General features: G+C 41.9%; 3 protein-coding genes across 5 annotated transcripts; 2 read left to right on the plus strand and 1 right to left on the minus strand.

The window, feature by feature from the left end:
* Positions 1-38,840: 38,840 nt before the first annotated feature.
* Bnip2 (BCL2 interacting protein 2) lies at positions 38,841-61,156 on the plus strand. Of its 2 annotated transcripts, XM_038324084.1 has the most exons (11): positions 38,841-39,057; positions 44,635-44,741; positions 45,305-45,372; positions 46,224-46,400; positions 48,226-48,402; positions 50,216-50,318; positions 51,118-51,249; positions 52,521-52,607; positions 52,708-52,806; positions 53,453-53,488; positions 56,250-61,156. In XM_038324084.1, exons 2-11 carry the CDS (start codon positions 44,692-44,694, stop codon positions 56,299-56,301), a joined length of 981 nt encoding a protein of 326 aa, XP_038180012.1. In that variant the 5' UTR covers positions 38,841-39,057; positions 44,635-44,691; the 3' UTR covers positions 56,302-61,156. The 2 variants fall into 2 exon arrangements, with proteins under 2 accessions (XP_038180012.1, XP_038180013.1); XM_038324085.1 differs by lacking the exon at positions 53,453-53,488.
* Positions 61,157-61,884: 728 nt separating this feature from the next.
* Positions 61,885-74,619, plus strand: Gtf2a2 (general transcription factor IIA subunit 2). 2 transcript variants are annotated; one of them, XM_038324087.1, is made up of 6 exons: positions 61,921-62,034; positions 62,350-62,500; positions 65,941-66,059; positions 66,885-66,989; positions 71,388-71,514; positions 74,325-74,619. In XM_038324087.1, exons 3-6 carry the CDS (start codon positions 65,988-65,990, stop codon positions 74,348-74,350), a joined length of 330 nt encoding a protein of 109 aa, XP_038180015.1. In that variant the 5' UTR covers positions 61,921-62,034; positions 62,350-62,500; positions 65,941-65,987; the 3' UTR covers positions 74,351-74,619. The 2 variants fall into 2 exon arrangements, with proteins under 2 accessions (XP_038180014.1, XP_038180015.1); XM_038324086.1 differs by lacking the exon at positions 62,350-62,500 and having other exon boundaries at positions 61,885-62,034.
* A 19,863-nt stretch (positions 74,620-94,482) lies between these two features.
* On the minus strand, positions 94,483-97,619 carry Gcnt3 (glucosaminyl (N-acetyl) transferase 3, mucin type). Its single transcript, XM_038324078.1, has 2 exons — positions 97,512-97,619; positions 94,483-96,307 (listed from the first exon to the last, which is right to left on the minus strand). The coding sequence occupies exon 2, from the start codon at positions 96,251-96,253 to the stop codon at positions 94,940-94,942; it is 1,314 nt and encodes a 437-aa protein (XP_038180006.1). The 5' UTR covers positions 96,254-96,307; positions 97,512-97,619; the 3' UTR covers positions 94,483-94,939.
* Between the last annotated feature and the right edge of the window lie 46,560 nt (positions 97,620-144,179).

A 144,179-nucleotide genomic window follows, 5' to 3' on the forward strand; every position in this document is an offset into this window, starting at 1 on the left:
CTAATAAAGAGATGAATGGCCAACATCGAGGCAAGAGAAAGGATAGGCAGAGCTGGCAGGCAGAGAGAATAAATAGGAGAAGGCTGGGAGGAAAATGAGAAGGAACAAGATAGAACAAGAAGAGGAAGACATCAAGGGCCAGCCGCCCAGCACAGCAAGCCACGGAGAAAGAAATAAAGGTATACAGAAATAGAGATAAAAACCCAGAGACAAAAAAAAAGATGGGAAGCCGGGTGGTGGTGGTACACGCCTTTAATCCCAGCACTTGGGAGGCAGAGGCAGGCGGATCTCTGAGTTCGAGGCCAGCCTGGTCTACAAGAGCTAGTTCCAGGACAGGCTCTAAAACTTCATGGAAACCCTGTCTCGAAAAACCAAAAAAAAAAAAAAAAAAAAAAGATGGGATAATTTAACATAAGAAAAGCTGGCTAGAGACAACTCAAGATAAGACAGGGCAATTTAAAAAATACTAAGTCTCCGTGTGATTTATTTGGGAGTAGGTTGGCAAGCTCCCCCCAACAAGAGCCAAGAGAATAAGAGTAAAATATAACCAGCAACAACAGCAAAACCCTGTCTTGAAACCACTCCCCCCCCCCAAGAAAAACTAGACATGTAACAGACACTATTGCAAGGAGGGGGCTGCTTGTTCTTCCTGGCCTCCTGGCTAGCTTACACCCGAAATAATCACACAGAAACTGTATTAATTAAATCACTGCTTGGCCCATTAGCTCTAACTTCTTATTGGCTAACTCTTACATCTTAATGTAACCCATTTCTATTAATCTGTGTATCACCATTTCTATTAATCTGTGGCCTACCAGCAAGGTTTTAGCACATCTATCTCTGGCAGCAGATCCATGGCGTCCCTCTGACTCCACCCCTCTTACTCCCAGCATTCAGTACCATCTACCCTCCTACCTAAGTTCTGCCCTATCAACAGGCCAAGGCAGTTTCTTTATTCATTAACCAAGAAAGCAACACATAGACAGAAGGACCTCCCACACCAAGACTCAAAGGGACTGAACTGCAAATAAACACAGATTAGATCTAGCCTAGTGGATGAGCTCCAGGCCAGCAAGAGAGCCTGTCTGAAAAGGGATGGATGGTGTTCTGAGGATGACTGATGAGCCTGACCTTTAGGTTCCACACACAAACAGACACAACTACACACACACACACACACACACACACACACACACACACACGTTTTAAAAAGGTATTCTCTGACTGAATGTAATGTAGACTGCACTCCCATGGTACTATGATATGAATGGCTGTCTTGAACTTATTGCAGCAGCATGGTTTGTAGAGATTATTCTTAGGAGGTACATGCTGAATCATTTAGGAATAAAGTGTCAAGAGACCAACATCTCTCAAACATACAGCTTCCAAGACATAAAGAATAAAACAAACAGCATACATACACAGAGAAGTTTGTACGATATGAGGCAGGCAACTGCTGAAGCTAGCTCTAGAGAACTGAAGTGTTCTTCCCAGAGAAGAGACACCCGGTGACTTACAGAATTAGTTAAGTGGGTGTTGTGAAGCCAGCCTTTCAAATGCAAGGACAAAATCATGACATGGTTGGCTAGGGAAGCACCTGTGATTGCTGCTACCCTGACCTCTGGAGGCTCAGTCTCTCCTCAGTGCCCAGCACCACTCTGCACCAAGAATTTACCCTTCAGACCCATAGAGTAAGTCCCTTATCACCTGACTCCCCTCACCCATACCAGTAAAAATTGAAGACTATGCCTAGTCATTTCTGAGAGTATGGTTGAGTTAAGTTCAAGTTTCCCTCTGGTATATCTTAAGAGTAAGGCTTAATTCTCAGGCCTGGATCCTTGCTGCAGCACAGGCTGGGAATTGGCATATTGTTCTTTTGAAAAAATTGTTTGTATGTGTGGCGCATGTGTGTATGAGTGTGTGTGTGTGTGTGTGTGTGTGTGTGTGTGTGTGTGTGTGTGCCCATGCATGCAGATACTCATGCAATCTCTGGAAGCCAGAGATTGACATCCGGTATCTCGATCACTCATTCTCCACTATAAATTAGTATATATTAATACATAAATGCATATATTGAGACAGGGCCACTCCCTGAGTCCTGTGCTTAGTGGTTGGCTAATCTTGCTGACCCCCAGGATCCAAGGATCTGCCTGTCTGTTCCCCTCCCCGACTCTTTCTTGAAGAGGTTAACAAAAGATGGCCAGGTAGTACTAGGTCTGACAGGTGCCAGCTCCCTGATAAAACAGCAGTCTAGAGCTTGAGTAACTACAGAATATTTCAAGATAAAAGGGAAGGTTGAGACTTTAAAAAAATATCTGCCAGTTTATCTGCAGCAATTCTTTGATGTTACTTTCTGAGGATAGAAGTCTATTTACAGAACAGCCCTAGCATCTATTTATTTGGGTATATTGGCTTGTTTGATTATACGTTACTCTCTTCCTTGTTGTCTGTGAAAATGCCCGGAGGCCTTCAGGCGTGTATATCCATAAATTGAAATATATTGTGATTATTATTGTTCATGATGCTTCACAAATACACTCTCTTTCGTGGGAATACATAATCAAGACATTGCAAGGGGAAATTTGTTAAAGTAATTCATGTTTTATCCATCGAAAATCTAAGAGGGTCACGATGCTCTCCTGGCGGTGGTGAGAAATGCAAACCCAACTGATCGAATATTAATATCCATTAGCACATTTTATATTGATAAATTCAGAAAGGAAATTCAGTATTCTCCCAGAGACTGCTGGAAAGTGGCTTTGACCCCTTCATTTGTCATCATTATGGGGAAGAGCCCAAGCCCCTGACTTATCATTTGTTTATGACAATAAACACGACAAAGAAGGTGCGTGTGGTGACACAGAATGGCTGCTGGCCCTCCGTCATGCTCCTTGTCCTGTCAGGGATTCATAACACCGAACATTCAGATGTGCAAACTACAGAGCCACGAGATTTCCCTGGTGTTTTTCTCCAGTGCGTCCCTCCCCAGCACCCAGTCCCCTTCCAGCACTGCTAATGTCTCTTAAAACCCATTTACTTCTCTTGGTTTCCATACTCCCGATCCTACGGAAACTAGAAGCATTTCCCTTGCTTGGCAACACCCTCCAAAGGGTCTGACTTGGCCCTGTTTCCGTCTGGTGTTAAAGAATCGGACCGTGTGATTCTCTGGGTTTATCTCCCTAGTCCCACTCCAAATTTTTGTAAGGATTTACAGTCGCATTCACAACACAGTCCCTTAGCATGGCCATATATCACCTCCCCTCCTCATCGGCTTCCCAGCCTCACCTTGCAGCTTCCTTCCCTTGCCCATGTCTCAAACTCAGTATTTCTTATGCTCCAAGTTCTGCCCTTAATCCTCATTGTAGAATGACACTTCTGCTTGCCCAGGGTGCTTTCCCCAGTCACTCTTGAAGTATGCCCTCCGCAAAGTATGAAGTAGATCTCTGTCTGTCTGTCTGTCTGTCTGTCCGTGTGTGTGTGTGTGTGTGTGTGTGTGTGTGGTGTGTGTGTGTTTCTCTGTGTGTCTCTGTGTGTCTCTGTGTGTGTGTGGTGTGTGTGTGTTTCTCTGTGTGTCTCTGTGTGTCTCTGTGTGTGTGTTCTGTCTGTGTTCCTGTGTGGAAAGGTGCATATTGTGTATGCATGTATGGGGATGAGGAGCAGAAGACAATCGTGATGCTATTTCTCAGGTACCACCTGCCATTTTTCATTTAGTTTTATTTTGTTTTGAAATAGGGTCTTTCATTGGTCTGGAGCTTGATAATGAGGCTTGTGAGCTCCAGCGATCTGCCTGTTTCTGTCTCCCCAGGCATAGGATTACAGGTACATGTCCAGCTTTTCTGTGGGATCTGGGAAACAAATTGGGGTTCTTGTAAAGCAAGCTCTTTACTGGCTGAGCCTGTCCCCAGACTTCTTGCTCTACCCTTTCATAGAGTCATTTATTTTTCTTTTTCATCCAGCACAGTTTGGAATCGCATATGTGTTCTGTGACTGCTCTGCTCAGGTCATCCTCACCTGACAGACAGCAACATGTGACAGAAGTGGGTTTTGGCAACCTGGGCATCCTCAGCTCATAACCCAGAGACTGCACATACCCTGAGGAAATACTCATTAAACCAAACATATGAGCCAATGAATGAGTGTAAAGGACCATACCATAGTCAGAGTGAGAACACCCAGAACTCACTGAGCTGGACCCATGAATGGTTTTTCCCCATTTTTTGAGATTATAATTCAAACACACCATTTCTCCCTTCGCTTTCATCCCTCCATGTCTGCCCATAAACATCTCCCCGCTCCCCTTCAAATTCATGGCCTCTTTTTTTTAACTAATTGTTATTGCCTGCATGTATGCATATACACTTAAAGCTCTAAATACAACCTATTTAACTCGTACCTGCATGTACGTTTCCGAGGGTGACCATTTGACACTGGACAACTAATTGTTATGCCTATGCATGTCTTTTAATTTATTTTAATTATGTGTCTGTGTGTGGGTGTCTCACACAGGTGCCCATAGAAGCAGAAGAGGATGTCAGATCCCCTGGAACTGGAGTCACGGGAAGTTGTGGCCTGCCTGACATGGGTTCTCTGTAAGAGCTGTTCACAGTCTTGACTGTTGAGCCATCTCTCCAGATCGGGCACCATGCATTTGACACTGTCTTTAGACTAGAATTTAGAAACCAAGTCTTGAATGTGGGTTGAGCTCTCTTTTCCTTGGATGTGAGGCTGGGCTGTTCAGTACACGTAGAGATGGCTCCAGAGAGATGAAAGGTGTGCCCCACAGAGCACCAGACCTAAACTGCAAATCTTACTAAGATCTCAATCTAAACTTCGATTCCCATAATTAAAAATTGCACCTCCACCTCCTCTGAATCACACTCAGCTTTCCTAAATGAGATTTTATGGGAACTGATTGTGATTAGATAAATGGGTGACTTCACTAATGTATAATCCAATTTTCAATTACATCGTAGGTACACTAATTTATGTTTCTTGTTTGAGGGGGTGATATTTATATGGCAGGCTCTGCATGAGGACCTGGTGCTGTTTACATAATGATTCTCCTTCTTCCTCCGCCAAGATCTGGTTTTCAATTTTCCTTTTTGTGCTGTGAGGCATCGTCCTTCCAAGGTAAACACTGTATATCACAGGATGTGCAGGTGAGGAACGTCAATAAAGTAATAATCTAGATGAGTTTTAATAATTCTTATTTATGCCACTGGATTAGCTAATAGAGTAGTTTGCCTTTCATAAAAAGTTGGAATAAAAAGTCCCTAAAATTATAGTAAATCTGTGATTCGTTGGCTCTATGACAGAAAACCATTGAATACCAAACAAGGAACTTTTATCAGATATATTCAAGCACCAATAATTTAATAATCATTATCTGGAGATGGTCCTAAAGCTGGAACAGTGTTAACAGTAAATGTCTCTTTTCTGACCTTTAACCCCAGTCTCCATGAGACAGTGGAAACAACATAGGGTTTGTATGCATTTAACCCCAAAAGTCATTCCTCCCTTCCTGATCAGTGAGCTGTCAGCCAATTCCTTCCAGATAGAAAACTCTTCTTTTTTATTAGTATTTTATTTATTTATTTACTCATTTATTTATTTATTATTTATTTTACATTTCAACCACAGTTCTCCCTCCCAACCCCAGCCCACTCCCCATCCACTCCTCCCAAAGGGTAAGATCTCCCATGGGGTTTTAACAAAGCCTGGCACATTAAGTTGAGACAGGATCAAGCCCCTTCCCCCTGCATCAAGGTTGAGCCAGACATCCTACCATAGAAATGGGCTCTAAAAAGCCAGCTCATACACCAGGGATATATCCTGGTCCCATTGCCAGGGGTTTGTCAAATAGACCAAGTTACACATCTGTCTCCCTCACACAAAGGGCCTAGTTCGGTCAGTGCAGGTTCCATGGCTGTTGGTCTAGAGTTCCCAAGTTCCCACAAGCTTGGTTCAGCTGTCTCTGTAGATTTTCCCGTCATGATCTTGACCCCCTTGTTCATATAATCCCTTCTCCCTCTCTTTGATTGGATTTCCAGAGCTCAGCATGGTGCTTGGCTGATCTTTCCCCCCCCCCTTCCATCAGTTACTGGATGAAGGCTCTATGATGACAGTTAGGGTATTTATCAATCTGGTTACAGGAGAAGGCCAGTTCAGGCACCCTCCCCACTAATACTAAGAGTCTTAGCTGGAATCATCCTTGTGGATTCCTGGGAATTTCCCTAATGCCAGGTTTCTGCCTAATCCCATAATGACTCCCTCTCGCAAGATAGCTCCTTCATAGCTCTCCTACTCTGTCCCTCTCCCAACTTGACCTTCCCATTCCCTCATATTCTTATCCCCCATTTCCCTCTCCTCTACTGCTCCCTACACTCAGTTTACCCAGGAGATATCATCTAATTCCCCTTCCCAAGGTGATCCATGCATACCTCTTATGGTCCTCCTTGTCACCTAACTTATCGGGAACTGTGGACTATAGTCTAATTGTCCTTTGCTTTACATCTTGTATCCACTTATGAGTGAGTAGATACCAAGTTTGTCTTTCTGGGTCTGGGTTACCTCACTCAGAATGATTTTTTTTTCTAGTTCCATCCATTTGCCTGCAAATTTCATGATGTCATTGTTTTTTACAGCGGAATAATACTACATTGTGTAAATGTACCACATATTCTTTATCTATTCTTTGATTAAGGAGCATATGGATGGTTTCCAAATTCTGGTTATTACAAATAACGTTGCTATGAACATTGTTGAGTAAGTATCCTTATAGTATGATTGAGCATCCTTTGGGTATATGCCTAAGAGTGGTACCACTGGGTCTTGAGGTAGATTGATTCCTAATTTTCTGAGAAGTCATTATACTGATTTCCAAAATGGCTGTACAAGTTTGCACTCCTACCAACAGTGGAGGAGTGTTCCCACATCCTCTCCAATATAAGCTCTCCTCTGTATTTTTGATCTTAGTCATTCTGACAGGTGTAAGATGGTATCTCAGAATCGTTTTGATTTGCATTTCCCTGATGATTAAGGATACTGAGCAATTCCTTAAATTACTTTCAGCCAGTTGAGATTCTTCTGTTGAGATTTCTCTGTTTAGATCTTTTTGAATTCTAGAGGCTGTCATTTTGTTTTATTGACTATGTCCTTTGTCTTATAGAAGCTTCTCAGTTTCAGGAGGTCCCATTTATCAATTATTGCTCTCAGTGTCTGTGCTACTGGTGTTATATTTAGGAAGTGGTCTCCTGTGTCAGTGTGTTCAAGGCTACTTCCCACTTTCTCTTTTATCAGGTTCAGTATAACTGGATCTATGTTGAGGTCTTTCATCCACTTGGACTTGAGTTTTATGCATGACAATAGATATGGATCTATTTGCAATATTCTTCATGTTGATAATCAGCTATGCCAGCACCATTTGCTGAAGATGCTTTCTTTTTTCCATTTACAGTTTTGGCTTCTTTGTCAAAAAATCAGGTGGTTTTTTTTTTTTGGTGTATGGATTAATTTCAGGATCTTCAGTTTGATTCCAATGGTTCACGTGTCTGTCCTTATGCCATATCAAGCTTTTTTTTATTACTAATGCTCTATAATAGAGTTTGAAGTCAGGAATGATGATGCCTCCAACTTTTTTATTGTACAGGATTGTTTTGGCTATCCTCGGGTTTTTTTTGTTTGTTTTTCCATATGAAGTTGATTATTGTTTTTTCAAGGTCTGTGAAGAATTGTGTTGGGATTTTGATGGGGATTGCATTGAATCTATAGATTGCTTTTGGTAGGATTGCCATTTTTATGTTGATCCTACCTATCCAAGAGCATGGGAGATCTTTCCATTTCTGATATATTCTTCAATTTCTTTCTTCAAAGACTTTAAGTTCTTGTCATACAGCTCTTTCACTTGTTCACTTAGATTTACCCCAAGATATTTTATATTTGTGGCTGTTGTAAAGGGTGATGTTTCTCTGATTTTTCTTGGCCTGTTTATCATTTATATATAGGAGAGCTATGAATTTTTTTGTTGATCTTGAATCCTGCCACATTACTGAAGGTGAGAATAGAGAGGGTGGGCCTGGGAGAAGTTGGAGAGGGGGATAAATACAATGAAAGTATTTTGTATGAGATCCTCAAAGAACTCATATTGTTATATTTCATTATTATTATAAAATGAATATTTAAACTTTGAATGATGTCCTTTCTGTCAGAACTTACTCCAACAGTGAACAATTCATTCAATTTCTCTTTTTTTATTTCAGCAAATAAACAAAATCCCAATGATTAAATGCATTACAATGAAGGGCTAGAGAGATGGCTCAGTAGTTTAAAAAGCACTGGCTGCCCATGGAGGCAGGAGAGATTGACCCTCTGGAGCTGGGGCTGCAGGCAGTTGTGAGCCACAGACGTGGCCCTGATAAGTAAACTCAGGTCCTCTGCAAGGGCCACCAACCCTCAGTGAACCATCTCTCCAGGCCCAGCAAATACTCTTTGTAAAGGGAGAAATCATCAATATTTTAGGTTTGTAGGTTATACTTATCTTTTGCAACCACTCAAACAGCTTATTATGTTTAGCTCCATGGGTTCTGATTCCCTCTTCATAGCTCTGCAGGCCCTTGAATTTACACGTGCACATATCCACACATGAATAAAAATAAAAATAAGAATAAATATTTTTCAAAAAAGAAAAACTTTCTGCCAAGGGAAATCCTGAAAATTTGAACAAATGTGAATATTGAAAGCCACACACCCACCATACACATGCAGCATAGGACAGCTGGACTGGAACGGCCCTGTGAGAGAAGCCCACCTTGTCTCGGAAGGCCTAAGCCATTAACCGTAACAAAGAACCCAGTGAAATAAACTTCCCCAGTCCTCACTTGCTTTGACGTTTCCTGTTCCCTAAGATAAAGAGAAAACTGCAGACCACAGTTAACAAAGATGTAAAGGGCTGTTCTCATGTTCTGCACTCAGATAAATTTATTAACTATAATATCCAAGCCCAAAATATAGTGATTTATGCATATTCTTTTTGAATCCAGGGGATTCAAAAAGTCTACGGCAGGTGGACAGCCTCTTCAGAGGGGAGGTGCTCGCAAGATATGGACAGGAGACTAGTACTTACATGGTCATGGTATCCAGTCCAGACCGACAGGACTGGAATTGAGCTGGAAGCTAGCCTCGAATCAAGCCTGCCCCATCCTCACCTATCAATTCTTTGGCTTGTCTCTGACCATGAGTGCTTGGGAAAATTCTAGATTTAATTAGAAAACCCAGAACTACCCAAGAGCATCAGTCTCAGGGTAGGAAGAAAGATGGAGGCTTGGATTACGCTGAGTGGCAATTCTGTGTACTAAGGGGTCATCACCCAACAGCCTTCGTTCCATGAATACTTACTCACCAGATGTTGCTGGAAGTAGACGAGCGCTAGACATTCATTGTCAAGCAATGACACACAACAGTTCCAAAGGGAGGATGGGTGTGCCAGTGATTAACACATTTTTATGCAGATGACACTTGGAATAGCTTCTTAGGGAGCATAGCATTTGAGCCAGGTCCTGGTGGAGCTCCAGTTACATAAAAGGGAAGGGCATCTCATAGAGATGGACCAAAAATAAAGTTTGAAGTCACAGAAGCTGCCAGATCTGGGCAACCACAGATAGCTTGGTATGTTGGAAATGTAGACACCATTGATGTTAAAGTTTGGCATCTGGGAACGTAAAAGGGAGAGGCTGCAATAGGTCTCTGCCTTTGTCCAAAGAGACTGTGTGAGACCAGCAGGCAGTGGGGCTGACAGGGGCTTGCTGGAAAGATAATTTGACTGTGTGGAGCCAGAAGGCTGGAGCCGACTTCAACAAGCCTACTTTATATTTTCATAAACATACCACACAGGGGCTGGGGCTGTAGTTCAGTTGGTAGAGCATTCTCCTAGAGTGTGCAAGGCCCTGGATTACATCCCCGGCACCAAATAAACTGGGTGTGGTGGCTCACAACTCTAATCCTAGCACGTGAGAGGTGGAGGCAGGGGGATCAGAAGTTCAAAGTCAGTCATCCTCAACGACATAGGAAGTTGGAGGTCAGCCAGAAATAAATGAGACCCTGCCTAAACAAATAAATAAATATTGCTCTAAATACTTCACACCACACAACTGACCTCACCACTAGGAGCTTATACCTTTTCAAATTATTAATATATACTCCCCCATTTTACAGATGAGGAAATTGAGGCACAGAGAGGTTAAGCGACTGTTTTGAAGTCACACTGCAAACAAATGATGGGACAGGATAGACTCCCAGAAGAACCAGGAGTCTCCTTTTTCATCGCCACCTCTGTGAGCACCCGCTTGTCATCACAGGCTGTGAAGCACTACCAACACAGCAGAGCCTCTGGCCTTAGGGGTGACATTTAAAGATGCTTGTTCTGCCTTTAGACATAGGTTGGTTTTTTTTTTTTTTTTTGTCAATAAATTTGTTTTAATTCTGTGAGCTACCCTGTGGAAGAAGTCCTTCAACCTATTATGGAACACTTTGACATGAGTCTGTAAAATTGATTGAGACAGTTTGCCAAAGCAGCCGGTCTTAATTAATGACTCACTATAACCTCCAGCTTTATTAGGCGTATATTTCTAGTATATTGGCACATATATTAATGACTGGCCTATGAATAAACTGACAGTTTTTAAAATGATATAAGATAACTTGTTTTCTTATAAGGAATTTGCTTTTGCCTTGGATGTAGAGTAAGATTACTATTAGCTCAGTAAATTACGACCCCAGTTTTGTTTGGGTTCCCCAGCAAGGGAAGACCGTATTTCCTTCCCTGATGAAACTGCACTTCACATGAGTCTCTTTGGCTAATCTCATGCTCCAACAAGCAAGACTGCTGGCTTCGTGGGCAAAAAGTTTCCAAGTAGGGGCTGGTAAGATTGCTCAGTGGTTGGAGGACCTGCGGTTAAGTCTGATGACCTGAGATTAGTCTCTGGTACCCATATGTTAGAAGGAAAGAACTGACTCCTGAGGGTTGTCCTCTGACTGTGTGTGCCATGCCACACATGTCCCCACACATATTCACACAAAATAAATAAAATGTAATGAAAATTTAATGTTTTCAAGTAGAACAGCATTCAATAAGGGATAAGGTTTCCAAGATCAGTAACAGCCGATGCTGGTTTGACAATCCACAGTATTTTCTAATATCTTAAATGATACACAGACATACGTACACATGTACCCACATACATACACACATACATTTGTACACACAGGTCAGAGAAAATTTATTTTTGAGTCTCTTTAATTTTTTAATAAAATACATATGGAACATTCTAGATTAAGACAGAATGGCAATACAATAAAAGGCATGAGCCTTAGGACAGAGAGCTTGTCTACTGTCCTGGTTTAGTTTGATTGATGTCGTGATGGAACACTGGCAGTAGCAGCTTAAGGAGGAAAAGGTGTGTTTGGCTTACAGGTCACAGCCCACTGTGAAGGGCAGCCAGGGCAGGAACGTGGAGGTAGAAGCTGAAGCTGAGACCACAGAGAAGTGCTACTTGCTGGTTTGTTACCTATGGCTTGCTCAGCCTACTTTCTTATGCACCATAGGGCCATATGCCCATGGGTAGCACTGCCCTTAGTGGGCTCCAGCCCTCATACATTAATTACCAATCAATGAAATGCCCCTCAGACATGCCTACAGGCCAGTCTGATGGTTGTCTCCTCTTCCTAGATGACCCTGGCTTGTGTCAAGTTAACAAATCACTAACCAGCGCACGCCCCCATGGAAAGGGTGTCACATGGTACCACCTGTGTGGTTGATGTGGAGACAGAAGTAAGTAGCAAGTACCAGCTTAGGGGTTGGAGATGTGGCTCAGTGGTCAAGATCTAGTACCACCCTCCCAGAGGACCAATCAGAGTTCAGCTCCTCAGTGGGTACATACTTTCATGTGCACACAGACACACACAGTTAAGGAAAAAAAAAATATTTTTCAAGTACTGACTCACTGTTGAATTCCCTCATTGTCCTGCCTCTTAGCTTACCTTTTCTAAAGTAGACTTCAGAATTGCTGTGATGACCCCATGTGACAGAGAGGGTGACTTAAGGAATGGAGGGGTTTGTCTGAACTGGACCCACACAGACTGGTCACTTACAGATCACCAGATCTAGGGCAGCAAGCGGTTTAAGAGCTTTTCCCAACAGTGGAGAATAATTTCAGGATGATTTTCCAGCAGAATGGACAGAGGGGGCTGGTGTTTGTTTCTGGCTGACGTGGCGCCATCAAGTGGTGAGTGAGTAACCATTTCCATCCCCTGAACAGGTGGCATAAGGCATCAGGATGGTGTTGCCTTTTGTGACTTCAAGTTACTATGTTTTAAACCTTCATAAAAGTTGATTTGTTGTGCGCCTTTTAAAAAGATTTTGTTTTAATTACTTTAAGCTATGTGCCTGTGTGCAGGTGTGTGCATGAGAGTTCAGATGCCCACAGAGCCCAGAGGTGTCATATCCCCTAGAGCTGGAGTTACAGACAGTTGTGAGCTGCCTGACATTGGTGCAGGGAATAGAATTCAAGGCCTCTGCAAGCACTCTCAAGCACTGAGCTGGGGGTCTGACGCCCTCTTCTGGATCGTATGGACACCTGCACACATGTACACACACATAATTTTTAAAATAACAATAAGCATTTTAATGCATTTCTCACTGTTCTGAAGGTGAAGTTCAAGATCAAGATTCTGGCACCCTCTGTTTCCTCAGGACAATGTTCCAAACGATTTGACAGCACTTTCGTTTTCTTTCTTCCTAACCACACTGTCTATACCTACACTCAGATGTACAACTCCTGAGATGGGGAGACAAGGAGGGAATTTTACTTTAAAGAAGAAAATCATCTCCTGAATGTGAATATCATACTTAAAAGTGGACCGTTTGACAACTGAAACACTCCCTTGCTATGACAGCAGTTTACGACAGAACTTGTCACGCCGGCAGCCCCTGGCTAGATTTGTTCATTTATGAAATAAATAAAAATAAATACCATGGGCAGAGGAAATGGTTCAGCAGGTAAAGGTGCATGCCATCAAGCCTGGTGACCTGAGTTTGATCCCAGGGACCCGCACAATGGAAGGAGAAAGCTGACTTCCAAAAGTGTCTCTCTGACCTCCATGCACATCATAGTGCTCCCCCCCACACCAATACATATATGTAATTAAAATGTTAAATAAATAAATACCAATATCCAAAATAGTACCTCAGTGTATTGATAATTCCTCTGCTGGTTCTAATTCCATAAATTCTGTTGGTGACAAATTACTCTAAAGAAAATATGAGGGGTTTTTTTAACATATTTAGTTGACAATGGGAAGGTTGCTGTGGTCTCTGCCTGTGTTTCCATTCGAAAGGTACTTGGGCCTCCAAACCTGAATTTCTCGACTTCCTTGACACTAGAAACATTTCCTAGGAACGCTTACAAGGAAACTGGGCCCAAATTGAAATCCTTCCGCTAGGGTACAACCCTGCCAACAGCCAGCAGAATTTATTTAACCTTCAGCCATCTGTTCAACCAAGTTGAAATTATTGATGACCCATCAGCGATGATCAAGATGGAGAGGTCAGATAAAGAGGTGCCTTTTTTTTTTTTTTTACAAGAGAACCATTGAACTGGTAACAAGACTTGAAATGCCATGTCAGCTCAGCCCGCATGGTCACCGAGCTCAGCTGCTAGAGGGAAATAAAACTGTTCAGTTAGGGCCACCCTCCAATCCGTCACAGGGGTAATGGTGTTTGGCTTCAGTCAGGTTGTATGTCAGCAAATATACATCTCCCCGACAGCCCCTAAGAGCGCCTTAAGATCACACTTATTGTTTTATATAGATAGGGGTAGGGTGCTGATGGATGGTAACCAGAGGCCACTGAAATAAATTTCGTCACCATCAGCTGGTAAAGTTCATCTCAAGCCAGGAGGAGAGAGCTGTTCCGATCGAATATTCATTCTGCTCACAGTCCAGGGACTTTTTCCCTCTGCTGATTTCTCTTCCGGACTACAGGAAAGGAGACAGCTTCAGCTCTCTACCTCCCCCCGCCCCCATATGAGGTCCAAAGAGAGAAAAGAAACAGCAGTGCAATCTTGGAGTGACTAAGGCTCAACAGTTCTTTCAAAGGAACAGAGAGTGCCCAGGCTGGTGACACAGAGCTGGGAGGTAGAAGCAAGGAAGGGATGGCTGGTTCAGGGAATTGTCTGCTGCGGAGTCCAGAAAGGGAAGGGCTGGAAGCAGCACTGGAGGCTGTGATTGGTAGTTTTAAATGTTCACCTCCCACAGCTTAGAATCACCTGGAAAGAGAGCCTCAGTTGAGAATTATGTAGATCAGGCTGATTGATTGTTAACTGATGTGGAAAGATCCAGTTCATTGTGGGTGGTACTATTCCCTAGGCAGGGGGTCATGAGCTGTGTAGGATCGGAGAAAGCCAAAAGCAGGCAAGCAGTAAGGAGACAGCAGCGTAGGTACTCCCCACTACCAATGGCTCACTCTCTCACTCTGTCTTGCTCTGGTCTGCTCTTGTCTGTGGATATGATGCTTTGAGTTGGTGCCTTGGCTTTCTTTTGGGCCGCCAGCCAGCTCACAAAGTCACAGAGACTTAATATTAGTTCTGGCCTCTCGGCCTTAGCTTATGCTTTTCCCGCTCTTCTTCCTTCCTTCTTTCTTTCTTTCTTTCTTTCTTTCTTTCTTTCTTTCTTTCTTTCTTTCTTTCTTTTTCTTTCTTCTTTTTCTTTTTTGAGACAGGGTTTTTCTGTATAGTTTTGGTGCCTGTCCTGGAACTAGCTCTTGTAGACCAGGCTAGCCTTGAATTCACAGAGATCCACCTACCTCTGCCTTCCAAGTGCTTTGACTAAAGGCACGTACCAACACTGCCTGGCTTTGGGGTTTGTTTGTTTTTGTTTTTGTTTTCATTTGTTCCACTCTTACAACTTAATTAAACCTGTTAGTGTCCCCGAGACAGTCTGGTTGTCCCTGGGAATGAGAAAGGAGGCTCAGCAGGAATTGGATGGTGCCCGAAAACTTTTCCAAAGGACTCTTCTTGTTGCTGGGCCAAGGATTAGCTCATCTCCTGAATTGAACTGTGTGCTGACCTCTCAGCCTCTCAGAGTCTGTTCTTTTTTTTCCCCTTTGGTTATTCAGGGTTTCCCTGTGAAACAGTCCTGGTTGGCTGTTCTGGAACTTGCTTCATAGACCAGGCTGGCCTTGAACACACTGACATCCACCTGCCTGTCTCCAGAGTGCTGGAATTAAAGGCATGAACCACCACCTCCCAGCTATACTTAAAGGACCAGAAAACTGAAGTAGCATCACAACCTCAGGTCCAAGGCCAGCCAAGACGTCATAGTGAATCCCAAGCCAGCCTGGGCTACAGAGTAAGGGCCAGTCTCAATACGACAGGAGAGGTGACTCAGGAGTTAAGAGTGGTTGCTCTCATAGAGGAGCCAAATTTGGTTCTCAGCACTCATGTCAGATGACTCAGAACTGCCTATAAGTACAGTTTCAGGGGATCTGATGCCTTCTACTGGCTTCTGTGGGCACCTACAGGTATGAGGTGTATCTATACACACACACACACACAGAGACAAATAAATCTTTAAGAAAATAAAAGTAGCCTTGGACTGAACTTATGCTTTGTTATTGTAGATACATAAACAGAAGCCAAGCCGTTTAGCAATGAATTCAGCTTCTTTATGAAAGTGCTTGGCAGTTTTTTATTTTTAACTTGTAAGGCTCTTGAGCTACTATTTTCAGATGTACATTTCCTGCTGCTCTGTATTTTTTATGATAAAATGTAAGCAAAATATAAAAAGTGGTAATGATACAGTGATATTTACACTAAAGTATATCTTTACACTTATATTTATAGCAAAGTATATACCTAGACCATCATTATGGAAACACACTGACAGTACTAACAATAAAATACAATTAAGGATTTTAGTTTGCCTTTGAGGGTGAACAGGGAACTTGAAAGGGTGACAGAATCCTTTGGTAGATATTAAAATGGCTACACAAGAAAAAGAGAAAGACAGTGCTTGGTAGCCAGCTGTGACAGCACACGAATTCCATCCCAGCACTTGAGAAAGAGAGGCTAAAGGATCTCTATGAATTTTAGGCCAACCTAGTCTACATCTTAGTTTCTGGGCCAGCCAAGACTACACAGGAAGACCTTATCTCCAAAAGCAAACAAACAAGAATGTGCTTGGAGGCGAGAGAAGGCTGGGGAGAAGACTCAGTCTGCTAAAGTGTTTGCTTCACTATAAACAGAGCCTGTGCAATGGCAATCAAACATAGTCATCAGCAACCTTCATGAAGGAGCCATGCAGCAGCTATCCAAGCATTAAGCATCCTAAGTGGGCCAATTTAGGCATCTAAGACAAAGCATGTATTTATAATTACTTCTGAGTTCTATTTGTACTTTATTTTTTGAGACAGGCTCTCATGTAGCCCAGGCTTGCTTCCAGCTCACTGTGTAGCTGACAATGACAGTGAACTTCTTTTTTTAAATATTCATCTATTTATTTATTTATTTATTTATTTATTTATGTATTTATGTATTATGTACACAGAGTTCTGTCTGAATGCCAGAAGAGGGCACCAGATCTCATGTGAGCCACCATGTGGGTGGGAATTGAACTCAGGACCTCTGGAAGAGCAGCCAGTGCCCTTAACCACTGAGCCATCTCTCCAGCCTGACAGTCTGACAGTGAACTTCTGACCCACCTGCCTCTACCTCCCAAAAGTTAGGATCACAGGTATGTGTTATCACCTCCAGCTTATGAAGACCTAAGAATGAGTACCAGGGCAACTGAGCTACATTCCCAGTTTGTTGGGTTTTTTTTAATGTGATAGTGTTTTTTTTTAAAAAAATTTATTTGTTTGTTTGTTTATTATGTATGCTGTGTTCTGGGCACCAGATCTCATTACAGAAGGGTGTGAGCCATCATGTGTTTGCTGAAAATTAAACTCGGGACCTACAGAAGAGTAGTCAGTGCTCTTAACCTCTTGAGTGATCTCTACGACCCCATTTCAAAGTTTTATATTCCTTTTTTTTTTTAAGAAAAAGTGACTATTATATTGTCCTAAAGTTTGGAAACCATTTCAAAATGCCTGATTCACAGTATTTCTGTAAGTGTAAATCTTTCTTTTTTATAGAAACACACTATGTGGTGTAGTTTTCTGGTAACAATGTACTGGGGTGTGCTGTCTAGGTTTTTGTCAACTTGATACAAGCCAGGTTCTTCCATGAAGAGGGAACCTCAATTGAGAAAATGATTCCATCAAATTGGTTTGTAGGCTAGTCTGTGAGGCATTTTATGATTGATGATGTGGAAGGGCCCAGACCACTGTGGGAAGTGCCACCTCCTAAGCATATTGTATAAGAAAGCTATCTGACCAAGCCATGGGGAGCAAGCCAGGAAGCAGCACTCCTCAAGGTATGGTCTTTGCTTCAGTTCCTGCCTTCAGGCTATAGATCCTGCAGCCGTTCAGTCCCAGAGAAACACATAGAGGCTTATATTAACTATAAACAGTTTGGCCTATTAGCTTAGGCTTATTATTAACTAGCCCTTTCAACTTAAATTAGCCCATAATTTTTGTCTATGTTTAGCCATGTGGCTTGGTACCATTTTTAGTAAGGCATTTTTATCTTGCTTTTGTGTGTGTGTGTTTAGCTACTGACTGAGTCTTTGCCTTTTCTCTTTTTAAAATTTTCTTAGTCTGGTCACCCCACCTTCTTGTCTGACTACTGGCCAATTAGCATTTTATTAAACTAATACGAGTAACAAATCTTTACAATGTATAAGAATATTACCCTACAGCACCAGGTTTCTGCCTTGAGTTTCTAAAATAAATTATTTCCTTCCCAAATTGCTTTTGGTCATAGTGTTCATCATAGTGATAGGCAGCTAATTCAGACAGAGGAACATAAAGGAGAGGATGCTGTGGATTAGTGAAAGCCTTGACTACAGACTGAAAAATTTGCTGTCTAAATCTTTGTAAAGACACAAACTAATCTCTAATGAAGTACTGCCAAACAAAGGCTTTAGACAGCCTTTTCTTTTTGATAATGAAAGAGTGACCGGAGTTGATTTTGATACCCTAATCAATCATTTCTTTGCAGGAACTGACACCTAAGGAAATCTCATGTTAGGTACCCAGGCTTTGTGATCCACAAGACAGCCAAAGCACAGTGAAACATCTAACCACCTGCCGTGTGGGTTAGTGTGCTGGCTGAAGGGTTGGATAGTCACTGGCTCTCTAGGGTGAAAAGAAGCCTGTGTGGAGGGCTGGACCACATCGGGCTCTCCCGAGTGAGAATCTCTTCAGTACTTTTCTCTTTACACATTTGTAGCCAGGACAAAGTTCAGTTTAGGCTGGGTGCTGAAGAGGGATGTACGAACTGCACGTACATGGGGTTCAGATTCCTATTTTGGTTGGGTTTAAAGTGTGGCGCTCTGAACTGGGAGCTTTAGAGATGCACATGCCTTTCACTGGACAGCCTCACTCACAGGAGTAACAATGGTGAAAGATTACACCAAGACTCAGTAGAAGGAGGTCCACCACGGGGAAGAGACTCATGGCCTTGAATACATTCAATGGAATAATATGTAACTTTAAAAATGGCTTTGCCAGCAATCATTTGATGGCTTAAGGTGATAACAATGCGTTAACAATATTTAGGTGGGCACAGGGTGTAGCTATGTAGCAATATTCTTCATTACATGTGTAAGACTCTTATCTCCAGAACTGACAGGGTGAAATCACTTTTGACTTGTTTTTTAAGTTCTCAGTTCTAATTTTTTTTTTTTTTTTTTTTTTGGAAACAGGACCTTATATATCTCAGTTGGCCTTGAACTCGATACATAACCTTGCACTCCTGATCCTCTTGCCTCCACCTCCCAAGTGCTGGGATTGCAGACAGGCACCGGCACATCCAGTTTTGTGTGGTGCTAGAGATGGAACTCGGGGCTTCATGCTGGACAAGCACTTTACCAACGGAGCTACATCTGAGCCCCACTGTTTTTAAAATCAGGTTTAAAGTGACCTACAGGACTAGGGGACTGGGCTGCATGGAGGCAGATTAAAACCATGGTGAAGGTCTTCGAATGACAGGTTTGGAGACTAAGGTGAACTGTACTTACAACATGTTTGAAATAATTTTGAAATTTTAAGACTGGATATTAAACAATATATGACTAAAATCTCACATTTTAGGCATTATATATCATAATATGCATGATATATTAAATGAAGGAAAATATATCAAACTATGACTCTTTCTGAGTAATAAATAATATTTCTGTGTTTATCTACATTGTTTTTACACAGCTTTCCCTTATATGTAGTTTGTAAATGTTAAAAATGGACCTGTACTACAGCTGCAGTGCATAAAATTAGTTTTGCTTTTTGGTATATATCCGTGTCCATTAGTAACTTCCAGCCTGGAAATTATGAGATTATATTATAAAACATAATTGTTTCATCTATAATTCAATTAACCTCCACAATATATAATGTACTTCCATGTCACTGTAAGATGTTCTCCTCATATAAAATATGGAAAATGGGTCATATTTGGGGATGCTATTTATCTTCTCTCTTACCTATGACTCATTGATCTTTTTCCTGTTTGAAAAAAAAAAGACTCTTCTTGAATTAAATCAATTCCTTTCCATTTCACAGCAGAGCCTCTACAATCAAACAACTCCTCTAATTACTATTTATCTGGATGTAGAAATGCTAAAACCAATGCCTTTGCCACCGTGGGTCTTTATGGCTTTTTATCGCCCTCCTTAAACTACTCAGAATCACACAAAACAATAGTTAGAAATGCTATTGATACTGAAAATTATTAGCAAATTGGCCAAGGTATGCAATATTTCTTGTATGGAAAAGTTTTGCTAAGAGATTCGAGGATGTAATGATTTGGCTACATGGGTAAAGGTGTTGGGTATAAAAGCCTGGTAACCTGAGTTCGGTTCCCTAGACCTACAGAGTGTGAGAGAACCAACTCCTGCAATATGTCCCCTGACCCCACATATGTGCTGTGCTATGCATGTACTCCCCTCCCCACTCCCCACACTGAACAAATACAAGTAATTTTAAATTCTTAAATAAAAGAATTTGAGAGGATCTGGGAGATGCTCACTTAGTAAAATTTTGCCATGTGAGCACAAGGACTAGAGTTTGAATCCCTTCCCCGGCACCCGTGTAAAAGTCCAAGCACTGTAGTATGCCTGTAGTCCCAGCGCTAGGGAGGCAGAGACAAGGGGATCCCTTGGTCTCATTGGCCAGCCAGTCTCACCAAATCAGAGAGCTCCGGGTTCAGCCCTAGACCCTGTATCAAAAACTAAGGTGCAGAATGAGTGAGGAAGACACCAGGATGTCAATTTCTGCCCTGTATACCAGTGTGCACATGAACATGTACACATAAAAGAAGAGAACTTTGAGACTTGTTAAATTGTGTTGTTTAAAATGAAAGTGTTGAAAGACCTTATTGCTTATAACCACAAAGCATTTTTTTGGCCTGTGTATAAGGCTCTCCAGAACGATGTTGATGAGTCATTCCTTAAAAATGAGAGTTTTGGAGGCAGGAGAGATAGCTTGGTAGGTTAAGAGCGCTTGTCAGCCTTGCACAGGACCTGGGTTTGCTTGCCAGCACCCATATGGCAGCTCAGTCATCACGTGATCTGACGCCCTCTTCTGACCTCCTCAGGCACTGCACACCTCTAGTTCACAGACGTACATGGAGCAAAGCACCCACACATACAGTCCTTATTTTAATTTTTATTTATTTTTTATTTTATTTTTTTTTTTTTGAGACAAAGTTTCTTTGCGTAGTCCTGGCTGTCCTAGAACTGTCTCTGTAGACCAGGTTGACCTCAAACTCGGAGATCTGCCTGTCACTGCCTCCTGAGTTCTAGGATTAAAGGCATGTGCCGCTATGCCCAGCTAAAATAAATATTTTTTAAAAGAGATTCTTTGTTGGATTTTATAAAGTAAATTTTCAATGATGTTGTACACCTAAAACTGCAATTGCAAATATAGATATAAAGTTAACCTTTTGAACATGAAACTTTAAAGACATTCTCTGAGCCAGTTTATCTGAAGAGGAAATAAGCATATGGCCTTTGTAATCGACTCCAAATTGATAAAATACACAACTTCCATTAACTAAAGCAGGACTTCCCAGCATGCTTTTAGCGAAGAAGGAATTATTCAGTCCTGTCTTTGCATTTGAGGAATGTAGCTCTAACTGCATGCCTCAGGTTGCCATGCCATAAGGTAGAACGTTTGAGTTGGGAACATAGAACTGCCTGTTCTAGTCATTCTCTGCTGATGCACCCCTCCTGTACTGCGCTCACAGCACACTAAACTTTTCCAGTCTGCAGAAATCAACACTCTCCCTTGCCGTGAGCAAACAAAATGAACCTGTTTTGTGAATCTGAAGTGATTGAGCCAGCCACGATGGCACAAGCTTGTCATCGCAGCACAGGGGACTTTTGAGGCAAGAGGATCAGGAGTTCAAGGCCAGTCTAGGCTACGTAGTAGGTCACATAGGCTATCAAAACAAAATCTTACAGTTATATGCCAGTCATGCCTGTAGTCCCAGCAGCACTGGGGAAACTGAGGTAGGAGGATTGTGGGTTTGAGGCCAGCCTTGACTACACATCAGTGCCCTTCTCAAAACACTAAACCAATGGGCTGAAGAGATGGCTCAGCAGTTGAGCACTTGCTGCTTTTGCAGGGGACTGGAGTTCGGTTCCCCGTACTCACCTAAGGCAGTTCATAACCACCAGCAACTCACGTTCCATGAGGTGTGGTGCCCTCTTATGGCCTGTAGAGACTCTCTGCACACATATGTTGCACATGCAGACAAGCATGCATACACACACAATTAGATTTTAGAATAAATAAAATTTCCAAGAAGAAATTACAGAAACGATAGGCTCATATATGAAAAATTATCTCTACTACACAAAGATATTGCTTAAGCCAGAATCTTGAAGGAAGGACACCAGGTGAGTGAAACCGGTCTCACAAATAGTCAGCAAATGCTAAATGAAGGTCTTTAGGCTTAAAGATGATATTTATATTTAAGGACTGGGTAGGCTGCGAATACAGAAGAACCTAGCTGAAAGTGACTTAGATGAAAGAACATTTAGTATGTCACAAAAGAGACCTGCGGATAGTGGCTGCAGAGAAGGTTGACTCGGTAGCTCTGCACTGGCCTCAGTATCCCAGGCTCTCTCTGTCTTCAGGCTTGTTAGTCTCTAGTGTGTCATCTGTCATCCTCTGGCAAGCAAGGTGGCTGCTGCTGGCCCCTCACGTCATGACACATGACTGTGCCCAAGGCAGAAGGAGCGATGTTAGTAGTTGTGCTTCTTTTTTTCCCAGGGAGGAAATGTTTCACAGTACACTGCAAAGAACTAGACTTTGAGATGGCTCAGTCAATAAAGTACTTCCTTTACAAGCATGAGTACCTGAGTTCAATCCCCAGATCCCATGTAAAGAGAGCATGTCTTGGTGGCCCACACTTGGAAACCTAGTGCTGGGAAGACAGAGACAGGAGCATCCCTGGGGCTCACTAAGATGCCAGTTTCACCTGATTGGGGAGATTACACAATGGAAGGCTGTCTCAAAAACAAACAAGCAAATAAATAAAGGAAGTGGGTGTGTGCCTGAGGACCAAATGACAGAAAAAATTGTCTTCTGGCTTCAGCATCTTCCCTGCATCTCCCAACACACACACACACACACACACACACACACACACACACACACACACACCTTTTATCCCTAGGAACAAGAAGCCAACTGCATCTACAATGAAGGGTCAAACCTAGCACTGTGGGATAAAAGAAGGAATGAAAATGAGTGAGACTATCATTAATTCAGTTTACTGAGAATAAGGGTAATCCCAAGAGTAGACCAACTGTAGATGCTCAGCCACTCATCCCCCTAGGAATTTTGATGCAGGAAACCTTGGGAAAATCTGGACAAGTACCCAGGTCATTCTGATGATGTGAGTCAGTGAAACCACCTTATCTTAGTGAGACTAACCCCTCAGTGACTTCCTCAGAGCACACCAAGAGTGAAGAATCCAGGGCAGACCCCATATCCAGGTATAGCTGGTCAACAAGAGACAAACTCTGTGGTTTGGGAGTTTTGTTTGTTTGGTTTTTGTTTTTGTTTGTTTGTTTGTTTTGGTCTGATTAGTTTTTTGTTTGTTTTGACTTTGTTGTTGTTGTTTGGGTCTAGCTTTTTGAAGAGAAATAAAAAGAACATGAAGGTGAGTGAGTAGGGAGATGGGATGGTTTGGGAGGTGTCGGGAGTGGGGGAAATTATGATCTAACTGTATTATATGTGAAAATTATTAAAAATTAGTTGGAAAAAAGGAAGGAAGTAGTTTACAAATAAATGTCCCAATACTGTCAGATGATCAGGGAAACTCAGTTGCTCTGGTTCCTCCTCAGCGCAAGTTCTACTGAAGACACAACTGTTTTAGTTGCTTCCACAGCTCATGGCAGTTGCACCATCGCTAGTCACAGACATTCGGGGTGCTGAAGGAACACTCTACCTCAAAATTCCATCTGTATCAGAATTTCTTCTGACTGCGGGTCCCAGGGTCATTGTTCCCCTCTCCCTTCTACAGTATGAGAGTGGAGGAGCACCCAGTCCCATCAGTACTACCTGCAAGGAGGGATGCTGAGTTAACTGGAATCCACACACATTTACACCTCTTAGGGAAAAAATACAGGTCCCAGGTATGATGACTAGAAAGGATCCTTTATGCCACTGTGAGGGTTAATTAAACTATAGATGTCATCTCTATTTGCCAAATGAGGGGGAAGCGAGGGAAAAATCACAATCCACTCTCCCACTACCCTAATTTTGTCTGTCTAGATAAATATAATTAGGTCCTGGATGATGGTTTCTTAGCATTGTATTTCTTGTGTTTGCAGGGCATTCGGAGTGATTGTAAGGCTCACAACAAATAGGATGGGTTTTTGGCTTTCATCAGAAAGTACGTGACTTTTGAGAGTCACATGGGCCAGGAGTGAGCATTTGTGCAAATTAACTCTTCCTGTATTCAGACAGGGATAGAAGAGACTTTGTCTTAGCTGATTTGCATGCACTAATTGCTGGCTCTGAGTTAATGCAGAGCAATCACCTACATGATCACATTCATAAATTAATATTTTTACTTTGCATTTACACACAGAAAGAAACAGTATAAATAATTTTAAAGCTGTGACTACACTTACATAATGAAGTGGTTAATTAAAGTAATGAGCTGGTTAATGACAAGCACCCTCCAAATTTTTCATAAAATATCCATATAAGGGAGAAAAAATATCTTTGCTTGGATAATTATCATAATTGCTTCAATATTTGATTTTACTTTTTACATGGATCTATGCCCTAAATGTCACTCTGGTTATAAATCTGAATTATTCTTGCTTTTTTGTGTACATATTGATGCCAAAGCTGGATGATTCCAACACTAAAGGCCAAGGTAACAGAGGTAGCACACAGGATGGAGATAGTCCCATCCCAGTAGGACTGGGCCCAGGCTGGTTCAGATAAGCAGGAGATACTGAACACAGAGAAACAGAGATTTAAGTTATAGTAAACTGCCCATTGTCATTACTGAGGGGCTTCCTAGCCGGGCGGTGGTGGCACACGTCTTTAATCCCAGCACTGGGGAGGCAGAGACAGGTGGATCTCTGTGAGTTTGAGGCCAGCTTGGTCTACAGAAAAAGTTCCAGGAGATGTTCCAAAGCTACAGAGAAATCCTGTCTCGAAAAACAAAACAAAACAAACAAACAAACAAAAACAAAAAACTTGGGGGCTTCCTTATCACCATCAGCACAGAGTGCACATACCAATTTTCAAGGAACCCATTCTTCTAGAGAGCTCCAATCCTCTGGTTTAATAGACCCCAGAATCTATGGAAATGCTTGGTGGCCATGGCAACCACCTGCAATTTCAGCCCCAGAAAGCAGACAGGGGATTCCCAGAGCAAGCTGGCTGGCAAGACTAGCCATAGCTGCAAGCTCTCGTTTGACTAAGAGACCCTGACTCAGTGAGTAAGGTGAAAGTGGGATCAAGGATGAGTCCAGATATCAGCCTTGGGTTTCCACATATGTACATCCTCTGCTCCTCCACTCTCCTTGACCTCCTTTGGCCCTTCATATTTAAATTGTGTGTGTGTGTGTGTGTGTGTGTGTGTGTGTGTGTGTGTTTTAATGTGCATGCGTATTTTGCCCGCATGTATGTATATGTACCATGTACATGCCTGGCACCCTTGGAGGCCAGACAGGATCTTGGATTCTTTAGAACTGGAGATACAGGAAGTTATCAGACACAAGGTGGGTGCTAAGGACTGACCCTGGTTCTTCTGAAAGAACAGCAAGTACTCTTAACCACTGAGCCAACTTTCCAGTCCTCACACTAAAATTATGAAAAAGTATGAGACCACTCAAACACAGGACTTTGGGCATTTTCACTCCTGTATTATGTACCCTGGAGTGGCCTCTGCCTACAGACTCACATAGATACCTATGACAGGTACCTTAGGGAGGTCTGTGGAGCATTCTCAGGTTTGTCCTTCCACTGAACAGAAATGCAGGAATGGCTGGCGATTTCCTGTCTAGGTTTGGCCTGATCTGAATGTAGCTTCTGTACAAACAGAAGTAGATGTCTATAAGATGCCGCACCCCCCCCCGACACACACACCTCTAATCTCATGGAGGATGAGTTATCCATTTCCTTCTTATAATTTCATACACAAGAACACAGAACTTCCCTGGGGTCTAAATGACACAGCTGAACCAAGTGTGACCAGAGAAAAGTTGGTGTCAGGGTGGAGCAGGAAGGAGCAGTAATTGTACTAGGGAACCGGTCAATGCATTAACATTCACAGGATATTAGAAATGAAAACTCAATTATTCAGTGTCAGCATGACAGTTGTTATGCTCAGAAAGGTGCGAGCATTCCCACTGACCTGTGTTGGTTATTTGCTTTTGGTTTCTATTCCAGCAGAGGTATAGCGTGGTTTTTGTTCAATGATTAAATATTACTCCCTCTGTGAAAAGAAGAATTTGAACTTCAGTGTATGTTAATCCCCATGTTCAATATTTTTTTATATAATGATTATATACAACAGGCTGTTATGGAGCATAATAAATGATGGATTCTAAGTTCTGAGAATGGCTGGCATTACTTACGACCCTTTCTGTAGCAATAGCCAATAAAGAGATCATATTTTCAGCACACACATCTCATTCTGAGCATCCCAAGGTGCAGTCTATTTCTTTAATTTATAGGGATGTGAAAGCCATTCTAAGGACTAACATTTTATGAGTCTATGCTCATCAATATCTGCTACTCTCAATTTCTTCTTGAGCTACTCTCCTTCCCATTGTCATGTCTGAATTGCCTCCTTTATTGTACTTTACCTATTTCAATGTCTACCCCTTTCCTCCAGAAAATGAATTCACTCAGTGCAAGAATGAGCCTAGAGACCCTCGGACTTAAAACAGACTTTAGGTCGTCATCTAACCTATCACAAAATCGGACGTGGCTCTCTCTGATAAGAATTATGCTGACACTTATCTCATCATTAAATCAGACTTACTAAAATGACCTCCTAACAGGAATAAAAAAAATAGAAATTCAAACATTATTGTACTGTTACCTTATTGTTTTTCAGGTTTAAACTCTTAATTAAAGGTGCTGTCGTAAGTACATTTCCTTAGCCCCACTTCTTGTTTCACTTAAGAAAAAGCCCAGTGAAAGATTTGAACCTATATATAAGTAAGTCTTTCTAGGAATGTATATGTGGACATATAAAAGGGCTATAAACAGCAGACAGTGCTGTAAATACTCATAACCACCTATAGGTAAAGATGCTTCAGACAGCAGAGCTCAGAGAGTTATCAGACTAGTCTAAAGGAAGACATAATTCATTTCAAGTCGTCCCTCATCTGGTCGACTATAATCATGAAAACATTGTTCCAGCTTCTCCTGCATTGCCTGGGTTTCCCTGGTAGACATTTTATAAGAGCTGTGAAGAATACTCCAGCTTGTAAGGATGTGGCCACTGTGTTGACAATCTTACATCATCCCACACTGCCAAACTAGCTGAGTAAAATGAAGAGGAAACACAGCTTTGTTTTACTAACACTGAAAGTCATCTAAGAAGTTAGCTTACTGTCCATGGCTAGATTTTGACTCATAGGAAAAAGTTGTATATATTACTGAATTGTGTTATGCTATCAATTGTATTGCTTTCTATAACATCCTTACTATTTTCAGTTCTCACCTATTCCTTCAATGAATTTTTTTTTTGAGACAAGGCTTCTGTGTAGCTTTGGAGCCTGTCCTGGAACTAGCTCTTGTAGACCAGGCTGGCCTTGAACTCACAGATATCTGCCTACCTCTGCCTCCTGAGTGCTGGGATTAAAGGCGTGCACCACCACCGCCCAGCTTCCTTCAATGAATTTTTCTTCTGGTTTGTTTTAATTTTCCTGCTCACTTTTCCAAATATAAACTTTATATTTTCTACTATAGAATAAATAAAATATTTTTTACACAGAGTTTCCGGTATCCCAGGCTAACTTCAAGCTCTCTACATAGCTGAGGATGACTTTGCATTTCTGACTTCTGGTCCCCTGTCTCCAATTCCCAAACACTGGATTACAAGCATGTACCACCATAACTGGTACAGAATGAATAAAATTACCTTGTTCTAACAACCCAAACATATCTAGTATAGATACTATTAAGTGTGTTGCAACATTTTTTAAAAAATAAGTAGATACCAGTTACAGACAATGATTTCAGATTTTAAAAGGTTTGCCAGATATGGTGACAAAGGGTCCTAGCTAACAGAAATTTAGAACAAAATGATCCAATATGTTAACTGACAATAACAACAAAGTGACCAAGCAGGACACAAAGACCTTTTCCCCCTCATGAGCAGTCTCACCTCCCTGGTTAGAGAGGATCAGCAAGCAGTTCAAGAGAGAGTTCACATAACATCCACAGCACTTCCCCGGGAGATAAATGTAGGAGATAAACATTTGAGTTGATTTTGTAAGATCCATGGGTCTTTGCAATTATGTCTATCTCCAAATGAAACATGACGTCATTTAAGATAGACATCTGTTGATGTATATGTTTTTATAAGTGCCACCCCAAAACAACAACTCAATGACTTTTTCTCCTGTGAATTTCTGAGCTTACCTCCAACCCGGTGTTTCATCTGTGGGGGAAATGCGAGCTGTTGGCCACTTCCTAGACTGAACTTCCATCTTCCCAACATTGCACTGATGACTATTATTTTATTTTATAAAACAGTTTTTCTTTCCAATTGAGTCTTTCATTTTCTGACATGGTTTAGACAATTTGGGCTTGTAGAAGAAACAAAATAGAAAAAATTTAAATGTGCAAATGAAATGAAGACCAACAACAGGAACTGTTCAGTGCGTTGGATAATAGAGTTTTAATGTATCTTTGCTGTCGGGTTAGTGTATTCGTGTGATAATTTTATGTGACAGTATAATTAAATTGTAAAACAATTCCCATTGCCTATGTATTTTATCTATTTATCATCATTTATTTCTTTACCTCTTTTGCTGCAATAAATATTATTGTAAGGAGAGTTAAATAAGTTAAACCAATGCAATTACTTTTACACATTGAAATTAACTTCATATATCAATTTGTACACATTTATACAAAGTACCTATAACTGGCCTGGTATAAATAAATGCATTTATTGCAGTATATTTATGATGTCACTGTGGTTTCCATGTTTGCCTTCCTTTTGAGTAATGATATATATGTTTAAACTTGACATTTTAACAGTTTTTTTCAAACAATTTCATTCATTATCAAATAACCATTTATTACACTGTGGCAATTTCATACCATTTACTGAACCCTTTAGGCACTCCTAAACAATGATTTATCAACCAATATACAGATTTTAATGCTTATCACAGCAAATATAGAAAGCAACATTAAATAGTGACCTGACAAGAGATAACTAAGTTATCTTTTTAAAAATCTTGAGTCATTTTTAGTGATCACCAGTGTGCATTTACACAGAGTCATAAAAAGAAGGGGAACTGTAGTTGACTGTTATGTTCTTCACATATCAAATTGGTTAATTATAAAACAAATATGGCTATTAGCCATATGACCCCAATTGTTGATTTTAAAGGGGAGGAAGAGGAGTGTTTGAAACATCTTGGATGCTGGCCTTCTTGGTAGTCTTTTGTACTGAGGCCTCTCCCTAAGAGGAAAAACTATTCCTGGGTAACGGATCAGGGATGGTCCAGATGGACCGTGTTGTGTGAGATAAATGACTACTTAAAATAATCCGATCTGCTCACTGCACACGAGGCCCAGCCCAACCGTTTCAATCCTCATGAGGTCTGACCATATCATCTTCACTGGAGCATCCCACCGAAGTTATGTGGGCTGGGAACTTTTATTAGAAGGAGGAAATTGAATTTCTCAATCCAGGGGAAGCAAGCCAGGAACCGAAGCATTATCTTTGTGGGATCCTACAATGAAGCCATTGAACAGTTAGCCCTGAGAGAATACCGAAAGTTTATTAAAAAACAATTAACAGGGACTGAAAAGGAGGGAAGAGACAGGACAAGCTCTCCAAGTGGGGTCGTTTACATAAAACATTAAACCCGATAAGGGTGTCTGTCAGCCCGTGGGAGGGTCTGTATGTCTTCAGTTATTCGAGTCCAGAGTGAATTAATTTGACACTAATTGCAGAAGGATTAAATTTATTCCATCTCTATAGGCTACTCCTTGACTATTAAAATTAAATGAAGATAAAAATGAATTATTCTTTCCTCGCTCAAAAATTAAACACCAAACCAATCTATGAGTGTGTGGGAGAAGACGGGCAATCAGGATCACAGACTGTGCTCTTTTGTTTTCTAAAATAAATTGAAATAGAAGCATAATTTTAGATTGATTTATTAATTTAATAAAAAATCCCTTATTTGGGAGACCCCTGGGATACCTTTGGAAATATAACTTGGTAGAAGAACCTAAAAAACATAGACATTTTAAGTGGTACTTTATAAACCCACAGCACAGCTCATAGAAGTCCACTTGCTACAGGATGGTTTTAATAATCAAACTAAGCAAAAATTATTAAAGTGCAAAAAGCGTATTGTAAGTTGTTTCAGCACTGAGGTGAAACCATAAGAAATGGTCTTCTCAACCAAACTTGGAAGGGTCTCCCCATTTTCCAAACGGTCCTTAAACATAAATGACTAGTTCAAGGACTAAGACCCCTTGGGACTCCTGAGAATATCGGGCTCTTCATTGGCTGCCACTTGCTCTCTGGTCTAAGGGGATGGATATAGAGCAAAGAGTGGGAGAAATCTGTAACTTCCATGATAAGATCGGAATTTCAAAGAGCGTTCGCTGACTCTGTCCATGGCTTGGCCGAGTACATTGTGCAAACCTTCAAACCTCAAATATGACTTATTAATATTCAGATTAAGGCAACTTTCTCTTTATGAGACATGGGATTATATATTAATTTGGACTGTTTGGTTGCATATGCCATGCTTTTTAAAGATTAAAAATAGACAAGATGTGATTTTTTTCAGACATTTATGCTTGAACATCTATATAGTATTTTGTGAATTCCTAAAAATCACATATTATTAGCCTACCTTCAATAAAATGCAACTACAAATCTTTAGGACCTATTAAACTATAAGGAAATGAAAGGTCAGAGGGAATTGCATAACTTGCCTAGTGTCACAGGCAGGATAATAAAATAAGGTCTAAAATGCCTCCTCTCCTGCCAATGCCTTCTCTTTTAGCATAAGCTTGTGTACAAAATTCTTCTATAAAATAGAATACATTTTAACATGGATTAGTGTCATAAACTAATTAAGGAAAGACTAACAGAGTAATTTCAGACATTAGTCATTCTACTCGTTTAACCCTCCCTTCCATACTCTCTCATGCCCCAAACTAAACACAAGCCGTATAAAACATAAAGCACATGTATAGTCCCACATATGGATGAATGAGCCCCTAAGGGACAAGGGCTATATTCAATATAAGTCTAGAATTTTAGAAATTGAAGATGTTTTAAGCATTCATATGAAGCTTGTCACTCTAGCTCTTCCCATTCTGTGTGTGTATGTACACTGTACATGTGTTTCTGTCTGTCTGTACTAGAAAATTCTTTCTTCTTTCTCCAAACACGTATGATGTGGTTCTTTAGAAACTGCCCTGGAAGAAAGTGTTTATCTTCATCATAAGAGAACTATGTAAATGAAGAATAGAGACACTTCAGCTTGTCAGGTGTTTGTGTTGGAAGCATGAGGACCTGAGGTCAAACCCCAGAATGCATGGGTATTTTTGTTTGTTTTGTTTTATTCTTAAAAAGCTGGGTGTGGTGACATTCTCAATCCCAGCACTGAGCAGGTAGAGACAAGGGGATCCGTAGGGCTTGCTGGGCCCTTCAACCTAGCCTGCTTGTACTTTAGGGTCAGTGAGAGACCCTGTCTCTCAAACACAACAACGGTGATGACAATGTACGCAGATCTGGAGAAAGACACACAAGGCTGTCCTCTGGCTTCCACATGCTTGTACGCACATGTGCACGCATGCACACACAGAAAATTGTTAGTAAGACCCCATTTTTTTGTTTTTTGTTTTGAATTTTTTTTTCTTTGAGAGTCTCACTATAGAACCAGGCTGTCCTGGAACTCATTATATAGTTCATATAATTTGCAGCCCTCCTGCCTCGGGTTTCCCAAGCACTGAAGTTACAGGCCTTCACCATCATGCCTGGCTCCCATTGTGCTTTACAACACAAATAATCCCTCAGATTCTCTCAGCTGAGTAAACCACTCTCAGGATGCGTGGTGGTTTGAATGAGAATGTCCCCGTTAGCTGATGTCCACCCTTTAATCTACAGTCCTGTTAACACTTTATTTGGCTAAATATGACAAAAGACAAAAAAAAAAAAGAAATTCCAATGATTGTGACAGTTGCAATGTGACAATGATTGTGACAGTATCTTGCAATGGACTTGCTTACCCCAAACAGAGGTAGACTACACTCTCAAGAAGATAAACAGCTGGCTAACCCTCTGCTGGATGACAGTATTGCAAGCTTGTGCTGATATGGATGAAGATTTCATAAGCAAGCCCTGCACAGTCAACTTCACTGAGAAAGCCCCACCCACAGCTAGCATCACCAATATCCTACCAGCAGTCAATCAAACTCCATGCTATCTCTAGTTTTTTATTTAACTTACTTTTTTTTTTAAATGGTCCTGATTTTAATCCTGAACTGGTGTCTTCATGCTTTTGCAAACGTGTTACTTATTAGGTGGAGTGATTTTCCCCCCTTTTTTCAGTGTTCCCCGTTAGGAGAGGGGGTTTTGGGTACTCTTTCAAAATGAAGGATCAGAGTAAATGAATTCCCTGTAAACAGATCTCTGCCCATGTGGCAGCTATGATAGCAGGTTGCTGTGATTTTACCAAACCTTGGCATTTGTTTGTTTGTTTACTTGGTTTGAGACAGGGTCTGTCTACTAGTCCTGGCTGTCCTGGAATTTAGGCCAGGCTGCCCTTGAACTCACCAGCCTCTGCTTCCTGAATGCTGGGATTAAAGAACTGCACCACCACACCCGTTTTAGGAATCTGTGTTATAAAATGAAAATAGTTTTAAACTTGCAAGTGCCACTTCTTCATTTATATCCCCCCATGTGTGTATGCATTTGTGTATGTGTGTCAGCGTGTGCACTGACATCCATGCCCTCACCCACGTGAGCACATGTGCAGGTCAGAGGAGACATTAGGATGTCTTCAGTTGCCCTCCATCTCATTTTCTGAGGCACAGTCCCTCCTACTTACCATCTGTGGAGTCAACGAGCCCCAGAACCTGCCTGTGTTTGTCCCGCAGCTCTGAGGTTACAGGTGTATCCACCACCCTGGCATCTACCTTGGGAGCTGGTGATCCAGACTGGGGTCTCCACCTTCACACAGCAAGTGCTTTACCCACGGCACCACCTTCCTGGTCCTATTCTTTTAGACTCAAAGAAACATCTTATCCAAAATGTAAATACAGATTCTAATTAGCCCCATTATTGGTTGTACCAGGTAATCTAACCTAGTGTTAACCTCTCCTCACTGAATGATGAAGATCATACCTTTCCCATAATCAACAAGCATGGTCATGTCCAAATCTGAACTCTCTCATACTTATATACATGGCCATGTCCAAATCTGAACTCTCTTACACTTATATAACCTCAGGTCACAACCTACCCATTCTGGAGTAAATTCAATTCTTAAAATCCAGTGTGCTAGAATACACTAACAAAAAAGCCTAGCTTCTCCTAGACACAGCTACAGTATAGCTCTAAATATGGGGATGTCTGATGATGGAAGTTACAAAATAATCCCACACTAGTTCAAAATTACATATAATAAAGGGTTATTTATTTAGGGGTAGACTCACAGATCTTGGTCCTCTGCATGAACGGGGAACAGCATCCGAATCTAGCAGCTAGAAGTGAGAGCAAGAAGCAAGAGAGCTAGTGCACATTTTGCAGCTGCATTTATAGTATAAGAGACCATGCTCAAATAGACTGGTATCTTAAAGGCTATTGGCTGAAGGAGCTCCCACAGCACCTCCCCCTTTGTTTAAATAAGAGAGTTCCAAACACAATACAAAACAAAGTACACTAGGAACAGATTTCAAGTATAAAGTTAGAATTACAACCAGGATAAACAATATTAAGCAAGGAACATATTCTAATGTTTTAATAAACATTCTATCCTAAGGAATTTAAGTCTTGTATTGGAAATGGCTTGGCTAGATTGTAAGAGGACAGTAACTACAACTATCTAAACTTCAACCCCATCAAAGGCCTGAGAAGGGGATAATATTACTTGAGTAGGAAGAAAGTGAAATCAAGCAGCTTCCAAAAGGTGCAGTAGATGACAGAAACAACTGGCTGCCTGAGCAATCACCCAAAGTCTCATTAGAAATGTTGAAGTAAACAATTTTGGCTAAGGCCTAGAGTAACTGACAGACCATTTTCAGAGGCAGAAAAAATTTCAGAACCGTCTTACCCTGTCTTGGCAAGGTTTGAAGTCTTTTTTCTTGTATCCTGCTTGTCCAGTCTGGACATTGTGCACTTTGTCAGTGGTCAAGGCATGAGCAGTTCCTTGTCAAATGGCCGATTGTGCCAAAAAGAAGACAAACTCCAAATGGAGTGTCTTTGGAGCTCAACACTTTCTTGGGAATAGATTGGTGCTGCCAGGAGCAATCGTGTCTCACATCAACAGAATCCTAAGTTATTTAAGTGCCATGTTCTACAGATCTTTGAAGTGGTTGAAGGTTACCTATCTATGCAGAGTACAATCTGTATGTATCTAAAGAACCTAATTGGTCTGACTAAAAGTATAACAAACATGAATGACTATTGACCTATAATATGTAATACCTATATAACTTTAAGACTTCATATCAGAATATTAAACAATCTTTAAACAACTATGCAGTAAAGGAGGACAATGACCTCAAAATGTAAACAATGTATAAATATCTTGATCAGAGGTAGATATAATGCAATATAATAAATATATCCTAAAATTGTATCGATATACAAAATATCTTAAACAGAGGTAGAAACATGCATGCATACAATCTGACAAAATAACTTTGCATAGGTATACAAATATTGTAAACAGATAGAAGCATATTCAATATAACAAATATAATTTGAATTTGTATCAACATACAAAAATCTATACCAATGTAAATTGTCCATAAATAATAACTCACAAGTATTCATTCTATTACTGGCTAAAATTATTATTAGTGTGAGTAAGTTCACATTAATTTACCTATTATCCCGTTCAATTTTCCTTCTTTTTTTTGAGATTTCTGGGCCTACATAATTTCCACCCCAAGCCCCAACCCCACACAAGTAATAACTAACCCCTAAATGGTGTACCTAACCGTGAGGACAATTTTTGTTGGGAGAGGGGATGTTGTCTTCTAGAATTACTTCCAGGTGTCATGGGGCGATGTTCTTTCTATTAGATCCTGAAAAGTAAAATGATAGTTAAATTTCAAGATTGCTGTTTTGTATAATTACAAATGGTCTTTGAGTAGTTGATAGGGTTGAGTTTTGAGAGCTGGGATCATGGCCCATGGTAGAGTGCTGAGAGCTGGGATCGTGGCCCAGTGGCAGAGTGCTGAGAGCTGGGATCGTGGCTCAGTGGCAGAGTGCTGAGAGCTGGGATCGTGGCTCAGTGGTAGAGTGCTTGCATGAGGCTCTGGGTTCATTTCCAAGCACTGTAATTTTTTTTAAGGAAATTAAAAATAAATTTAGAAATCTTTAAATAAAATACACTATAAACTTAACATTATCTGATTTTTGGAAGGACATGCAATTAATATATGTATATCCAAATCTTGAGGATATATAAATATAACTACTCATAATGATTATCTTTTCGGTTTCTCTATAGTTTCTAACGTTTCAACAATAAGTATAAATAGTTCCTGAAATGGAGATAAAATAAAAATGTAGCAGTGTAATCTACTTAGAACCAAACAGGGATCAAGTTTATTTCATGACAAACTTAACTAAAAGAAAGAAACTGAAGATCACAATAACCTCACTCCTTTGCATGATTGCAAACGATTTTCTGCCACCCTGTGGGGATTTCTGCACACTGCAGACCTGAAATAAAAACAGGAACTATGAAAAACCTGTAACTGTTCAGGCCCCCTCTCCTCTATTGCTTGGGTCTTACCCAGGGTCTTCCTTGTGGACTCTGGGAATCTTTCCAGTGCCAGGTCCCTTGCCAGCTCCATAATGGCTCCCTCAATCAAAATATTTCTTTCCTTGCTCCCATCTCTGTCTTCCCTCCATCCCGACCATCCTGTTCCCTCAAGTTCTCCTCCCATTCCCCATCTCCCCTCCTCTTTCTCCTCCACCCTCCCCCCCCCCCAGCCCCCAGTTTTGTCAGATGATTTTGTCTATTTCCCTTTTCCAGGTGGATCTATATATGTTTTTCTTAAGGTTCATCTTGTTACTTAGCTTCTCTAGGGTCATGAACTATAGGTTCAATATCCTTTGCTTTACAGCTAGTACCCACTTATGAGTGAATACATACCATGCTCTGGGTCTGGGATACCCCACTCAGGTGATTTTTCCTAATTACAACCATTTGCACGCAAATTTCAAAATGTCTTTTTTTTTTTCTGTGAGTAGTTCTCCAATGTGTAAATGTACCACATTTTTAAAAATCCATTCTTCGGTTGAGGGGCATCTAGGTTGTTTCCAGTTTCTATCTATTACTAATAATAATGCTGCTATGAACATAGTTGAACAAATCCCTTTGTGGTATGATGGAGCATCTGTTGGGTGTATGTCCACGAGTGGTATTGCTGGGTCCTGAGGTAGGTTGATTCCCAATGTTCTGAGAAACCTGCATACCTGATTGCCAGAGTGGTTGTACAAGTTTGCAGTCCCATCAGCAATGGAGGAGTGTTCCCCTTGCTCCATATCTTTTCCAGAATAAGCTATCATTGGTGTTTTTGATCTTGGACATTCTGGCTGGTGCAAGATGGTATCTCAGAGTTGTTTTGATTTGTATTTCCCTGATGGCTAAGAATGTTGAACATTTCCTTTAGTGTCTTTCGGACATTCGAGATTCATCTGTTGAAAATTCTCTGTTTAGTTCTGTACCCCATTTTTAATTGGATTATATGGAATTTTGATGTCTAATTTCTTGAGTTCTTTATATATTTTGGAGATCAGCCCACTGTCTGATGTGGGGTTGGTGAAGATCTTTTCCTATTCAGTAGGCTGCCTTTTTGTCTTACTGACTGTATCCTTTGCTTTATAAAAGCTTCTCAGTTTCAGGAGGTCCCGTTTATTTATTTTTGCCTTGCCCTGTAGTCAGATTGATGAATATCTTAAATGTTACCATTAGAACCTTCATCCAATGGCTGACAGAAGCAGAGGCAGAGACCCGCAGCGGAGCACTGGGCTGAGCTCCCAAAGTCCAGTTGAAGAGTGGGAGGAATGAGAATATAACCAAAGAGGTCAAGACCATGATGGGAACACCTGGGTTTACCTGAGCTAATGGGAGTTCTTCAGCTCCAGTTGAACATGGACAGAACCAGCATAGGTCCAAACTATTCCCTCTGAATGTGGGTGACAGTTGTATGGCTGGGGCAGACTGTGGGGCCATGGCAGTGGCACCAGGATTTGTTCCTACTGCTTGTAACAACTGTCTATTTGGGAAACTATTCTCTTTGGGTAGATGCCTTGCTCAGCCTGGATATAGTGGGGAGAGCCTTGGTTTTCCCTCAAAGCAATGTGCCTTGCCCTCTCTGAGGAGTGGATGGCAGGTGGGATGGGGGGATAAATGGAGGGACAAGGAGGAGTGGGAAACTGAGATTGGTATGTAAAATGAAAAAAAAAAAGACAGTTTGTTTTCTTAAAGAAAAGGAAAAAAAATAAAAAAACATCCTGTAACTGAAGAGGAAATGCCTTTTCTGGCCCAAGTGGTTTCCTAAAACTTTGTTGATTGGTTTGTTATGTTTTTCCTCCAGGATTAAAGAGATTGCTAGGGGACATAACGATGCCTAACATGTGATCACAATATTCCAAGGGCTCGATTCATAAACATGTACTGTTTGCTCTTTTAAAAAAGCCCTGTGAGGTAGGCATCATTTCCCCCATTTTATAGGTAAGCCACAGAACGCTTAACTCTGCCAACAGAGAGCAAATGTGGATTGTGACTGCAAAGCACTGTGGTTGGGGTCATTTAAAATTCTTTTGACTTACTTACTATCCCCCATAGAACTGCCCAGTTAACTGCTAGACCGGTTACAGGTTAAGCAAGTGCAACTTCTAAGAAGGATGGCTATGTCCTTCAAAATAATAGTCCCTTGATGCTTCTTTAAAGTACACTTCATAGACTGAAGCCCTTCAGAAAAGCGTTACTGGTCCGCACAGAAATTGAGATCCTTCGATGTGTTTTTACAACAGCTGATTTTAGTTAGGGCTGTTGACTCAGATGATAAAGTATTTAAGGTAAGACGTCATTTTTTTCATTTATTTATTTCATCAAGATATGACCCACAAATAATTGGGAAAAGCATGCTTTAAAGGGTGAGGGAATGAGATCTCAGCAGAGAGCTTACCTAGTAGGCAGCAAGCCTCTCTTTCCGTTTCTGCTACCACTTAAAAGGTGTGATAACAATCACGTTGGTACTCCCAGAACTCTATAGAGGTTGGGGCCAGAGAATTCAAGGCTATTTCAACTACCCAGAGAGGAGTTCAAGGCCAACTCGGGACGCGGGAGAGCCTGAATTACTCCCAGAAGCACTGCTGGAGAGAAAAGCTCTTCACGTGGGCGAATTCTATCAAAGTTGATTTTTCTAAGGACCTGGCGACTCCACATAAAGCCATCGGCTATTTTTCACCCTTTTTGCATTCATGTAGTAATATGATTAACGTAATGTTAAGTAAAGGCAAACAGAAAGAAAGTACTGGCCCTTTCAGGCAGCAAGGTGATGTCTCTACAGAAACAGAAAGGGAGAGCGACGGCCTTAGCGGACCTCCTCTGCAAGAAGCCACAAACTCAGCAGGCTGAAGACTGCCGACCAGGACAACCGCGCGTGCGCAGAGAGGAGGGACACTGGGGATTTGGGGATGACGCTCGGTCTCCGCTTCCTCCCTCAGCCTCGCCCAGCGCCGGTCCGGAGGTGGTCACTTCCGCCGGGGTGTGCGCACTGAATCCGGGTCAGCTGCTGCCGCGGGGACTGCAGCTGCGACCGGCCGGGAAGCCCTGGGCCCCGTCTCCACCGCCGACCGAGGGCAGCGGGCTCTGCCCGCCGCCGCTTTCTGCGACCTGGCCGTCAGCCCCACGTCGCCGGCCTGGAGGGGCAAAGAGGACGAGGGGGCCGCGGCTTCCTCCGGGGTGAGCGCGGCCGGGGTGGCGGGTCGGGCTGGGGAGCAGCCGGAGGGCTACGGGAGGACCGGAGGCCAGGCGGGAGCGGCGGCCGGGGACTGGCCTGTTCGCGTTCCGGGTCCTCGCGCTGCCGGGTCCCGCCCCGCCCCGGGTGCTGGTGCCAGCCTCGCGCCCCCTTCCTTTTCCGTCTGTGGCCGAGTGCCTGGGGCGGAACCTCCCGGTTCCTGGCTTCCCCTAGCCACGTTTGTTCCGTGTTCCTCTCCGGCGTCAGTCCGGAGCCGAACAAAGAAACTTGGGCGTGTTGTACACCCCATAGCCTCGGGGGATGGACGCAGACGGCGTACACAAACTGCATCCTATAAGTCATCAAGCTCTCTTGCTCCGTCCAGAGGCTGCTATCCCGGGATAGGGTGTGCATGTCAATGCTCGGTCCCTGCTTGTTTGCAGACACTTAACCTCTTCATTTAAATACCGGTCAGGATGCTTTGGAATGCTATAAGCACCCGATACCACTGAAGAATTCTCCGTAGGTCAGTTGACGTTGAAGCAGAAACTTATTTGGATCTTTATTATATTGCTTTGAAACTTCCTTTGTCCTGGGAAGTCTTTGAGGGCACAGCTCTTAGGGTGTTTATCAAGGCAGTTCTATTGCCGACCATCTGCGATTGTTTTTCTTAGTATTTCATTCTTTAGCCTCACTTTTATTTTAATGAGGATCTTTTTCCTTATTCTTGAATTCCCACCTTGAATGAAACGTACTTTGTCTTACGATTTATAGGAATCCAGCACTTGTAGAATTTTTCCCTCATTTTTTTTAATGTGTCTGTGTCACATGGTGTGGGCAACTGCAGAGGGCGTTGGAACCCCTTGGAACTGGTGTTGTAGGCTGTTGTGAACGGACATTGTGGGGGTGGGGACTGAAATCGTGTCCAGAAGAACAGCGGGAATGGTCAGCCACTGAGCCCGCCTTCTAGCCTTCACTCTAGAAATTCTGTGATTTATGAATGGATGTTTCTTCAAAGTTAGGATTGAAATTATCTAGTTAAGGTACTCAAACTTTGGGGTTTTTTTTTTTTTTTTCTAAATGCTGTTCTCAGTTTTCTAGCTATAACTAGATATTGTTAGACTAGGAAGTGGGATACCTGTGTGTACATGGAGTAGGAACTAAGTTACCATAAATCAACACAGTTTCATTTTTAGGTGCTACATTACCGTTCACACTAAGTATAACCAAATCTGGCCTTACAGACCTGTGGCAGTTGGTAGCGATCTGGAGTCGGTGCGCTCTACTGCAGACAGTTCTGGTGTAGGTCTGGGGATCAGGATGTGGTATCTATCTTTTGCCTCCCGTCTAAGATAAAGGGATAATAACATCACGTTCTGTCTCACACATTTGTTGATCGGTTGAAGCACGCACTAATCATTAGTCGCTAATGGGTGTAAAAATGGCTAGAAAAGTTGGAGTACCCTTTGGGGCAGTGGTTCTGTTTGTTCTGGCATGATGCTGCTATGAGTGACAGAAACAAGGTGCTCTCTCTAGACCCAAGAGTGGCCCTGGCTGACAGTAGTCAGGTCTTTGGTCAGGCTTACATGCTATGAAGCAAGACAGTGATATTACAGATAGTCCTGCCTTTCCACTACAGCCACTTTATAACACCACAAACTGTTGGAGATCAGGGGTTTCAACACATCTCCAGTCCATTCTGCATAGTGATAGTTTAGTAAACGTATTCTTTTTTTTTTCCTTTTTTTTTTTTGGTTTTTCGAGACAGGGTTTCCCTGTAGTTTCTAGAGCCTGTCCTGGAACTAGCTCTTGTAGACCAGGCTGGCCTCAAACTCACAGAGATCCACCTGCCTCTGCCTCCCGAGTGCTGGGATTAAAGGCGTGCACTATAGTAAACGTATTCTTAAGATGTGTGTTTATCCTATGCTGTTTTTACAATTTTGAGAGAAGTTAGTTTCTCTCAAACCATTCTAGTTTGTTGAGAGAGAGAGAGAGAGAGAGAGAGAGAGAGAGAGAGAGAGAGAGAGAGAGCTCAAGCGCAAACATCTTTGTGGAAGCATTTCGTTTCATTCTTGAAAAGCCTACATGATGGTACGTAGCGGAGATGGATCAGCCAGTAAAGGCACTTGCCTGGAAAGCCTGAGCCCCCCCCCCCCTGAGTTTGACTTCTAGAACCCACATAAAAAGTCAGCTATAATCCCAGCAGTCCTCTGGCAACATGGGAGGAGAAGGCAGGAGAATCTCCATGAAACTCATGGCTGGCTAGCTGGGAGCGTGTGTGATCCAAGAAGATAGATGAGAGACCCTGTCTCAAAACAGAGTGGACAGAGAGAACCACACCTGAAAACTGTCCTGCTCTCTTGCCAAAGACACACACTTCTAACCCACCCACCCTGTGTGCACTGGTGTGTGTGTGTTTCTGTGTTTTAAAAAGATGATTTCAGAAAGATGTGGTTGTATATTTGGGAGCAATGATAAGCAATCTGAAGGATGTTTCTGGGGATGTTTTGTTGAGCTTCAAGGGTAGATAGGCTGCTCATCACAAATAAAGCAGAACCTTCTGGGTCAGTACTGGCCTCCTGCCACCTGTGTTTGGTTTCAGTGTGCACCTATTTCTAGCAGCAGTGCTTAAACTACATGATAGTAAATTACCTCGAGAACTGTCAGTCACAGCCTAGGTAGATCAAGATAGGATCCTAATACTTAATCTTGCTCATCTTCCTAAACTGCATATGACTTTCTCCCTCTCCATCTTGTTTGGATTCACACCACCCATCCTAAGTTGTGTGTGCAGGAATCCATCATCTTTGATTTTTAACCTGACTGGGGCCAAAGGCTGTTGATTTCATTACGACGGCCACAGATAGCTGGCATAAAGACGTGCTGCCGGGCTGTCTGGACAGTCTGTTCCTGTGGAAGTGTGTTAGTTTGACACATAGTATAGCAAAACTATTTCCCTATTCTGACATGTTAAGGTTCTAAAAGCAAAGCTGGGAAATAACCAGCAAATCTGTGAGTCAGAGGCGTCCGGATCCCTCCAGAGCTGCTGTGCTTATTTCAACTCCTTTCATGTTGTTTCCTGTTCCTACAGCTGCTCGGTGATAAAGTGCTTCCAAGAACAGAGCTCAATTGTTGACTGTGTTTTTATCTACCTAGTGTGCTGCCCCCAGAGTTCTTGATGGAATGATGGAGTTAGTCTCTGTTTCTCTCTGTCCCCTCTTTGTTTAATTAGCCTAGATAATCATCCCCATAACTAAGAACCCACGGCAATGTATAGAGGTGTATGGACATCACATGAGTGAGAACATTGGAGGAAATCTTGAGGAAGTGGACTGCAAGGGGGCAAGGAGTTGGGCTTTCTGGGTTTGATTGCGATGCTGAGAATTGAATTCAGGGCCCTAGATGCTGAGCAAGCAGAGTCTGAGCTACAGCCCAGCCCTGACTTCCTGTTTTATCTTGAGATAGTCTAACTCAGAGGCTCAGGCTGGCCTTGAACATGCAGTCTTCCCGCCTCCATAGCTGAGATTACAAGCCTGTGTATAAAGAGCTCTTTTTGTTGTTTTGTTTTAGTAGTTGAAAAGACAGAGTCTTGCTATGTAGCCCAGGTTAGTCTTGAACTCAGCAGTATTCCTCTTGTAGGCCCCAGAGTACTGGGACTGCAACCTGAGCCTCCATGGAAAGTTTTGAGCGAGTTCTCTTTCAAGCAATGAAGCAGTTTAGAGCCGTTTCATAAGAGAAATGTTTCTTCTAGCAAATAACGAATAGTTTTACCAGCAGTAATTTATATTGTATAAATTGTGTATTTATGTTCTCACAAAGTATTCTCATAACATTTTAAGGGAAACTTATAACAGGAATCCTATTTATATAGTTCAGTAAGCAAAACAAGTTTAAGGGGTTGAGCAAAGGCTTGCCCAGTAATGGCATACCTTCACTGTTGGGCTTGCAATGTGCTGAGCGTTGTGCTAGGATGAAGAAGTTATCGATTGCAAGAGCCCCAACTCCTGTCAGACTCTGCTGTTGGTGCTGAGATTTTTTTTCCTCATTATTTGAAAAAGGCCATACAGAAAGGTAGGACAGGACCAGGGAACTATTCTGGTTATTTACCCAGCAAGTAGTTCAGTGACAAAGTTGGCAGCTTACCTGTTTTCCCTCTGCTAATAAATAGATTTACAAAATGTAAGCCCTTTGAGACCTCCCCAAGTATAAGTAAGTACGTAATCTGGGAGGTAGAGACCTCCAGTTATTAGAGGAATGGATTTAATTTGCTATATGAAACATAACACATTAGGGATTTAACTTCCTTTGTAGTTTGTTTTTTAGAATATCATTTGATAATGAGCTTGAATGGTTCTCATCATTTATTTAGAAAGGTAACTTTTTGTTTGATTTGGTTTGGTTTTGGTTTTTCAAGACAGGGTTTCTCTGTATAGCAGCCCCTTGCTGTCCTGGAACTCACTCTGTAGACCAGGCTGACCTTGAACTCAGAGATCCACCTTCCTTTGCCTCCCAAGTGCTGGAATCAAAGGCGCGTGCCATCCACTATGCTCTGCAGTTTTTAAAATCAAGTAGTACAGAAGGGTGTGGGTGTGATATATGGACTATTACCTCATTGTTTTATTTATTATTCTTCCAGCTACACTGTGTGACTTAAAAATGTGAAGCTAGGCATCATGGTCATGCCCTTAGTCTCAGAACTTTGGAGGTTGGAACAGGAACCTTCCTACAAGTTTGAAGACAGCCTAATGGGCATGAACATGTTTGAAAGAGAAAGACAGAAGCGTGGTTTAGTGTTGTCTGTAGAAACTCACCCTGTTGATTGCTCTAATGGAAATGAGCTGAATTTCAGTGTTTCCTCTTGATTCAGCGATTTGTCAGCTGTTTCTGTGCTTTTTACCACTGATTGTCATGACTTCTTTTAAGGTTTGTTTTTTATTTTATGTGTGAGTGTTTGCCTACATGTCTGTGTGCCATGTGCATGCAGTACCATCAGAGGTCAGAAGAGGGCATATGATACCCCCAAAACTGGAGTCTCAGGTAGTTGTGAGTCACTTAATAGTGTACTTCAAATGTTGTATTCTGTCAGACAGGTGAGTCAATGTTCCACCTTAAGTGAGAATTCTTACACTTTCTTGCAAAACTAAAACTTTGAAGCTTAAGTTAGAATGCATAGTTGTGTATGTGAAAGCATGCTCTATGAGAGCGTGGTACAGGTGGGAAGCACATCAGAAGTTAGTACAAGTCTTTGCTAGACAAGCTCCTGGATAGACTCTAAGTCACTCAGGAATGAAGAGGAGGCGCTGTGAACGCTGCATAGCACTGCACTCTGGTGAGTACGCATGTGCCTGTAAGTTACCAGTGCAGGTTCTAGAATCACTCCTGTCCAGAAGACTGAAGGCTTAGTTATGATTCTATGCTAGGGAAGGCGTTTGTTTATCTGAGCCAGCGTCAGGTCTCACTGAACTAAAGCTTCTGTGGCTGCTGGAGCGCTGACGTGAACTTGGGTGGGATTGTTGCACCTTTGCAGCAGATGAGGAATAAATAAAGTGGAAATTGAGCTCTTGTCCGTCTTTCTCTTCCAGGACCTCGGCTGCCTGGATTGCCAGGAGCTGGAAGTTGACATTGAATCCAGGCTGAGGATGGAAGGTGTGGAGCTGAAAGAAGAATGGCAGGATGAAGATTTTCCAATGTGAGCAATACTTTTTATTAAATGGATTTGGAACAAAGCATCAGAATTACTCTATTGAAATGACAGCTCACGTATGTTAGACTTTGAAAAGGTTACACATGATCGTTGGATTCTAGAAAGCGCAAGTTATTTTCCAACTAAATATGTGACTGGTGATCGTTCATACTCGTTTTAATCCTGTCAACTTTATATTTCTAGCTGTGTTTAGCTAAGGTCTCGGGCTAGTAGAGGAATGGGCTGTCAGCTGTCTGCAGAGTGAGTGGAGCGCCGGGCATAATGGTGTCCACTTGGAACCCCAGCACTGGGGAAATGGGGACCCGATCCCCAGGGCACACTGGCCTGTCGCAGGCCAGCGAGAGGTGCTGTCTCACACAGCGGACGTTCTGAGGAACATCTGAGATTATCTTCTGACCTCCTCATACACATGCATACAAACTGATTTGTAGAGCTTAAGAAACTCGGCGTTAATCTTTATAACTGTGAGCAGTATTTTTAATGAATCTTTGAACTTCAAAAGAATTGTTTTTAATTTCTGGGTTAAAGAGTATATCTTTGTCTTCTAGACCTTTACCAGAGGATGACAGTATTGAAGCAGATATACTAGATGTTACTGGTCCAGACAGCCAACCTGGTAAGAACTGGAGATTTTCAGTGAAGTTTGTGTTACTTTTGGACACATTTCTTTGTAGAGAGGAAAACAAGACACATTGAATTTTTATTCTGATGGGGGAACCAAAAGGCAAATTTTTGGCAAATCCTTGAGAATTTTAACTTCATAAAAAAATATGCCTTTGATTTTAGAAATTTTTATAAGGAATAAAAGAGATCATATTAATAAGAACTGTGAAGTCTGCCTCTGTTGTTTAAAAGAACCTTGATACATTCTTGACCTCTTGACAAAGAAGCAATAGTAAATAATTCTTTTAAAACGAGTGAGTGCTATTCTCAAAGTCCACCTCAGGCATCTCACAATGTTTATAACTAGTTCCCTGGGTCTGGTGTCCTCTCCTGAACTCTGCGGGCACTGCACAGTGTGCACATACTCACACAGAGATACACACTATTCACATATTTTAAAATAAAAATCAACTGGGTCTGGAGAGGTGGCCTAGCAGTTAACAAAAACGCTTGCTGCTCCGCATAGGACCTGGGTTCAATTCCCAGCAGAATGCAACTATATTGCAGCTCACAGGCACCCATAACTCCAGTTTCAGGGGATATGATGAGCTCTTCTGGCTTCCTTAGGCACTATGGACATGTGGTATACAGACATACATGCAGGCAAAACACCATGCACATAAAATAAAAATAAATAGAATAAAAATAATGTCTTTTTAAAAAAGCAGTAGCAGTGATCACAACCAAGTTTTATAAATTAATGCTTTGGAATTTTAAAAATTTTTCTCAAGAACGAAGTGACTAAAATGTTTCTCTTTCAACTGGGGCATCTGAGCAGTCTTCTTTCTTGTTTTCCAATTTCAGGCTCATTAGAAGTTAATGGAAATAAAGTTCGTAAGAAACTAATGGCCCCAGACATCAGCCTGACCCTGGATCCTAGTGAAGGCTCTGTGTGGTCGGATGATTTGGACGAAGGTGGGGAGGTTGACCTGGAAGGCTTAGATACCCCATCAGAGAACAGTGATGAGTTTGAGTGGGAAGGTAATTCACTGCTTTCCTATGAGCTTTGTGAATGAGTGCTTATATTATATAACGTTTATCTGGTCTTCTCTTTAGGAAAAATAGGATATGTCCAAATCTTAAACATGAAACCTGCTAAAAATCCATTGAAGAATTTTGTTTAAAATATGTATTTTTTCTGCAGTTCCTAAGTTTGTTACTAAAGTAGAAGATTCTGAAAATACTTGAAGTTTTCAAGACTGTAGATTATGCAGGTAGCTTTCATTTAGTTTAGTTTTGTTTTGTTTTTTTCTTACTTGCCCAATATTGTAAAGTTTGTTTTTTCATAGTTGCTTCAAAAGTATTGCCTAATATTCCAGTATCTTCTTGTCAGTCAATCTAGTAAGGAAAAAAGTCCTCTAAAGAGATGTAAGGAATATACTGAAAACACTTAAGGGCTGGGCATGGTGGCACATCCGTCTAATCTCAGCACTATAGAGGCAGAAGCGGAAGAATCTCTAGAGTTCCAGGCCACCCTGGTCTACACAGCGTGTTCAGTGTCAGCCAGACCTACACAGATCCTGTTTCAAATAATGATAACAACAACAACAACAATAATAATAATAATAATTGTCTGAGGATTGTCAGGAGAGGTGCTGAGGGCTGCTGCACCTGTAAAACTGTCACCTTGAAGCAGTGAGTGCTCAGCCCCAATCTGCCTTTGCTGTTCTAATTAATTAGATTGTGTTCAGAAGCATCGGTGTGTGTTTTGCTTTATGTGCGTTCTAGAACTAGGCAGTAGTTGACTATAATATTTAGACAAATGTTGGTAATCTTTTTGTTTCATCTTTAAAGTGAATTTTGCATCAAAATTGTACTTAAGCTGTAGACACTTTATAGGTAATGAAGACTGATACTCTGTAGCTTTTGTTCTTTTGTTTTTCTTCCCTGTTTTATGGTTCAGTAAGCAGCCCACTAAGAAGCAGTCTTTTCTACAGACACTGAAATAGTTCTCTGCCTGTGTGTTTTGTCTCTTCTCTCCTTAATGCTGCTGTAGTCATTGCCTGGAAGGAAATTTTCCGTTAACAGCTTTGTCTTGGAAACAACTAACATGCAGTAGGTTTCCCCTCCCCCCATCTTTTGGTAAGGCCTGTCATACTAAAGTTTTAAAAATCATTCCTTCATTTTAAATCAACTAAACTGCAATCTGCAAATGTAAATTGTACGTAATCATTGGTGCTTTGGCTAGTATTAATTTATGTAAATTTTTGCATGTATTCAGAAAAGTACATGACTGCTTTATAAAACTGATCAAATGGAAAATAATCACTGAGTAGTTAACCACTTTCTATCTTGTATTACAATGCTTTATAATTAATGTATGTACTAAAAAACAATCAGCTGTCAGATGGTTACTTGAAGTAAGCTATATTAGTAACCCGAATGGACACTGTTGTCCTGAATGGACTCTGGAAAGGCATGCAAGGCATGTGTAGAAAGATTGTGATAGCTCTAGCTTTCCTAAGGCTGGTGTAAATGATGCACTAACTTGTGCTTTGTTGAATTGGGCAATAGAAAGTTCTGAAACTGATCTTAAAGCCATAAATTGGCCCTAAGTAAGAACAAATCTTTTCTTGTTATGTGAGTGCTAATTTTAGGTGGTATGCAGCTGTTTTCCCAGATACTGGGAGACTGAGGCAGAATCACCTGAGCCCATTAGGGTGAGGCTAGCCTGGGAAGCATATCAGAACACCAAAAAGAAAACAGAAAACTCGGAATAATCTAGATAGTAAAGTGGTTAACATACAGTTTTGATTTTTATTATGTAAATGACAGTTTGTGATTGAAAAGCCTTTTATTTTAACAGATGATCTTCCCAAACCCAAAACTACTGAAGTCATTAGGAAAGGCTCAATTACTGAATACACAGCCACAGAAGAAAAGGAAGATGGGCGCCGCTGGCGCATGTTCAGGATTGGAGAACAGGACCACAGGGTGGATATGAAGGCAATTGAACCCTACAAAAAAGTTATTAGCCATGGAGGTAAGGGTTAGGGAGCATCCTCTGAATCTTTAGCTCTAAATGCAGTCAGGAAATGTGCCTAGAGATAGTAGCTTATTTTGAAAGAATAATGAAAATTTCTCAAATTAAGAATATAAAAGGATTTTTCTGGGTATTTTTTTGTTTGTTTGTTTTTGGTCTTTCAAGACAGGGTTTCATTGTGTACTCTTGGTGGTCCTGGAACTTGCTTTGTAGACCAGGTTGGCACCAAACTCACAAAGATCCACCTGCCTCTACTTCCCAAGTGCTGGAACTAAAGGTGTGCACCACAACCATCTGGCCTTGTTTTAACGTTTTTTACGTGGTTGGATATTTTGCCTGTATGTATGTCTGGACACCACCATTCGTGTGTTTCCTATCTCCGTGAGGGCCAGAAGAGGGCATCAGATTCCCTGGAACTGGAGGTAGAAATGATTTTGAGCTGCCATGTGAAAGCTGGGAATCAAGCCTGAGTCTTCTGGAAGAGCAGCCCGTGTTTGTAACTGCAGAGCCAGCCCCAGAAATATAAAAGACTTAAAGTAAAACAATAAAAGGACAATTAAAAATTAATTATAGATTAAAGGTGGTGGCACACGCCTTTAATCCCAGCACTTGGGAGGCAGAGGCAGTCTCATCTCTGTGAGTTCAAGGCCAGCCTGGTCTAAAAGAGCTAGTTCCAGGACAGGCCCCAAAGCTACAGAGAAACCCTTTCTCGAAATATATTTATATAGTGACTGGAGAGATGGGTAAGAGTACTGGCTGCTCTTTCAGTGAACCCAAGTTCAATTTCCAGCACCCACATGATAGCTCACAGCCAATCTCAACTCCAGTCCCATAGAACTCAATACCTTCTTTTGGCCTCCACGGGCACCATACAAATAACTTTACAAAATTATTTTTATATGTTTACTGTAAGTTTAAAAAATACAGTAGTTGAACCCTATATGTTTACTTCTCAGAAAGACTTAGTTCCTCGAACTCTTTGTGTTTACACTTTATCTTAATACATAGATAAATTTCAACAAAAGCTTATGTCTCTCAGTATACATCAACATGTACATAGATACACACATAGAACATATGTATCTGTGCTCATATAGAACATTTCACTTTCTCCAGGAAGCTCTCCGACCCTTTCCAGTGAGTCCATCCTCCCTAGAAGCCACTACTCATCCTGCCCCACAGTCAGCCTTCCGTGTGACTAGTCTCACATGGTGTGCACTGCTTGCCCTCAGCATAGTTTTGAGCTTCATCCATGTGGTTCTAGTTTAGCCTCTATCACTGGATATTTGATTGCCCAAATAATCTGGATCCGCTGCAGCACTGCTAGGTATGAGTTGTGTACAGTTTGGTATGTGACTAGGATGCTGCAGTGTGGGCACAAGCCGCTCCGAGGTTCACTTTGTGCACAGCTTGTCTAGCTAAGTGGGGCAGTTTATGAGATACACGGAAATAGTTCATTCCCTTAGAAGATTGGCAAGTGGGCCAGAAAGCTCGAAAACTGCAACTGTCAGTCTGTTGGTCCAGCTGTACCATGTAGGAATTCTCCCAGGTGCGGGGCAAATAGTTTCAGCATCTTCATTATCGGCATGCAATTCACTCTGGATAAAACGTGTTGCGTAGCTTCAAGTCCCAACACTGGCCAAATGGGCTTTCTTTCTCTTACGAAATTGTTCCCACTGAATTTACTTGCTAGATGCATCCCTTGCTCTGCACTCATACACACACACACACACACACACACACACACAATTAAAAATGATAATCCTTCAGAGTGAAATTGTGCTAAAGATTTTACCCTTTTTTTTCTTCTCAGGCTATTATGGGGATGGTTTAAATGCCATTGTTGTGTTTGCTGTCTGTTTTATGCCTGAAAGTGGTCAGCCTAACTATAGATATCTGATGGACAATCTCTTTAAGTAAGTATGTCTTAGTAAGATGTTTGAACAGAATTTGGAGCTAATTAGACTCAGTTTATGCTAATGAACTAAGCTTTATAAAAATTAGAAAGAAGCATTGATGGTACCGGACAGTAATCCCAGCTATTCAGGAAGTTGAGGGAGAAGGATCACAAGTTGATGGCCCATCTGAACTACATACAAATTGGGCAGCTTAGGCAATTTAATGAGGCCTTGCCTCAAAATGTCAAAAAGAGCTAGGGATACATCTCAGCGATAGCTCTGGCCTGGCATGTGTATACCCCACCCAGTAGGTGACAATAGTAACAAAATATAGAAGTCACCCTGTTTCTGAGTCCCCAAGTCAATAGAAAAAAACATGCCTCTTAAAATTAGAATGAATTATCTACCAACTTGATTATTTGGAAACAAGTTGTTTAAAGAGGTAACTGACCGTCTCAGAATTATGTGGCTAACTTACATCTGTCCTTGGGGATTCAGCATGATGAGTTGACAAGGTTTTTTCATTTCTACAGTCCCTCTTTCTCGGCTTAGTTCGTTTTTCATCTTTTGCTGCATAGCTCCAAAGCATACACAGAGAAAAGCAGTGTGTGTCATGCCCTGGTCCCACCTTTTCCCGACCGCACACAGTGCCATTCAGTCTGTGGGTTTGGTGTGACTTTGTTTGAACAGTCACATCATCAGCTGCTACAGGGGTTTGCTCTCATTATGGAGGGAAGAAGGGAATTGTGTTATTTGGAGGGCCTAGTTCAGTCCTGATTAGTGACATCTAAGACATGCACTTAATTTGTTTTTATAGGTATGTTATTGGCACTTTAGAGTTGTTGGTAGCAGAGAACTACATGATCATCTACTTAAACGGCGCAACAACTCGAAGGAAAATGCCCAGTCTGGGCTGGCTCCGGAGATGCTACCAGCAGATTGATAGACGGTACTGTTGATTTAGCTGACAGATTTTTACAGTGGTTTTATTAAAGTATACTCTTCGTTGCTGTTTAAAGATACCATATCATTTTCTTCAGTTGTACTTATCAATTTCTTAATGTTTTTATTTTCTAAAAATGACATTGTACAATGTCATGGAGAATAAGTTAAGTCTGTGCTTTATTAAGTAAGAGTGGCTTTAATTATGCAAAACACACAAGATTGCTCTCCATTCTTTCTTATGTCATTTGGAACACATTCTTACTCATCTTGGGAAAGGATGGAGAATGTTCCTGTACTGCTTTGCGCGGTTCTGTGTGGAAGTCAGGGTCAGCCTAAGGTTACTTATTCCTCAGGCACTGTCCACTTTGTTTTTTAGACAGTTCTGACGAGGACCTGGAGCTCACTGGTTGGGCTTAGCCAGGTGCCTAGGGTGTCCCAGCACTGGAGATGGCACGCCTGCCATGCTCTTTCATTTTTTATCTGGCTCCTGGGAATGGCACCCTGTGTCCCATGCTTACGAAGCAGGCACTTTACCTACTGGCTCTCTCCCCAGCTCTTAGGTTTCATTAAGATGTTAGCCCAGCTGTAGTTTTTTCAGAACAAACATTACAAGTGTGTTCTCTTGAGAGTCTTTTGTCCATGCCAGTGGGGCAACTTTACTCTTGCTAGTGGTTTGATTTTGCCTTAGCTGACTCAACTGACTTACTGAGGCCTGTTAATAGGTTTACTTTCATTAGCAAACATCTTATTTATCCTTTGTGATTTTTTTTTTAAAATCATATACACATGCCTAAAAAGGAGACTTTCCTTATTATTGGAGATTTGTAAATCTCTAGAACATGGTTGGGTCTTACTCCTTTGCTCTGTCCTTTGGTTGTCTCTGTCCTATCCTCCTTAAAAGTCGGTGCTTTTCATGGTGTTAGAAACAAATGCCAGTTAATCCCCAGACTCAAAACAGAAGCAATGGTTTGCTTTTATGTTCGGTGTGAACTTTTTTCCTGCTGGACAGCTCTGGATACCACTTTATGTGCTAGGAGAAAACAACAGAAGAGGACATGAATTTACCCAAATGATCCAAGGTTTATTTCACAGCGTGGGAGAGATATTTAGAATTCATAAATGCATTTTCTTGTCGTTAGAAATGTTATACCTAAATGACAAATTTTGGTGACTTCTCTTTTAGTTATTTAGTACAAACTTGCACATATTTGTTTATGTTTAATTTTTTGTTATAATTTATAGAAATTTCTATAATTTTTTTCTTTTTATCTCCAGATTACGGAAAAACCTGAAGTCTCTAATCATTGTCCACCCTTCTTGGTTTATCCGAACCCTTCTGGCTGTTACAAGACCATTTATCAGGTAATTTTCTGAAGACCCTTCAAAAAAAAGTTCCTTGTATTGAAATGTCAGTTTTATGTGTCAGAAATATTGAGATAATTGCTTGTGTTTTCTTCCCTAGTTCAAAATTCAGTCAGAAAATTAGATACGTCTTTAATTTGGCAGAGCTCGCAGAGCTTGTTCCCATGGAGTACGTCGGCATACCAGAGTGCATCAAACAGTACGTACCTGCCTCTTTCGTCTGTTCTTGTCTCTGTGCAAGAGGAGGGCCTTCCTCCACTCTGTATTCCAGGACAAGGAGGTAAAGGAGGAGGAGACCTTGTCCATACCTCCCCATACGTCAACATTTTTACATTACCAGAGGTGATGGCTGCTCATGAATCCTTTATGTGTGAAATGCTGTTTATAATCTGAGAGTTTCCTGAAGTACCAGGCCTAAAGAATAACTTCTCAACTTGACATACGGCTTTTCCAGATGGAATGAGTTTATCATGTTATTGAAACAGTCATATTGCTAAAGAAATGAATTGTTGCTTAAATTAACTTGGTCTTAATATTTTCCGGAGACTAGCATTTTCTGTCTCACAGTTGACCTCCAGCTGCCTTCTAAGGGACTTGGTGAGACTGTCAGCATAAACACTTGGCATCCCAGTGCTGTGGTCCAGGAAGGGGTTCTGTCTCTGTTGGTCTCAGAGTTTAGGCTTACATGTATCCAAACCAGAGTTAACTGAGTCAGTTTTTATTTTCTACGTCATGTGTTAAATATTAGCATTTTGTAGTTGTGCCTGCAAACTTACACTTTCAGTCTTTTTTGTTTTCTTAAATCTCGTAATGTACATTTACTGAAATAACTCTTCCCTACCAAGGTATGAAGAAGAAAAGTTTAAAAAGAGACAAAAAAGGTACATGCACACCTTGACTGGGTTGCATATAGACTAGTCCATTTGCATCGCGCAGACTAACCCTGCTGCTGGTTGGTTAGCTCGCAAACAGAGAGAATAGCACTTGTAAATATAAATGTTGCCCAGAGCCCAGTACAGAGCAAACCCCAAGCTCCTCCTTTCAAATATGAGCATACTTCATGCCTGTTAGGAATCACAGCCCTTCTTGTGCTGGCCAGAATACAGTGCGAAACCAAGGAAGTGACTGGGGTGCTATTTAAACCCCAGGCTTTGAAGACTTTCCCACTGTGCTTTTGAAATAGTCACACAGCAACAGCTTATTCCCTCGGGGTCAATGGTTATGTTTACAGTGCATATACTCTTTGGCTAACCAACATTGGTTGTCTTTATATGCTTAAATTAAATAGCCTGCTAACCAGTCAAACTCTACATGCGATGAAATACCTAAAATTCAGTGTACCATTTAACAGTTAAACTCTGATTTCCACTTTAATTTTGAACACTTGCTTTGAGTGTAACAACCTTTCATTTGTTAATGTTTTAGCAGAAAGATGAAAGGTAGAGTAGAAAATAGTTTACCACTTTGCATAGTAGTGTAGAAAAGTGAAGGCCTTGGGCTTATTAGTTTTGCAGGTTTTGTTTTGCTTTGTTTTAGAGATAGTCTTACTCTGTAGCCCAGGCTGACCTCTCTCTCTCACACAGTCTTCTGCCTTGGTCTCTGAATGTGAGGTTGTGGCTCCCTACCACCATACCACTGTTAACCCACTATTAATAGATTTTATTTTTTAAAAAAATTTAACATTAGCAAAATATCACTTACTATGATCTTAGGAATTAAGATCAGAGATTTATATGTGTTACTTTACTCATCTGTGGAACCAGTTAGAACCTTTGCTGGTATAATCTTGAGTACTTTGATTCTTTTGGAAAGAATTCAACTAACCATGTAAAAGAATTGTAATGACATTTCTGTACGTCACTGTTCGGATTAACCAAGACTCACTAAGTGATGTTAGCAGTGGCTTGGGTAGTGAGCTCTGCTTTCCTCTCTAGACAGTGCTGTGTATACGCCACAGGAGTGGCTGAAACTCAAAATAGCATTGATAATTGTAAAGTAGCTTGAAGCCACCTACCTTATAGACTTTAGAATGATTTGCTGGGAATTGGAGGCTGGCAAACACCTTTAACCCTAGCACTCTGGAAGCAGAGGCAGGAGGATCTCCGTGAGTTGAAGCCAGCCTGATCTACAGAGTAAGTTCCAGGACAACCATGATGACAGAGTCCAAGAGAGACCCTATGTCATAAAAAAGAGTTGCTTCTGTTGAGGAAGTGTACTGATAATTCCATTTTTAAAAAGGTTTTAGTATTTGATCAACTGTCAAAAATAATCAGGCATCATATAAAAAGTGAAACTCAAACATTTTATTTTCTTTGTTTGAAACCTGTCACAGTTATTTCATCTCCAATGTTCCTCCCTGTGGTCCCTTCCACTTTCTCGTCTTTCCTTAATCTGTGCTCACTCTGCTAATACGTGTGTGTGTGTGTGTGTGTGTGTGTGTGTGTGCGTGTGTACATATGTAAATTTTTCTCAGCTTTTCCCCCCTTTTGCTTCTGTTCAGTCCTCAGTAGGGTAATTACACATATATTTCAGCATTTAATTCTTAGCAAAACTTTCTTTAGCATTGAAAGGTCAGTTTGAGAAACATTTTTTTTCAATTAGCTTTAAATATAGAAATATGTTTAAAACCAAACTTTGGGTTGTAGGTGTGGCAAGCATCTGTCAGGTAGAATCCCAGAGATGAGGATATTCCCAGTGTTTGGTAGGAACTAAGGATTGAAGTCCTTTTAAATGTTTCTTTCTGCAGTGTGGGGGTCTATAGCCAGACAGGTTGTCTTGTTTCAGCAATGCCTACAATTACTTCTTAACAATAGTTCATATTGAACAAATTGGCTGTATATTGTAGGCCTTAGCAGGAGTAGGTATCTAATCTTTGTTGCCAACATACTGTATTTTCACAACAGACCAGAGCTTTTATACTTATCCGGGTGATAGTAGGGATGGGGAAAGGTGTGAAAAGAACCTTCCCACTTTGAACCAACGTGACTTAAACATCTCCAGTCAGCTGCTCAAACTGTTACCGAGGGTTAATGCTGTTGTCGGGTTATCTTTTCATCTTCATGTACCTAAGTTTTGGTAGAACCTCTGGCCAAGCCAACATTAATCCAGTGAGATTTTGTAACTTGTGTAGATATTTCTGAATATTGAGTCCATATGGCTTATTGTCAAAATAAATGGAAGGTATTGGTACACAGTCTACCTGTGAATTTCAGAAAATAGTTACTATTCTATAAAACATAGTTGGTTTCTGGATTTTAAATTGTTGGTCAGTTGGTGACTTTAGTGATACATTTAAATTTCAGTTAGTAGTCATTTTTGAGAGAGTTCCTTCTTCTCGACAGTCTCACCCACTGAACTTCTGCTGTAGGGGAATTACAAGCCATGGGCTCTTAGGATGTTTATGGCTGTGAACATAAAGTATCCTATAGCCCTAAACACTGGCGTTTGTATCCTCGTCAGTGTACTGTTTCTTTGGGGAAATATTTTGTGCTTGTTTTTCTTTCTACTGTATCTGCTTTGTTTGCAAGGCTTTGTTTATTTAACAGAATAATCTGTGCTAAAAAGTAGTTGTTTTTCAGAAGGAAATCATCTGGTTGCCAGTGTCTTGGTTATTTTTAATTACCTGTGTTTCTCATTGAACAGAGTTGATCAAGAGCTTAATGGAAAACAAGAACCACCAAACAGTGAGCAGTAGGTCCAGCGTCCTGTCCAGACGAGACAAAGAGCGCCAGGACGCTCGCAGTGCACTCATGCTCGAGTTTCTATGTAATCTGTTACAAAATTTACTTGACTCCTCTCCAAGTGGACTCTTGTATAAGGGACTGTTCACTGCTGTAATGGTTTGCAATTCTTGAATTTAGCTCTTTCATGGCTAATTATATTGTAATCATTTTGTATTGCTGAATAGCAGAGAACTACACTTTATATAAAGCAATTTTTGCATTTGTTTATTTGAATGATGCATCTTCAGTAAAATATTTATATACATAAATGACAAAGGAAAGAAATAATATATATTTTTTATGTTGGGGGCAATATTTTTTAGTGTGTACCTATCGTGGAAGAATACACACAATTTTAAATGTAAAGGCATGTAAGACTTGTTTTTGTAAATGGTTGGATACATTTCCTGGGTAACTTAGGCTGATTTGTCCTAAAGCAGGGACAGTTAAACTGATGCGGAGTACCTGGGGTCATGCACATGATCTAGTCAGTAGTAGCAGCCCGAGCTTCTCCTCACCTGAAAGCACATTGCTTCTTAATGTGGTGAAAGTATAGGCAGGTGAAGAGCTCACTTTCCTCTCAAAATACGTGTTAGAACCAGAGATTTTGAGAAGCTAGTATTTAGGGTGTGTACATATGTATATAAGGGACATTTATTTTACCCAAAGTCAGAACTGTTTAAGAAAGAGAAAGAAAGAAAGAAAGAAAGAAAGAAAGAAAGAAAGAAAGAAAGAAAGAAAGAAAGAAAGAGAAAGAAAGAAAGCTCGCTCTTAAGATGTGTTCACTAAAGGGAATGAGCTGTGTCCATGTGTGTGATGCTGTGAGGTCTGCAGACTGTGGTCAGTGTTCACGGTCAGCTGCATCTGTAGAGCAGATGGGCTGCTATTGACATGCTCTCACGGGGCACTTTCCCAGAGTACTTCCTTGTCAGTTATTTGACCTGAGCAGATAGGTCTTCATGTCGCTGTTGGGTGGCATGACAGTGCCAGACACGGTCCATTCTGTAAGTGTTGGAGCACCACTGCTATGCACTCAGGATGACATTTTTTGTACTAAGTCTTTATTTCATGTGGTTAAGTACCTTGACTGAACATTGAAATAAATTTTATTTGTGCCTCCAAGCAGGGTTTAATTATCTACAAAATAATTCTCAAACAACAACTTGGTCTAGTCTGTGTCATGAACTTGTCTGGCATGTACATATTTAGTTGATGTATCAGTTTCACACCACCCAGTCTTTCCTGTCAGCTGTTTACAAGAGTGACCTAGCAAAGCAAAATTAAATCAGGTATGAACTAAACTTAGAAGATTATTCCCTCCTGTCCTGAACGCAGGACCTTTCCTGGTGTCCGTTTTTAGTGTTAAGCTTCTATTGCAAAAGGGAATTTTTCTTTACTTCTTTGTCCTTTGTCGGCATAAATTTGACCTGCTAAGTTAAAACAATCAGAGTCAAGCTGGAGGACTCTGGGTAAAATATTGCTCCACAACCTCTCAGCTTGGATCCAGCTCTCCAGGCAAGTCCTGTGCTAGTGTCACTGTAGTATACTGAGCCAAAACCATTTGACTTGTGTTGGTGAAGGTAACTTTAGAAGAGCTGCATAGAGCCAGGCGTGATGGCATCCATCTTTAATCCCAGCACTCGGGAGGCAAAGGCAGACAGAACTCTGAGTTTAAGGCCTGAGCTATATAGTTCTGTAGACATCCTTCTAAACAACCCCGAGAGTCATGAGTAGCTTGTAGAAGGTCTCATCACCTCCTCCAAAGAGGCTGAGCTCTGGCACTGGTTTTCTTCCACATAAAGTACTTGGATTTTCAGTTTCAAAATACAGACAGTAGCTTCAGCTTTTTATTTTGTTTACTTTTTTCAGAAGTGATTTTTTTTCCCCTAAATTTTTAAAGAGTAGAAGTAGCCTATATTCAGTTTAGAACATTAAAGTTCAAGAGGGACTGGAGAGCTGGCTCAGTGATTGTAAGAGCACTTCCAAGTTTGTTGCCAGCACTCACAGCAGGCAGTTCATGCCCACCTGCAACTCCAGCTCCAGGGGATTTGATGCCCTCTCTGGCTTCTGGGCACCTGCATACCATAGTGGCATACACGGTGCCATACACACATACACAAAGCTTCTTTTTTAAATAAATAAAATTCAGGATAGACATCCAAGTATCATGGTATATGCCTTGAATCCCAGCTCTAGGGACTTTGAGAGAGGAGATTCTGTAAGTTTGAGGCCCCTCTAGGTTACATAGCAAACCCTCAACTCAAGGAAAAAAAGGAACACTGCTAACAACTTGAATTACGGGGAAAAACTGCTTTAACCTGCACTTGAATGTGGTATAGGGCTGCATCCACAATAAATGTAAACCTGCCTGTGAGTCTGGGTTGATGACTAGTAGGCTAGAGGAACAGCCATATTCAGTTGATTTTTAACTGGTAATGGTATAACATCTTCCTGCATCATTGTATTTAATTTCCATTACTAATTGGGTTGAAAATGCATAGAATAATTCTTTGACTTTTTGCTGAGGTCATGGATAAACTTGACAGGTTTAATTTATGTTTTTATTACCATCTTTGTTACACTTTGGCTCTTACTACCCCTTTGTATCAAAAGTTTTTCTTAGAAAATAATGTGATTCTGTGTTCAACTTGTGTTGTTCCTGAAAAAGCACCAAGGGAAGCGTGATGTCTCTGCCCCATAGAGAAGCCTTTAACTCAAGGACGCAATGGTGCCAGGTAGTGTGGTGCTAAGCAGTTAGAAGATAAAGTGAGAAAAAGGCCATTATAAAGAAAGACGTGGGTGTTACCTATATGCCACCAAAAGTGTCCCTCTTAAGGGAAGTACTCTGTATGGCAGCAAGTGGTTCTATTTCCTGTATCCACAGGGAAAGTAGAGGTCACATAAGGTATGACTTGAAAAGGAGACTGCCAGTGACCCTCGTAATAACAATCTTGTTCTCTGTTCTTTCGTCTTTAGATAGAAATGGGTCTGAACAGTGACATAGTGTCAAAGTTGAGATGCTTACTGCCTTTTGTAGTTAGTAAACATTAATATTGGCTTCTGTGCCAAGTGTCACAACTTAGTGTCACCAGCTCCCTGACAGTATTCTTCCAGAGGACTTACGTCACATCCCTGCGGCCATGCATGAGAGCGCTCAGGGACGTGAAGAGGCAGTCGTGTGTTGCAGTGAACGACTCCGCTGGGAATTAGCACTAGGATTCTTGTAGCAGAGCAGACCAGTTTGTGATGGAATTGGTAGATCTGTGTGAAGATGACAGTAGCTTTGGCCTTTTTCCTGTGTTACACTTGGAAAATTGTTGGCAGGTGGTGGTGGCACATGCTTTTAGTGTCAGCACTCCAGAAGGCAGAGGCAGGAGGATCTCTCTGAGTTTGAGGCCAGCCTGGTCCTCCTAGCAAGTTTCGGGACATCCAGGGCCACACAGAAAAACCCTCTCTCAAAACAAACAAACAAAAAGGCGGTGGGGGGAATAGAAAATTGTTAACAGTGTTGGATCAGATGCAGAGACGGTTGACTACAAGAGGTGGCCACCCCATTCTGCTCTGGTTTTCTCATGTGTCTGACTCCACTCCCCCTGCCACTACTTTATTTAGATAGTTCAGAAATGGATCTATCACATCTCAGAAGGCTGAAATAAGAGGAATCCATATATTCCCAAGTTAACTTTGTGCTAGTGAGTTCATCTTGTCCTAGGGAATGGGACTGTGGAGTGGGAGTTAAGACCATCAAGAACTGGGGCAGCAGCAGGAGAGGAGACACTACCCACTGTTCTAAGCGAGTAAAAAATGACCCGTTGGAGGAGCCCTTCACTTAAGCTCCCCTTCTGAGATTCTGAATGAGTTCTGAATCAGGTCAGCAAAAGGCTAAACAATGGAGCTTTAAAGTTCTGAACAGTAACTGAAACAAAACAGTGTATGGAAGGGGAAGAGGTGCCTGCAATCTGGACGTTTTATTGCAATTACATGTAATATGTAACGCCTGTGGAACCAAATTTAAAGTGCTATGAGAAATACACATACAACACTTGAAATCAACTACTAGATAAAAACCGCAAGTTTTCAGGCCAAGTATGATGGCATGTGCCTGTGATTCCAGTACTCTGGAAGCTGAGGCAGGCTTGGGAGTTTGGGCCCAGCCTGGATTACTTAGCAAATTCCAGGACACCTAGGTGGTGTCTATAATGAGACCTGCCCAGGGGGTGGGGTGGAGCAGCACTTAGTGCATTCAAATTAATAAACAGTGACAGTAGGCTTTGTTTCAGATAGCTGTCTACTTCCTACAATAGTTTGAAATTTTAGAATTAGAAGTTTTTATGTATTTGTATATCCAGTTTATCAAAACAAGAATTTGATAGCTGTCAGCTACTCCATTGTACCTTCCTTTACAGACTTCCAAAGGTAATGCCATCCTAAGAGTCGCTTCATTGTTTTCTTAGAGAAACCGAACTAGTGAGCATTGATGTTCAGGGCTGCTGGCTTGCACAGCCTTGGTGCTGGTCACAAAAGTACAATTCAGAGTTCACCAGACACTTCTGCACTTTGATTCATATCAAAAATATCTTCATTACAAGCTCACATGCTGTCATTTAGAGAAAATTAACTTACTGTGACCTTTTTTGCTGTTCTTAAATTGTGTTTACTAGTCTAGTACTGACATTTCAGTGAGAATCGTCTGTTTGCAATGCCAGTTAATGAGCAGCCCCTTATCAGCAAAATGTGCTCTTTGGCTTGTTACGCATACAGTGGTGTGTCCTAATTTGTTGCACATATTACTACATTAATGCATTTTAATAAATTAGTTGGAATATACATTTGTGCCTTGTTTTCATCTTTTAATTACGTTAACTTTTTACACTGAATTATTAAGGCTTTCAAATAGCAGTGTGGGCATTTCTGATTCTTTTGACTGATGAGTTCGGCCTACTTAAAATTTTATTGTTTTTTGAACTTTAATCAGACTTGTATTTCATAGTTTAGAATTATTTTATTCTGGGGTGAGAGGATGTGACTTCAAAAGGCTAAAAGCACTTCAGAGACAGAGGCAGGAGGATCTGTGAGTTCGAGGCTAGCCTGCTCTACAAAGTGGATTTCAGGACAGCCAGGGCTATTAAAGGAGAAACCCTGTCTCCAAAACCAAACAAACAAAAAGGCTAACAGGGAAAACACAGCAGGGCACAAAGGGAGTACCTGTTTCGTTCTCAAACCTGGGGTTTTTGCACTGACCCCAAAGTCACCATGCAGGTGCTCAGTGGCCGTCTGCTGTGCACATACTTGCTGTTTTCAAAGCAGAAAGCCAAGCACCCGGGCTGATACCAAAAGGAATCTGAGATTCTGAAATTCAGAACAGCCCACGTATTTGCTTCAGTGTCAGGCACGAAGTTTATACAGCCGCTCTTCCAAACAGAAAGGATTAATGATGAACCACAACAGCTCGCCTTAGCGCCACAAACTCCCGCCAGCAGGAGAGGCGTCGGACAGGCTTGGGGTTCCTCCGCCCGAGCGGGAGGGGCCACGCTCCTCCTCCGAAGCCGAGGTGGGGGCCGGCAGCCCTCGTGGCGTCACCTCCGGGTCGCGCAAGCACTTCCGGGTCACCGGTCCAGCGCTGTGGTTTCCGTGGCCGAAGAGGTGGTCGCAGCGGGCGCCCTGCCCGGCTCTGCTAGCGCCGCGGCGGAAGCGCCTTCCCTCAGGTAGGCGGCGGCGGGGCCGGGAGCGGGGGAGCCGCGGCGGGGCGGGCGGTAGCGAGCGCTGTGTCCGCCGGAAGCCGCCCCCAGGCAGACGCGGCCGCGCGGGAGCAGCCGCCTTCCCGCTCTCCTCAGGCCGCGCTCGGTGGACGCGCGTCTGGCTCAGAGACCCGACCCGAGCGCTTCCGCTTCGTCTCCCCCGGGAGGAGGGAGCTCCGCAGTTCTGCAGCTGTCGCCACCTTAAAGGATTGGAGATGGCCGCGGCGACTAGCTTCAGCAGACGTTGAAGTCGCTCCTAGCTGTTTTCTAACTAATGCTTAGATGTCGAATGGGAGCGCGACCCGGCTCTCTGCTGGCCCGTTGCAAAGTTTGCATCTCTCTGGCCCTTTTCGCCTCTTCTCCACATACGTGTACCGACTGGTGTTTACCTTCAACGGACTAAATGTTTCGTTTGACTCCCGTCGGCGGTCAGGTACTGTTCTTCGGCCCTCAGGTTTCCTCAGTGAACGAAACACAAAGATCCATGCTCTTGTGGACCTTACATTTTATACAGAGAATAAATAAAAGACCGTTATGTAACTTAGCGTATGGTGCCAACAAAAAAAATCTGAGCGAGATAAAGGGTCTGGATTAGTTCCATAGTGGGTGTGTGATCAGCTGAGGCGTTATTGGGTGGGAGCTGTTGGGGCAAGGATGAGTTTTGTGTGGTAGTCAAGTTCAGATCTCAGCAGGAACAGCTCAGGCAGCAAGACCAGCCACCAGAAAGGCAGAAACATGCCTGTCATGCTCAGGGAAGTTAGGATGTCAAAGAAAGGGGATAGAGGCAGACAGTAAGACCAGACAGACCTAAAAGGTAGCCAGATTGTCTGTGCAGACGAAAGCCGTGGGAGAAAAAGATTTTTCTAGCCCACATTTTCAAAAGATAACCCCACTGTAAATAATAAAGCGCGTGGGGGACAAGTGTGAAATAAAGTGAAATCGGGACACCATTTCGATGATCCAAATGTCTTGTAATAGTGGCTTAGAACAAGGAAGTAATAGAGGTGTTGGGAAATGGTTGGATGCTGCGTCCATTTTGAAGGCTGTGTTTACAAGATTTGCTAGAAATTGGACATCTCAGTGGTTTACGTGACTTTGAGATCGACATTAAAGGTCTTGTCTAAGCCGATGGAAGTTTGAAGTTACTTCAGCTGAGAGATAAAAAAGACAAGTAGAAGTTTTGAATAGGAAATTAGTACCAGAATTTAGAATTGTTTGGAAGGCATGCGAATTTGGGAATCACCAGCTGATATTTAAAGCCATAAGAATGAATGGTAGCCCTTCATAAATGGACGGAAAAGGAAGAGACTGTCCATCGTTAATCCCAGCACCCAGGGGGCAGAGGCAGGCGGATCTCTTGAGTTCCAGACAAGAGGGTCAATCAGCCGCATGAACCAGTGAATCTAAGAAGACTCCCCCAAAGTGAAGTACCAAGCAGAGATCCTGTAACCGGAAGTCAGCTGTATTCGATGCGCTGGTCAGTGAAGATCATCCTTTAGCAGCCTACAGCATCGGTTTCATTACACTTAGAGCTCGGTATGACTAGGGGAAAGGGAGAACTGGAAACAGTGAGTCAATTAACTCTTAACTTTTACCAAGCAGGAATAGAATGTAGGCGGCAGGGGAAGTCATTTTGAATAGTGGTGGTTGTTACTCTACCCAAGGTGGGAGAAGTAACTGCCAGTTTGTTTGCTGATATTGATGATGAAAGAAGGAACAACTGAATTGTTAGACAATATCCTCAAGTATGCTAGAGAAAGAGGCCTGATACAAAGGTGAGAAATTACATGTAGATAAAAGCGTGTTGAGTGTGATGTCAGAAAGACAGAGTGTATGGGTACAGGCAGTGGTAAGGAGGTGAGTAGATGGATGTGGTGGTGAGATTCTCGTTTCCACTAATTTAATTTCACCAGTAAAGTAGAAATGTGCCCCACATGAATGTATTTCTAGTGTTTTTGACATGCCACCAAGTTTTTTACTCAACAATATTAATACATAATACACACATTGTTCAGAGTGGTAAATACATAGCTGAACTAGATTTTCCTGTCTTCATGTATCATCCAGTCTGGTAGATGAGGACAATACCATGTTTCAACCTTAGTTATTGGTAGTAGTGAAACTGTGTGTCTGTGTGTGTGTATGCGTGCGCACACATGTATGTGGGTGCTTATAGAGGCCAGAAGAGGACATGGGATCCCCTGGAGCTGAAGTTACAGCTGGTTGTGATCTAGCCGGTGTGGGTGCTTCAGAACTGAACCCAGGTCCCCTACAATTGCTCTACCTGCAGGAGAGATGTCTCAACTATTTGATTTTTTTTTCCTGTGTAAAATAAACAGTTTTACACGTGGGTACAAAGAGAGAAGTGAAGACAAGAGATAAAAGTTTGGAGTGAGCCGGGCGGTGGTGGCGCACGCCTTTAATCCCAGCACTCAGGAGGCAGAGGCAGGCGGATCTCTGAGTTCAAGGCCAGCCTGGTCTACAAGAGCTAGTTCCAGGACAGGCTCTAGAAACTACAGGGAAACCCTGTCTCGAAAAACAAACAAAAAAAGTTTGGAGTGATCAACATATAGATGGGGTTTAACACCATAAGCTTTGATGGAATAACTAAGGGGAAAGCCAGTCAAGAGAAGACTTAAGAAGCTGTAGGGTCACACAGGAGATGGAAGTTAAGGAGCTGAGGAAGAATTGCCAAAGGAAACAGGAAATACAGTAGTTCACAAGCTGGGAGTAAAGAACTGAGAGTGGTACCCCAATAGCTAAAGGAATGTCTCAAGATCACAGAATGATCTGTTGGATGAGATAATTGCCAACTGTATATAAAGATGGCTGGTCATTACTTTTGCCAAGTCTTATCTGATAGTGAATGTTTGAGTATGTCCATCTCTGGACAGAAAACAGTTTTTTAATCTGTCCTCCTGTCACCATTTTCAGGTCCCATAAGCAAAGTTTTCTACCTTTCTTGCCTGAAATGTTGTTTCAAAGGCTTTTTGTTCCTGCAGTTCCCTTGTGGAGTAAATTCATCCTGTCCTCTGCTTCATCTTCACCTACCGCTACAGTCTGCCCGCACTTACAGATGTCCACAAGCCTTACACTTCCGCACTTCTGTGGCTCTTCTTACCCTCCTGCCATCCTAGAGGCTTTCCTCCTTTGATTGAAGAATGGGAAGCCAACTCAGTCCACAAGCAGCCTACATGATAAAATGTGTCACTCCTTTTTACACCAAATTTAACCTTTTAATGTGTCTGTTACCCTTTGTAGAGTCAGATTTTTAGGACCCAGAGTTCATCTTCATTCATCTTGTCTCTGTGTCCTGTCACAGTGCCATCCTCTTGGCAGGAACTCTAATGGAATTTTAAGAGAACATAAAAATGAAGGGCCCAAATGCAGATGCCACGTCACAATGCGACAACATCTAGAATGGATGCTATATGGAAAAATTTAAACTTAAGAGAAACCTGTGGGAAAAGTAAGAGTAAAGATTTTAATGAGTATGTCAGCATACTGAATTAAGATAAATACCAACTGGGTGGTGGCACATGCATTTAATCCCAGCTCTCTGGAAGCAGAGGCAGGCAGATTCCTGTGAGTTCGAGGCAGCCTGGTCTATAAGAGCTAGTTCCATGACAGGCTCCAAAGCTACAGAGAAACCTTATCTTGAAAAATCAAACAAAAAAAGAAGATAAGAAGATAAATACCATACCAATGTTAAAATCAGATAAATCAGCTTTGAACAATTCTTTTAAATTATACAGTAATTAATGTAGTAATTGATAACGAGTTCTAATAGTTCTATGTTAGAATACATGAAGTAGTAGACTATTATATATAATTTACATTGTTACAGGTTGGTCTTTTATATTAAATTTGTAGGACATCAATGCAAGCCTGAAGAAAAAGTAATTGCTTCATTTTAAGCCATGGCATATCAGTTATACAGAAATACAACTTTGGGAAACAGTCTTCAAGAGAGCCTTGATGAGCTCATACAGGTGGGGGCCAAATATTAAACATGCTTTATAAGTCTTCACATTTTTTTGTTAAAAAATTTTTAAAGTGAATGATTTTCCCCTTATTAGTGATGAATTATAGAAATGATCCTTGGAAGTATAGTCTTCTCATCTCAAAGTTAGAAGAAAGGGATATTCTATCACTTTAAAAGTAGTTCTGGCCAGTATAATGAAGGCTTCTTTGAGATTTGAGTTAGAACTTTAAATTTCTGGTTCAGTTTTAGAAGAGTTAATCTTCTTCAAATCATACAACTAAGAAAGTATTAAATATTTTTTATTTATGTTCTGTTGGGATCTGGAGGGAGATGTGTGAGCGAGGTGGCTTTTGCTTTTTTGAGGTAGGGTCCAGGCTGTCATTGAGTGTGTTCCGTAGTTAAGAATGGTCTAGAGCTTCTGGTATTCCTGGGATTGCAGGTGTGCAGCACCATGCCTGGCTTCGTGTGTCTGGGCATTACTATATAGACTTTGTTAAGATTTGTCTTTGTTTTCTTTATATATAGGGTCTCATGTCTTTTATTAGGAAAAAACTTGCTTTTCCATTTGTTGAATACTTTGTCCGCCACTGAAGGAACAGGAAGAGTTTTTCCTGGCTTTACAAACTCACTGCAAATTTCCTTTTTTGTAAAGATAGTAAAGAAGTTTTGTCAGGCTTTGCTTCATCGTCACTTAGATAGAGCACAGGGAATAAGGACTTCTTCAGAAGTTTTGGTTAACTTCTGTTAACTATTAGACTATAATTAATTTACTTTATTTTGTCTTTAATGTTCTTTCCTTAGTGAATTTATGATCTTCATTTTTTTTTCTCAGTCTCAACAGATCACCCCCCAGCTTGCCCTTCAAGTTCTACTTCAGTTTGATAAAGCTATAAATTCAGCATTGGCTCAGAGAGTCAGGAACAGAGTCAATTTCAGGGTAAGGATATTTTCCTGTATCTGGAAGTCTGCACCGGCTACTCTGAGAGCTTCTGTGGACTTACTCAGTATAACAGGAGGATTTGCTTAGTCTGGTTTGGGAACTTGTATAATAAATGATACACTATTTTTTTTTAAATTTATTTACTTACTATGTTTGCATATATGCCCGCATACCAGAAGAGGGCACAAGATCTCATTACAGATGGTTGTGACCTATCATGTGGTTGCTGGGAATTGAACTCAGGACCTCTGGAAGAGCAGCCAGTGCTCTTAACTGCTGAGCCATCACTCCATTTTTAAATCAGCTGTATGAAGTTTCTTCATTCCATGAGATACATAATTGCTTTTAGATTTTAATTTCATTGTTTCACAAATCATCCTGTATTTGTTTGGCTTTTTTGTCCCTGAAGAATTACTGAGATTTCAAAGGCCCGAAAGTATTAGCTGCAAGGTGGAAGGTAAGTGACAGAGTAACCCTTATGTTCCGTTGTTTCTTAGACTCTGACCTTCCAGGAAAGGTTGGTTATCTGTAGAATCTTCATGTTGCCTCCCATCTACCCTGAGATAGCTTGCCTTACAAAGTCTGTTCTTGTAGCTGAGCGTTTTTTGAATCATCGTGCTTTAAACAAAGTACAACTCTTAATTTTGTGGTAATTTGGGGTTAAGAACTCATTGCAAAATGTGGCAAAATAGTTTACCATGTGAGTTGGTGGAGACACATTGTGGATAATGGTTTTTGCTGTTACCCTGTTGTATCTCTCTAATATCTTAAGCTATGTAACAAGTTACAGCCCTACTGTAGAAATAAATTTAAAACACAAAAGACCAATATAGGATAAGAATCTATGAGTAACATTTAAGAAAACCTAGGTGTTGAGGAAAGGCGAGTGTTTTGTTGATAAAATACAAAAAAAAAGAAAACCCAAAGTAAGTATTTTTTTTTTAAGCATTTAACTGCCTATTAGGTAATAGACATTGTTCTAGGTATCAGAAATGCAAAAGTGAACAAAATAGATGAGGTCCCCATTTGACATGTTTTACTGAAGAGATAAAACATGTGTTTGTGTTGTATATAAATGTCTATCAGCTTTGCATGCTTAAAAATTACAGGCATAAATAGTCAAATAGAAGACTATCAGCCAGTCATGATGGTGCACACCTTTAATTCTAGCACTGGGGAGGCAGAGGCAGGCAGATCTCTGCCTCTGCTGCCAGCCTGGTCTACAGACTGAGTTCTTGGACAGTCAGGGCTTCTTCACAGAGAAACCATGTCGTGGGGGGGGGGGCCTGGAATCTCTAAGAGTATAAAATTTGACAAGTTGATTCTTAGGTTTTAATAGTAGGGATTCAGACAAAGTTGTTCTTTGTCTGCCCGTCTTGAAATTTCAACTTTTAAATTGATCTGTGTTAAACTGCAAAAGTTTTGGCCTCTTAGAAAATTGATGGACTACTTATCAGAGGCAGTAAGGTTCACAAAACCTTGATAGTCTTCTAATTGCTCTGTTAGAAGTGTCTAGTATGAGTTTCTTTTGCAAAAATTAATTGAACACTTGTGTTTCTTATGCATACTGTTTTAAGTCTGTCGGTTTTCCAAGAGTAGGCCCTGACCAACTTAGTTTTCCAGTTTACTTTTTCTTTTCCCATTGCTGCTGCTGCAGCTGAGGATTCTATACCCTGCTCTGCAAACTGTATATACAAAAAGCATTCTGTTTAGCTTGGTGTACCATATCGCAAAGAGACAACATGTTGCCACTACTTAATTTTCTAAGTCACATTGCTTGATTGAATATCAGTATGCATTTTATGTATAATAATGTTTGCTGATCTACCAGTAAGATTGGATCTACCCATTTAAGGAATAGAGTGGTTTTACACAATAGATAAGCTAATTTTTAGATTCAAAAGTTATGCCACTCAGTAGGATACTAGAAGAAAAAGAGTTCTTAAGTATGAAAACTAAAGCTTTATTTATAAGTTAAAATTTATTAGTGAGATGTCAGAAACGTGACCATAGCAGGATTTTAGAAAGTAAATTCACATAGAATTAATACATATAACTAGACTTTTAAAGAGCCACTGAAGAAATGGCCAATTAAACATCATAATAGTCAGCTTCAAACAGTAATAAGTAAGCATTAAAATATTTAAATGGTAAGAAAGTATTCCTTCTTATGACACAGTTTCTTCTATTTTTTCATGGTTTTGTTGTTTGTTGTCTCTATAAATGATTAATGAGTACTGTGTAACTTTTAAGTTGCTGTTTTAAGTTTAGAAACACAGTATCTATTGTTGATACATATTAAAAGATTTTATTTTTTAGAGACAACTGATAAAATCAGTATTGAGTCAAAGGAACTCTGAAAGAAAAAATGAATCTAAAATTGTTTAAAGTGCAATTCTTCTAGTTCTTATAGATAAGGTACTAGATTCTGAGTCTCAAGACATACACAAAAATGCAAGATACCTAAGTAACTAAAAATTATATACAATAAAGGTTCACTATCCTTTGCAGCTAACCTTTTAATAAAAACATTGAGGGAGTTGGATTTTTATCTAGGAGCAGGAACATATCCTTGGACATAAAATGAAGCATTTTAAGTGTGGAAAAAAAAGTATTAGGTTAAACACCAATACAATGGACAAAAGCCTAACATCCACTATGTGTGCATGTATACATTCATGTGTAAAGTTCTGCACAAGATATTTAAACAGAAAAATCTTAAAATTCTACAGTATCATCCATATTGGTAAAAACTGAGTCTAAGTATAAGAATGATTTTAAAAACTGGTGGCTGTGAATTAATGAGTTAATGAATTTAGTAGACACGGATAATTACTGTGTGCTAGCTTCTGCTGGGCTCTGAAAATACAACAGAAAGCACTGGTCTCTGCTACCAGCATAGTTTAGCAAGCAGACCATTAAAACAAATACATTAACAGTGTTAGGATATATTATGGTTCAGTAGGAGTACAGCAAGTATGGAAGACAGAGGGGTAGTCCTGAAGAATTATTCAGAGTCAGCTTAAGGATGGTGGTACTGTGGAAAGGAAGATAACATTTGGAATGTGGTAGGAAGTTCCAGATAACAATTTTTAGGAGGTTCTAATGTGAAAGAAACCTCAAAGAAATCATAGGACCCCCCCCCCCCCAAACAAGTCCAGATCCTGTACCAATGTTACCAGGAGGTCAGTGAAGGGCCGTTGATCATAGGAGCCACACCGTTTTACTTGCCTTTTTAGTGTTCACATGAAGAGTGAGTTACAGGGGAATAAAGCTAGAGGCAGACGAGCATGCCTCTTAGCCAGCTGAATCAGAAGGGTCAAAGTAGCTTTACTTACAGTTCTAAAAGGGATGGCTAGACATGGAGAAGTTTTAAAGGGCACATCTGACGGAACTTGACACTATGGATGTGGTGGAATGAAAAGACAAACTGGTAATTTTCAAGTTTCTGCCTTGAGTCACAGCAGAGTCACAGAAAAGGCTGGTTTAGAAGACAGTGATGTGTCTGAGCCAGTTACAGGATTTAAATTGTCTTAATGTTTCTAAGGAATCTCTGCTTTTATAGTTTTTAGAGAATGAATACCCAGTGAAATATGGAGCTTTAAATATTTGTAAAAGAATTTCAGATGGAGCTAGGTACATATGTTTAATCCCAGCACTCAGGAGGCAAATCTCTTTTTGAGTTGGAAGCCAGTCTCGACTAGGCAGGAGAGTTTAGTGGATAAGAATGCTTATTGCTCTTACAGAAAAATATGGGTTTGGTTTCCAGCACCCATATCAGGTGACTCACAACTGCCTGTGACTCCAAATCAAGGGATCAGACTCCCTCTCCTGGCCTTCACAGCCATCTGCATGCATGTAGTACATATAAACTCAGGCAAACATGTACCAGACACACACACACACATATGCACATATAAAAGTTAATATTTTTAATCAAATTGGCAAGATATAGTGGTGCACTTGGGAGGCAGAGGCAACAGTTCCAGGACAGCCTGGTCTGCATAGTGAGTTCCAGGATAGCCAAGACTGCAACCCTTTCTCAAAAGAGATCAATGGACTTTCATAATTTATCCACAAGAGGGCAGTAGACATACAAATTTAAGCTTTCATACAGTTTTTCATTTCAGGTAAGTAATTTGCAGATTATTTTAGAGTGCTAAGAATAGTTAGCAAAAATATTTTTAAACTCTTCCCTGAGCTGACTTATCCAGGTTGTCTCTTACTTATTTCTACGTAGATGAAATTAAGAAAATAAATTAAGTAAGCTAAACATTAAGCATACTGTTTTAGGAGCTATATACTTGGTAGCTAAGTTCTCTTGAGTTACTTTGGAATAAAGCATGAGGGGAAACAATGGCTTCTCATGGCATTTCTCAATGTTTTGTTTTAAAGGGCTCTCTAAATACATACAGATTCTGCGATAATGTTTGGACTTTTGTATTGAATGATGTTGAATTCAGAGAGGTGACAGAACTTATTAAAGTGGATAAAGTGAAAATTGTAGCCTGTGATGGTAAAAGTAAGTGCTCCCCTAATTACTGTGATAGTAAAATTTGTTGAAATATTTTTTTCTCCTCTTTAATTATCTTGATCTCTCTGAAAGCCTCAGGGGAAAGTGGCCAGGTGATCAACCCTCAGATAAAAACCTCGCTTCTGGATTCTACATCTATCTCCTTTACTGACCTTACATCTGTATGCTCAGATGGCAAACAGACACTTAACACAGGTTAAATTCATGTGCAAGGAAAGTAAGCTAACTGCTGAATTTCCTTCCACTGAGTTGCTTATTTGAAGCAGTCATCAGGCTTCTCACTGCCACCTTTCTCTTTAGGAAAGTAATGTGTAACTTTGAGCATTTATCTTAAAACTTACGTGTTGCTGAATACCCTATACTTTATATATAACAAGTTAATTATTTAAAGCTGATTTAAACTAATCGTGAACTTTGCAGTTATAATGGGAGAGCCCCAGTCCTCTGATTTGTTAAAGTGCACAGCGCTGCCCCCTGCTCAATGACTGGTTATTTCCTTTTGTTTATTTTTAAATAGAACCCAAGGTCTTGTACTTGCTGGATTTACACAAAGTCATGTTCTAGCCCTGTGTTTTTTTGTGTATTACTTCAGTTGATAACAGCTGTGTTTGAAGCACCAGACCCTGGAGTGTAAAGTTTCCACTCCAAGAAGGGGCTTCTAAGAAGCAAGGGAAAGATAGGAAGTAATAGCCCCATTTCTTGAGTTTCGTATCAAGTTTGTTTTGTTTCATTTTGTTTTTGAGACAGAGTCTCTGTAGCCTTGACTGGCCTGGAACTCACTCTGTAGACCAGGCTGTCCTCAGACTCAAGAGATTTCATCTGCCTCTGCTGCCTAACTGCTGGGATTAAAGGCGTGTGCCACATGGCTAGCTACAGTCTGGATTTTAAAAGAATATCTAATCACTGAAGAAACGTAGAGAATACAGAAAAGCTCCATATATAAACTTGTACAGAAAGCTAGCTTCCAAAGTCAAGACTTTCAAGTCGTTGGGTTGTATTTTTATAGTAACATATCTGGGCACAGACATGTTTACACACATTTTTTTATATAGAGTATTTTTAATCTGATTTCTGGTGGCTACATAAAATTTTCAGTCCTTTATATTTATTTAATTTATTTTGATATTTATTTTTTTAAGGCACGGTTTCTCTGTGTAGCCCTGTCTGTTCTAGGACTCACCTTGTAGACAAGGCTGGCCGAACTCAGCGATCCATCTGTCTCTGCCTCCAGAGTGCTGGGATTAAAGGCTAAAAAGTCTTCAGATATCAAAAAGTCTAGGAAATTAGCACTATTGCACTGACTTACTCATCAGAGCTAACTAGAAGTCCTCAGCAGTAGTCCTAGAGATTTCTTAGTGTGACCAGCAGATACTTAAGATTTTTTTTTGTTTGTTTTTGCTAGGGACAGTGTACATTTGAGTCACTTTTTGTTTTGTTTTCCATTTCTACAATGGTAATACTGTTTGCTGTGCCACAGGATAAATTTCTGTATTCAAAATAACTTATACTTTTATGTTTTTTTTTCTCTTGTAATTTAAGCTAATAACATCTGTATAACTCTTAGGGTTTTGAGTGTTTATTGAACCATTGAATTTGTGCATTATTTTTGTAATTCCTAGATATTTGTAAATTAATTAATATAAATGGGCCAGGTGGTACAGACCTGTAATCTTCATTACTTGGGAAGCTGAAACAATACTATCTTCAAGGCCTGCCTCGGTGAAGTTGAAAGGTGACCGAGTGAGCTCAAGGCCAGCCTGAGCAACTTAAACTCTATCTGAAAGAGTAAAAAGGAGGCTGGAGACACAGCATATTGATAGAGGGCTCAGCTTATGAGACCTTAGGTTTAATCTTTAACCCTGGGGAAGAGAGCAGGTAATGAGCACCAGTTCTGTTGAGGAGAATTTGTGTAATGATGAAAATGTTCTTAATCTGCAGTCCATAGTAGTCATGCATGGCCCTTGAACACTTAAAATGTGACCAGAGCAACTAAAACTTTTATCATCTTATCTCATTAACTAATTAATTTAAATTTTAAACAGCTGCATGTTGCTAACCAGTCACGACTGAATTGAGCAGGGTAGATGTGACCAGTAGAAGGTCAATTTCAGTCATTTGAACCCAGAAAGCAAAATTACCCTTTTTTACTTCGGTTAGGTATTCTCTGGAGAGCTGCCCTAATTTAAATCAAACCATGGTAATTGATCTTCAGCAAAGATTGGATCTCTGAGTTTGAGGCTAGCCTGGTCTACAAAACAAGTTCCAGGACAGCCAGGGGTATAACCCCCCCCCCCCCCCAAAAAAAAAGGAAGGAAGGAAAATGGTTGTGGTGGATTTCATTTTTCTGTATCCACAGGAAAATATGAAATTTTAGACATGGTTAAGATATAGTTTGGCATTTAAAGATTAAATTCAGTTAATTAGGAAAATTCCCAATAAATCAGGTGCTGCTATAAAATTTCATACTTCTAAAATTAGCATCCTAAATTAAGCTGTGTTCTCAACAGAGTAGCAGAGAAAAGGGCAGCAATAGCCAGAGCCAGAAGGTTGCTGTATTTCCCAGCAGGATGAGGCCTGAAAAAGCTATTTACACTATCACACAGCAGATAGCTGGAGGCTTAGGCTGTCTCTCTCCTCTACCTTGGGAAGGTAGCTAATGACCTTGGCTGAGCCTCTCTGGAATGCCCCTCTCTCCCTGCCTCCTCCTCCTCCCCCACACTGTTAGTCCTTCTCTAGATATACCTGAAGTACTGATATTTAGGATTTGCTCCTTGAATTGCTCTCTTTCCTGTTTCTAGATACTGGCTCCAACACTACGGAATGAGTAGAGAAATGCGGCTTTTTTATGCCACCTTCTGTTACTTTCATCGCTTTTTGAAGACAAACATAGAAGAGACTTTTTTTTAATTTATTCTCACGGTGCAGAAATGACAACACTGTGCTATACTACCCAAGGGTTCCACAGAGAGAAGCATGTGGCTCTGTTCTCTTACATGACCTTTAGTACACAGCATAAATGGAACTTTTTTAAATGACAAATCAAAAGTGGTTGCCTTCACAAGAATATTCTTCAATAAACTTGTTTTAAAACTTGTTGTGAGTAATAATTGATGTAGCTGGTTAGCAAGGAGTTGTCAGAATACCAGACAAACTATTAAGAGGGACTTGGAAAAGGTATCCTTCTGATAAAATCATATTTGCCTTGTCAATTGTAATTTTATCTGTTAAATACCAGGGGCAGACCCAAATGTGGATGGACTTTTACTAAGAAAATCTCACACATACATACCCCTTTTTCTCCCAGAGAACAAATTCAAAGATAGCTATCAATGTGAGTAACCTAAGGGGAATGAGGTGAACTCTAGATAGCTGGTATAGGAGAACTAAGGCCCTGCTCCAAACAGCATTCCTGTGAGCACGTCAGTTATGTTTGACCTGGCCCTTATTAGTGTTCATACATTTTTAAATGGTCTATATCTTACCAATTACTGGAATTATAATTCGTATCCAGAATCATGGGGGCTGGAGACGACTAAGCAGTTAAGAGCTTTTGTTCTTGCAGGGTGCCTGGGTTTGGCTCCCAGCACCCATATAGCAGCTCACAACTGCCTAAAACTCCAGTTGCGGGGGTAAACACACTCTTGAACTTCTGAGGGCTCTAGGCATGCATGTGGTGAACATACATACAATGCAGGCAAAACACAGGGTAAGTCTTTAAAGTCCTACTCCAAGTCTGTCACATCTGTTTCTACATCTCTATGCTTGAAGGACAAGTGTCCCTTTGTCAGACTAGGGAAATGCAATGAAGAGCATGGCTGTCTATAGACACTGTTGAGAGAGCAAATACGAGGTGATTGGTAGATGGATTTAGTGCTGGCTTATCCAAATCTCATATAGACTTGGCCCTTTTGATTTTTCTTGACAGGGTTTTTTCTATGGCCTTGACTCACTTGGAACTTGCTCTGTAGACCAGGCTGACCTGGAAGTCAGATATCAGCCCGCCTCTGTCTTTCCAGTGCTGGGATTAAAGACCTGTACCACCACCCCCCCCACTTTTCTTATCACTCCGTAGAAGTGAACATCTGGCATCCCCTTTTGTGGCCAACTTCATTTCACCTGCATTTCAACACTTTAAAGTGATAACATTCAAGATGATAACTAGGGTCAGTAGAGCTGGGGGGGGGGGGAGGCGCCTAGAAGGCAGCCCAAGCCTCGTGTTCCTGGTTGTACAGTTTGACAGCTGATGTGAAACCCTGGACCCAACTTCCATAAGGCATCAGTTTTGCTTTTTGTTTTAAATGCTATTATTTTGACTGGGACAATAGCCAAGACTGACAGCTTGTCCAAAGATCAGGCATGGGACCTTCAACAGTCTCAGAAAGCAGATAAGTCACCAAGAGAGCTGCAGCTGAGTCTCTGGTAGCTATATTCCTGTCTTGTTAATCATTCTTAAGGCTGCTTTACCAAACTAAGGTGGTACATGTGACCGAACAAAGGATCCTAAAAAGACTTAAGCTTCATTGTGATTTACATTGTGTCTTTTTCTAAAAGCATTATTACTATTGTGTGTATAATTGGGGATCGAGGGCAGATGTGTGCCGTAGCATGAATGTGTAAGTCAGGACAAACGGTGTCTGTTTCTGTAGTTTTCATGTAGGTTCTGGAGATTGTTTGGGTTCCTAAACTTTTGTGTCTGAGCCATCTTGCCTTCCCGCATTATACATGGTTTTGACACATTCTCTTTATGGGTTTTTCTAGAGAATCATGGGAAAGTGCACCCTAAAAGAAAGATGTGACCTACCATGATTTGGGCATATTCATGAATATGCCTCTTACTTAAGTGTTTAATACAACCTTAGAAATTCACAATGCAGAACCTGCTATTTCCCCTTAGGGATAGCCCACCTCAATTTCTGGAGTGCTTGCTTTACTCAGTAAATCCGCTTAGCCAGTGTTGATGGTGCACGCCTTTAATTCCAGCACTTGGGAGGCACGGCAACTGAATCTCTGAGTTCAAGGCCAGCCTGGTCTACAAAGCAAGTTCCAGGACAGCCAAACCTACACAGAGGGATCCTGTCTCTGGGGACCGGGGAGATGGCTGAGAAAGTAAATCAATTCTGCTCAAACATGAGGACCAAACATTTGAATCTTCAGAACCCACACAAAAGCCCCTCAATGTGACCTGTAATCCCAGCACTGGAGAGGCAGAGACAGGTTTCCTGGGACTTGTTGCCTAGCCAGTCTATTCAGAGTGGCAAGCTGCAGGTTCAGTAAGACACTGTCTCAAAAATGAAGAATTAAGGAATCTTTTTTTGTCCAACAAGTAGAATATTTAATGAACATTTCTTTAAAATATTGTTTTATTTCTACTTAGTCAACTTAATCCTAAAAACAAGTGTAATGGTCTGCTCTGACCCTTTAAGAGACAAGCCGTGCCTACTCCCTCCCCTGTCCACCAAGGCAAGCTGATCTTCAGCTTCCAGCCCGAGTCCCTTCTCTTTTCCGTCTTTCCTCTGAAGAGGCAGCTTCTACCTTGTTCCATTCTCCCCACTTCTCTCCTTCCCCCGTCTCTATCTATCTCTGTGTGTGTGTGTGTGTCTCTCTCTGTTTTTCTCTGCTCTTCCCCCTTCTTCCCTTACCCCCCTCTCTCCTTCCCTTCCATAACCCACTAAATAAATATCCAACCTCACTCTGCATGGCATGTCTATACATGTCTGTCTCTCACCTGCCACGTGGCTCCCTGCCTGGGACCAGCTGCCTTCAGAGACCTGTGGCGTGTTCTCGTGGCATGCTCATCTGTCTGTCTCTCCTCATGGGACTCACCCCTCGTGGCCCATTGCAGCCACTTGGGAACTGTGCCTTTCCTGCCTGGGACTGGCAGCTCTCGGGACCTTCTGCCCACTGGCACCACTTGGGGACCTGCAGCGTTTCTGCCACTGCAGCCACTCAGGGATCTGCAGCATTTTACTTAATCCAGTACATTGGTGCTGTGAGACTCGGGAGGCTCTCCTGCCCCAAGTCGTTATTCCAGGATCGGGATCCAGAACCGGGTATTTTTTCCACAACAACCACGTGTTCCATATGCCTGGGCGTAATTTCTACACAAACACCCGCTTCATTTGGTGAGTTTCCCCCATTCTGGTCAGCTTAACCATTTTTCTGAACCTGAGGAATTGACCGTTGAGCTCCCGAAAATCTTCTGGTGTTCCTAGAAATGGGGGGGACAGACCCTAACCATGGTCTTTGGGCTATGGTTGCGCCCTTCGCCGACATTCATCTCTGGATTGCTTCCCTTACCTAAAATCGTCTTTGGATGGCCCGGGGTTGATCCTCCCGTGACTGGGGGGTTCAGGGTCCCTCAGATTCTTCTTTCTCTTTTTTTCTTTTTCTTTTCCCCCCTGCCATGAAAAGTCCCTCAGAGCAGCCTCTGGCCTCTCTGGCTTCTAAGTTGCCCTGAGCAGATCCAGTCAGGCTGTAGCACTCCACCTGTAAGCAGAGGATACTCTCCTACAGGTCCTGAGGTGTTCGCTGCCAATTTACACCCTGCCTATAGGGGGAGACATCCTGTTATAGGCCGTGTGGTGTCACTGTTTTCACTGTTTCAGCTATGGGTAGCAAGCCATCCAAGCCCATTAATCCAGCCTCCTCCCTGGGATGCCTTTTAGAGGCCCTAAAACCCCAGGCCTTAATGCCCTACTTCTTCAGCTCCTACCCTCACTCTACTGGTATTCTGCCAGCTCCGCTTTTACGGGAGCTTTCTAACTACTGTAAGCACACGGGCAAATGGAAGGAGTTTCCTTAAACTGTCCCTTCCACCGCTACTGCTGCCAACAAGATTGGTCGGATCTACAAGGCAACTGTTTCCAATTCCAGCCTTTTGCTCCCCACTGCGGCTTGTGGCAAGGTGACTCAGCAACGAGGCAGATCACGCCTCTATGTTTCTCTTATCAAACTTAAAATCCCTGCAGCTCAAAAACTGTGGCTTTTCCATACATGTGACCACTGCCATTTTGTCTGAGATCAGGTGACCTTACCACCATCTTAACTGAAGTCAGGTGATTTCACCGCCATCGTAACTGGGTGGCTTTTCCATACAACGTGACCACTGCCATTTTGACTGAGGTCAGGTGACATTACCACAATCTTGGCTGAGAGCCAGGTCAGGTGACTGAGTCCTGCCATCTTTACTAAAGTATACTCTGTCTGGTCCCCCAGTTTACTTATGTTTTTGTCTCTAAATTCCTCTTGTTGACTCTGTTGCATCTGTTTTGTGCAGTGGCATGCCTTTGGTAGGACCCACCAAGAGCATCCACTTCATCCAATTCCTGTTCACTCTGTGTGTGTGTGTGTGTGTGTGTGTGTGTGTGTTCATACATGTAACTTAAATGCACTTATGTTTACTGTCAAATGTTATAATGACTGTTCATTGAATCTCATTCCAGACTACAAAGCAATAAGTTTCATGTTTTAAATTGGTATGTACTTTTAAGTCTCTTACAACAATACAGTATATTTAATTGTATCCTGCTTTAAAATATATTAAGATGTTCTCTACTATTGTCAATTCTGCCATTAACCTATTGCAAGCAGTGTTTTCTTTCTATCTTTTTATGAGTGTAAATCTTACCTGTTAAGTTGAAAGCCAGTGGAGTCAAGCTTGGATCCAGCTCTCCAGGCAAATTCTATACTGTAGCTGTACCTGATGAACAGCCCTCAACTGCTCAGAGATCTGGGGAATATGGCATTTAAATATTTGATTAGTAAAAGACTTTTCATAACAAAAAGAGACAGGTTGGCTCCTAGCAGCAGCACTCTATTTCCTCCAAAGAAGACAGGAGACAAATGGGCACAAAAACAACATTTCATCTGCACTTTTCTTCAACTGCCAAGTGCTGACCACTGGGCAAAACTGCCTTTCGTCTAAACTGAAGATCTCCAGGCAGTGAACAGAATCACTGGGATCAACAGCCTTGCTGCTCAGGTCAAGGTAGGCTTGTCTTCCTACAGATTTCTTAGCCCACAGGATCTTCTGGAGCCTGGCAGACCCTGCACTAAACAGCAAAAGGCAAATACAATCATGAAGGACCCTGAGGAGTAGCTCTAGGTGCCAGCCAAGTAAATGCTCTGTCGTTTTTAATCAGTAACTCAATAAAAATTTTATCCTTCCCAAAGATCTCTGATGCAGTTTGACAGCTGAGAGGTTTTGGCTGAGTTTTTAAAAGGACAGTCTCACCAAAGAAATTTCATTAAATTACAAATAAAAGCTATTAAGGTGTGTGCCTGCAAGTTATAAAGGTGTGAGGACAAGTGCATGCTATCAGATTTCTTTCCTGCTGCCTTTCATAGTCTTAAAGATACTTTTCAATCTGCAAAAATATCTGTCATAATCATTCTGACATAAATATGCTACTGTTTATACAATGTATATATTTAAAATTTCTGTTTTCACAAACCCAAATAATTCTTGTGAGTTCCAGGTTGCCAAACTGAAGGATCCATCATAAACAGGTCAGGTACATCCCCCTCAATTCCCTGGTCCTCAAATTTTTTTCCTAAACTTAATTTTGTCCTCTGTTCTGCCAATACCTTAACCAGGTATAAGAGACACTAGACATTTCCATACTACAAACACCAGACAGGAACAAACAGACTAGCAACACCAGGATGTGACCAGTATCCAACTTTCTCAGGTCCCCCCCCCAAGGCGAAGCCCACAAATAAGCAGTAAGCAGTTTTGAGAATCTGCTGCCCCAATTCCTTTAACCTGTTGTGCCTAAACTCCTGCCTTTTTATTATAAAAAAAGAGATGGAAATGTAATTGTCTGCTATCTTTTTATTATGAAAAAGAGATGGAAATGTAATGGCCTCTGATAGAATACATTTTTAATTGTGGTCCCTAGAGTAAATGGGCAGCTAACTAGAATGGAATGCCTACATTCCAGGTACATGTACATTAGTTACACTTGTTTTTATACATTACATATCAAATGATCAGTGCTTGCTCTATAGTGTATCTTTTGTTACTACATTTCTATTTATTTGGTGTGGAGGTCAGAGGACAAATTGTGGAAGCCTGTTCTCTTCCACAATGTAGGTCCAAATATTCAAACACATGCTGCTGTGCTTGGCAGCAAGTGCTTTTAGCTGCTGAACCATCTTGCCAGCCCTGTGGTGTTTAATCTTCCCATAGTTTTTTTAACAGGGGCTCTCGTGGAGTTAGAGGAAAGGGTCACACAAGAGCTTTCCCCACAAGACCAGGCTCCAGAGATTGAAGTTCAGTTGTCTTATCAGTGCACAAGAGGAAAACAACTAGCTCATTTACTTTTAGTAGATAAAGAAAGCTGTGCTTTTTGAGATTCAAACAATAGACAAAAAGTCTCTTCTATAGACTCATCCAACAGATGAGTGTTTGGCTGATATTTGTGGTCATCTACCTTGAGTCAGTTTGAGGTGGTGTCTTGGTTGCTATTCTATTGCTGAGAGAAACATGAGCAAGGTAACTCTTTAAAAAAGAAAGCAGTTGGGGATTTGCTGAGTTTTGGAGGGTAAGTCCATGACCACCATGGCAGGGAACAGATAAGCGTGGCACTGGAGCAATAGTTGAGACCTTTACATCCCAATCTGCTAATAGGCAGGAAGGAGGAAGCCCAGTCCTCCCCAGTCCTGCCCAGACACAGAAGAAGGAAGATGTGACCTGCCCTGCTAAAAAAGGTACCGAGCTATGTGGCTAACATATACTAGAATAAGAGTTAATAAGAAGGCTGAGATAATGGGCCAATCAGCTTATCATTAATATAGACCTCTGTGTGATTTCTTTGGTGCTAAATGACTGTGGGATCTGGTGGGAGGACAAAAACCAGGCAGGACAGAAACCCAGACAACAGGCAGTAATCAGAGAAAGGGAAAGACTGGGCATGGCTGTGGGCTTTTGAAACCTCAAAGCCTACTCCCAGTGACACACCTTTTTCAACAAGGCCACAACTCCTAATTTTTCTCAAACAGTTCCATGAAGGGGACTAAGCATTCAAGCATATGAACCTATAGGGGCTATTTTCAAACAACACAGTGGTAAGTACTTCATCTCTTAATAGTCCTTAATCACAGTATTTGCAATTTGTCATTAACACTAAAATTCTGAAATCATAAATGTATAGGTATATGAGAAACTAAATGTACACAGTAATATACATACACACTTGTGTGACAAACTAAGGAAACCATTTGCAGCATAGTGAAGAAATGTGGACTTGGTTAGATCAGGATCCATGGCAAAAGGGCAATAGAAAATACTTCACTTCTGTACTAAGAAAATCAGGGTAGGTTACAGGAGGCCTTAAATTCTGGGCATGGAAATTCTTAGCCACTTGACAGGCCTACTTTTTCTTTCTTTTTCCCCCCTTTGAGGGAGAATCTGTGTCCCTATGTAGAACCCTGGCTGGCCTGACCTTGAACTCACAGAAGTTCTTCTGCCTCTGCCACATCAGTGTTGAAATTTACAAGTGTACCTCACCACACATTTGGTATGTGCACATTTGGGGCACATGTGCATGTGTGTATATTCCAGTGCATGTTTATACAGATGTATGCATGTGTATGTACCCCAGTGCATGTTCATAAAGAGACCAGAGGAGTTCAAATGACCTGCCCTAGCTTCCTCTACCTTGTTCCCTTGAGTTAGAATCTTTTGCTGAACCTTAAGCTCTCTGTTTTTCCCAGACTCCCCAGATCTGTCTGTCTCTATGCAAAACCTGGTCCTCTAACCCATCTCCCTAGACACTGCACACCCAACTCATCATGGAGCCATTTAATGGTCTTTGTGGCCAAGAACTACAAAAAACAAAGCAGAAATATTCAAGAAAGGTATTTTTTATAAAACATTCAGATAAGATCTCAAATTAGGTTTAGGAGAATAGTTATAGGAATGAGAGAATCTCCGCTCAGGTACTCTTCCATGAAAAATCAACAGAGTCTGAAGTTCAGACTGCTAACAAATATGCCACCATTAATCAGAACCAGTAATCAGCTCGTGGTCACTGATGAGGTTCACAAATCAGCAGCGTTCAAGGCTGATGGCACTCACAAATGGATCCAAACTTTCTATTCAAGTGCATGGGGAAAAGTGAAATACTGATCGAAGTCTATTTTACAACCAGAAATTCAGTTGGGAAGAAAACTGGCTGTGTAACTTCAACAGCTAAAAATGAGTGAATGAAAATATACCAGGTATCATTTGTGGCATTGCTAATTATGGGAGCATTTTAAATCCCTGCTGCTACGGGACATACTGTCTGGAATAAAGTGAGAATCCCCTGTGCTGTGGGAGCTCCTTCAGCCAATAGCCTTGAAGATACCAGCCCACTTGGATGTGGTCTCTTGTACTGTAAATGCAGCTGTAAAGTGTGCGTGCGCTCACTCTCTCTTTCACTTTTTTTGCTCTGGCTGCTAGTATTCAGTTCCTGTTCTCCATTCGTACTGAGGACTGTGATATAAACTGTGATCTGTGAGTCTACCCCTAAATAAATAATTCTTTATTATGTGTAATTCTGGACTAGTGTGAGATTACTTTGTAACTTCCGTCATCATCTGTCACCCAAACGTGGGGACCAGCTGCATGGTGCATTGGGCACTGACTCTCCTGCCCTTGGCTCTAGCCAGCACTCAGACACAGCTGGCTGCTGCTCAGCAATCCCTGACTCGCAACCCACACACTGCTGCTCAGTGCATTACATGCCAACCTACATGCTGCCGCCTACAGTCCCCTCAGCGCACACAGTCCACAACTTGCACTATGGAAAACTTGGGTTTTCTCTTTATCCTGGGCCCCAACTCTTGGAATCATTAATCATCTTAATAACTGCTCTTAATTTGTTAAACAAAGCATATTTTCAGTACCTAAGTAAGCAGCATGTGCTGTTCGCTGCTTTTAGAGTCTCTTGGCCACACAACTGCAACTGAGACACCTGCTGGCCAATAATGATTATTCATTGTAATTGCCTTATGATAGGCAAGCTCTGAAAAACTACAAAAATTACTAATAGCATCCAGGAGTTAATAATTATTTTTGCTTATATTATAGATGGTATTCTGCAAGGCTTATGTGATTTTCTTTCTATATCCCTTTATTTGATTCTAGAAATTGTTTTGTTTTTCATAATATCTCATTAAAAATGGTTTGATAACAGGGCCAAGAATGAGGCATTTTAGAAATAATACAGTCTTTACAGACTAATGGACAGCTAGTTGAGATCAATACTATGGAGAGGGATAGCATCAATTTGACAGAATTATCTGAAAGAATTTGTGCTATTGAATTTAACAATCGGAATCTGTTAAAAGTTATGACAAATTAATGGATAAGGTATATCTCCAGGAAGGTAATATGCACACCATCAAATTATGTCCAAGGATAAGATGTTATCTTTACTGGACAAGTTTCATACCTTGGAATCCTCAATGAGGGCATTCGAACAGAACACTGGACAGGAGATTCAGACTTTACAAAAGGCAGTAGTAAAAAGAATTGAAAAGATTGAGGAATTTATTGAAATTGATGAGGAGGGACAGAAGGTACAAAGACAAAATTTAGCCTCATCGGTACATGCCAGGCCCCAGGATGATTTACGCAGAGTTTTAGCTGTATATCCTGTAATTTCCTTGGAAAGACCATCTGGCACAAAGTACCCTAAGGTAGTCAAAGAATATACATGGGAACCAATATGTATGAGCAATCTAAAAGAAATTAAACAAGCAATAATTTCTTATGAACTACATTTACCTTTTTTCAGGGAAATGATGAAAATGTGGGCTTCAAGCAATAAGGCTACCCCATACAATTGGCTTCAGTTAATCTCAGTGGTCTTAGAAGATGGACCTCAGCTGCTCTGGAAGTGTTATTGGAAAGAAGAGGCAAAAATTTTAGAAGAACAGGGGAAAGCAAAAGGATTTGAGACTGCCCAAGATCGAATTCTTGGTGAGGGTCATTATTCCGATCCTTAGGAACAGGCTCACTATGATGAATGCACTTTGTTCCTTTGTAGCACAGCAACTTTAAATGTTTGGGACAGGATTCAGGAATCAGGAAAGAGGAATAAGTCATATATTAGGGTTAAACAGGGCCAGAGAGAACCCTTTACTGACTTCTTACAAAGATTAAGGCTGTATAAGTAAGAATGACAAGCCCTGAAGCTAGACATGTACTTATTGAATCTTTGGGTTTGAAAATGACAAGTTAGAATGTGAGAAGATCCTTGGGCCTTTAAAGTTTAGATCAACACCCATTGATGGATGGATCTTGCATAAAATGAATGTTGAAACATTTGACTATAGTACTGAGGCTTGGGTAGGAGAAGCAATTTCCAATGGTATGAGGAGACACCAAAATGCCAAATGTTTTAATTGTGGTAGAATAGGACATCTAAGAAGGGACTGTAGACAAGGAATATCTCCTCTAAGAATGGCAAAAATAGGAGGACTCAGCCTTCTGGCATATATATATATATATATATATATATATATATATATATATACACATACACACACATATACACACATGTATATATACATATATATATATATATATATATATATATATATATATATATATATATAGGATGTGGCAAAGGCCAACACTGGACCAATGAATGTAGGTCAACAAAAGACAGACAAGACAACCCAATACCACCAGGAAATTCCTTGGGGGGCCTCTCACAGGCCCATGTCAAACAAGGTCCAGTCATTCTCAGTCACTGTGGAGAACATGTCTCACCAGAAAAAATTAAACAATCCAGTGCCAACTATAAAAAAAAAACATACTGTTATGGATGATGTTATAGACATGGAGGATGAATCAAAAACTTCAGTAGGAAATAGGAAAGATATTTTGGCAGACTTCCATAAATGATCAAAGACCAAAGTGTGTGTATAAATGACATTGCAATTGAGGGATTGGCATGGGTGTGGACGTGAGTGTCATTACTCCAGAATCTTGGCATCCAGATTGGCCTCTTCAGGAGGCAGATATTCAGTTCCTAGGAATTGGAATTCTATCTCAAGTGAAATAAAGCATGAGGTGGGTTGAATGCATAGATAGGGCCAGAAGGACAGAAAAGGAAGGCTGAGGCCATATGTAGCTAATATTGCAGTGAATTTATGGGATTGTGACCTATTGCAGCAATGGAATACCCAGACTAACATTCCTGCAGTCCCCAAAACTCATGTTTCTGGGAAGGATATTATAAGATATTATAAACAAAAGTCACCAGCCATTCAGGCTGTACAAGAACACAAACCAACTAGCAAATCTTCAGAGGTACTAATGGCCTTGCCTTTAAAATGGTTAACTGAGAAACCCATATGGCTTAAAAAATGGCCTTTAACAGAAGACAAACTATAGGCTTTAGAACAGCTGGTACAAGAGCAACTAGATGCTTGCCATATTGAAGAATCAACCAGCCCTTGGAATTCTCCTGAATTTGTTGTTAAAAAGAAATCTGGAAAATGGAGAATGATGACAGTTCTAAGAGTTGTCAGCAAGGTTATTCAACCTATGGGCCCTCTACAATCTGGAATTCCTCTGCCTTCTCTATTACCAAAAGGATGACCTCTTATAGTTATTGATTTAAAAGATTGTTTCTTCACTACCTTTACTAGAAAAGGACAGAAAAAATTTGCTTTCACAGTGCCTACTTATAATAATTCTTAGCTTACTAGGAAATACCAGTGGACTATCCTCCCACAAGGAATGCTCAGTAGCCCCACCCTGTGTCAATACTTTGTAAATCAACAATTAGAAATAATATGTAACCAATTTCCTAAGTCTGTAATTTACCATTACGTGGATGACATTTTGTTATCTGACTCAAATGCAGATACTTTAGAAAGACTGTTTGGGGTCTGGAGAGACGGCTCAGTGGTTAAGAGCATTAACTGCTCTTCCAGAGGTCTTGAGTTCAATTCCCAGCAACCATATGGTGGCTCACAACTATCTATAATGAGGTCTGTCATCCTCTTCTGGCGTTCTGGCATACATGGAGGCAGAATGTTGTATACATAATAAATGTCTTAAAAAAAAAAGACTGAAGAAGTAAAGAAAGTTTTGCCTAAATGGGGACTACAAATTGCTCTTGAAAAAAATACAGAGAGGATATCCTCTCAATTGCATAGGTTACAAAATAGGTTTACAGAAAATTAGAACACAAAAGGCACAAATTAGGAGAGACTGGATACAGACTCTTAATGACCTTCAAAGATTTTTGGAGACATTTTCAGTCTATGACTGGCTTTTGGGATAACACCTGATCTAATAGTTCATTTAAACAAACCCTTAGATGATGACGAAGACTTGAATATCCCCAGGGAATTAACAGCTGAAGCGGAAAAAGAGTTGACAGTTGTTGAAGAAAAATTACAGAAGGCACATGTAGATAGAATGAATCCAAATTTTAATTGTATTCTAGTCATATTGCCTTCCAGAATTTCCCCTACAGGAAATTCTGGAATTTTAATGTAGAGGGAAGATATCTTAGAATGGATCTTTTTACCACATAAACTAAATAAAAAATTAAAAACTTATGTGGAAAAAGTCTCTGAATTAATTATAAAAGGAAAATTGAGACTTTGTCAACTAACAGGTATAGACCCAGCAGAGATTATAGTGCCTTTTACTATGGATGAAATTTAAAAATTATAGGAAGACAATGAGCCATGGCAAAGAGCTTGTGCTAATTTTGGGGGGAGAAATTAATAGCAATTATCCCAAAAGTGATAGGATTGACCTTATAAAAAGAACTCCTTGGATTCTTCCTTAAACTGTACATGATTTACCAATAACTGGAGCACATACATTTTATACTGATACAAATAAATCAGGAAACAGGTTACAAATCAGAAGACTTAAGTAAGGTGGAACAAAGCCCTTATATTCTTTCCAGAAGGCAGAATTATATGCTATTCTCAAGGTACTAAGGGATTTTAAAGAACCTCTCAATATAGTTACTTATTTGCAATATGCAGAAAGAGTTGTCTTGTGTATTGAAACTACTGAATTTATACCAGATGATACAGAATTGACTTCATATTCATTCAGGTTCAAGACATAATCAGGAATAGGCTTTGTCCCATATACATAACACACATCCAATCCCATATGGGTCTGCCAGGTCCTCTAGCTCAAGGTAATGCAGAAATTGACCAATTATTGATTGGAAGGCCTCAGAGCTTCATAAGAAAAATCATGTCAATAACAAAGGTTTAAAGAAAGAGTTTTCTATTACATGGTAACAAGCTAAGGAGATTATAAAGAGATGCCATACTTGCTTTTTCAATAACCAAACACCACTACCTGCAGGGAGTAACCCAAAGGGTATTCAAAGCAATGAGATCTCACAGATTGATGTGTTCCACTTTACAGAATTTTGAAAATTAAAATATGTACATCACACCATTGACACTTATTCAGGTTTTTTTAATGAGCAACTGCCTTGAGCTCAGAAAAGGCTGATTCAGTAAGCACACATTTATTAGAAGTTATTGCTATCATGGGTATACCTGCACAAATAAAGACAGACAATGGTCCAGCATATATGTCTAAGAAAATGAAACAGTTTTTTTGCTTATTATACAGGTCAGGCAGTTATAAAAAGATCAAATCAAACTATAAAGAGTATGCTAAACAAACAGAAAGAGATGGAAAATACTCCCAGAAATAGATTGCATAATGCTTTATTAACTTAGAATTTTCTTAACACTAATGAGAAAGGAACAAGAGCAGTGGAGAGACATTACATAATAGAAAAAAAAACTTCTGAATTAAATCAGCCAGTACGTTTCAAGGATGTGTTGGCCTCACAATGGAAACCAGGAAATTTGCTATGTTGGGGAAGGGGTTAAACTCTTGTTTCCACAGGAGAAGAAAAGCTATGGATACCATCAAAATGAATAAAGATTCGGTTTGAAAAAGAGAAACTTCTTGAGAAAGAGATGACAGCTCACACAGAGGTGACAATCATGCAGATGGTAAGAAAACCTCATAAGGGTTGGGGCAGGGTTCTGTTCTTGCCTTTTCAGGAAAATATTTATCTTCAAAGAGTCAAGAGACCTTGGACATCTAGATACCTAAGGATGAAAAGATAGCTACCCAGAAAGAATCACCAAGCAAAGAGAAATCTGCCTTATGACACTCTATGGCATACTCATCTGCATGGTAAAATTTGATTATCTGGACATGTATACATCTCTATTTAAAAATCAGAGCTGGCTTTGGAGTTAGACAATGGCTATCCTTCTCTAAATTCAAGCATGTTGTTAAAAGAAAAATTCTGAATTTCTGTCTCATATCAGGAGCCATCTGGTATGGGACAGAAAGAAGATAGATTTTTAAGGAAATATTTTACTTTTCTCCATGCCCATTTTGTCTATATTGTATCTTTTGTTGAATATATGTCTATATTAATGATGTTGAATATATGTTTATGTGAATAATTGTTTTCAACAATGAACAGTAGATTTTTCTGCAGTAATCTTTGAAACTTCCAGGAAGTAGATGGGGTCCCACAACACCAACTCCACCTGGTTGATATGAGGTCATGATGCTGATAGCACTACCATGAGACTGGTTTTTGGGTGTCAGCTGTGGAAATGGTGTACCTTTTTAGAATGTTCTGGCCAGAACTCCAAATAAGAACTTCAGAAAAACCCTATCGACTACTCAGAGACCATTTGCAATTATACAAAACAGCAATCTTGAAACTTAACCAATATTTTACTTTCACAGAATCCCATAGAAAGAACATCACCCCCATGGCAACTGGAAGCAATTATAGAAGATGATGTCCCCTCTCCCAACAAAGTTTGTCCTCATGGTTAGGACACCATTTAGGGGTTGATTATTACTCATATGGGGTTGGGGGTTGAGGTAGAAATTATATAGGCCCAGAGAAATAAAAAAAGAGGGAAAACTGAATGGGATAAGAGGTAGATTAGGGTGAACTTACATTAATAATAATAGAATGAATACATGTGAACTATTATTTATGGACAATTTACATTGGTATAGATTTTTATATATTGATACAAGTTTAAATTATATTTGTTATTTGTTATATTGAATATGCTCCTATTTCTATTTACAATATTTGTACACCTAAGCAAAGTTATTTTGTCAGATTGTATGCATGCATGTCTCTACCTCTGTTTAAGACATTTTGTATATTGATACAATTTTAGGATATATTTATCATATTGCATTAAATATTTCTACCTCTGATCAGGATACTTATACATTGTGAGGTCATTGTCCTCCTTTACTGCACAGTTGTTTAAAGATTGTTTAATATTCTGATATGAAGCATTAATCTTTAAGTTATATAGGTAGTAAGTATTATAGGTCAATAGTCATTCATGTTTGTTATACTTTTAATCAGACTAATTAGGTTCTTTAGATACATAGAGATTGCATTCTGCATAGATAGGTAACCTTTAACCACTTCAAAGATCTGTAGAACATGGCATTTAAATAACTCAGGATTCTGTTGACATGAGATATGTTTGCTCCTTGCATCACCAATCTATTCCCAAGAAAGTGCTGAGCACCAAAGACACTCCACTTGGAGTTTTATTTCTTCTTGGCACAACTGGCCTTTGGGCAAGGAACTGCCCATGCCTCAACCACTGACAAAGTGCCTGATGTCCAGACTGGATAAGCAGGATACAAGAAAAGGACTGCCAAATCTTGCCAAGACAGGGTAAAATGGTTCTGAAATTTTTCCTACCCCTGAAAATGGCCTGTCAGTTATATATAATTCTGAACTAGTATGGGATTATTTTGTAACTTCTGTCATCACCACTAGATTAACATATGCTCTTACTACTAATTTTTTTTAAGATGTGGCGTCTACCATTTCAGAAAGCATAAGGGGTGAGGAGTGGATATTAAAGTGACTATTAATTGATAGTTGTTGAAATAGTAATAAGTACATGGAATTCATAATACTCATTAAACTCTTTAAGCGCTTTTTTTTACAGTCTCTTGTAGTGCAGGCTGGCCTGAAACTAGGCATGTAGCAGAGAATGGCCCTGATCTGACCCTCTCCCTTCACTTCCCAAGTGGCAGGTGTGCAGCACTACACCTGGTCTATGTAATCCTGGGGATCTAACACAGGATTTCATGCATTCTAATGGGGTGCTCTACCACCTGAGCTATATGCACAGCTCTGTTTCAAAGATTCTTAAAAGACTTAAAAAAAACAGTAAGTGCAATCTACAGCATTTAGCCTAAAATGCTTAGGGCTTGCTTTCTCTCTGACCACATTATATTACTATTACAACATGTATAAGGTTATTCTACATAACTACTTGCTATCTGCTACTGTTTTATTCCAGGGGACTCCAGCATAAGTTGATTTTGTTAATCCATTCTAAAAATGCTCTCTACTTTGGTAAAAACTCATGTGCCTATTTTTTGCAGGATGTAATAAAATAGTTTATTTTTCTGAGTATATAGGTGAATGAAATCATCCTGGGATTGGGGGTAAGCAAGGTTTTACTTTTGAAAAGGTGCAAGAGCACGCACCATATTGAAAGAATCCAGTGGGCTTAGCTCTCTGGATCACTGTACACTCTACTGACTATTCTCCAACTCTTAAGTCTGTGATGCTTCTGAAATTCAAGTTTAGGAGAAATTGCCTTTAAAACTATTCTTTTGGGCTGAAGAGGTTGCTCAGTGATTAAGAGCATGTCCTGCTCCTACAGAGAACCTGAGTTTGATCTCTAATACACACATTTTTTAAAAAGAAAGGAAGGAAGGAAGGGACGAAGGAAGGAAGGAAGGGTACGTCAAATGTTGTGGTATGCACCTATAATCCCAGCACTGGAGAAGCAGAGACAGGAGGCTCCCTGGGGACTGATGGTCATCCAGCCTAGCAAAACATCTCTGGTGGTTTCTTTTGTGTTTACTCCTTTGTGGTCTTGCCATGGTTTGAGTGTGTCACTCATTTGTTCACGTGTTGCAAAATCGGTCCTGTGTGGTGATATAAAGGGCAGTGGATGCTGTGAGCGGTGGAGCACTGGCTCCCTCTCATCAGGAGAAATTGATGTCATTTATGAGGTCTCTGTTAAGCCTAGAAAAGGCTTGTTATAAAAAAAAAAAAAAAAAACCAAGATTGGCCCATGTCCCTCACTCTGGCTTCCTGTCTCACTATCTGTTCTCTCCCTCTGTGTTCCCACCATGATGCTATCCATCACGATCTGATGCAGCCAGGAAGACCCTCCTCAGAGACCAAATTGATGAGGCTGCTCAATCGCTAAACTAATAAATCCCTTTTCTTTATAAGATATCCAATTGGTCTTCCTCTCCATCCCATTAAAATTAGCTTCCTTGATGTTCTAAAACTTGGCATGTGTATTTCTGCTGCAAGGCCTTGCGAAGCTCTCTTCTTGATCTAGAATGTTCTTCTTTCATTAATCCCCATGATTCACTCCCTTGTCTCCTTCAGACCTCTTCTAGAAAGTGCCATTTTCACAGGGGGCCTCCTTGACTACCTTGTAAAATATAAAGCAGCCTCACACTACTGCACCCTACGTTCCCTAGGTCTCCATCACTTCCTTCAGTTTTTCTCTGGCTTGGCACTTTTGATAATGAAAAATGAGAGTGTGGGAATTTTCACATTTTGTTAACTGCTGTACTCCCAGTGTCAATAACCATATAAGGGCCAGCATGATGGCTAAGCAGGTCTTGCCACAAAGCCTAGTAACCTGAGTTCAATCCTGGAATCCAAAGGTGGAAGGAGAGAACCTATTCCCAAAAATTGTCTCCTGACCACCTCACCGAAGCCATGGCATGTGTGTGTCCCACCACCTTTCCCTCCACACATAAATGAATAAATGTAATAAAAAATATTCAAGAACGATGTGTGATAAATAAAAAGAACTCTGTTCATATGTTTGGAATGAATTATTTTATTGGTTGTCAGTACATCAAGATTTATAAAAGTGAGAATCATAACTTATTCACCTTTGCAATAAATAATGACTAAGTCGAACACATAAGGAGAGATCTTTGGTTTACTCAGTGAAGGTACTTTAAATTGACAAGATATTAGTCTCTCCCTTCCTAAACAGCTTACCTCCAACTAAACTATATGCCCCAAAGTTTGCAACTTCTTTTTCTTCTCTCAGTAAGATTTCATTAAACCAAGAGCAAATGCAATGAGCAGGCACATGCAACAAAGACTCAGTTATTAGAATATAGCTCAGTGATAACCAAACAATTGGAGTGGGGAGGAAATGTAAGCCTTGGAAGTTGGCACAAGCATAATAGCTCAATTCATTTACGAGGCTTTTTCTTTCCAGAGAAAGGTTAAAGAAACAGATAAGACTCAAAAAGGAAAAATTAACAGATGTGCCGGCTTTCCCATGTGACCTTGAAAGTCCACTAAGCAAGGTGAAGTTTGCTTCTGGTTTGATGACCTCATCAAACAAACAAACAAAAATCCTACTTCTATCCACCTAACTCATTCATTTTCTAGAGAAAATTTTAATCCTGGAAAATTCTAGAAACTTGTTTCCCCAGAAATGACAAGTCCACAGACCAATAGCTTGAATGAATTTCTATGAAAAGTTACAGCTCAGTTATATGAAAGCTTTTAAAGAATCTTGGCCATGAAGACATGTGTCTTCTGCGAGGTGTTCCTACACACATCCCACAGGGCTACAGCCCCTCTTCCTCCTCCGGGAAGGGCCAGGAATAGTCACTGCTGCCGACAACAGATTTCACCAAGCCTGTAACCACCCACCAGTCACCTCTGAGGTAAAGCAAGAGGCAACAGACTCAATATTACAGTGTTGGCTAAGTTTGTAGTGACAATACCCATGACCCAGAGAAGTCAATCTTTTCTTTTTCTTTTCTTTTCTTTCTTTCTTTTTTTTTTTTAAGGAAATTGATTGCTCACTTTGAAATAGAAAATTCCACCAGGCATGGTGATGCACCCCTTCCAGCACTGGGAAGCCAGAGGCAGGCGGATCTCAAGGCCAGCATAGACTACAGAGCTAGTTCCAGGACACCAGGGCTGGGTGGAGAAACCCTGCCTCAAAACCAAAAGAAGAAAAGAAAGAAATTCCAGTCACACACTAACTGTTAAGAGATGTGGGCTACAGTAAAAGCTGGCTGAGGAGAGAAAGCCTTAACTGGCTCAAGACTTGTTATGAACAGACAAGTTACCATCGTAACATATTGATGAGAGCCTCATTCAAATGTCACGAGTTAACTTGTACATAAATGCCTCTTCTGGGTCAGCTACACAGAAAGTCAGCTATACCATAGTCAAAGGTTCTGCCTATCGTTGTTAGTGCCCCTTGGTCATTACAGACTAGAATAACTCTGGGTCTTCAGAGAGGAAGAGGTTTCACAGGGGAGTGTATACCTGTAAATTTACATACTTCAGCATGTATACATGTATATTTACACACATTCCTGTGTCCCCACAAGGAAATGCATGATCGACAGAATGGTGCACAGTGAACCTGATGCTCCCATCATGAAACAAAACAGCTTTGATTCAAGAGGTTTAAACACAGAATACTCAGGCATCTTGGTTTAGCAAGACAGAGTTTACTTTCACTTCCCAGCCTAATCATTAACAGGGCAGCCTCTCCCCTACCAAAATGCGCTCCAGTGAAAAGGCCGCTGGTACAGGGTGGTCAGCCTTGGCCGTGACGCTACCATGCATTTCTCCTAAAGACATAGTGGTCAAGCAAGTTAAATCACTGTCCTTCCCCTTATGGAAAAGTCAGGATGTGCCAATGTAAACAAAATCAGGAAGGCTTTCTATAATGAGAGAATTAGCTCTGTGATTCCGTTTGCCATCTCCACGGCTTGCCGTGGAGACTTTCCTGCCGGCCGCTTGAGACCGTCCTCAACACACGAGAAAAGCCCCACCCTTTTATCTGTTTAGATTGTTTCTGGATTCACAGATAACACTGTAGGGACGGGACTTTTTGGTTTGGATACTATTTATTTTAAGTTAACAGTACAAAAGGGGAGGGGTCTTTCCACGACATGACAAAGCCCAGGTATATTTAAAACAGAGTCTCAGGAGAGAGCCTCACGGGAAACCTCCACCCAGAATCTAGAGTCCCTGGCCATGTGTTCCTACCTTATTCTCCCAAAGGACAGTGGCTCTTGGTCTGGTTCTGAGGAAGCAAGCCGAAGAGGGGCTCTTGGGGAAAATGTGGCTGGAGAAGAGCCACATTCACCAGCAGCAGCTCACAGCTGGCAGAGATCTACTTACCCATGCTCCAGTAGCAGCCCCCTCACTCTATCGAGCAATGGAGTCCAGGGCCCCAGATGCCTACCCCACATTGCCCCAGTAAGTCCTGGCATTTCCCGCCATACGGGACAGCAATCACCTTGCAGTCTGTCTCACAGTTCAGTCCCGTAGATGGCTTTGTGACGTAAATATTCCTCTAAACACTGAAGAACATTATCATCCACCTTTGGGTCAAACTTGTTGGCCAAGAGGTGATGGTTCTGAAGTATCCAGTGCAGGTCCCCAGACCCATAAATGCAGACAGCCCGCTGGTGGACTCCTGAACAAGGTGTGTAGGGCGCCCCGTCCTCGATGTCTCCCTCATGGTCCTGCCACTTGGTTAGCCTTGCAATAGCTCTCATGTCTGAGAGGTCAAATTTGGGGTGCGAGGGAGCTGATCCAGGCATCCAGGAGGCACGCTGGAGGGTGGCCCAAAGGTGCTCATCGGGACTGTAGGTGTCTTTTGCCCATTCGATTAGTTGTTGGGCTTTGGCGTTGTTTAATACATGCTCAATGAAGTCTCGAGAAGCCACCATGTAGGCATTCCCAGTAAACATGGTTATGTTATTAGGCGGAGGGGTCTTTCTCTTGCCGGTATTGTACAATGTGTCTTTCACCTCATAGTGATATGTCCAGCGGAACCTTTTATGTGGGGGTGGTACCTCTGACTCCATACTGTTCTGCCCATTCAATAGCTTGAGGGCCTGGACCATCTCAGCATTGGTCTTGATGGGAAAGTCTGTCCCACAGGTGTTGAGGAGGTATTTCCATGGCACGGAGCTCTGGAGTAAGTCTTCCATGCAGTTCAGGTCAGCCTGCACCCTAGACCAGGAAGCATAGACCACTGACACCAGCTTACTAGCTATGAAGACATTTGGGAAGCACGACACAATGGCCCTGACTGCCTGCTTGAAAGTTTCTGGGGACTTCTGATCCACGTGGACACAGTATATGTTTTGAGGAGTGTACACAGCGCGCAGCAGCCTTTCAAAGTTCTCGATCTTCTCGTGAACCACCATGGAATACGCAATGGGGAAGTCGGCCTCTTCTTTACTCAGCGAGAACTGTATGAACTTCCTTTTGGTCTTGAATTGCTCACAGTCTGCTGTCATGCTAAGGTAGTCGGCCTCTGTGAAGGGCTGCCGCTTCTTCTTAATCTCCAGGTTATTCAGCAGAGCCTGGATCACTGCATTCTGCTCCCCTCGAGTGACCCCGGAACAGTTGATGGGCCTCTTTGCTGGCAGCTTCAGGGTCTTGTACAGGAAATCCCTGCAGTGCTGGCTTTGAAATTCCTTCGAGTTCAGATCCACGACATCAAAGTCACACTTCAGTCTGAGGGACAGTTTCAGAGCAACGACGGCCAGCAGCATGTAGCAGCCCAGGGTCCACACATGATAGCGCCAACAGAGCTTCCTACATGAGATCATCTTCGCAGGGGGGGACCATCCAGCCTTGCCCAGCAGAGGAGGTAGGAGGACTTGCTGAACAGAACAAAGAACTTCTGATTAAAAACTAACTAAACATCTTCCCAGGAATGTCCAAACTGGTGGCAGAAGAGATTGCTTCTCTGGAGAAACAGCTTAGTAAAGATCAGGCAAGGATCCCATCCACCACGTTTGCTGAGGGAGACTTAGAATAGCCCTAAAAAAGCCAGACTGCCACCAGAACCGGCTCTCCCCTTACCTCTGGGGAGAGGGAAGCCAGAGCCAGGCCCTCTGAGTTAAAGGTGCAATTAGCTGGAGGAAGTCCCCACCCTTCATCCCTTTTCCTTCTTCCCTACCCTTAAAGTCCCAGAGAGAAATTTTATCTGGGGTCTAGAATTTCAGGGCTTGGAAACAAACATGAAATTGACTCTAGCGTCAGGTTCTAAACTCAAGTCTCCTGAAAAGGCAACACTTGCTTCTGTTTGTTAATCTCTGTGTTAAGACTCCTTCACCCTTTATTTATCATTCAATGCTCAGATCTTGTATCTGGCTAACCTTTCATTTTTAAATATTAAATAGTCGGACAAGGCAGCACACACCTTTAATCCTAGCACTCAAGAGGAAGAGGCAGGCAGATTTCTGAGTTTGAGGCAAGCCTATCTACCATAATGAATTTCAGGCTAGCCTGGGATACATAAAAAGACCCTGTCTTGAAAAGGCGGGGGGAGGGGGGATATACAGCAACTCAGTGTTATCCAAACATTAACAGCAGTCAGTCAAATTCTACATCAGGTTTAAAATATATCTCTACACAGACGTGAGCATGATTGTGCACACAGATCATTTTCTGTTGTCTGTGAACGAGATTTACACTGTGCCATTTAATCTTCACAACAAACTAGATCACTAGGCTTATTTTATGACAGAAAACCAGAAACTGAGTATCTAGCAAATATCACAGGTTAAAAGACTAGAGAGATCCCTCCACTCTGCCTTCCTGAGTCTTTCTCTCTCTGAGCCTAATGCTTAATGCACAAACCATACTTGCCTTTTAAATACAACATAAGGTATTGAATACCACCAAAGAAAACCAGACTTACAAGGGAAGAAAATCTCAAAAAAAAAAAATTGAAAATATAACACATCCTTCCAGCAGGTTCCTCTCCTCTGTTTCCTCTCTTGGTGAACATAAGATTGTATCCTCTTCAGTAATAACTTTTTAGGGTAAGATTTAGGAAGAAAGAAAACGAAGGACACCCACCTTTTCTAGCTTCTTGGCTGCTCAGGGGAGCATTCTCCAACGCTGTGAGTCTGTGGACTGAAGGCTAGCTTGGTTCTGTGTGGATAAATATTAACACTGCAGCCCTTCCCTCCTTACCTTCCAGTATGTATTTGCTGATGTTCACCAGACATCCAAAGAGCGCATCCAGGCTCCTCTTAAACCTATGCAGAGGAGAGAGCACCAGGTGCTTCTGTCACTCACCTTTGGACTTCCTGATCTCAGAAAGGGGAGTGAACTTAGGTAAACCATTCGGGACTGTAATCTCAAGCACGAATCATTCTGGGAGGTGAAAAAGGCAGGGGGGAAAACCTGGCTGCATCTGAGAAAGCAAGAAAATATTTCAGCTGGAGAGCCCAGTTTCTGCCAATGCTCTCCTGCCCTGACACTATTCACCAACGCAAGAACTGCCAGCCCTTTTGTCTCCCACCCAACACACAGATATACCAGGCTTCTTTGATTTGGAAGTAAAAATGTCACTCTTTGTGTGCCTGTAACATCTCAGGAGGCAAAGACACTAAAAATACACAAAGACTTTTTTTTCTTATTTTACATACACACACATGCACACACGAAAACCAGTTCACCCTTGAAAACAGTTCCTGCTTAGTCAAGAGGAAGAAATAAAAAGATACAAATTAAAAAAGAAATCAAATTTCCTGTTTTCAAGTGATGCCCCCCTACACGTTCAAGACCTGAAACTCACAAAGGAGGAAGACACAAAATCAACAACAAATCAGGGGCTTTTCTATGCACCAACAACTCATTGTGCAAAGGAAGCCAGTACCAATCGCAACAGCCTCAAAAACGAACAAATCAATGCAGGAGGCAGAAGCCAGTGGAGGAGCTCTATGAGTGCAAGGTGCAAGGCCAGCATGGGCTACAGGTAGCCAAGGCTACAAATGAAAGGAGAGAGGGAAGGAGGGAGGGGAGAGGGAGAGAAGGAGACAGAGGGAGAGAAGGAGACAGAGGGAGGGAGAGAGAGAGAGAGAGAGAGAGAGAGAGAGAGAGAGAGAGAGAGAGAGAGAGAGAGAGAGAGAGAGAGAGAGAACTAAATATGCTAGGGCGCCTTTAATCCCAGCACTCGGGAGGCAGAGGCAGGCGGATCTCTGTGAGTTCGAGACCAGCCTGGTCTACAAGAGCTAGTTCCAGGACAGGCTCCAAAGCCACAGAGAAACCCTGTCTCGAAAAACCAAAAAAAAAAAAAAAAAAAAGAAAAAGAAACTGCAGGTGGGCTGGAAAGATGGCTCAGTGGTTAAGAGCACTGACTGCTCTTCCAGAGGACCCAGGTTCAGTTCCCAGCACCCATATGGCAGCTCACAGCTGACTATAACTCCAGGGTCCAACACCCTCCCTCACACATACATGCAGGCAAAACACCAATGCACATAAAAATAGAAATAAGTTAATAAATTTTAAGAATAGAATTACTTCTTTTTAAAAAAGGAAGAAAAGAAGGGAGGGAGGGAGGGAAGAAGGAAGGAAGAAGAGAGAAGAAAAACTGCTGCCATGACAGCTCTGTGGTGTGGTTAAGGCTTTTTATTGTGCGTAAGAGGGAGAGAAAACCTCCAGAATCCAGAGCAGAGAGAAAATAAAGCAGTCTGGACATGGCCACGACAGAGAAAATAACCAGATGCATTTGGAAGAATTCAGAGCTAAGAGAAGCTAACGGACTGCACTCTGAGCAGGGCTATATGTAGAGTAAGGAGAAGAGCAGGGCAGAGGAGAAAATCTTGTTCCTTATAAAGAGGAGGGAAGCCTGGGGAGATGAGAATATATAACACGTCCTTGTGAATAGGGACCTAGAGCCTGGAGGCCACCCCGGGCTTTGATATGCAACCACGGGTATGTCCTTTCTGCCAAAAGTAAGGGAAAGGACTCCTGTTGGCGGATTTGAACCGGGCCTCACAAGTTTCTGAGGAATGCTGGCCTTTTAACAAATCATCAGGAATTCTTCTGTAGTCCAGCTTGTGCTCATTTCTAGACATAGGGATAGGCTGATGCCTACATATAGGCTGACTGAAACCTAACACTAAAGAAAGAAAGACATTTGGAAATAGAAACAAACACTTCACGTGTTTAGCAGAATATCGACAAAATGGCTCTTTAGAAAAATGATCTACAAATGCTTTGAAAAATCTTCATCTAAATCTGAATGGAATCCTAAAGAGAAATGGGGGAGAGCTCTAAAATTTATATAGAAATACAAAATACTCCAAATAGCTAAAGCAATCCCACAGAATAGAAATCTGTACCAGAAGTCTCGAGTACACAGCTTCAAAGAACACTACAAAGCATTGTGACAAACCTAGCATGCTCCTAGCATGAAAACAGACACACGGAGCAAGGGAACAGAAGACTTAAAAATAAATCTACATTGATCTGGGTGTGATGGACACGCCTTTAATCCCAGAGCACTGGAGGCGGAGGCAGGTGGGCCAGCTTGGTCTACATAGCAAGTCCCAGTACAATCAGGGCTAGATAGAGAGACCCTGTCTCAAAACAAAACAAACAAACAAACAAAAACCGAAAACTACACTAAAATTGTAATCTGATTCTTGATAAAGGGGCCAAACACATGCACTGTAGAGAAGACAGCCTCTTTCACAAGCAGCGGTGTGCAAAAACCATCCCCCTGTGCAAAAACCACCCCATCTCAAAACAGGTCAGATGCCTTCCTGCCAGACCCGAAACTTTGGAACTACTAAGGGAAAACTCAAGAGCACCGCTTTAAGGTTTTGGAAATAAGACCAGAAACTGACAAACAGGATTACATTAAAAAGCTTCTGCATGGGGTCTGGAAAGATGGCTCAGTTGTTAAGACTACTTGCTACTCCTGAAGAGGACCAGAGTTTGGTTTGGATTCCAGCACCCACAGCTGCCTGTAATTTCGGCTCCATGGGATTCACTGCCTTCTTCTGGCCTCCAAGGGTACCTGTATTTACATGACTTACACTCACAGAAACACACACATATACATAAAACAAAAATAAAACTTTAAGGAGGGTTGCAGAGATTAAGAGCACTGGGTGCTATTCCAGAAGTCCTGAGTTCAATTCCCAGCAACCACATCATGATTCACAACCATCTATAATGAGATATGGTGCCCTCTTTTCTGGCCTGCAGGCATACGTGCAGGCAGAAACTATACATAATAAATAAATCTTTAAAAGAAATAAATCTTTTAAAAGAAATTCAACAATAAATAATTCAATCAACAAATGGGCAAATTAACTTAACAATTTTTAATTAAGAAACACAAATAGCCAATAAATGCATGAGAAAATGTAGCTATTCCTTAGCTATCAGAGAAATGCAAATCTTTGAGATTCAATCTTACTCCAGTCAGCATATATAGCTATTTAAAAAATAAAAAGGCAAATGTTGGTAGGGTTGGTGAACCCTTGTACATTTATAGTGGGAATGTAAATTAGTCCATCCTCTATGGGAATGAGTATGCATAGTTCTCAAAAGAAAAAAAATGGAACCTCTATGTGACCCAGTTATACCATTTCTGAGTATCCACCCGAAGGTACCCAAGTCAGCTTACCATGGAGATACTTGCAGACTCATGTTGATTGTAGTACAGTTTACAACAGCCAAGATAAGGGATCCACCTAGATGCCTATCGATAGATGAGCAGAAAAAGAGTTGCGTACAGCATGTTTACTCTCCTGTGTACTCGGGCACGGGGAGGGGCTGCAGAACAGGGGTTTATGATAGTGACAAGGGGCTATTATGGTTTGGAAGGGGAACGAGAATGTGTGTGGGGGAAATGGAGTAATACGTGAATAGGATCGAAGCACATTATATATATTAATTGTCATAATAAAACTCTTTACCTCGCACAATGTTCAGTAATTTGAAAATAGTATTTGTTTAAAGTCAAAAGTCCCTTATGTGTGCCTGTGGTGGTCATAGGAACCTCTAGGTCACAGAACTACCCACAGTCACCCAGAGTAATCTCCATCACTATGACACCTGACAGCAGTGCTGCTCACAGTCTGTAGAACGGGTCACACTGTGGGATGTTGGGCTTCACTGAGCACCTCAGATGTAGTTTTTTGCAATAAAGGGTGGGAGACATCTTTCTCCGAACTGCTGGTGTTTGCCCCACCCCCAGCTACCTCTAACAAAGGGCACTGTTCCCTGGCAAATATCTGAAGAAAACAACTGAATGTAAGGAACTTATCTAGGAGGTGGGGAGTACAGATCTGTGGTGGAGTGCTTCCGTGGCTTATGTGAAGTTCTGGGTTCGATCACCAGCACCCCCAAACCCAAAGGTTTAAAGTAATAACGAATATGGGGTGATATTCCGGCAGGCGCCATTGGAAGTAGCGACTGCTTTACTACTCCTTGGCTGGAGAAATCAAGAAACGGAGAACTGCCAAAACTGATATTTGGAAGCTTAAACTCAGACCTCCGAGGAAGGGGCCATTGCTCAGCTAGAGCTAAGGTTGCTGTCTAAGCTCAGGGACCCTAGACTGAGATCCAGACCTCTTAGAGGCAGCGGGGGTCGTTCCTGTGAACTGGTCATAGTGCAGGCACAAAAATAAAACGAACGGCCTTTAAGAGGTAAGCAGGCGTTGACATGGTGATGCTCACAGAAACAGGAACTAGGAAGAGAACCGGAAGTCCCTCCTCCGGTCTGGCCAGTTCAGGGCCCCCTACTGGCTGAGGCTGCCAAGAGGCTACTGGCAAACCGGACTGGCTTTTTGACCTGCGGCAGGCATCACCAAAAAAAAAAAAGAAAAAAAAAAAAAAAAAAAGGTCTGTGGAGACACACCTCATCTGAGACGATAAATGTACGTTTCTACTCCTTTAGACGCAGGGAACATATCTTTGTATGTTTGCTTTTTCTGGTCTCCTTGCACTTTCTGACTGGTGATGGAAGCCCACCAAAAGCCAAAGAGGTTTGTAGGGCTCCCAATGCCCCTCCTATCATTGGCCTGGTTCTCCGGGGTCTGTCTTCTTCCAGCTTCTGGGGCCTTTATTCTCATGACGTTCTATTGCTAGCCTGTGAAAATCTCTGGGGCAAAAAAAATATTAAAGCATAAACATCTGACCCCAAAATCCAAGTCTAGAAAAATCTCTCCAATATCTGTGTAGATGATTTTTCTCCAATAGTCAGTCTCCTCTAGTTCCTTCTCTCACATAAAAACTTGCATTATAGAGTCAATAAAGAGGACATAATTTATTCTTAAAATAACTGAAAAAGGTATCCTTGTTTGTAAAATGTATGTGAGAATCTTGTTAGCCAGTTTGGAGTATATTTTGTAGAAATAATCTGCATGTTAATGACACCACGTGCAGAGTAGTTAAAAATAAGTGTAGGCCTTGGCTGAAAAGGCTGGATCTGAACCGTTGTTCTGCTGCTCTCTGCCTGGAGCAAATGCTTCTGTCTGTCTGTGGTCTGGTGACAGCTCCCATACAGCAGGTACTAACATCTGAATTATAGGCTTTTTATGACTTTTTTTTTTAGATTTTCTTTTCTATTTATTTTTAACTATGTGTGTATGTGTTAGGGGTGTGTAGTTGAGTGTAAGTGGCCATGGAAGTCAAAAGAGCGTGTCAGAGTTCCCCTGGAGCTGAGTTCCAGGCAGTTGTGAGTTCCCCAGCCTGAGTGCCGGAGGCTGAACTCAGGACTTCAGCCAGAGCACTGTCTGCTTTTAACTGTGGAGTCATCTCTCCATCCCCTAAAGATTTTTTTCTGTATGTACACATGTCTGTGTGTGTGCACTCACATGTGGGTGCAAGTGTCCTGAGAAGCCAGGGGAGGGTGTTAGAATCACTCCTCCAGAGTGGGAGTCACAGGTTGTTCTAAGATACCTGACCTTGCTGCTGGGAACCGAACTTGGTTCCTCTGGAAGTGTACACTCTAACCACTGAGCCGTCTCTCCAGCCCCTGCTGTAATGATAACACATGTGAAGAGCTTGGCAGAGGAAGCCTGACACTGGCAATCCCTTCTTTATCAGTAAACTGGCTTCAGTGTCGGCCCACAAAGACCAAATTTAACCATAGAATAACTCAAGAAGGTACGAGCAGCATTTGTGAGTTGAGACCAGTGGTTCTCAACCTATGGGTTACAATACCTCTGGGATTCAACCGGCCCTTCCACGGGGGGTCAAATATCAGATATCCTGTATATCAGATATTTATGTTATGATCCATGGCAATAGCAAAATTACAGTTATGACATAGCAACAAAAGTAATTTTAGCATGGGGATCACCCCACCATGAGGAACTGTATTAAAGAAACACAGCGTTTGGAAGGTAAGAACCACTGCTCTAGACCAAGCTATAGTACTGGGAGTTGTGATATGGTAAGGGAAAAGTCCCAGAATTCACCTCTTTACACTGGAAAGAAAGCCCGATATAAGCTATTGACATCACAGCCTCAGAGAGATGAGATCAAGATGAGCTGCAACTGACTGCAGCAGCCGGCGTCGGAGGGGAACGGGCTGTGTGCAAAGGGGCCCAGGAAGATGAGGGCCAGGATGGCCGCAGGGCTTGGTAAGACATGAGGAAAGATGGCCAGTGAATCCCACATTTTCCTTTCATGTTGACTCTGTCGTGGAGATATGTATGGCGCTGGCACAGAGGAAGAAGGGCCAGTCCCAGCTAGAATCCCAGGTACATCTCAAGGCAAAAGCCATACCTTAAAGATGGGGCCTCTCACTGGGGTCCTTTGCCCCTCTGAGGATTGACAAAAGAGTTAAATAAGCCTGGAGGGCATCTTCTAAGGTCCAGAATGACACGAAGGGACTTAGGATCTTTTCAAAAATACGATGGCATTCACCACCCTAGAGTGTCTGAAATGGAAGCTGTGTGTGCTGAGTGTAAGGGCAGGGGTTAAGTCCCCACCAGGATTGCCACTCTGGTTCTGGTTATTGTTGTTGGTTTGTTGGCTTGGTCTTTCGAGACAGAGTTCCTCTGTGTAGCCTTGGCTGTTCTGGATCTCTCTGTGTAGACCAGGTTGACCTCAAACTCACAGAGATCGGCCTTCTGGGATTAAAGGCTTGAGCCAACATGCCTGGCCTGGGGCTGTTTTTTTGAGACTCTTTCTAGTCAGACTCCAAACTCTTACCTCTCCATCCTCAATTCAGTCTGTGTGTCAGGGAAATGGCTTTGAATCCACGTGTGATGTATTTCATCAGTGTATTTCCGTGAGAGTTCAAGTTCCAGTTGTAAGAAGCAGGGCCAACGAGCCAGGAGCATTATGGGGGATCCAGAAAGACAGTGAGGTTTGGTGCTAAGCTCCTTGGAGACTTAGGAGACACCACAATACCAACAGAACAGCAGCCAAGAAGGGCCTAGGCACCAGGATCTAAGCGGTTGGCACTGAATTTATATATCAGCAATTGAACTTTATATTTATTTTGTTACAGTAGCATTTATGTGGGCCAGATGTGAGTTTCAGGGTCATGGTCTTTGTTTCCTTCTGTTCCCTCTCAGAACTTAGTCATAGGCAATAGAATTCTGAGGCTTTTCAGAACAAAACGGATGTTTGCAGGGTGGGTCCTGAGGGTCAAGGGTCATAGGTAGCAAGGGCAGTTGCACTTGTCTTTACAGAGGAGACTGTGACTCAGAGAGGCAGTACCTCAAGCCAGAGAAGTGGCAAAACCAAGTTTGTGTGTTGCTGATTACAATGGAGTGGGAGTTTTCAAGAGGGGAAGGATGATGAAGAAGATGCTGGGGAGGATGCTTTGAGCTCAGATCATAATGTCTCAGGGCAGAATCCCTAACCAGAGAAGTAGGTAAGAGACCCAGTGAGATCTACTTTGTTTTAGGTAGAAAGATAAGATGTAAAAGTCCCAGCTCGGGGCTGGGATGGTGGTTCAGTGGTTGAGAGCACTGGCTGATCTTTCAGGGGACCTGGGATCGATTCCTAGCATTCCCATAACAGCTCCCAAGCTGGCTGTATAACTCCAGCTATGAGGATCCAACGTCCTCTTCTGGCCTCTTTGGGCACTGCACACAAATCGTGCACAGACATATATTGAGGCAAAATACCCGTACAGATAACATTTAAAAAAAAAAAAGAAAAAGAAAAAAATTTTTAAAAAGAGCATGCCCAGTTGCCCTTTACTCAACATCAAGGGCACCTGGCTTCTCCTCACCCTCCACCCTCTGTAGGGACTCAACTCTCTCCACTCCTAACATGCCACGCCTAGGGTGAAACAGGAAGTGCGTGTTCATCTCAAAGAGTGTTTGTTTGCACACAGAGGAACCAGGAAAGCAAGAGAGTGGTTTTGGGTGGCACGATCCAACCAGCTCCTTCTTGCTGTGCTCTTGTCCAGGGCCACATGTTTCCTGGGTCACAAAGGGCCTTGTTTTCTCCTCTCCATCTTCCCGCCATGCTGCTCTGCACCCTTCCCAGCAGCGCCTGTTGTTCGTACTCCATATCTGGTGGCCCCTGCAATCATGCCCTTCCTGCCCTCTCGTGCCCGCTCATCCCCCTCCTCGTACTCTCAGGGGCTTCCCAAGGGCCGTGACCTTGTGACCCTGTTTTGCCTTCCCCGCTAGAGACCAAGAACTGGGTGGTGGTGGATTTTCCTTGACTTGTCTTGGGCTGTCTTGGGCAGCTACCTCAGCACCCTGGGAGAATAAGCAACATTTTAAGTCCTAGAACTGTTCCTTATTGGGAGCCCTAGGAATTCATAGACGGAGGCTCCCTGAAGCAAGCCATACTTCAAAAACTTGGAGCCAAACTAATTGTAACTAACGCAACATTTAAGGGATCCACTTTGTTTAACAGACTTTTGTTTTGTTTTGTTTTTCGAGACAGGTTTTCTCTGTGTAGCCTTGGCTGTCCTGGAACGCCCTCTGTAGACCAGGCTGGCCTCAAACTCACCGAGATCCACCTGCCTCTACCTCCTGAGTCCTGAGATTAAGGCATGTGACACCTCCTAAGCCCCCCACTACCTCCCTACTTGACAGACTTTAAAAGACAGGGTTCTCTCTCTCCTCTCTCTCTCTCTCTCTCTCTCTCCTCTCTCTCTCTCTCTCTCTCTCTCCTCTCTCCCTCTCTCCTCTCTCCTCTCTCTCTCTTTGTAAGCTCAGGCTACCCGAGAATGTTCCACCCCATCCTTCTTTACTTCTTGAGTACGTGGGACCACCGGTGTGTACCTCAGTGCCTGGTTCTTACCAGCATTTTTTGGAAGGAATCTCCTAAAATGGATTTGAAGCCATGTTAATACTGACATTAGGTGTGACTCCTTTAGGGAGCAACCTTCTGGACAGAACCGACAAAAAGCAGGTGATGTGGACTATGGATCCCTGCTCCGTCCCTTCTTCCATACCCATGGCCTGGAGGAAGCTGCCAAGTTTGGCAGAGCTAAGACTGACGAAGGCAGTCCTTGTTCCAAAGGAGCTCAGAGAATTTCTGGCAAAGTAGAAAACACTTGGGAACAGATCATCGTAACGCCGTGTGTGCAGAGATGTGCGCCAGGTAGGATGGAAGCCCAGAGGTGAAGTGTGAAGGGATACTGTGAAAACGTAAGTGCAGGGAGAGGGCAAGAAGGCTCAGTGGTAAAGATGCTTGCCTCATAACCTGAGCTTGACCCCTGGGGCACACATGGCTGAAGCAGAGAACTGATCCCGGAAAGCTGTTCTCTGACCTCCACACAGGCACCATGGCAGAAGCATGTGTATACACACACACACACACACACACACACACACACACAGAGAGAGAGAGAGAGAGAGAGAGAGAGAGAGAGAGAGAGAGAGAACATCATCTTCATTGAACAAAAATGACCACTGTGCCAACTATTACATGGACAGAGAAAAATACATTAAATGAAATAATATACAATACACTCTAGTCCCTGTTTTCTTTTTTTTAATTATTGTAATAAAATTCTACTGATGAGCTAGGAAGAAGGCTCAGATTGCTATGCAGATAGGAAGACTTTAGTTCAAATCCCACATGGAAAAGCCAAGCATGGCCGTGTGTTCCTGCAACCCTAGTATTGTGGGTCAGAGGCGGGTAGTCCTGGAAACTGACTGGTCACCCAGTCCAGCCAAAACGGCGAGCATCTGGTTCAGTGAGAGAACGTGTCTTAAAGTCACAGGGCAGAGAGTGATAGAGGAAGGCACTATTGTCTCCCTCTGTCCTCCATGTGCATGCACACAGGTGATCACATCTGTGTGCTGCACCACACACACACACACACACTCACACATGCACACTCACATGCACACACATGCTCACACACACACGCACACTCACATGCTCTCACACTCACATGCACGCACGCACACACACACACACAATCTTTTCAGTAGCCAATGAAGGAGATATTTCTAGCGCTCTCTGGGGGGGTGGGCCCAGCCTGCAAGGCACCGTCATGGAACCTCCCAGTCCCTGGACAGGCTTTAGTCATGGCAGCTGCGCTGTTCTAGTGAAGATAAATGAAGCCTGGCCTCGGGTCTGCACAGGACAATCTTAGAATGTCTGGTGGGGTGCAGAGAGAAGGGGAGCGGGAAGAACTGGCCCCCCTCTCTCATCCTCTACACACCTGTCAAGGAGGTACAGGGTGGATTTGTGCTGGAGGAGAGGTCACGCACACTGGTCAAGGTCCTTAGTTCCTTTTCTCGATGCTGACACAAAATACCCAACAAAAGTAACCTAAGGAAGGAAGGGTTGTTTGGGCTACCAGTTCAAGGGTACAGCCCATCAGTGTAGGGGGTACAGCAGCGGAGCGGGAGGCAGTCAGTCATGTTATATCCGTGGCCAGGAAGCAGAGAGATGGTGCTCAGCTCACTTCCTCTTTTATTCCGTTCAGGACTCTAGTGCATGGGATGGAGCCACCCACATTTAGAATGGGTCTTCCCAATGCAGTTAGCTTCATCTCAAATCCTTTTCAGGGATTTGCCCAGACATTTGTCTCCTCGATGATCCTACATCGAGTCAGGCTGACAATCGATATTACCCATTAGAGATCTTGTCTCCAACTTGCCCTCAAGTAATGTAGCTTCAGATCAGGAGCTGTGAGCCTGACCTTGGAGCCACAGTCCCTGCCCCGGGCCTCTCAGGAACCTCTGGAGAGTCAACTGACACGTGACCATGGTGGGAAGCTAGAGCTCTGGCCATGGCCCCTGGGCAGCTCAGGACACTCTTCTTGCATCGGTCACCTTCCTGTGGCTTCCAGGAATGTGTTGATAAACATGCCACTGGGTTATAATAGCCCACAGAGTGATGGCAGGCTGAGAGGCAAGAAGCAATGAACAAACAATTTGGGGGCGTAGGTGTACTGGTGACTTTTCTTACCTCTGCGACAGAAGAGAGACATTTGTTTAGGCGTCCAGTTTGGAAACTGTAACTGCCATGGACGACAAGACGTCGTGACTGGGTTGGCTCCACCTGTGGTGGTGGGAGCCTGGGCACCACTTGTTCACATCACGGTGGATCCCAAGAGAACCCAGGTCAGAACCAGAGGTAGATAAGACCTTTCAGGCCAGCCTCTGGAGGACCACTTCAGAATACTACTACCAGCTGTTGAGACACATGCAGGGGCAGGGAGCGGCACAGTTCACAGTCAAACGAGAATGGTGTGGGTAGTATATCAAAAGGACCAGAGTTTCTATAACCAGGTGACTTCCATGGGGAACTGGAGATCCTGGAGGGCATCCAGGCAAAAAAGAGGTCCGTACCTGACGTCTGTACCTGACGTCCGTACCTGACGGGGAAGCAGATGGCAGACAGACAGGGTGGGGAAAGGACCGCCATATTGCAGGCCTAGTCACACTCCCTCGCCCTCAAAGCCACCCTTCCTTTCTTTGCCCCCATGGGTACTACTGCCTTTTGTCAGTTTCCGGAAGTAACCAGGCTCTTTCTGAATACTGACCCTCATTTTGGACCAGTCTTTCTCCGTCTACCTCCTCTGAGCCCCAGGGTAGGTTGTATTTCCACTGGTGGCTCTGTCCCTGTTTCCTAGGCCACAGGCAATCTCTTTTTAGGGCTTCTGACTCTACCAATAAAGGTTGAATTGCATAAGGGGAAAAGTGGCTTGTCTAAGATGACAGGGGACAGAGGTTCACCTCGGGTAATCCAGTGTGTGTGTGTGTGTGTGTGTGTGTGTGTGTGTGAGAGAGAGAGAGAGAGAGAGAGAGAGAGAGAGAGAGAGAGAGAGAGAGAGAGAGAGAGGTCAGTTTGGAGGCATCTCGTTGTCGCCCCTCCCCCAGTGGCCTTGGGCAAGCTGTCCAAGTTGTCTGAGGGCTGTGCCCTGCCTGGCTCTGTAGGAAGAAAGACGGAAATGTGGCCCCTGCATTTAGGAGGCTGTATCAGGCAGGGTTGCTGTGATTTCTAGGCCAGCCTGGGCCAGACAGCAAGTTCTAGGGGAGTTTGAACTATAGCTGGAGAGCCTATCTCAAATGAGAATGAACAAGGCCTGGCAAGATGGCTCAGTGAGTAAGGGAGCTTGACACCAAGGTTAATGACTTAAGTTTAATCCCCAGGACCTACCTGGAGGAAGGAGAGAAGAAACATATGCCACCAGGGATCTAGTGGGGGAAGTATAACCCTGCCCATAGCAAAGAAAGCAAACAAATCTGTCTTAATTGACATAAAAGATTTTATTTCCTCCATTAGGAACTAGTTTATCTTGACCAAACTGAAACAGCACCTTGTATGTTATTTAAGCAAGATATTCTTTGGGCTCTATGTTCCTGCTTGCAGTGAGGCTGAAACAAACTTACTGTGACCTGTGTAATCACTCCAGAAATGAATGGCACAAAGCAAGTACTGAGCTGTTATGACATAAGTTGGGTGGAAGTTTTTAATTAAGGATTAACTTGCTTGTTTGTTCTCTGTGGGAGAATAATAAAGGGGAGGGGAAAGGAGGAGGAAGAGAAAGAGGAGGACAAGGAGAAGGAAGAGGAGGAGGAAGAGGAGAAAAGCTAGGCAGTACTGTTAGTAAACGAAGACAGAAGTGTGACTGGGAGGTCAGAGGGAAGGGAAGGAAGCAGAAACACAGATGAAGGGCAAACAGGATTAAGGATGGGAGTACTGGGGAAAACCAGCCACAGGAACAAATGAGCGGCGGAAGAGCCCAAGCTTTCCAAGCGGGAAGCAGGAAGGAGCCTGGTGTCGAGCGTCGAGCATCGGGGCTGCCCTGCAGGATGTTGACTGGAGTCAGAAAGCCCCTAGCTGTTGGCACCCCTTTCTTCAGGCCTGTTAATGAGAACCTTGCTTATTGTGTATTTCCCAAAAGGAAACGAACAAGGAACCAGGTAATATCCAGGCTTTAAGCCTAGTGTCACTCCAGGAGACCCTCTGCCTGGCAAGCATGATTCGTCACCTCTGAAAACCTGCATTCTCGGACTGGGATAAAGTGCAAGGCTAGATCACTCTCATGGCATCTGCAAGGCCATGAAAGGTCCAACCTTAGGGTTTGTAGAAAGAAAACTGCTGAGCTCTCTCAAGATTTCCACTCCCTCCACGTGCAAAACCAAACCTCTGCCTCTGAGCCGGAGGGACTACCTCCTTCTCCTCACGCTTTGATCCTGCTCTCCCACATCTTTGTCCCAGGCACAATTTCAGAATTCTTATGGGACAGCAGAGAAAGAAAATGTAAAGGACCAGAAGCCGAGAGGTCGCCTGGGGAGCTAGTGCCATAATCAGCATGGGCATGAAAGAGCGAGCATAAGCAGATGAGCCATCCTGGGGATGAGAAGGGGGAGGGTTGGGAGAGGAGGACTTGTGCGAAAGCACGGCAAGGGCCTTGAGATCAGTGCCCAACCAGAAATAAAATGTAACTTTCCCCCAAGTTAAAACTATGATTTCCTGCATATTTACACTGGGCATACCAAAGGCTGACTCAACTTACTAAGGAATGAAACAAGCAGTTAGCTGGTAGCACTGGTTTCAGAGCATGCTGAGAAACTGGATGTCTGTGAACAGTTAGAGAGGAAAGTTCCTAGGTCAGATCCCAAACTGATAAATGTCCCACAGGGTGACACAAAGGCACTACCATCTGGTGAAATCTCTCCCGCTGGGCAGAAACCATTTGCTTCCCTCTAGCAAACAAGATATAGAAGTTAACATGGAATTTTACTAAGTGTGAGCCTCAGTGTTAGTCAAAACTAACAGCAAATACCAAGTCATACAAAAGCATGTCTTCCAAGGTCAGTGGCTCCCCACCAGGGCAACTGCACCTCCCTAAGTACATGAGAGGGAGGCATTTGCGTCCCAACTGGGGACTGGAGGGGTTATGTGTTTGGGGCCATTTTCATTCAAACTAATGCAGCCTCTTAGCCAAAGAATTGAAAATAATTGCTGCAGGGAGAGGGCTGCTTGTTTGTCTCAGCCGCCCAGCTAACTTAGCCCCGAAATAACCACACAGAAACTGTATTATTTAAAATATTGCTTGGCCCATTAGTTTTAACTTCTTATTGGCTAACTCTTACATCTTAGTTTAACCCATTTCTATTAATCTGTGTATTACCACGTGTCTGTGGTTTACCGGCTAAGTTTTGGCAGCATGACTTACTCTGGCAGTGGATCCATGGCGTCTTCTGACTCCGCCCTTCTTCCTCCCAGCATTCAGTCCAGTTTTCCCTGCCTACCTAAGTTCTGCCCTATCAACAGGCCAAGGCAGTTTCTTTATTCATTGACCAATGAAAGCAGCACATAGACAGAAGGACCTCCTACACCAAATAAGGTTTCACACAGATTGGTGAAAGAAGCAAGATAACATTATAAACGATAGTACAGACAAGAGAGGAATACTCTCTCAAGATTGAAAGGGGTGGTGTGAGTAAGAATGTTCAAGAGCTCCAGGCTATAACCTGGGATCTCTTTTTATGGGGTCTAAAGGAAGTGGGGAGGCTGGTTGCTAAGGGCCATAGTGGGAACAGTTTCTATTTTGATTGACATACTAGATAATATATTCACTTTTCCTACTGGGCATGTTCCTTCCCATAATGCATCTGATTTTAATCATATGCACACATAATCATCATAGGCCTAAGATAGTAAATAGGGGATACTCCCTAAAAGGTGACTTAGAGGGCATGGTTTTGCCTCACTGTGTGTGCAGAAAAACCATTTTATGCCAGATCAGCCTGCCTGTTCTTTATACTGTTAAATGGAAACTGACTAAATTTGATTGTTACCAAGGACAGAGAAATTTATACTGTTTTTCGGAGATGGAAGTATGCATAGTTGGATGCGTGTTGGGGTAGAGGAGGTTCTGAGGTTGCTAGGTGCATTGTTTAGAGAAGGGTGTGCATGTATATACACGCAGGTGAAGGAACTAGGTTTCCAATGCATCGTTATAAAGAGTATGGGTGTGTGGGTATTTGTATGAGACCCAAACCTAATAAGGTCCCAGTCTAAACTATGCACACAAGCACACACACACACACACACACACACACACAATGAAACTTTTTAAAAAAGAATATTCTTGGATTGTAGAGATGTCTTCTTTTAGAGCCCTAGAAACTATGGTAAAACACCAGGTGGATATGGTGACCTGCCTGTAATCCCTGCACTTGGGAAGTGGAGAAAGGTCATCCCCTGTAGTTGTTTGTGTTTGGTTGGGGGCTTCACCCCAGCTCCTGGCATCCATTTTGGAATGTTGGGTGGAAAGATCCATTTCAAGCCCCCTCCCCAGGGAGGGTCAAGACCACTCCCGCAGGCTATTTAAATTGCCCCCCTCCCGAGACTGAACAGTGGTCTTTTTTGTTTCTCCTTCCCTCCTCTCTGTGTTTTCCTGGAGGGCCACGGGGGGGGGGGGGGGGGGGGGGGGGAAAGGGGGGGGAAGGGGACACGCTGGCATCCATTAAACCTGGGCCTTTTCTAATTTGGTTTGATTTGGTCTGATTCGGATTATTGCCTTGGCAGAGAGGCTCGTGAAGCCAAAAAAAAAACCTAAACAGTTTGTTTTGTTTTGTTTTTTAACTCACCCAGCTCTGGAATAAATACAAAGTAACTTATTCTTACTTATGAATGCTCAGTCCTAGCTTGGTTTGTTTCTAGTCAGTTTTTTAACTTAAATTATCCTTTTTCTCTTTAACTGCATTTTGCCCCTGGGCCTTTTCCTTTTCTTTATTCTATATATCTTTCTTTCCTTCTTACTCTGTGGCTAGCTGGGTGGCCACGGGGCTGGCCCTGGCATCCTCTTCTCCTCTTTTTCTCACTCCTCACTCTTAATAATCATTCTCTCTGCCCACCAGCCCTGCCTATTTCTCTCTTCTGACTAGCTATTGGCTGTTCAGCCCCTTATTAGACCAATCAGGTGTTTTAGGCAAACAAAGTAACACAGCTTTACAGAGTTAAACAAATGCAACATAAAAGAATGCAATACATCTTTGCATAACGAAAAATATTCCACAGCATAAATGAATGTAACACATATTAAACTAATATTCTGCAACAACCCCCAGAGCAAGCAAGCTAGCTCAAGTAGCTGAAAGGGTAAGCTTAGAGTCCTGCTGGAGACCCTGAACTAATATGTTAGAAGGGAAGCTATCAAGGAAAGTAACCAACATCAGCTTCTGGCCTACACATGCACATCCACACATATGACAGCACACATACATATACACATCACACACATATACACACACAAAATAAAGAATGCCCTTACATGGTACCTGACAGACATGCTGCCCATCTTTTATTGTCATTTCTATCTTTTAAGTAATAATCTTAATTTTAATAATGTTGAGCCATTTTCCTCCAGAGAAAAGTACATTACTGTGATTGAGAGTATCCAGCCAGTCAAGGCTACACAGCAAGTCCTACCCCAAAAGCAAAACAAAATAAACCAAAAACAGAGGGCAATTTAGGAACAGCCTGAAGTCATGGTTTTAAAACATTTGAAATGTCTCATCTTGAACTAATGAGAACATACAAGGACTGTTCAGGATGGGCCAAGCAGGTGGGTGGTCTTCAGACTGTATGCACTTTATGTTGGCCATGGCTATGTTCCTGAAACCAGTGCTGATGGAGTCCAGGGAGTCCCAGAGATGACAGTAGACACGTCTCACTCAGTGGCTTTGAAACTGCCTTATTTGTCTTTTCCTAGTTGCCACCCTATAGTCCTTTACTTCTCTAGTATTTCAGCATTTACCCTGAGAGCTGACTCTGGGTTTTTATTATTAAGACCAATTAGAATTCAAACTATACGCAGCCGGAGTCACTACCCCAATGGCTAGGTTTTCCTTTCTTTTCTCCTGGTGGGCTTTCCCTGGACCCACTTGGTGGGCTGATGCGAAACGAGGTAGCTGCCTTGAAACCCACCAGAGCTTCTAGTGTTCTATACAGCAGCAGCAGTCAGTTTCACACTTTATAGCCATCTGAATCATCATTGGTGGCTGATTTGGTGAGACAATTGGGAATTCTTAAAGGGAGGAATTAGTTAGAAGAGAGAGTTTTTCCCCACGTTAAAAAATGGGAACCACTATTATGATGTAGCGTTAGTTCTCTGTATGATTATGCAATGCATGATTTAAAATGGAACAGTTAAATAAAGGGATAATCAACTTAATTGGAATTGACATACTTATTAATTATGTTAATTATAATCTTGATAATTCTTGGTTTATCTCTTAAAAAATTTGGTTGATATGGGTGCCAAGATATAGGCCTTAGCCGGGCGGTGGTGGCGCACGCCTTTAATCCCAGCACTCGGGAGGCAGAGGCAGGTGGATCTCTGTGAGTTCGAGGCCAGCCTGGTCTACAAGAGCTAGTTCCAGGACAGGCTCTAAAAAAGCTACAGAGAAACCCTGTCTCGAAAAACCAAAAAAAAGAAAAAAGGAAAAAAAAAAAAAAGATATAGGCCTTAGAAAAACTTAATAAAACGAGTCATAGAGATATTCAATTCTAGACAGAGGAATTTAAAGGAGAACAAATTTAAGCATTGCATTATGAGGTAAGAGAGAAACAGCCTAAGATTTTCAAACAACCAACTTTAATTTATCCAGACACCACTTTAAAATTATAACAAGAAGAGCCACCTAATATGAGACAGAAAAAAGAAACAAAATTTAGGGACTATTTTATTGCCACTAATTTCATAATCCTTTGGTTTTATTTTTGACTATTTAAAGCATTTCTTAAGTTATAAATATTATCTCAAATTTATATAATTAACAGATAGATAGATAGATAGATAGATAGATAGATAGATAGATAGATAGATGATAGATATAGATATATTTTAAACTTTTTGCCATGGTCATATAGGGTACTAACTAATTCTAGAGAAGGCTTCATTTAACTTACTATACATGATTTCAGATTTGACTCTATCAGTTTTCTGCAGTGAACCATGACCATGCTGAACACCAGTATCTTTGAAGTCTCCAAGAGGATGATGGGGCAACGACGATTCCACCAGGACTTTCACACCACTGAGCTGAAATATACCACCTAAAGATCTGATTTAGACTACAAATTTCTCAGGACAATTTCGAGGTGGCTATCTAAGACGATCCAGCCTCACAGACTACTCTTGCCAGGACTCGAGACAAGCCCTGCACTTTCCCATTATGCAGAGACTAGACAACAAATGATTCAGCTACCTCTCCAAAGACTTGAACATGACACCAATTTTTCTTTACAGAATCCCTTAAAGATGCCGTCACCCCCAGACAGCAGGAAGTAAATTTAAGAACACAACACTCACATTCCCAAGAGGTGGAGCATCCAGTTTTTGGCCATTTAATAGGTTATGGATATTTTTCATCATTTAGGGGGGTTGGTTACAAGTTGTTATTGGTAATAGTCAGGAAAAAAAGCTAAACAAAGGAGTTTAAATAGAAGGTTCTTGATTTTAAAAAGGAATACTGGGATAGATATATGATAGGATATAAGAATAGATTATTGAATCCACTCTGAAAAGAAAAAGGGGTGGTATAGAAATAGAATAAAAGGTAGATTATTGAATCTATTTTTAAACCAGAAAAGCAATTACTAGTTTTAAGTATTTTATATTGATATGGATTTTTGTATGTTGATACAAATTTAAGATTATTTTTGTTAGAACATATTGTACATACATTTCTAATCTTATTCAAGGTACTGTACCTATACATCTCTTTTAACAATGTAATGCAAATTTCTAGTCCTTGAAAGTTATTATTACCAACTGTTTAGGATAATAAGAAAATGCAGGTTAGTAATTAGTCAGCTATCACAATTAAACTTGTAGTCATACTAGGTATGTTTTCAGGGTCAAACGGAGATATATTTTATATAGACAGGTCATCTTCAAACACTACAGAGATAAAGCGAATATGGCATTTAAGATGATTTAATAACAGCTTCTTCTTCTTCTTCTTCTTCTTCTTCTTCTTCTTCTTCTTCTTCTTCTTCTTCTTCTTCTTCTTCTTCTTCTTCTTCTTCTTTCTTGATAATGAGACATGTTTGTCCCTGGCAGCACCAATTTACTTCAGAAAAGATGATGAACATTGGGAAAACACCACATGGGTTTACCTTCTTTGTAGCAAAAGTAAACCACTGGGAAAGAAAGGGCCCTTGCCTTGACTGCTGACAGCATGCTGTCATAATTGGACAAGCAGGACACAAAAGAGAGTGACTGCCAAACCTTGCCAAGACAAGGCATGACAGTCCTTCAAAAATTCTGCTTCATAGAAAATCTGTCAAATATTCTATGCTTTTAAGCGAAAGATGGATGCCCCAAAATTGCAGAGGAACCTTGGGTGACTGTCCAGACAGCCAGCCATCTCTATGATTTCTTGCATTTTTTAGAAGTCACTTGTTTGCACTTCCTGCTTACTCAGTTAATATTATTTCCTTTTGGGTCTCTGAGGGAGTTAAAGACTAGATAGTTAAAGTTTTCTTTGTTTATCAGACCCAGAAAAGAAACTCACTAAAGACATGTAAAGTGTATAAGATTGAGAGATATCAAAAGGTAGCTTGGGATGGTAATGCAAGTTATAGAAAGTGAGTTGGGTACAAGACTTTGAATAAGATAGGATAGATAATGAAGTATTTTCTCTGAATGGACTAAACATTGATATATTTATTGCATGTATATATTGTATATAGTTATTGTACCTACTATATACATTTTTCTTTTATAATAGTCTTTTTTATTTTAGACAAAAAAGGGGAAATGTGCTATTTTGTTTGCGCTCTAACAAATAAAGTTTACCTGATGATCAAAGTGCAGAGCTAGTCACACTAGTTAGCCATAGAAGCCAGGCAGTGGTGGCACACACCTTTAAATCCCAGCACCCAGGAGATAGAGGCAGATGGATCTCTGTGAGCTCAAGGCCACCTGGGTTTACACAAGATTGAATCAGTCTAAACGACAAATAGAGATCATATCTTTGATCCCAGCACTTGGGATGTCACACCTTTAATTACAGCACTAGGGACATGGGGTCAGGAGGGATATGGCTGGACAGAGAGATGAATATAAGGCAGGAGGAGACAGGAGCTCAGAGCATTTGGTCTGAAGATTCTTGGAGACAAGATCTTACCCACTTTGGTCTGAGGATTCAGTAGAGATAGAAGGTCTCTCTAGTGTTGGCTCCTTTACTTCTCAGATCTTTCAGCATTTACCCCGAGAGCTAACTCTGGGTTTTTATTAAGACCAATTAGAATTTGTGCAACACCGCCCTTCACATCTCAGTGCTCCTGGGTTATAATAAGAACCATTATTGTTATCTAAGGCAAATGCAGCTGAGGAAAGTTTTCTAGCCACTGAGCATGGTTACTTTCTGCTTCCATGCATTCTTAGGTGCTAACAGCCCAGAACCTGCTTGTGCTCGCTCACTCACTCGGCCTCTCCCTCTCTTCTCTCTCTCTCTCTCTCTCTCTCTCTCTCTATATATATATATATATATATATACACATATATGTATATCCTCTTGACATCAGCTTTGTGATTTGGGGGGGGTCTTAATAATACCTGGAGCACAGTCAGAATTTCCTATTTGGTTGCACTTGTAATAGCCTTGAAAACAGCCTCCTGCTAGAAGTCAGTGGGCGTGTCTAACAAACTCATGACCAACTCCTTGGTGATGGCCTCTCCCAGTACGTGAATCAGCTGGTGGGAATGTCATCTTTCTTGCAGTTCTAGGGACTGTACATATTCAGCAAAGCTGGACCAGTGAGCTACCTTTCCCAGAACTATGGAGTTTGATGGATTAAATGTTTTTTGCTTTAGCAGGTAGTGCTGGCTATGTGCTGAGTTTTATGGCCTGAATGAAACTTCCATCATGGAGTCAGTTGTGCTAAGGCCTGGAGGCTTACTAAGGTCTGGGGACCTGCTACATTCTCCATACTTCTCAAGGGTAACCTGTTCCCAAGCATGTCAACCTTCAGCTAACGTGAGTTGTCCTGACCCAAAGCTTCTGAAGCCTACCCTTGTCCTCTGTTACCTGGGTTATGTCCTCTGGGTTGCCTTGGGGAACCATAATCTCCTATCTTTACCAGCTCTTCTGAATCTTTCACTGGCTAAAGAGCTACTGAAGAGAGCCATGCCCAAAAGAAGCACTACTTATATTTGGTGATAAAGATCCAACCTCTGTTCTGGAATCCTTCCTAGTTACTTGGGAGTTGGGAAAGTGAAGGTCAAATCCCTCCCTGGGTGGGGAAGGTCAAGTTTGAAGACCCATTTTTCTTGAGAGGAAGCTGCAAGTCAGAGGATGTTGATGTGGAGAGGCAAGGATTTCTTCCTTCAGAGCAAAGGAGAGGAGAGACCTGGGCATCTGTGGAAGCAGAACAGGGAGGGAAGAAGCCTTCCTGTAATCCTCTGGCTAACCACAAGGCTGTCTTTATTGGCTGGAGAGCTTGAGTCTTTGTGGGGGGCAGGGATGTTTGCTGCTTAGAATGAGTGTTTCATGAAACATCCTTCCTGGAAAAGTCTGGAGCTGGAGGGTTCCCAGAGGAAAACCTAATGCCAGGATGGATAAGCAGGCCTGAGAAGACTCCGTATACACAGGGAAAACCTGACAGGTGATAGCATCTAGGCGAAATGGGATGAGTGACTCCTACCACCTGGAGAGCTTAGGGGCTTCTGGGTAACATGCACCTTTATCTCAGGCACCTGCCCTTTTAAAGCTGCAAAGGGATCCTATTTCAGGATTTCTATCCCTGGCCCCTGAACCCCCATTGCATGTTATAGAAGCTGGATCGCCTTAGGTGGTTCTTTTAGTTTGCTTTCTGTGATAAACACCATGACCAAAAGTAATGTAGGAGAAGAAGGATGGATTTGTTCCAGCTTATACTTCCAGGTAACAGTCCATACTGAGGGAATCAGAGCAGGACTCAAGCAGGAACTACAGCAGAAGCCATGGAGGAATGCTACTTCCTGACTTGCTTGCTTCCAGGTTCACATTCAGTTAGCATTTTTATACAGCCTAGGACACCTACCCAGAGATGGCTCTACCCACGAAGAGATGGGCCCTCCCATATCAATCAATCAGGAAAACTCCTTTTAGATATGGATACAGGCCAGTTTGATCTAGGTAATTTCCCAGCTGAAACTCCCTTAAATAACTGTGGACTGTGTCAACTTTACAGCTGAGGCTAACTAGGATATTGGTGTTCTTACCTGAAGTGTCTTTGTATAGGTTCATTGCCTAAGAATTATGGATGGATGGATGGATGGATGGATGGATGGATGGATGGGTAGATAGATAGATAGATAGATAGATAGATAGATAGATAGATAGATAGATGATGGATAGATGATAGATAGATGAGATAGGGAGACAGACAGATAGATAGATGGATGAATGGATGGACAGATGGGTGGGTGGGTGGGTGGGAAGGAAGGAAGGAAAAGAAAGAAAGAAAAGAAAAAAGGGAAAGAAGAAATAAGGTAGATAGGTAGATAGATTGATATGATATGATATGATATGATATGATATGATATATGACAGACAGACATAAGTCAGGGACATAGCTTAGCAAATAAAGCATTTGTCACCAAACCTGATGACATGAGTTTGACCTCATAGTAGAAGGAGAGATGGACTCTTCATAGCTGTCCTCTACTTTCCACACACCTGATGTGACAGGCAGGTGTCCCCTGCACATATCCTATACATGCACACACAAAAAATACATAAATCTTTTGAAAATAGACAGTTGAGAGAGGGCAGGGGAAAGGTGGAGGAGCAAGACAGGGAGAGAGGGACTTACTTTAAAACCTTGGAACACACATTAAGGATAGAGAAATAGAAAACTTCACCCACTTTCCCATAACCACAAATCATTTTTGTCTTTTTTTGATCCATAAAGAGAAAGTCTCCCTACATATCATACAGCATGAAGACTATGCAGGTGTGACCCGAGTGGATCTCAAGGAGCTCAGCCTGAAGCTATCCCTGTTCATGTTGCTCACCTTTAGACACACTCTTGGACGTTGGACAGGTGAAAGCCTTGTCTTCTGGGCAATGAGAACGTTGGAATTGATTGATTTTAACTTGTAATATGCTGAAGAAGAAAAGCCAATAGAAAGCCTACATTTGGCCACTTCAGGATGCCAGTTTGTTTAGTTGGCTTCTAGACCTCTGCCTTCCTTACTATTCTATTTCTGTCATAAAACACTATGCCCAAGGCTACTTATAAAAGAGAGCAGTTAATTTGAATTATGGTCGCAGAGAATTAGAGTCATGATGGAGAAGCAAAGGCATGGCGGCAGGGACACCTGAGGGCTCACATCTCAAAACCGCAAACAGGAAGTAGAGCGCACACTGGGAATGGCCTAAGTCTTTAGAAATCTCAAAGCCCACCTTCAGTGACATACTTCCTCCAGCAAGGCCATACCTCATAATTCTCCTTAATCAGTCACCAACTGGGTACCAAGTATACAAATGCCTGCGACATATGGGGGACATCTTATTCAAAACACCACAGCTTTCTAGGACACCTGTTGTTTGTTTACTGTGTCTTCCTCCACAGCCTTGGCCCGGCTGAGGATCTGCACAGACTAAATTGTTCCTCTTCAGTGCCTTGAGCAAATATATCAGCCTTAATGATCTCCTCTTGGTCAATAGGAAAGAACTAGACAACCAGGGCATGGCCCAGTCAACTAATAAATTATAAGAGCAACCGTCTAATTGCAGGTGCTGCAGAATTCTTCCTCTCAGCCCTGCCATAAGAACATAAGGAAAGGAAAAGGGAGTAAGACTAAGCCAACACACACAGCATCCCTCTGAATCACTCCAGCTTGCTGACCTAGTACGACACTCTAAGCCGTCCTTCCTGATCTCCTTGCTTCATACAACACGCCTCTCCTTCCAGCCAGTGTCAGTCCTTCCAATGTGGAATTCCCAACCCTAAACTAAACCTAATCTTTTCTTCTTTTTTAAAAAAGGTTTATCTGTTTTTATTTTATATGGTGTTTTGCCTGCACATGCATGAGCCACATGCTTTTTACGTCAGTAAAGGCCATAAGAGGGCATTGAGACCCCTGGAACTGGAATTGCACACTGTTGTGAGCTGCCATGTGGGTGTGGCTAATTGAACCCGAGGATCCTCAGAAGAAGTCTTAGTTACTGTTTTATTGCTGTGAAGAAACAGCACGACAAAGGCAGCTTCTGAAAGACAGCATTTGATTGGGGGCTTGCTTAGTGTTTCAGAGGGTGAGTCCATGGCCGGCATGACCGCTAGCACGAAAGCGGGCAGGTAGGCAAGGTGCTGGAGCAGTAGCTGAGAGCTTACATTGTATCTGAGTCCTTGAAACTTCAAAGCCCGCCCCAAATGACACACCTTTTCCAACAAGGCCACATCTCCTAATCCTTCCCCCAAACAGTTCCACCAAGTAGGGACCAAACATTCAATTATATGAGCCTATGGACACCTTTCTCATGCATACCACCATAAGCAACAAATTCCATTAGCTGCTGACCCATCTCTCCAGCCCATACTTTAGAGTCTTTTTCTTTTCTTTTCTTCTAACAAAGGATTTATTCTTACTTTGTTTGTATGAATGTTTTACCTGTATGTGTATATGTGCACCATGTACATGTCTGGTGCATACAGAAGTCAGCAAATGGCATCAGATTCCCTGGAACTGGAGTTACAGAGGGTTGTGAGCTTCCATGTAGGTGATGGGAACTAAACCCTGGTCCTCTACAAGAGTAGTAAGTGATCTTAACCCCTAAGCCATCCTTCCAGCCTAAATTGTATTCATTACTAGGGAATCTACCATTAGCTTCTTTGGTATCTATGTGATCGGAAGAAGACTAGCTAGCTGTTGAGATTCATAATAATATTTCATCCAAAATGCTGTGGGATGATCTTTCTGTATGCTGTGAATATGTACTCCTCTCACTGGTTAATAATAAAAGTTGCTTTGGCCTATAGCAAGGCAAAATATAGCTAGGCAGGAAAGCCAACAATATAAGGAGAAAGAAGGGCAGAATCAAGAGGGATTCAAGTCAGGCACAGAAGAAACAAGATGCCAGTAGACCAGTAAAAGCCAAGGCCACATGGCAAATACACAGATTAATAGAAATGGGTTCATTTAAATGTGAGAACTAGTTAGTAAAAAGCCTGTGATATAGGCCAAACATTCTGTAATTAATATTAAGCCTCTGCATGATTATTTAGAAGTGGCCATGGGATGGGGCAGGACAAAGAAACCTCCCTTTGTACCAAAAGGAGAAGGAAAGATCTCAAGAAAGAAATGGCCTGCTCAAAAGTGTCCTTGGTCTCTTAAGTAGAGAACATTGATGTTTCGTGTCATGTGTCAACACCAGTAGTTCATGTCGTACCAAGCAAAGGTAAAACCATGTCTTCTTCCTAACCTAAAGGGCTGTTAGTGGGGAAGAAGACCAGGGAAGAAGCAGCCACCACTTCTGATCAGCTCTGTCCACAGTGGGCACACTTGAGGGCACATTCTGCCTGCTCAGGGCTGGCACAGGTGCAGGCACCAAGAAGTACCTTGCTACTTCTCAGGGCAATGATATAGTAGGCCAAGTCCCTGAGCTCTTCTGAGCTACCAGTTTCCTCATCGAAAATGGCTTCCAACTTCCTTAAGTTATAATAAAAAACCAGTATCTAGGAAGCTGTTAGGTCCTTTTTGAGTAATACATAGTGGTATTGTCCATCAAGGTACTTACTGAACAGCTGTGCAATGAGCAACTATAAATAAAATTACGCCACAGTTCATGTCATATACTAATATACACTTCCAATGAACTGGAATGAAATAAAACAGGGAGTAACCAAGCACAAACACAAACAAAAGACTTATCAGGTTTCATTAAATCCTGTTGAAGAGAGACCACGTAGCCACAATAAAGACAAGCAGTATGTCCTGCTGCTTGTTGGTTTTGTTCCTCCAGCACTGCTTGGACACACATAGGCAGTGAGTCAGCAGCTAGGTTTAGGCCTCTGAGGTGGAAAAGGAAGTCAAAGGTGAGAAGACAAAAGGAAATTTATGAGTGCAGAGAAGTAGTTAGGCAAAAAGTCCAGATGAGAGAGAGAAATGAGGGAACCCTGAGAGACTGAGGCTTGCGGGGGGGGGGGGGATGAGGGAAAGTAGGGGCCACTGGCTGAGAGGCTGGCTGCACTGAAGGAGGCTGCAGGCAAGACAAAAGGGGCCACTGCTGGAGAAAAGAAACCAGGGTTTGTCATTCAGGTTCGGCAAGGGGACCCAGATTCCTGGTTGTTGAAGTGGGGTAGAGATGGGGCCACAGTGAGGCCAGGATTGGGCGAATCTCTAGACACACTGGGTGACTGTCCAGGACAAACTCCTGAGCAAGCCTGAGATCCAGGGGCCAAGATGCTTATGGTGTCTCTCCGGGAGAGATCTTGAAGTAGTGATAGCACTGGCTGCTCTGAGTGGGTCATCAGACCAGCAAACGTAGAAAGGGACAGGAAAGGGAAGGTGCTACCATACTGGCCCAGCATGCAGGGAGTGAGGAACGGAGACACTGGAAAAGACAGAAAGCTGTGGGGCTGTGACAGTCTTACTTTGGAGCCCAGGCTGTCCTCCAACTAACTCTCAATCCTCCTGCCTCAGCTTCTGAGTGCCAGAGTACAGCTACACACACATGTCCAACAATTATGTTGAAGTGTGTAGTTCAATATATGTTACATATATTAACAATTTTCCACCATCTAATTCCATAACTCTTTCCAGTCTATAAAACTGAAGTTTGAGACTAGAGAGATGGATTAGCCATTAAGAGCACTTCCTGAGCCAGGTGTGGTGGTGCACGTCTCTAATCCCAGCACTCAGGAAGCAGAGGCAGGTGGATCTCTGAGTTGAGGCCAACCTGGTCTACAGAGTGAGTTCCAGAACAGCCAGGGCTACACAGAGAAACCAAAACCCTGTCTTGATAATCTCCACCATTACCACCACCAATAACAAGAAAAAGAGAACGTCCTGATCTTCCAGAAGTCACTGATTCTGTTCACAGCATCTGTGTTGGGTGACTTGTAACTGTCTGGAACTCCAGCTCTAGTTGATCTGATGTTCCCCCTTGACTTTCACAGACATCTGCACACATGGGCACACATGCACACAGGTAACACAGAAGCACATAGTCTAAAATAAAATAAATCTTTTTGTTTGCTTGCTTGTTTGCTTGCTTATTTTTAATACAGGGTTTTTCTGTGTAACAGCCCTGGCTGTCCTGGAACTCACTCTGTAGACCAGACTGGCCCCGAACTCAGAGATCCATCTGCGTCTGCCTTCCAAGTGCTTGGATTAAAGGCACCTGGCCCAATAAAATAAATGTTTAAAAAAACCCAACAAGTTCTGTGTCCAGCAAAAAGCAACACCTCTTTCTTTCCCCTCTTTGGTCCTTGGTAGACCGTATGCTGCTCTGTCTCTGTGGATGTGACTACCCGGGCTCCCTCACATAAGCAGACTTGCGCGTTACCCCTCCATCCCTTCCTGTTGTGTATTTGACTTAGCACAATACCCCTGGCATTCACTCATGTTGTAAGGTAGATCAAAGTTTCTTTATAAAGCCAAATAAAATTTCATTGTATGTGTGTAGCAAACTTTGATTTAGCTTGTGGCTTTACATATGTTCTGTCCTAGAAAAAAAAAATCCCCACAAGGGCTTAGAAGATCCATATGTTGTGATTGCCATACAGAGAATCTTATGTCAGTTAGATCTACTTGGCTTATCATGTTGCTCCTGTCCCGACTTTCTTCTGCTGTCCTTCCCGTTGTTAAGAGGGAGCTCCGGAAGTCCCCCCGCCAGTGTCGCCATCTTGCCTTTCTCGCTCAGTCTCGTCTGTTTTGTATTTCATGGTCTGCCCTGAGTGTACAGCTGCTTGTAATTGTAACTCAGCACATCTCGCTGTGCTAAGTCTTCCTTCTTTGTCACGGTCTTTTCCTTTTGCTTAAGATCTATTTTCCCTTTAAAACGTTTTGTGTGTGTGTGTGTGTGTGTGTGTGTGTGTGTGTGGTGTGTGTGTACATGGTCATCACATGGCGCACACAGAGGTCAGAGGATATCCTGCAGGAATTGTCTCCTTCCATCATGTAGGCCCCAGGGATCAAAGGCAGGCCATCAGGTTCTCCAAGAAGAGAACTAAGCCATTCTGCCTGCCCTAGGGTCTATCTTATCTGCTATTAGTATAGTCATCCCTGATATCTTTCGCATACTATCTACATGGAACATCTTTCTCCATTCTGTCTGTTTGGGATCTGAAGTGAGTCTCTATTCACAGCATATAGTTGGAGTTTGTCTGTGATGGGATCTCACTATATTGCCGAGGCTGGTCTTCTTGTGAGGTAGCCACCAGAGAAGACTGCCTGGACATGGATTTAAGCCAATAGAAAGTCTTCATCAGCCAGCCAGAAACTACAATGGGCGTTCAGGATCCCAGCGTAACACTGAGCCTTTCTCAGGTGAGCTTTAAACCATAAAAGGCCATGTTCTGGTTTGACATACTTCAGATAACAACAACAGTTAGCCAAAAACAGAACTACAGAACCAAAACATCAAGATTAGAACATTTAGAGACTTTCCCAGAACTGTGAACATTGCCGGATTAGGCCTTTTATTATTGGCTGGTGGTGCTAACACACTGAGTTTTATATCCTGAATGGCACTTTCATCACAGAGTCAGTTGTGCTAAAGTCTGGGGCCTACTAAGGTCAAGATTCCTGTTACAGTTTTGAACACTGATCTTAAATGATCCTCCCCCTAAATCCTTTCAAATGCTGGGATTATAAGTGTGTACTAGTATGCTAGGTAAACTGGGTGATTTTTCTATCATTAAGAGACTTTTGCCAGACATGGCAGCACACACCTTTAATCCCAGCACTCTGGAGACAGAGGCAGATGGGTTCCAAGTTCTAGGTCAGCCAAGGCTACATATTGAGATCTTGTCTGAAAACAAACAAAACAAAACTTTCAAAAAGTTTTTAGATTTGTATTTAAAAGTGTATGTGTCTTGGCATGGATAGGCACATGGGTATGCAGATGCCTTCAAAGGCCAGAAGAGGACATCAGATCCCATGACCTGAAGTTATAGATGGTTGTGAGCTGTCCCTGTGGATGCTGGGAACCAAACCTAGGTGCAGCAAGTGCTTTTTAGTGCTGAGTCACCTCTCTAGCCCTGGATAGTTTTTTGTTCTTTTCTTTTTTTTTTTTTTTTTTTTTTTTTTTTTTTTTTTTTGGTTTTTCCAGATAGTGTGTGTGAGAGAGAGAAAGGAAGGGACACACACAGGTGAGGGAGGAGGATAAGAAAGGGGGAAGATTACACTTTTATTTGTGGTGCAAACCTACAGCCTTCTACACCCCAGCCCTAGATTAGATTTTTACCCATTTTGTCAGTCTATTTTTTTAATTAAATTAATTAATTAATTAACTTTGGTTTTCCAAGACAGGGTTTCTCCGTGTAGCCTTGGCTGTCCTGGAACTCACTCTATAGAGTCAATCTATTTTTTGTTAGAGTTTAATCTGTTCATATTTAACATAATTACTGATAAAAGGGGGTTTCCATCTTTCCTCGCTGTTTGCTTTCGATCGGCTTGAACATTAGCCTCTTGCCCTTTGTTTCCTGCCCCACTGACTCCTTTCTGATTTAGTTAACTCTTTGGTAGTGAAACACTTCAGCTCCTTTCTCGCTTGCTTTTACATGTCCCGCGACTGTTTTCTTGGTGCTGACCCACAGGAATTCCGTCTAGCATGCTAAAGTGATAACCCTTGAACTTGAGCTCCTGCCAACTTGACTTTTGAGCAAGCATATGCTCTGCTCCCTAACAGCTCTTCACAGCCTGTCGGTGGTTTTCCTGAAATTACATTTTGTGCTCAAAATATAAGCTACTAATTATTCAAAATGCATTACCATCCTAAATTAATAAAAAGCAAAGTGTGGAGTGAGGCACCAAAGTTAAAGCAATATAAAGTTTTTTATTACTTTTATTTATTTGTGAGTGTGTGTGCATGCGCATACACTTGTCACCATACATGGGTGGAAGTCAGAGGACAACTTATGGGAAGTGGTTCTCTGTGTCCATAACATGAGACCAAAGGATTCATCTGAGGTGACTATGCTTAGCAGCAAATACCTTTGCCCTCTTGAGCCCTCTTGCCAGCCCATAGTATCAGGGCTTGTTCTTGTTGGTGGTGTTGGTGTTGGTGTGTATGAGTGTGTGTATATGTTTGGGGTTGGTTTGTTTGAGACAGATTTTCTCTATGTTAGTCCTGGTTGGCCTGAAACTCACTGTAGACCACGTTGGCCTAAAACTCATAGAGATCTGTCTGTCTCTGCCTCTGAGTGCTGGGGTTGGTGCTGTGCATCACTACCATATCACCAGCTTCAAAAGAAGGAGTAGTGGGGGCATCTATGGAGATCTAGCTGCTCAGGAGGCTGAAGTGGGAGAGACACTGGAGCCCAGTTGTTAGACAGACAGACAGACAGACAGACAGGAGAGAGGGTAGGAAGCCAGGTATGGTAGCACACGCCATTGATTCCACCTTTCAAGAGACAGAGCTAGGTAGATCTCTCTGAGTTCGAGGTCAGCCTCATTCATGTAGTGAGTGCCAGGCCACCCAGAGCTATATGGGGAGACCTTGTCTCAAACAGCAAGAAAAACAAAACAATACAACAACAAAAAATTAAGCTTTTCAACTAATTTTTTAAACTTTTTAAAATTTGTGTGTGTGTGTGTGTAGTAGATGTGTGCACAAACACCCTCAGAAGCCAGAAGAAGGCACTGGATCCCCAGAGCTGGAGTTACAGGCAGTTCTGAGCCACCAGATGTGAGTGCTGGGACTAAACTCCAGTCCTCTGCTAGAGCAGCCGTGTTCCTAGCCAGTCCTACCCTTTTTTTCCCTGCAAGTATCTTCATTTCCCTTTGAACTTGGAAAGCAAATTCTGTCCAATACAGAATGAAATCCATAACTCTTGGTTAACTGACTGAGCTCCACCACTGTCATTCGCTGGCTTCCTATAAATGATGTCTCTTCTTCTGTTATATTTGTCTTTCAGAAGTTTGATTAGAATGCCTCTTGGAGCAAATATGGGTTCTTTTTCTCAGAGTTCCTTAAGCTTCCCATTGAGACTTGTGATGTAGCAAGTCCTTCTCTATATGTGTTGCTTTTATTGGTAATTAATAAAGAAACTGTCTTGGGCCTGCACAGAGCAGAATAGAGGTAGGAAAGAAAAACTAAACTGAATGCTGGGAAAAAGAAGGCAGAGTTAGGAGAAGCCATGTTCATAGCCCTGCCGGAGACAGACACCAGAACTTTTACCCAGTAAGCCACAGTCTCATGGCAATACACAGATTAATGGAGATGGGTTAAACTAAGATTTAAGAGTTAGCCAATAAGAAGCCAGAGCTAATGGGCCAAGCAATGATTTAAATAATACAGTTTCTGAGTGATTATTTTGGAAGTCTGGGTGGCCGGGAAATGAGCAAGTGGGTTCCTACAACAGACTTGTGTGTTTAATGAGATTTGGGGGCCTTTCTATCACCTTCTCTTCAGATATTGTTTCTGCTCCCTCTTTCCCTTCTAGGACTCGCCCAGTATATGTGTGACCAGTTGATCATATTCAACAAGTTCCTGGGTTCTCATTTTTTGAACATTTTTTTTCTCTTTTTATATTCAGTAATTTCTACTGCTATGTCTTCAAGTTTGCAGATTTTCTCTTCAGCCTGCTCAGCCCCAACCTATAGAAGTGAAATTTCCATTTCAGCTACACTGTTTTTCAGCTGCCATATTTCTTTTAGTTTCTACCACTTTTTGATATTGCCAAAGTTCCACATAATATTTTTCTTTACTTTCTCCCCATCTTCTTCCAATTGATGGAGCCTCACCAGTGTGTTTATCTCAATGTGTTCATTGAATAGATCACCACGTCTTTTGATACAATTTTGGTTGTCTACCAAATTACCCTTTTATTGTGTCATACTATACTTGTACTGCTTATGAGTTTTATTGAAAATTGAATATTCAAATGTGATAATTATATAAATCAATCCTCCCCTTCCCAGGGTTTACAATTCTTTTGTTATTGATTTTGCTTATAGTTTTTTGGGTTTTATTGTTGTGTTTCTGTGTCAAGGGTCATCTTACAGTGTGTGAACTTAGTGTTTTTCTTTTCTGATCTTCTTTAAAAGATTTTTTTAAAGATTTATTTATTATGTATAGAACAGTCTGCCTTCATGTATGCCCACACGCCAGAGGAGGGCACCAGATCTCATTACAGATGGTTGTGAGCCACCATGTGGTTGCTGGGAATTGAACTCAGGACCTCCGGATTAGCAGCCAGTGCTCTTAACCACTGATCCATCTCTCCAGCCCTTATGTATCTATTTTTTTTTTTTTTTGGTTTTTAAAGACAGGGTTTCCCTGTAGTTTCTAGAGTCTGTCCTGGAACTAGCTCTTGTAGACCAGGCTGGCCTCGAACTCAGAGATCTGCCTGCCTCTGCCTCCCAAGTGCTGGGATTAAAGGCGTGCACCACCACCGCCCGGCGTTAAAAAGGTTTTTATTTTATTGTTAACTACAGGTGTGTGTGTGTGTGTGTGTGTGTGTGTGTGTGTGTGTGTGTGTGTGTGAAGGCAGTGAGTCCCCTGGTGCTGTATATACATGTATATACAGGCAGTTATGAGCTGCCTGACATGGGAGCTCAACTTAGCTAAGTACCTACTCTTAACTGCTGAGATGTCTCTTCAGCCCCTTCTCAGGTCTTTTCTTAAGCACAACTCATTCCCTTTGTCATCCAGAGTTACTTTCTAACCCCCCCCATGGGTAGTTGTTTCTAAGGGCCTACACTTTAGTTCATGGCTCTCAAACAGAAAGAGAGAGAGAGAGAGAGAGAGAGAGAGAGAGAGAGAGAGAGAGAGAGAGAGAGAGAGAGAGAGAGAGAGGAAGAAGAGGAGGAGGAAGAAGAGGAGGAGGAGGAAGAGGAGAAGAGGGGGAGGAGGAGGAGGAGGAGGAGGAGGAAGAAGGAGGAGGAGGAGGAGGAGGAGGAGGAGGAGGAAAGGGGAAAGGAAGGAAGGAAGGAAGGAAGGAAGGAAGGAAGGAAGGAAGGAAGGAAGGAAGGAAGGAAAAAATGAGAGGAGAAAGAGTTCCTGCTCATTTAAATCACCTGGAAATCCCTTTCGCTAGAGGAAATGGGCTGTAACCACTGTGGATTGTAACCCTAGAGAGTGCAACAATTGCTATTATCTTTGTGCGTCTAATTTTAAAAATAATAAGTAGTAATTCTTATCACATATGCTCAACAGGTAAGGTGTATGGTCCTTTTGTTTACCCTGGCTCCTGCTGGCTGAAGGCCAGATGCCATCAGAACTTGTTAATAGCTGCTTGTCAGGGAGCTAGGTAGTTGCTACAGTTTCAAGAGTTGAATTTGACCAAAGCTAACCTTGGACTATCATCCAAGCCTTCTCCTAAAACTTTCAAGCCCTCAACAGATTCCAGAATTTAAGAATAGTTACCAGAGGATAGATTTCACCAACTCATGGTGTTTCATCTCTGCAATAGAAATCCCAAGACAAATGGTGACGTAATTTAGAAAGTTTTGTCCTTTTCTGAGACAGATATGTAATCCTATAAGTGTTCCTCTAAGACAAGTGAGTGAGTGGCCGTACAGCGGGACAGTCCCAGGGAACTGAGTACAGGCCCCCTCCAACTCCCTAAGCTTTTCTGGTCATCCAGGGGGGTGTTTCCTGGCTGCTGGCTTTCTTTAGAACATTCCAGCCCACCCCCAACCACCCCTTTTCATCTGCAAGGTCCTTGGATCCCCCAACTCGGCCTGCTCCGGGGCTGAGAGGTTGGGGAGCCAGCGGGAGTGTCCCTGCCGCTGGGGCTTCTTTGTACAGCCCCACCCTGCATCCCAAGTCTGCCTTTTTGCCTGTGAGGTCCTTGGAGCCAGGCAAGAGGCCCTATTCCTGTGCTGAGAGGATCCAGACAGCAGGGTGTTTCCAGGCTTATGGCTTTCTTTAGCTCCTTCCAGCCTGCCCCCAAGCACCCCTTTTCATCTGTGATGTCTTTGGATCCCCCAACTCAGCCTGCTTCAGGTCTGAGGGGATCTGAGAGCCAACTCCAGTGCTGAGAAGACCTGAAAGAGGGCAGACCAAGAAAAACTCCCAAATACATAGTCAGTCACAGCAAAGATTGGACCAAGATGCTAAGACTGCTGGCCTCATTTCTTCCGATGGGCAGGTACCAATGCAAGAATTCCTCCAACAACCTGAAAAGCAACATGATAATACCAGAATCCAGAAAACACGCAACAGAAACAATTGAACACCCTAACCCAGAAGAAGTAGAAGAAATTGACTTTAAACATAACCTTATGAAAATGATGGAGACCCTTAAACACAAAGTGAAAAACTTCCTTAAAGAAATGGAAGAGAAAACAAACAAAACGTTAGAATAAATTAATAAATCCCTCAAAGATACCCAAGAAAACCAAGAAAGAGCAAGCAAACAGGTAAAGGAAACAGTTCAAGACTTGAAAACTGAAATGGAGGTAATGAAGAAAACACAAACTGTGGGATGGCTGGATATGGAAAATCTGGGTAAACAAACAGGAACTACATAGACAAGTATAACCAACAGAATACAAGAAATAGAAGAAAGAATCTCAGGCACTGAGGATACAATAGAGGAAATAGACTCATTGATCAAAGAAAACAGCAAATCCAAATAATTCTTAACACAAAACATTCCAGGAAATCTGGGACACCATGAAAAGACCAAACCTAAGAATAACAAGTGTAGAAGAAGAAGAATTCCAGCTCAAAGGCACAGAAAATATATTTAACAAAATTATAGAAGAAAACTTTCTCAGCCTAAAGAAGAATATACCTATGAAGGTACAAGAAGCTTACAGAACACCAAATAGACTGGATCAAAAAAACCATCCCCTTGCCATATAATAATCAAAACACAAAACATACAGGATAAAGAAAGAATATTGAGAGCTGCAAAGGAAAAAAGTCAAATAACATATAAAGGTAAACCTATCAGAATTACACCTGACTTCTCAATGGAAACCATGAAAGCCAGAAGGTCTTGGATAGATGTGCTACAGACACTAAGAGACCATGGATGCAAACCCAGACTACTATACCCAGCAAAGCTTTCATTCACCATCGATGGAGAAAACAAGATATTCCATGACAAAAACAGATTTAAATAATACATATCCACAAACCCAGCCTTATAAAAAGTACTAGAAGGAAAACCTCAACCCAAGGAAGCCAACAACACCCACAATAGCACAGACATCTGATAACCCTCTACCAACACAACTCAAAGAAAGGAAACACACAAACACTACCACCAAAAAATGACCAGAGTTAACAACCACTGGTCATTGATATCACTTAATATCAACGGACTCAACTGACCTATAAAAAGGTACAGGTTAAGAGAATGGATATGAAAACAGCATCCAACATTCTGCTGTTTACAAGAAACACACCTCAACCTCAAAGACAGACATTACTTCAGAGTAAAGTGTTGGGAAAAGGTTTTCCAAGCAAACGGACCTAAGAAACAAGCAGGTGTGACTATCCTAATATCTAACAAAATTGATTTCAAACTAAAATCAGTCAGAAGAGATGGAGAAGGACACTTTATATTTATAACAGGAACAATTCATCAAGATGAAGTCTCAATCCTGAATATCTATGCCCCTAATATAAAAACACCCACATATGTAAAAGAAACTTTACTAGAACTCAAATCACACATCAAACCCCACACACTAATAGTAGAAGAGTTCAACACTCCTCTCTCACCAATGGACAGGTCAACCAGACAGAAACTTAACAGAGAAATAAGAGAACTAACAGATGTAATGAATCAAATGAACCTAACAGACATCTATAGAACATTCCACCCAAACAGAAAAGAATATATTTTCTTCTCAGTACCTCATGGAACCTTCTTGAAAATTAATCACATTCTCAGTAACAAAGCAAACATCCACAGATACAAAAATATTGGAATAACCACTTGCGTCTTATCGGATCACCATGGAGTAAAGCTAGAATTTAACAACAATTCCACCCCCAGAAAGCCTACACACTCATAGAAACTGAACAGTCAACTACTAAACCACTCCTGGGTCAAGGAAGAAATAAAGAAGGAAATTAAAGCCTTTCTTGAATTCAACGAAAATGAAGACACAATATACCCAAAACCTATGAAACACTATAAAAGCAGTGCTAAGAAGATAGTTCATAGCACTAAGTGCCCACATAAAGAAAACAGAGAAAGCTCACGTTAGAGACTTAATAGCACACCTGAAAGCTCTAGAAAAAAAAGAAGCAGACTCACCCAGGAGGAGTAGAAGACTGGAAATAATCAAACTGAGGGCTGAAATCAACAAAATAGAAACACAGAAAACCATACAAAGAATCAATGAAACAAAGAGCTGTTTCTTTGAGAAAATCAACAGGATTGACAAACCCCTATCCAAACTAATCAAAAGGCAGAGAGAAGCCGGGCGGTGGTGGCGCACGCCTTTAATCCCAGCACTTGGGAGGCAGAGGCAGGCGGATCTCTGTGAGTTCGAGGCCAGCCTGGTCTACAAGAGCTAGTTCCAGGACAGGCTCTAAAAAGCTGCAGAGAAACCCTGTCTCGAAAAACAAAACAAAACAAAAAAAGGCAGAGAGAGAACATACAAACTAACAAGATCAGAAATGAAAAGGGGGACATAACAACAGAAACTGAGGAAATTTAGAGAATCATTAGGTATTACTACAAAAGCCTGTACTCCACAAAATTGGAAAATGTAAAAGAAATGGACATTTTTCTTAGATAAATACCATATACCAAAATTATATCAAGACCAGATGAACAATTTAAATGGACCTATAAGTCACAAGGAAATAGATGCTTTGTCAAAAACCTTCCAACTAAAATAAGCCCAGGACCAGATGGTTTTAGTAGAATTCTACCAGACCTTCCAAGAAGAGCTAATACCTATACTACTTAATGTGTTCCACATAATAGAAACAGAAGAGTCATTGCCAAACTCTTTTTATGAAGCTACAGTTACCCTGATACCAAAACCACACAAAGACTCAACCAAGAAAGAGAATTACAGACCAATCTCAGTCATGAACATTGATGCAAAAATTCTCAATAAAATACTGGCAAACCGAATACAAGAACACTTTTTAAAAAATCATCCATTATGACCAAGTAGGCTTTATCCCAGGGATGCAGAACTGGTTCAATATATGCAAATCAATTAATGTAATTCATCATACAAATAAACTGAAAGAAAAAACCATATGACCATTTCATTAGATGCAGAAAAAGCATTTGACTAAATTCAACACCCCTTCATGATAAAGTTCTTAGATTAGGGATACAAGGATCACATCTAAATATAGTAAAAGCATTATACAGCAAGCCGACAGCCAACATCAAATTAAATGGAGAGAAACTCAAAGTGATTCCACTAAAATCAGGAACAAGACAAGGCTGTCTGCTCTCTCCATATCTCTTGAAGTTCTAGCAATAGCAATAAGACAACATAAGGAGATCAAGGGGATTCAAATTAGAAAGGAAGAAGTCAAACTTTCATTATTTGCAGATTATATGATAGTGTACATAAGTGACCCCAAAAATTCTACCAGAGAACTCCTACAGCTGACAAATACCTTCAGTTATGTGGCAAGATACAAGATCAACTCAAAAAAAAAAATCAGTAGCCCTTCTATACACAAAGGATAAAGAAGCTGAGGGGGAAATCAGAGAAACATCACCTTTCACGATAGCCACAAATAGCATAAAGTATCTTGGGGTAACACTAGCCAAGGAAGTGAAAGATCTATTTGACAAGAACTTTATGTCTTTGAAGAAAGAAATTGAAGAGGATATCAGAAAATGGAAGGATCTTCCATGCTCTTAGATTGGTAGGATCAACATAGTAAAAATGGCAATTCTACCAAAGGCAGTCTATAGATTCAATGCAATCCCTGCAGGGAGCCGATTTGCCGGCCACCATCACAAGATGGCGCTGAGCCCCTGCAGCGCCGAGTAAACAACTCCATATTAGGCAAGGCTCTAGACAGAACCTCCCGCAGGCATGACCCGTGTCCACTCTCCCTATATAAGCGGCTGCCATTTGGTGCTCGGGGGCCCCTCGCTTCCAGCTCTCCCTTAACCAAGAGGCTCCAATAAAGCGTGATTTGAGAAGAATCCTTGACTCGGTGGTTGTTCTTCCCTGCTGGCCAGGGGGGTTCGCCGCAACTCCCCATCAAAATCCCAACACAATTCTTCACAGACCTTGAGAGAACAATAATCAACTTTATATGGAAAAACAAAAAATCCAGGATGGCCAAAAAATCCTGTATAACAAAGGAACTGCCGGAGGCATTACCATCCCTGACATCAAACTCTATTATAGAGCCACAGTAATGAAAGCAGCTTGGTATTGGCACAAAAACAGAGACGTTGACCAATGGAATAGAATTGAAGATCTGGATATTAATCCACAAACCTATGAACACCTGATTTTTGACAAAGAAGCTAAAATTATACAATGGAAGAAAGAAAGCAAATGGTGCTGGCATACCTGGATGTCAACCTGTAGAAGAATGAAAATAGATCCATATCTATCACCATGCACAAAACTCAAGTCCAAATGGATTAAAGACCTCAATATAAATCTGACCACCTTGAACCTGATAGAAGAGAAAGTGGGAAGTAGCCTGCAATACATGGGCACAGGAGACCACTTCCTATGTATAACCCCAGAAGCACAGACAATAAGAGCAACAATGAATAAATGGGACCTCCTGAAACTGAGAAGCTTCTGTAAAGCAAAGGACACAGTCATTAAGACAAAAAGGCCAGCCACTGAATGGGAGAAGATCTTCACCAACCCCACATCAGACAAAGGTCTGATCTCCAAAATATATAAAGAACTCAAGCAACTAGACATTAAAATTCTAAATAACCCAATTAAAGGTCGTGGGGTGGGATAATAGGAGAGGGGGAGAGAGAAAGAAGAAGGGGAAGGTTGGGGAGAGTTTGGGGGAGTGGGATGGTTGAGATGGAGGAAGGACAGATATGGGAGCAGGGAAGAAGATATCTTAATTAAGGGAGGCATTGTGGGGTTGGCAAGAAGCTTGACTCTAGAGGAGTTCCCAGATGTCCACAGGGATGTCCCCAGCTAGGACCCTGGGTAGTGGAGGAGAGAGTGCCTGAACTGGCTTTGTCCCGTATGGTGGTCTTGAATATCACCATAGAAACTTCGTGCAGCAACAGATGGAGATAGAGACAGAGATCCACATGGGAGCACTGGACTGAGCTCCCAAGGTCCAGTTGAAGAGCCAAAGAAGGGAGAATATGACCAAGGAAGTCAGGACCACCCACTGAGACAGTGTGCTTGAACGAATGGGAGCTCACCAAGGCCAGCTGGACTGGAATTGAACAAACATGGAATCAAACTGAACTCTCCGAATGTGGCTGACAATTGGGGCAGACTGAGAAGCCAATGATAATGGCACTGGGATTTGTCTCTACTGCATGTACTGTCTTTTTGGGATTTTATTCTATTTGGATATACACCTTCCTAAGCCTGGGTGAAAGGGGGAGGGCCTTGGACTTCCCACAGGGCAGGATATCCTGCCCTCTCTTAGGACTGGAGGGGGAAGGGAGAGGGTGAGTGGGGGAGCAGGAGGGAAGTGGGAGGAGGGGAGGAAGTGGAAATTTTGATTCCTATTATTTATAAAGTAATAAAAAATATCAGAGAAAGAAAAAAAGTGTTCCTCTAAGTGCTAAAGTTCCAATCAAAAGTACGGATGTTCTGGGCTTTGACTTTTCTTCGCTTTTTTTCTTCTAATTCCATTCTTGATTTCTTCATTAAAAACGTTCTTACACTTGATTTTTGCAGGGGGTTGGGGAGGCATGCTTATGACACAGCGCACATGGACGGGTTAGTAGACAACTTGCAGGAGTTGGTTTACTCCTTCCACTCTGTGGGTTTCTGGGATGAAACCCAGTCACCAGGTTTGTGAGCAGGTGCCTAACCCACTGAGACATTTCAGCTGCCCTTGACTTCTTTGCTGTTAGTTATCTTGAGGAATGTGTCTGAGCACTTGGAGATTTTCCTGTCTTCTTCCTGGTTATGCGTTGTTTTGTTTCATTTCGTTTTGTGACTCAGTGTCCCCAGCTCAGGATGGCCTTGAGCTCATTCCAGCCAACAATGACCTTGAACTTCTGATCCTCCTGCCTCCATCTCATGAGTGCTGGGATTTCAGGATGTACCACTATACCTGGCTTATGCAGTGCTGGGCATCAAACCCATGCTTTGTTCTTCTGAGTGACATGTGTCCCAAACCCTTATGTGGTCTTTAACCTTAATTAAGGGTTTTGCTATTGCACTTACTGGATTGTGTGTGTGTGCGCGCGCGCGCGCACGTGCGCGCGCGCATGCACACACAGATGCAGATGCACATATGGGGGTGCGGTACAGAAAATCTGTCCCCAGGGAATGACAGCCACTATCAGACATATGGACTTTGAGCTATGTGTCATGAGTGAAGGGTGAGAACACACATTATTGCCATTTGCTGTTTTACATTAGATAAGAGTGCTTTAGATAAGTGTTTATGAACCTTCCGGGTAAGTCCTCAACTCACTATGTCTCTTTACAATCAGAAAAATACAGCTGCCTTCCTCCATGACACAGACCAGCGTCCTTTCTCTCTGTGGCATGCAATTTCAGCATTCCTAGTGATCCAGACCCAAAGCAAAAATACAACCTTCTCAGTCTGTATAAAGTTACTTGAATGTATCTTTTCAGGGATGACCATTTGGTATTAGATAGCCAATTGGTGTGCTCTTCCTTGGGGAAAACTATTTTCTCCTGTTCTTGGCATTCCTTAGTTGCCTGTGGTTCTTTCTGTAGAGCTGAGGATTTGTGGACTTTCCTCCTACGTGTCTTGGTGTTCCTTGTTCAGCTCATGTTTAGGCAGTCTTTTTGGTGAGACTTTAGGGGTCTAGCTGCTGTTGTTAGTAGGAGTCATAATCTCACAGCAAACTCTCTGATCATCTGACTCTTGCAATCTTCCCACCCCTTTCCAAAATGGTCCCTGAGCATTAGGTGCAGAAGTTATATTGTCGATATACTAATAAATACACTTTTAACTATACACTCACACAAGCCAAAATGGAGCAGGAATACCGCTTTAAGTTCAAGGCAGTCTGGGCCACATAACACAAATGTTCTATACCAATAGAGCAAAACAGAAGGACCCTGACACATTCCAAAAAGTGTTGTTAGGATACTTTGTCATTGTGAGATCTTAGAATGTGTTTCACAAACCAAGTGGCCAGACCTCACCAGGCAATGCCACGTGGGACTAGTGACTGTATAGATTCAAAGCAATAAATTCCAGTAATAAAAAAAAAAAAGCTCAGCAATGTAATGGCTAACATGGTTCTAAATTTTAATATCAAATTCACAAGATGCAGGGAAAGGGGCTCTAATAACAAAAACAAATTTAAAAAGAAGTTGAAAGGCAGCGCACAAGGTAGCATTCCCTTACAATGTAATGTTCACCAGTTCCATTTATTTCTCCTAATTTCATCTTTCTTTGTGGTAGAAGGCAATCCTATTGTATTTGGGCACCATATTCTCATGATCCATTTGTCTGCTGATGCACACCTGGCGTGATTCCATTTCCTTGCTACTATGAATAGAGCAGCGATGAACATGGACATGCCAATATATCTGTGGTAGGACATGCAATCCTTTGGATTCGTGCCCAGGAGTGGTATAAAGGGTAATACAGCAGGTAAAACAATTTCCTTAAAGGCTTGCACAATGGTTTTCAAGGTGGCTCTGTCCATGCACACCTCCACCCACAGTGAATGATGCAGCAGCCTTCACCAAATTCCTCGCCAGAATTCACTCTTTGTTTTGTTGATGACAGCTCCTCTGACCGGGGAGAGATGGAATCTCAAAGCAGTTTTAATTTGTATTTCTGTGATGGCCAAGGACATTAAACACTTTTTAAACTACTGATTGGTCATTTGTATTTTTAAAACTGTTCAGTTCACTAACCCATTTATGGACTGACGGTTGGAACTGATGGTGTTTAATCTGCATGGTCCTTTTTATAGCCTTCATATCAACCTGCTCTTCGAAGTATCTCTAGCAGAGATGTTTGTTGCTGTTTTGCTGTCAGTTGTTGGTTAATTCTGCTGATAATTTCTAAAGCTGACCAGAAGATTTTTAATGTTGTGCAATTTCTTTTGTCAATTCTTGGGACTATTTCATATTTAACTGGGATTCTAGTAAAAAAAAAATTGTTTCTGTGATTTCCTCTAACATCTTCAACATTTCAAATATTTAAATTAAGGTCTTTTAGTCAATTTGAGTTGATTTATATGCAGATGGATGTTAGTTTCTCCCAGTGTATGTTTTTGATACATTTTTCTCAAAAGTTAGATGTCCTAAATTAGTTATATGGGCTTATTTGGGGCCCTCTATCATGTTATATTGGTTAACACGTCTCCTTTTGCTCTAGTACTGTCTTTTGTGCTGTTTTGGTGTCTTCGTTGCTATGACTCTGTAGTATAGTGTAAGGACAGGAAAATGATACTCTGACTGCCCAAACTTATTCTTACATTGCAAGAATATTGCTTTTAATATTATTTTCTACAAAATGTAATAACAATGTGTTACAACTGTCAACCCATATGCCTAAGCAAGATGATGATTACATTATGAATATATGTTGTCATTGGTTTAATGGATGTGGCCAGAGTAACAAACAAGCTACTTAAGCCAGGTCAGGCCTAGAGACTATAAAGCACAGTCCCTGAAGCTAGGCCAGTTTGTTGTTTTGTTTATTTTTAAAGTCTCTCTTATCTACCTTCCTATCTATCTATCCTCTATCTAACATCTACCAATCATCTGTCTAACCTACATTGTTACATTTTGTCAAATGGGTGTATCTTGTTTGGAGGATATTGAGTTCATAAACAGATACTTAAAAAAGAACTTTCTCTATCCCAAGGCTATCGTTAGTAAAAAGAGAATTTTGACGATTTTGAGTTCTATTTAAATTTTTTTGATATTTATGTGTATGAGCGTTTCATCGACATGTATGTATATGTACCAAATGTATGCCAAGTGCCCATGGAATTCAGAAATGGACATCAGATCCCCTGAACATGGAGTTACCGATCTCTGTTGGTTTTAGAAAGGCCCACCAGGCCAAGGAGCCAACCTGGAGTCTGTCTGGCGCTGTCAGAGGTCCTGACTGTGCCTAGCCAATAAGGAGCAACCAAGCGGTGTTTCCTGAATGCCTAGCAACAGGCAATGTCAGAGGTCCTGATAGTGCTAGCCAATGAGGGACGAGCATGAAATGTCAACTGTCAACGGATCAGAATGCCTGGGTGCTGGGAGGGTATATAAGTTTTTCTCCATTGTTAAATAAATGAGTCTGCTTAAGCCTTTTACCTGACTCCCAACGTCTCTGCTGATATCGCGCCTTTTCATCCTCTCCCCCGAGGAGTAGGTTAGGACCCAGCAACAGTAAGTTACCACATAGGTCCTGGGTCTCCTGCAGACACAAATACTCTTAACTGCCAAGCCATCTCTCTAGCCCCTCTGAGTTCTTCTTTTGCTCATGGAATAAACCAAGTCACTTCCAGTCACATCCTATCTTCAGTCTATGGGCCACATAAGGTCAAGGATAACTATACACACACACACACACACACACACACACATACAATGTAAGCTTGTTTAAACACTCTGAGGTTTTGTTTTGGACATTTCTTTTTAATTTATTATGTTTTATTATTTTTATTTGCAGGGGCATGCATGTCATGGCACATGTGTAAAGTTCAGAGGACAACATTCAGGAGTCGATTCTCTCCTTCCATCATGCGGGTCCTGGGTATCAAATTCAGCTCATCAGACTTTACCATTTGAATCGTCTCATTGGCTTCTTCCTTTTCCACCTCTTCCTCTTCCTCTTCTTCTCCCTCCTTCTCTTCATCTTCTCACTCTGTTTCACAGTTCTTGAGTATAAACTTCGTAGATGACAATGTCACTATGTCAGAAGCTGGGCCCTGGTTGCCTCACTTATAACAAGAAACAGCCTTTTGGCTATAGTCACAACCAGTTGAAGGGTTGAATGAGTTACAAGGCACAAAATTTTTAAATTACTCAGTCAGGGTAGGGAAAACCAATGGCATCTTCATTTTACCAGATAGAAAGGGCCAGTCTGGATGGGTCTGGGTTTTTTTTAGCCAGGTGGAGTTCCATTAGAATCCTAACTTCTCAATGCCAAGCTCAGGGCTTTCACCAAGTTGCCATGGCACCAGCTGTGAGTGGTTGGTAGTTAAGCTGGAACAGTTTTTTAAGCAGTCACTGTTGTGGCAGGGGCCAGGTCACAGATGCACTCAGACATTGTCCACAGCCACTGGTGGTCTGCCCTGATTTCCTTATCCATCCAAGATTGATCCCAATGGATTCCACCTATGCCATTGATGGTGAGCCTTGCTTCCCTTCTGAACCTGAGAGAGTCGTTCTAGAGGAAGATCACACAGCCTGCAGATGATTATGTTCTGAGATGTTATCTGTTTGTCTGTGTGTATATGGGGAAGGGGTTGGGTGCACAAGCCAGCTCATACATGCGGAAGTCAGAAGGCAATTCTGTGGAGTCCATTTTCTATTATCACATGAGTCCAGGGATTGAACGCAGAGAACCAAACTTGCAAAAGAAATGCCTTTATCTGCCGAGTCATCTCTCCAGTCCCTATAATATTATCTGAAGGCAGATTCTCAAATTCACACAGACCTATTACTGAAGGCCATAGAATAAGCAGATTATATAAGTCCCCAACCCCATTCTTATCTCTCATAATTTCCTAATGGCTTTCAACCAAGTGCAGATTCTTTTTCCTGACATTCGAGATTCTGTAATCACCAGTCAGGGTCAACACTCTGAGGACATGTGCCAACTTACTTATTTCTTGCCCTCAGCCTGGACCTTGGTCATCCTCCACAAAGAATCTAGAGAGACCAAGCTAAAATATCAATCAGATCACACCTTTCCTCCACTGACAAGCATCCACTGGTTACTGTCCCAAGCAAAGAAAGCCTGGGGTCTTACACGGCTCTGCTTACATAGCTGGCCCTCTCATCCTATAACCATATCTTCTTTTCCTACCTCTTTCCCCTCAGCTCTGAGCATGGATCCCCTGGGCATCCCTTCTCACACCAGCATCTCCTTCCTCAGAGCCTCTGTACTCACCTGTATCCTATCCCAGTATCCGGCTGTCTGCAGGTTCTCTCTGTGTCTCTGTCTCTCTATCATTCTGTCTCTGTCTGTATCTTCTCTCTCTCTCTCTCTCTCTCTCTCTCTCTCTCTCTCTCTGTGTGTGTGTGTGTGTGTGTGTGTGTATACTTAGGAGTCAATTCACTTCTACTATGTTGGACCCAAGGATTAAACTCAGATCAAGAAGCTCTGCTGCAAGAACCCACTGAGACATCTTGCTGATCCCTAAATGCTTTTTTCCAATGAAGGAAATGGCTTACTCCTTAGCCATCACCTGCACAGACTCTCCACTATCTGATCGCCCACTTTATAGTTAGCCCTCTTTTGGTATTAATTTTGTGATTGATTGTGTTTGTTGCTTGCCTCCTCCCACTATGAATAGATTTGTTTTTCATTCACTGATGTAACTGCAGTGCCTAGAACAGATTGTAGCACACAGTAGGTGTTTTATAAGCATTTCTTGACTGAATTATGGCCATGAGACCTCATGGATAGTAAGTGATGGAATCTGTTGAAATAGTTTACCTAGCTACCTGCCCAAGAAAAGACAAGATGTAGGTAGACCATCATCCTTTGGAGGGATATTTTCAAAACTGGAAGAGTCTTGGAGGGGACAGCTGCATAAAAGTTTATTTAAGGAAATTAGGAAGAGAATCAGCAAGAAAAAGTAATAGAATAATTCACAAAAGTGAGCAAGAGTTTATGGGCAGGCCTGAGTCACAACAAAGCTACTCGCTGTTAGAAAGAACCTGCAGCTGTCAGGGCTCAACCCTAAAACGTCAGCATCCAGGAGGAAGATAAAGACACATGCAACCAGCGCACTCAGAATCAATAGAGTCATTAAAATAAATACAGATATACAGATGACAGGAGAGGAGAGATTAAACATTTACCCTGTGCCTCAGTATTGACAGAACACCAGAGGCTGGGGAGACATTGAGAAATTTACATGTCA

This window comes from Arvicola amphibius, chromosome 3, assembly GCF_903992535.2.
Source record: "Arvicola amphibius chromosome 3, mArvAmp1.2, whole genome shotgun sequence".
Taxonomy (NCBI): Eukaryota; Metazoa; Chordata; class Mammalia; order Rodentia; family Cricetidae; genus Arvicola; species Arvicola amphibius.

Coding starts and splice junctions, on each gene's coding strand:
- Bnip2 (XM_038324084.1), top strand. CDS start 44,692: ATGGAAGGTGTGGAGCTGAAAGAAGAATGGCAGGATGAAGATTTTCCA. Junction 46,401..48,225: donor TGATGAGTTTGAGTGGGAAG/GTAATTCACTGC, acceptor TTATTTTAACAG/ATGATCTTCCCAAACCCAAA. Junction 51,250..52,520: donor TACCAGCAGATTGATAGACG/GTACTGTTGATT, acceptor TTTTATCTCCAG/ATTACGGAAAAACCTGAAGT.
- Gtf2a2 (XM_038324086.1), top strand. CDS start 65,988: ATGGCATATCAGTTATACAGAAATACAACTTTGGGAAACAGTCTTCAA. Junction 66,990..71,387: donor GGAACAGAGTCAATTTCAGG/GTAAGGATATTT, acceptor TTTGTTTTAAAG/GGCTCTCTAAATACATACAG. Junction 71,515..74,324: donor TGTAGCCTGTGATGGTAAAA/GTAAGTGCTCCC, acceptor TCCTGTTTCTAG/ATACTGGCTCCAACACTACG.
- Gcnt3 (XM_038324078.1), bottom strand. CDS start 96,253: ATGATCTCATGTAGGAAGCTCTGTTGGCGCTATCATGTGTGGACCCTG.